The 138,072-nt window shown below is 52.4% G+C and overlaps 9 protein-coding genes, 3 long non-coding RNA genes and 1 pseudogene across 24 annotated transcripts in view; 9 read left to right on the forward strand and 4 right to left on the reverse strand.

Annotated features, from left to right (window-relative positions):
* Positions 1-11,190: 11,190 nt before the first annotated feature.
* Positions 11,191-12,722, reverse strand: LOC131501344 (uncharacterized). The gene is made up of 2 exons (XR_009256759.1): positions 12,298-12,722; positions 11,191-11,466 (listed from the first exon to the last, which is right to left on the reverse strand). It is a non-coding gene; the product is annotated as an uncharacterized LOC131501344 (long non-coding RNA).
* Positions 12,723-13,609: 887 nt separating this feature from the next.
* SLC12A9 (solute carrier family 12 member 9) lies at positions 13,610-22,753 on the forward strand. 3 transcript variants are annotated; one of them, XM_058711340.1, is made up of 15 exons: positions 13,621-13,755; positions 14,245-14,398; positions 14,542-14,764; positions 14,993-15,127; positions 15,577-15,708; positions 16,109-16,417; positions 17,029-17,136; positions 17,273-17,384; positions 17,952-18,109; positions 18,221-18,303; positions 18,477-18,601; positions 18,734-18,926; positions 19,097-19,271; positions 19,488-19,634; positions 21,490-22,753. In XM_058711340.1, the coding sequence occupies exons 3-15, from the start codon at positions 14,584-14,586 to the stop codon at positions 22,377-22,379; spliced, it is 2,748 nt and encodes a 915-aa protein (XP_058567323.1). In that variant the 5' UTR covers positions 13,621-13,755; positions 14,245-14,398; positions 14,542-14,583; the 3' UTR covers positions 22,380-22,753. The 3 variants fall into 3 exon arrangements, with proteins under 3 accessions (XP_058567322.1, XP_058567324.1, XP_058567323.1); XM_058711339.1 differs by lacking the exon at positions 14,245-14,398 and having other exon boundaries at positions 13,610-13,755; XM_058711341.1 differs by lacking the exons at positions 14,245-14,398; positions 14,993-15,127; positions 15,577-15,708 and having other exon boundaries at positions 13,610-13,755.
* Positions 22,754-22,892: 139 nt separating this feature from the next.
* TRIP6 (thyroid hormone receptor interactor 6) lies at positions 22,893-26,911 on the forward strand. 2 transcript variants are annotated; one of them, XM_058710300.1, is made up of 9 exons: positions 22,898-23,348; positions 23,603-23,730; positions 23,825-23,950; positions 24,244-24,621; positions 24,936-25,029; positions 25,130-25,299; positions 25,979-26,157; positions 26,419-26,539; positions 26,651-26,911. In XM_058710300.1, the coding sequence occupies exons 1-9, from the start codon at positions 23,240-23,242 to the stop codon at positions 26,780-26,782; spliced, it is 1,437 nt and encodes a 478-aa protein (XP_058566283.1). In that variant the 5' UTR covers positions 22,898-23,239; the 3' UTR covers positions 26,783-26,911. The 2 variants fall into 2 exon arrangements, with proteins under 2 accessions (XP_058566284.1, XP_058566283.1); XM_058710301.1 differs by lacking the exon at positions 26,419-26,539 and having other exon boundaries at positions 22,893-23,348.
* A 280-nt stretch (positions 26,912-27,191) lies between these two features.
* On the forward strand, positions 27,192-40,612 carry SRRT (serrate, RNA effector molecule). 4 transcript variants are annotated; one of them, XM_058710285.1, is made up of 20 exons: positions 27,192-28,067; positions 28,324-28,463; positions 32,614-32,742; positions 33,009-33,155; positions 33,427-33,615; positions 35,463-35,632; positions 35,763-35,947; positions 36,160-36,258; positions 36,758-36,875; positions 37,070-37,224; positions 37,533-37,594; positions 37,706-37,784; positions 38,058-38,246; positions 38,546-38,719; positions 38,828-38,981; positions 39,254-39,447; positions 39,627-39,783; positions 39,989-40,078; positions 40,198-40,324; positions 40,429-40,612. In XM_058710285.1, exons 2-20 carry the CDS (start codon positions 28,342-28,344, stop codon positions 40,502-40,504), a joined length of 2,616 nt encoding a protein of 871 aa, XP_058566268.1. In that variant the 5' UTR covers positions 27,192-28,067; positions 28,324-28,341; the 3' UTR covers positions 40,505-40,612. The 4 variants fall into 4 exon arrangements, with proteins under 4 accessions (XP_058566268.1, XP_058566267.1, XP_058566266.1 ...); XM_058710284.1 differs by having other exon boundaries at positions 27,195-28,067; positions 37,067-37,224; XM_058710283.1 differs by having other exon boundaries at positions 27,197-28,067; positions 39,977-40,078.
* On the reverse strand, positions 40,488-41,780 carry UFSP1 (UFM1 specific peptidase 1 (inactive)). Its single transcript, XM_058710306.1, has one exon. The coding sequence runs from the start codon at positions 41,213-41,215 to the stop codon at positions 40,787-40,789; it is 429 nt and encodes a 142-aa protein (XP_058566289.1). The 5' UTR covers positions 41,216-41,780; the 3' UTR covers positions 40,488-40,786.
* Positions 41,781-41,924: 144 nt separating this feature from the next.
* Positions 41,925-48,659, reverse strand: ACHE (acetylcholinesterase (Cartwright blood group)). 7 transcript variants are annotated; one of them, XM_058710292.1, is made up of 6 exons: positions 48,499-48,659; positions 47,966-48,119; positions 44,828-45,907; positions 43,977-44,461; positions 43,066-43,235; positions 42,220-42,949 (listed from the first exon to the last, which is right to left on the reverse strand). In XM_058710292.1, the coding sequence occupies exons 2-6, from the start codon at positions 48,029-48,031 to the stop codon at positions 42,822-42,824; spliced, it is 1,929 nt and encodes a 642-aa protein (XP_058566275.1). In that variant the 5' UTR covers positions 48,032-48,119; positions 48,499-48,659; the 3' UTR covers positions 42,220-42,821. The 7 variants fall into 7 exon arrangements, with proteins under 7 accessions (XP_058566280.1, XP_058566275.1, XP_058566276.1 ...); XM_058710293.1 differs by lacking the exon at positions 48,499-48,659 and having other exon boundaries at positions 47,966-48,322; XM_058710295.1 differs by lacking the exons at positions 47,966-48,119; positions 48,499-48,659 and adding an exon at positions 47,504-47,633.
* On the forward strand, positions 48,317-61,654 carry LOC131500818 (uncharacterized). Its single transcript, XR_009256476.1, has 3 exons — positions 48,317-48,555; positions 60,485-60,564; positions 60,726-61,654. It is a non-coding gene; the product is annotated as an uncharacterized LOC131500818 (long non-coding RNA).
* A 2,604-nt stretch (positions 61,655-64,258) lies between these two features.
* LOC131501574 (mucin-3B-like) lies at positions 64,259-71,341 on the forward strand. The gene is given in 11 exon segments (XM_058711888.1): positions 64,259-64,545; positions 65,641-65,692; positions 66,642-66,956; positions 66,958-67,568; positions 67,675-67,832; positions 67,835-67,870; positions 69,096-69,210; positions 69,330-69,389; positions 70,004-70,128; positions 70,739-70,804; positions 71,156-71,341. Coding segments are annotated over 11 exon segments (2,004 nt in total). The 3' UTR covers positions 71,335-71,341.
* A 12,041-nt stretch (positions 71,342-83,382) lies between these two features.
* LOC131501575 (mucin-2-like) lies at positions 83,383-90,349 on the forward strand. Its single transcript, XM_058711889.1, has 2 exons — positions 83,383-90,051; positions 90,338-90,349. The coding sequence occupies exons 1-2, from the start codon at positions 83,929-83,931 to the stop codon at positions 90,347-90,349; spliced, it is 6,135 nt and encodes a 2,044-aa protein (XP_058567872.1). The 5' UTR covers positions 83,383-83,928.
* A 3-nt stretch (positions 90,350-90,352) lies between these two features.
* MUC12 (mucin 12, cell surface associated) lies at positions 90,353-98,850 on the forward strand. Its single transcript, XM_058711890.1, has 10 exons — positions 90,353-90,533; positions 91,006-91,133; positions 91,443-91,507; positions 94,261-94,412; positions 94,724-94,798; positions 94,913-95,075; positions 95,788-95,949; positions 96,538-96,605; positions 98,259-98,347; positions 98,508-98,850. Exons 1-10 carry the CDS (start codon positions 90,353-90,355, stop codon positions 98,547-98,549), a joined length of 1,125 nt encoding a protein of 374 aa, XP_058567873.1. The 3' UTR covers positions 98,550-98,850.
* Positions 98,851-99,751: 901 nt separating this feature from the next.
* On the forward strand, positions 99,752-108,815 carry LOC131500816 (uncharacterized). The gene is made up of 3 exons (XR_009256474.1): positions 99,752-99,866; positions 108,186-108,287; positions 108,695-108,815. It is a non-coding gene; the product is annotated as an uncharacterized LOC131500816 (long non-coding RNA).
* On the reverse strand, positions 105,857-106,552 carry LOC131500815 (dynein light chain Tctex-type 3-like; annotated as a pseudogene).
* Positions 108,816-127,651: 18,836 nt separating the features above from the next.
* Positions 127,652-138,072, forward strand: part of MUC17 (mucin 17, cell surface associated) — a 14,160-nt gene continuing 3,739 nt past the window's right edge. Inside the window, exons 1-9 of the mRNA XM_058710304.1 lie at positions 127,652-127,864; positions 130,148-130,336; positions 130,830-130,960; positions 131,343-131,401; positions 134,341-134,492; positions 134,898-134,966; positions 135,056-135,218; positions 136,136-136,297; positions 136,484-136,581. Coding sequence (XP_058566287.1) covers position 127,864; positions 130,148-130,336; positions 130,830-130,960; positions 131,343-131,401; positions 134,341-134,492; positions 134,898-134,966; positions 135,056-135,218; positions 136,136-136,297; positions 136,484-136,581 — 1,024 coding nt within the window. The 5' untranslated portion in view covers positions 127,652-127,863. The remainder of the gene's footprint in view (positions 127,865-130,147; positions 130,337-130,829; positions 130,961-131,342; positions 131,402-134,340; positions 134,493-134,897; positions 134,967-135,055; positions 135,219-136,135; positions 136,298-136,483; positions 136,582-138,072) is intronic.

Raw genomic sequence — 138,072 nt, forward strand, 5'->3', positions numbered from 1 at the left:
ACTCAACAAACATTAGGTATGGGGACCTGCTGTGCGCACAACCTAGCGAAGTGGGGCAACTGGGTTGAGACGGGGAGGAGTATAGAAAAAAAGGAAGCAGGAGTAAATAAAAGGTAGGTGGGACCGAGAGTAAAGAGTCTGGATGGATTCCCAAATCACCATCTTCACTCTCACTGTCGCGTTGGGGAGAGCTCATTGCCGCCCGCAGCCCTGACCCCTGGGGCTGGGCCGGGGCTGCTGCTGTCTTTCCAGAGGCTGTTTCCTGTCTGGCTCCTGGGGGCCCTTGGGATGGCTGGGAAGGCCCTTCCTCTCTTTGCCGCCTCCCCACCCCCCATCCCATCAGTTAGAGGGGAGGGTCCAGGAAAACAGTGCTCCTCCCACCAACCCCCTTATAAGTCAGGTCACCTTTGGAGGGGGGGCGCTGCAGGAATCCGCCAGTGAAGAGCTGGAAGAAAAGGGTTTAACTCAGAAATTTAAGGGAGACAGAGTCTGGAGTTGCTGAGGAGCCGAGAGAGTGAAGGAACACTCCTTGCTGCCCAGGACTTTGGGGAGGGAGGTGGATGGAGGGGGGGTGAGGAGACTGCCAAGCGCTTCTAACCCCCCCAAGAGGACAGCTAGGCCTGCAGTGACCTCTTGTCCCAGCGCACTTATCTTCCGGCCACAAGTGTGCTCCCCACACCCCTGCCCTTCCTCATGGCCCTGCCTGGGTCCTGCTCCGGGGTGGGGGGTCACGGAGGGCAGGAAACAGCCGGCTTGGCTGGAGCCAGGCAGACCAGGCCAGGGCCAGGAATCCCCTCCTCCCTCCTTGATCCAAGCCATATCTCCCTTCTCTCACTCAGCTTCTCCTCCAGGTTAAACACCCACCTCCTCACTCGGAACACACACACCTTTCCCTGGTTCTCACTACACACTCAAATTCTTTCCTCCAAAAGTTATGTCTCTATCTCTTCCTGGGCTCTGTGCTCAACCTCCTTGTGCCCTTGATTGCTTGAATTGTCTTATTTGGTTGGGACCCCTGATGGGGTGGGGGGTGGATGGCCTGAATGGTAAAGAGAGACCCACACAGATGCACAGAGAAATGAGGCAGGGGGTAGTGAGGGCTGATGAGACAGAGGGGTGCAGCTCACTGCAGATTCGAACCCTGTATTTCTGACCCCTGAGAACCAGGCCCCCTCAGCTATAGGGAAGAGAACTCAGATAAGAAAATACCCAGTTGAGGGGCGCCTGGGTAGCTCAGTCCGTCAAGTGTCCAACTTCGGCTCAGGTTATGATCTCATGTTCATGAGTTCAAGCCCCAAATCGGGCTCTGCGCTGACAGCTCAGAGCCTGGAGCCTGCTTTGGATTCTGTCTCCCTCTCTGTCTTCCCCTCCCCTGTTCACATTCTGTCTTTATGTCTCAAGTATAAATAAATATTAGAGAAAAAGAAAATACCCAGTTGATCCCTTATCATGGGGTCCTCAGTCCCCACCCCTCTCATCATGTAAGCCAGTTCCCAATATCTAATGTATACCAGTAAAAGAATGAATAATGGGGCACCTTGCTGGCTCAGTCAGAAGAAACTGCAATTGTTGACCTTGGGGTCATGAGTTCAAGCCCCACATTGGGTGTAGAGATTATTCAAATAAATTACATAAACATAAAAAGAACACAAAAAATAAATAAAGGAATCAATAAAATAAAGCTGTTATTAAGCATCTGCTATGTGCCAAGCGATCACTGTGCTAGTTTGCAGATTTGTAAAGCAAGGCTCCTGGCCTCAAAGATCTTCTAATGGGGCAGGAATCCCATTATTTCCCCTTTCCTTGGAGATGATATCTGAGCTTTTCACTCCAATGCTCAGGAGTGTCTATCCTGTGAGTGTGAAGTCATTTCCTCCACCCTCCATCCACCCAGGACTACTTCCTAGCAAAGCTAATTCAGTATCTACTGTATTACATTACGTAAGTGAGCAGCCAAATCACTACCTGGATGGATGCTTGTGGAACAGACCTGAGCAAATCTCGGGTGCTCCTTCCTTCATTATTAGAGTGCTTCACTGACCTCTCACCCCAAAATTAGGCTGTCACCCCCTGTTCCTTGCCTATGATCATCGCCATGGCAGTACCTGTGTAGAGCATCCCCACCCCAACAGCTGGTCGGGCTTTTAAATTATTTATTTATTTATTTATTTATTTATTTATTTATTTATTTATGTTTAAACGTTTATTTATATTTGAGACAGAGAGAGACAGAGAATGAACGGGGGAGGGTCAGAGAGAGAGGGAGACACAGAATCTGAAACAGGCTCCAGGCTCTGAGCTGTCAGCACGGAGCCCGACGTGGGGCTCGAACTCACGGACTGCGAGATCATGACCTGAGCCTAAGTCAGACGTTTAACCAACTGAGCCACCCAGGCGCCCCTAAATTTTTTATTTTTAAGTATATATCTCTATACCCAAAGTGGGGCTTGAACTTACAACTTCAAAATGAAAAGTCACGTGTTCTACCAACTGAGCCAGACGGGTGCCCCAGGTTTCCTTTTTGCTACCCACATCATGACAGTTATTTGGCGCAGTGTTGGAGTTAGGACTTTCCCTATATGTAATAAACAACAAATCATCCCTTTCACTGAAAATTCTAGAAATTGTCATTCCTCCCCCCATATCCCAGTGCCCTTCATAGCGTGCACCTCACCCTGTCAAGTCTAGAGTTAAGTTTAGTGGAAGCCCATGAAGTTTAAGCTTCCGCACCCCTCACCTGACTGCCCCTCCCACTGTCCTGGTTAATGAGTGCCATCAATTTAAACAGTTTTTAAGGTGAATTCCAGCACAAGAATGTTTGAAATAGCCTGAAATCTTACGGCCCTTGCACAAAGGGAATTTGGTAGAGGTTTCAACATTGCCAATAATGAGTTGTAAACCTCAGTGAGATCTTTATAAACTTTCAATAATGAAAGGAAAAAAAAGTCAACTGGCCATAATAGAGGGAAGATGGAGACAAAGAGAAATAGAAAGTAGTATTACAGAGTCATTATCATATGAAGAGGTAGCCCCAGTACACAGGTAAGAAAAAGGTAGGACATTATACAGGTGTGTTGGGCAATTATTTACTACACTTAGCCTGTTTTTCTCGATTTGGTAGTATTTATGGTAATTGTCATCTTAACTTTTGCTGTGATTTCTACATTTATTTTTTTTTAAACATTTATATTTGAGATAGAGAGTGTGTGTGCGCGTGCGGGGGAGCGGGAGAGGGTTAGAGAGAGGGGGAGACACAGAATCTGAAGCAGGCTCCAGGCTCTGAGCTGTCAGCATGGAGCCCGACGTGGGGCTGGAACCCACGAACCGCGAGATCATGACCTGAGCCGAAGTCAGAAGCTTAACCAACTGAGCCGCCCAGGCGCCCCCGTGATTTCTGCATTTAAGCAAACATTAGCTTTTATACCTAATTTCAGCTTCACAATTTTATTTTCTTAAGGTGGGTTCCCCATGTTATACAAACTTCAGGACTCACAAAACCTGAATCCACTCCTTGTCTGACCACCAGGCATCTTCCCAAACTCACCATATGTGAAATTGTAATAGACACAAGTGTAAAAGATTTTATAAATTTATTAGTGATTGTATTTTCATTGTTTGTGGTCCCAGGTTTCCTAAAAGCGGTACAATGTGTGTTGTGCTCAACACTAAGTCCAATGCAAGTCTGGCCCATGTACATACTCAGTAAATGTACATACTTATTCCTTTATTAACTAGTCATTCTTTAATTCACTCAGCATTAATTAATTAATTAATTTTTGAGAGACAGAATGAGACAGAGCATGAGCAGGGGAGGGGCAGAGGGAGAAGGAGACACAGAATCTGAAGCAGGCTCCAGGCTTCGAACTGTCAGCACAGAGCCGGACACAGGACTTGAAACCATGAACTGCGAGATCATGACCTGAGCCGAAGTCGGACACTTAACCAACTGAGCCACCCAGGCACCCCAACTCAGCAATTATTATTATTCTAAGTTTATTTATTTATTATGAGATAGCAAGTATGTGCACAGGGGAGGGGCAGAGAGAGAGGGAGAGAATCCCAAGCAGGCTCTGCACTGTCAGTGTGGAGCCCCACTTGGGGCTCGAACCCATGATCCACGAGATCATGACCTGAGCAGAAACCACGAGTCGTCATTTAACCGACTGAACCACTCAGGCACCCCTCAATGATTATTTATTGTACTTTTGCTATGGACCAGGACTGGAGACACAAAGTCATCCTTGACAGCCCAGGGGAAGAAACAACCACGAAACTTCAACAGAACGCAGGAAGCTATGTGTGGAGCATAAGTAGTGGCATACAGAGGGTCCTATGGGATCCCAGGGGGAGCACACGTAATCCAACCTGCGGGTTCAAGGTGAACTTTCTGGAGAAGATGATGCTGTCTGACTGGAGTCCTAGAGGAGATTGGGGGAAAGGTTGCTTTAAAGGCAGAAGGGGGCGGCGCCTGGGTGGGTCATTTGTTGAGTGTCTTACTTCAGCTCTGATTGTGATCTCACTGTGGGTTCAGGTCCTGCATTGGGCTCTGTGCTGACGCGTGGAGCCTACTTTGGATCCTCTGTCTCCCTCTCTCTCTGTCCTCCTCCCCTCAAAAATAAATAAACATTAAAAAAAAAAAAAGGCAGAAGAAGAGCAAAAACAAGAGTGTGGACGTAGTGAGATTGTCCCTGTGCTGCCAGAGTTCAGGACACCAGGGTGTAGATTGCCAGGACAGTGACAGTGGATGAGCTAGTGACATGAGCAAGGGCCAACCTGACATCACAGGACAATCCTGGAGTGTAGGCTTGTCCTGAATACCTGGGGAACCACTGAAGGGTTTGAGACAAAGAGGCAACCCTATCGGATTTGTGTAGAAAGACCCCATGTGTCCAACTTTGGAGAGTAGATTGAAAGGGATCAAGACTGGGGTGCCTGGGTGGCTCAGTCGGTTGGGCATCCGACTTCGGCTCAGGTCATGATCTTGAGGTCCATGAGTTCGAGCCCCGTGTCAGGCTCTGTGCTGACAGCTCAGAGCCTGGAGCCTGTTTCCGATTCTGTGTCTCCCTCTCTCTCTGACCCTCCCCCGTTCATGCTGTCTCTCCCTGTCTCAAAAAATAAATAAATGTTAAAAAATATATATATGAAAGGGATCAAGACTGAAGGCAGAAAAACCACATGTAGGTCTCCAAATGACAGTAAGGGCTTGAAAGGACAGAAGTATGCGCTCACATGTGAGAGCAGGTAGGTCTTGGAGCCTGGCCATGGGAGTGGGGGAGACTGAAATCAAGTATGGTTCAAGTTTCAGACTCTGGCAGCTAGGTAGGAGCCAGGGGACTGGAGCCACCAGGGAGGAAGGTGTGGGCAGGTTGAATTTGAGATCCCTGTGTATCATCCAGAACGCAGGTCCAGCAGTCAACCATACAGGCATTCAGGGGCAGCTTTTTGGCAGGAGATACAGGTTCAGGGGTTACTGGCATATGATGGTGATTGGAACCTGTGCCCAGTGGGAGGGGGGTTGGAGGAGACTATAGATTGGAAAGGTGGAGGAAAGCCTTACACTTCACTATTTATTTATTTATTTATTTATTTATTTATTTATTTATAAAAGCAAACATTATCATATTTAATTCATCATAAGAACTCTTAGGCAGGATGGGCGTTATTCTGACACCCACTTTATTTTTTCCTTTATTTATTTATTTATTTAAATGTTTTATTTATTTTTAAGACAGAGAGAGACAGAGCATGAGTGGAGATGGGGCAGAGAGAAAGGGAGACACAGAATCTGAAGCAGGCTCCAGGCTCTGAGCTGAGAGCACAGAGCCCTACGCGGGGCTCGAACCCACGAGCTATGAGATCATGACCTGAGCCGAAGCAGGATGCTCAACCAACTGAGCCACCCAGGCGCCCCTCCTTTATTTATTTTTTAATGGTTATTTATTTTGAGAAAGGGAGAGCGCAAGCAGGAGAGGGACAAAGAGAGAGAGAGAGAGGAGAGAGAATCCCAAGCATGTTCCGCACTGTCAGCGCAGAGCCATACGTGGGGCTCAAATTCACGAATGAGATCATGACCTGAGCCGAAACCAAAAATCAGACGCTTAACCGACTGAGCCACCCAGGGTGCCCTTCTGACATCCACTTTAAAGATGAGACGGGCCCAGGTTAAGTGAGCCGTCCAATGTACTTGGCCAGTAGTCAGCAGGTTGGCTGACTCCACTGTGGCACTCAGCATACAGGCTGGCCTTCCAGCCCCACCCCCAAGGACCTGAAGGACACCGATGTCCTTTTCCTCCTCCTTCTCTCAGCCAGGCCAGCCAGAGGGCATCTCCCCCCTTTGCCTTGCCCTTATCTTCTAGGAAGGACTGGCAGAGCTCACACCAGAAGCCAAGGCTACCAGAGGGTAAGAAATTGGTGAGAAGGTAGGGGAAGGAGCTGAAGACTAGAGCTAGAAGGGAGAGGTGGAGGAGGAGTGGTAGCAGGGGAGGAGAGGTATCGGGAGGCTCATTGTCCCAGCTGGGAAGTCTTTTGTTTCCTCTCTTCCCTTGGCAGCCTGACAGGATATGAGGCCAAGCCCCCTCTCCATGCCAGCATCCCCCCACCCACTGAACGTGGCCCTTCCCTTACCATTGTGTCCTTGACAGGAATGGGGGGCAGGGGCATTGGCTCTAGGAGGGAATATAAGTGGCTGCGGGGCTAGGCTACTAGGGTCCAGAAGGGACAAGAAGACCCCGGGGGCGAGGGGTGGGGGTGCTGGTTCATGAAGTTTAGCAGAAAAAGCTTTGTGCCCGGGGAGAAGCAGGAAGCCAGGCCTGGGTGGGGCCAGCACAGAGGGTAGCAGGTCGGGCCAGGGGGAGGTAGGTTGGGCCCCAGAGGAGATGACGCAGGGCTTCAGGCCTTTCCCAGCCCCCCCCCCCCCCCCCATTCCAGCCTGTGGGCCTGAGAGCTCACCTGAACTGCACTGTCCCCCCCACCCCCTCCATTCCCAAAAGTTGACATCAACCCTGCTAGGGCAGTTGGGATCTGGCAGAGCCCAGGAAACTCAGGTGTCCTGCCCGGGGCCCTCCACGTCCACTTCGCTGGATTCCCTCCCTCCTCGGGATCCAGGGGTCTGGCCTCCCACTCTGGTCCTCCAGGAATCCTGGAATTTCATCCCTCCCCTCCGCTCCCTCCTGGACCATTTTGCTCCATCAGCTGTTCCTGCAGGAAGGGCGCCCGCTCAGCCTCGCCTCTCTTCCCGAGCCTTTTGTTTGCTGGGTCTGCAGGAAATTGCAGGGGCGGTGGCCAAGGGCTCATCTGCCCCTGGGGCCTGGGGGAGGGGGTCCGGATTCACGAGACTTAATCCTGGGGAGCTCACCCCGCTCTGCGGGGTCGGCGGGGGGGGGGGGGGGGGGTGGCGGAATTGTGGATCGCCAGGGAATTCACATTTAGGGCCTGAACTCTGAGTGGGGCACCTGCGGAGTGGATTAGACGTCCTTGGCCCCGAGAGGCAGTTCGGGTGTGTTCGGGGGTGCCCAGAACTGGAGGCTGGACTGACACTGTGAGGTCACTTAATAGGTTGACCGAGGAGCTTGCACCAGGGGCGAAAAACCCAGATATTGAATCCCAGAACCTCGTCCTACACGCCTCGGATGACAGCGATCCCAAGCAGTGGGGAAGCAGCAGTCAAGTCACACCAAGCATCTCCGAGAATGAGCTAATGCCTTTCTCCTCAAAAAAAAAAAAAAAAAAAAAAAAAGGTGGGGAGGAGGACCAGCACGTAGCCCCCGAATTCGCGCCTTCCCAGGACGCAACCGCAGACTTAGGCGAGGCGTGGACGCTCTAGCGAGCCGACGCCCTCTCGTTGGTTGCCCTCTCTCTGAGGCCACCCTGGGCGCAGCCATCTTCCCTTCCCAGCAGGCGGGTGGCGCCCGGTGCAGTCACGTGAGGAGCAAGTTTCCCAACCCGTGCAGGCGACTGTCTAGCAGTCTTCTAAAGCGGCAGAACTACAGTAGCGAAGAAAACAAAAGTTCCTGTTTCGCGGGGGTTGACTTTTTTTGGGGTCTAGGCAGGCAGTGAACAAGATAAACAAGTATATGACGTATATTAGATGGTGTTAGTGCAATGGAGAAAAAAAAACGGGGATGGGATGAAGGGTGTGGTTCAATTTAAATGAGATTGGTGGAGGAGATTTCAAGAAGACGTCAAAATTTGCGTCCAGAACACCAAGGAAGCTCATGCCCTGTGGGCCACAGTGCGTTCTTGGAGGCTGGCGCAAGGAGATGAGGAGAGTCGGGGGGGGGGGGGGGGGATGCAGATTGGATAGGGCTACATGGGTAGAGTGGCCATGAAATACATAGACCACTCCGACTCAATTCTGAGCCAAAGGAACACTATTAACATTTACACTAAGGCAATGGGCATAAACTTTGTAGTGGGACTATAGTTGATGAATCATGAGGTAAGTATGTTATCCTAATTATTAAAGCTTTTGTCTTTTACAATGGCAAAAATAGGAAACTATTGGAGAATTATTTTTTATTTTTATTATTATTATTTTTTTTTAGTTTACGTTGAGAGAGAGAATCTCAGGCAGGCTTTGAGCCATCAGAGCAGAGCCCCATGCAGGGCTTGAACTCACAAATCTTAAGATCACGACGTGAGCCCAAACTAGGAGTGGAAGCCTTAACCGACTGAGCCACCCAGGTGTCACTATTGGAGAGTTTTGAAAAGAGAAGCATCACGAACTGATTCTTGCTTTAATAGCATCCTAAAAAAAAAAAAAAAAAAAAAAAAAAAAAAAAAAAAAAAAAAGATTTTATTTTTAAGTAATTTCTACACCCAACGTGGGACTCAAACTTACAACCCGGAGACTGAGTCGTGCATTCTACTGACTGAGCTTCCCAGGTGCCCCCTTAACAGCATCCTTCTAACTGCTCTTTTGAGAACAGACTGCAGGAACAAGGGCAGAAACAGGAAACCAGTTAGGGGGGTGTTGCCATAATGCAGGTTAAGAGATGATGGTGGCTTGGAGTAGGGTGATAACATGTGGTTGGACACTGGTAATATTTTAAAAGTAGGGGCAAAAGGAATTGCTGATGGGTTGGATGTGGGATGTGAGAGAAGGCATAACCCCCAGGTTTTTTACCTAAGCAAATGGAAAGGTGGGAAGACCATAACAGGAGTAGGTTGTGGGAGGAAGTTTAGGCGTTTGATTTTGGAATATACAGAGTTTGAGCTGCCTGTTTGGAGTCCAAGTGGAGATGTCAGTGTGTTGTTGGACATACAGTGTGGAGCTCACATCTGGGCTGGAGATACACCCTTGCTACACCATCATAGAGATGGTATTTAAGACATTGAGACTGGAAGTGGTCACTGAGGGAGGGAGTGTAAATGGTGAAAAGAAGTCTGAGGACCGAGCTTCTGGTCTTTGGTGAAGCCTCCAGTCCGCAGTGCCTTGTGGCTGTGCCTCCAACATCTAGGAATGCTCCAGAGTTAAGATAAGAGAGGAGGAAGCCAAAGAGACCGAGCAGGAGGAAATGCGTGAGTGTGGTCTCCTAGAAGAAGAGGAAAGTGGTGGAGGAGAAGATGGTAATCAAATGCAGACATACCTCAGAGATAGTACAGGTTTGGTTCTGGACCACTGCAATTAAAGTGAATATCACAAGAAGGCCTGTCAAATGAATTGTTTGGTCCCCAGTGCTCATCACAGTCATGGGTACACTGCACTGTAATCTATTAAGTGTGAAACAGCATTATGTCTAAAATCCATGTACACACCCTAATTAAAAAAGACTTCATTGTTTAAAACTGCTGACCATCTGAGCTTTCAGTGAGTTGCAACCACTGACCACAGATCACCCTAACAAATATAAAAATAATGAAGAAGTTTGGAATACTGCGAGAATTACCAAAATGTGACAGGCATGGAGTGAGCAAACACTATTGGAAAAATGGTGCCAAAAGACTGGCTCCATGTAGGGCTGCCACAAACCTTCAATGTATAAAAAAAATGCAGTATCTGTGAGGTGCAATAAAGCGAGGGGCAATAAAACGAGGTATGCCTGCATGTCAACTGATGATGGTTTAGTAAAATGAGGACTGAGCAGCAACCCTTGGATTGACAGAGTGGAAGTCACAGGTGACTTGATGGGCAGTTTTTTTTTTTTGCTGCTGAGGGGCAAAAGCCTAAATTTAGTGGGTTTATTGTTATTATTTTATTACTTTTATTATCTATTTATATTTAATGTTTATTTATTTTTTTTTTTTTTTATTTTTTTTTTCAACGTTTTTTATTTATTTTTGGGACAGAGAGAGACAGAGCATGAGCGGGGGAGGGTCAGAGAGAGAGGGAGACACAGAATCAGAAACAGGCTCCGAGCCATCAGCCCAGAGCCCGACGCGGGGCTCGAACTCACAGACCGCAAGATCGTGACCTGGCTGAAGTCGGACGCTTAACCGACTGCGCCACCCAGGCGCCCCTTTAATGTTTATTTTTGAGAGAGAGACAGAGCACGAGCAGGGGAGGGGCAGAGAGAGAGGGAAACACAGAATCTGAAGCAGGCTCCAGGCTCTGAGCTGTCAGCACAGAGCGGGACCTGGGGCTCAACCCCACAAACTGAGAGATCCTGACCTGAGCCAAAGTCACATGTCCAACCTACCCAGCCACCCAGGCATCCCATCTTCACATTTCTTTTTAAATCCACTAGGGGCGCCTGGGTGGCTGGGTAGGTTGGGCTTCCCACTTTGGCTGAGGTCAGGATCTCTCAGTTTGTGGGTTGGAGTCCACGTCAAACTCTGTGCTGACAGCTCAGAGCCTGGAGCTGCTTCGGATTCTGTGTCTCCCTCTCTCTCTGCCCCTCCCCTGCTCTCTCTCTCTCTCTCAAAAACAAATAAATATTAAAAAAATTAAAAGAAAAAAAATGTGAGGAGGGAGCCTGGGTGGCTTAGGGCTAAGTGTCCGACTTTGGCTCAGGTCATGATCTCATGGCTCGGCTCGTGAGTTCAAGCCCCACATTAGGCTCTGCTGTCAGTGCAGAGCTCACTTTGGATCCTCTGCCCCCCTCTCTCTGCCCCTCCCCTGCTCTCTCTCTCTCAAAAATAAAAAAAAAAAATAAATGTGAGGAGGGATTGGAAACAGTATAGACAACTTGTTTAAGGAGTTTTGCTATATAGAACAACAAAGAAATGGAGCGATAATGGGGGAGTGTACAGTGTATTCAAAAAAGATTTTTTTTTTCCTTTTTAAGACAAGACGGGGGGAAAAAAAAGCATATTTGTATATCTGTGGGAATGAGCCAATGAAAAGAGAAAACAAGACGATTAAATGGGATGTAGTGGCAGGTTGACCTTAGCTGGGAGCATGATCATCAGTTCATCACTACTGACAGGAGGAGGGCACAGCGGAGCGTGGTGGTGAATTAGGAGCTTTTAGTCTCTTGGTGGCTTCTGTTTTCTCGCCGAATTGGGAAGTGAGATGGTGCTGAGGAGCTGTACAGGAAGCACAGAGGGTTGAACAGAGAGGGGTGAGGATGTAAGTCATCTAGGAGTGCAGGAGAGTGACTGGACTAGAGAAATCTCGTCTGAATGCTGGGCAGCATGAGGGCACACTTCAGGCTCATGGTCATGAATTTGAGATGAGCTCCCATAGTTGGATGTTTTCTTCAGCCACATTTAGCTGCTTGGGCAGGTTCAAGCTGGGCGGGGAGTTGCATTTACCTGGGCTGTGGTTTTGCCAGGAGGTTAATAAAGTGAGAGAGGGACAAGGGAGAGCTTTTCACTGACCATGAACTTTAAGCTGGATAAGAAGGGAAGTGAGTGGGGGACTGGGAAGAGGGCAGGATCAGTGGATTGGGGTGCAGTGAGGTGGAGGATTGTTGGGGTCAAGGCATGACAAAGACCCTTTCCTTGACCAAACTTCAGTCAGGCTTCTCTGAGCCCTCTTTAGACTTGGCCCCCATCCTTGCTGGGCCTGCCTCGCCTGGCCTAGTTTAGGGAGAATCTTCCCACCCTTGATACTTGATATCTGATCACCCTGGCCTGCCTTCAGCAAGAATCCTAAGTCTGTTTAGCTAGAACCCCCCCATGCTCTTTGTAATTTCCCATCGCTGACTCCCTCGTTCTGCTTGTTGGCTAGAAATGCCCAGCTGCCTTTGCTGTAGAGCCCCAACTTTTTCCCCTATTGTGACCGTTCTGACACCTATTCGAATGGTCCTGAATAAAGTCTTCTTTACCATTTTAACAAGTGTCAGATTAATTTTTTTCCCCCTTAGGAGGCATACCAGAAAAGGTGAATGGAAAGGAGGGCCTGCAGTTATTTACTGGCAAGGACAACATCTGGGCACAGCCACTGGGTATCGTGGAGCGTGAGATCTATGCAGATCTGTGTTCAAGCAACTGCCACGGCCGGATATTGGAAGTCTCATCAGTACGGATATTGAAATCATCAAAAACTGCGACAGGATGGTGCTGGAGAGACCTCGAGCCAAACTCTGTTATGGTTAGCAGCGATGACCACTGAAGATGCCACAGTTCAGTTGCTCATGAGACCTCTCCCTGGCAAAGCCAACCTTTGGGCTGCTTTAAGCCGGTTCCTCTCCTAGGGACATGTTGCAGAGAATCTATAGCCAAAGGCTAGTGACCCTAAAAGCACTGTTCATTTTCTGAGGCTCAAATGACGGTGTAGCCACAAAGGACTATGTCAAAGTTTAGCAAGTGATTACGAAAGCTCTCCCAGCTTCAGCTTCCCTAAGAAGTACTTACCTCACAGAGTGCTTATGCATATATAAGGTAGCACGACGTGCAAATAACTTACTGAACGTTTCGGCATTGTTTTCGAGTGTCGGTCAGTTCATCCAACCCTCTCGCAGCAACCTCATGCAGGCAGGGCTCTATTTAGTCCCCGTTTTATAGATGAGGAAACGTTACCAGGTGGTGCTACTGTTGATGGTAACTGTAAAGAGTGAGGAGGGGAGGAGGTCCCATCTCCCGGAGGTTCACAAGTCCTGTCATGTCTGTTAGAGGGGACGACACCTTGCAGGGAGGCTGGAAGGCGGCAGGAGGACCTTGCGGACCGACGGTGGCCGGCGCAGCCAGGGCTCTTCCGGACCAGCGGCCGATGGCTCCCTCCGATGGCGGACGCGGAGAACGCAGCCGGTTGGGATGGACCAGGCGTGAGGGGCGGGTCTCCGCGGGGGTGAGGGCTGAGGCCCGTATCCAGAGACATTCCAGGGATTCGAGAGGCTGGAGGAATAGGACTCCGGAAGGAGCCGAGCGACGCGGCCCCGCATTCCCGGCGACGCACCTGGGCCAGGTGTCACATCCCCGCCCACCTGCAGCTGTCTTCCGCCGTCGCCGCACGCCCCTTTCCGTGGTGGCGCCTCCGGGCGTCTCCGCGAGCTCGGAGTGGGCTCCCGCCCGCATAAAGGGTGCCTGTTTGCACGGGGGTGATGGGCCGCTTTAGGGGCCGTGGCCTACACCTTGCTGGAGACGCATCCCTGAGGGGCGACCCAGGGCAGTATCCCACGCGCGTGTGGAGCGGGAGCCGCGCCGGCCCCCGGAGCCCGAGGGGGGAGGGGCTTCCCCGGGGGCGCGCCCACGGGGCGGGGCTGGGCGCCGGGACCAATGGGGCGCGCGGGCTGGGGGGGGGGCGGGCTCCGGGCCTGGCATCCCGGTAGCTGCAGCTGGCTTTTCCGGCACCCGCGCCCCCTCGGCCCGTAGCCGACCCCTCCGGCTCTCGGGGATCCCCCCCTCCCCCGGGCGGCTGCGTCCTCCGGGCGGGTGAGTGAGCGCCCCGCCACACTCGGGCTGTGGGGATGCGCCTGGCCCGGGAGCCGCGGATCTCGGCCCCCTCGAACCGGCCCCGGGAGAAAGTGGGCAGGAACCGGTGTCAGGGCCGGGACGAAGACCCACCTTGTGTTGCTGGCCTGTGTCTTTGTTTTGGTAGTCGAGGGGTGTGTTTGGGTTGGTCGAGTTTGGAGGGTGCCTTGTGTGGGTGGGAGGGATCTGGTGAGGCTGGGGGGAGAGGAGCTCGTTTGAAATGGGTTGAAGGAGAGGATTGATGGAGGGCGGGGCAATGGGAGATTTGGAGGTTTTTCTTTGCCTTGGGTGAGGTGATTGCTTGGGGGAGTTAGGATGGGGACAGTTCAGGACTTCGGAGGAGGGGGTGAGGAGGGCTTCCTGCCGGTAACTCACTTCCCTTTTGGGGGATTTGTTTCCTCTTACACTGCTAGTTAGTTGAAAAGGGAGAGTATCTTTGCCTCTTCCCAGAACCATTGCCATCCCTAGTCTCCCGGATTTGGGGGAAGGGTGGCCCCCAGGAGCTGGGAGGGGACTTGGTACCCAAATGCTGAGGGTGTGGAGTCTGCCATTGCCCAGGGAAGTGGCAAGGACCAGTCTGCTCCCCAGGAACTCTGAGTTGCTGGTGAGTGAGTGAGTGTGTGTGTGTGTGTGTGTGTGTGTTTCTTGAAGCTCTTCCTTTTGGGGAGGTTTCCAGTTGTTCGGTTAGAGGTGTTTTTGAGGGGCTCCGTGAAGCTGCTTTCCATTAAGTAACACTGTCTTTTGCAGGCCTCATAACCCATTGGTGGCATCTTCTGCCTGCTCTCCACCATGGCCAGCGAGAATTCTCCTCTGCTGGCCTACCGGCTCCTGGGAGAGGAGGGGGTTGCCTTCTCTGCCAATGGGGCCGGGGGTCCTGGAGGGGCATCTGCCCGGAAGCTCTCCACCTTCCTGGGTGTGGTGGTGCCCACGGTCCTGTCCATGTTCAGTATAGTTGTCTTTTTGAGAATTGGTAAGTGGGGTGGTGGGGTTTGCTCTGGGGTGCGGGGGGGGGGGTGGAGGAGGGGTGGGACTGGGAAGAGTTTGGGGAAGGGTCCCGGGAGAAGTAGATGGATGGGAGGCTTGGGGAGAGGGCTCCCCATGGCCCTGTGTTGAGCTCTGCCCTGGAGGTAACTGATGACCAGTGTGGTGTGGGGACGCATGAGCCACCTTCTGACCTGCTTTGCCACTCCTGTCCCAGGGTTCGTGGTGGGCCATGCTGGGCTGCTGCAGGCTTTGGCCATGCTCCTGGTTGCCTACTTCATCCTGGCGCTCACCGTCCTCTCTGTCTGTGCCATCGCCACCAACGGAGCTGTGCGGGGGGGTGGAGCCTACTGTATCCTCCAATGTTGATGGACTGGGGTCTGGGCTCTTCTGTCTCGTAGGGAGGAGGAGGGGCAAGGGCAGGGCAAGAGGGAGGCAGGTTCTAATCAATGTTCAGCAGGTGGGCTGATGTGGGGAAGGTGACCAACATGGCCTTTCCGCGTATCTTACTGCTACTCTCCGGTCTATCAGGTGTCTTCCCAGCTGTCCTTTTGGTTCCCCCAACAGTCTTGTCAATTAGATAGTTCATTTTCCAGATGAGGAAACTGGAGTTCAAGAGTATTAGTGGCGCACTGCAAAGCCACGTGGCTTGGGTGTGACCGCTCTGGACAGATTAACACTAGGGACAATCCCAGTGTGTGCCGGGAGACAGGGCTGCAGTGTGCTTTGTGCCCGGAACCTTCCTCCTGCTCCATTTCACTTTCTTTTCCCTTAACACTCACCCCCTGCTTCCACTTTTAGTCATGATCAGCCGGACCCTGGGGCCTGAGGTTGGGGGCAGCATCGGCCTCATGTTCTACCTGGCTAACGTCTGTGGCTGTGCTGTCTCCCTGCTGGGGCTGGTGGAGGCCGTGCTGGATGTCTTCGGGGCTGGTCTGTGTGCCAGGGAGCTCTGTGGGTTTGCGGGGTCTGGGATTCGGGGATCACGAGGGTGAGAGGCCTCTCTAGAAGAGGGGCAAAGTGGTCTATTAGTTTGGCTTTCTTGAGCTCCTACTATGTTCCCAGCCTTAGACATCTGAGAGATTGTCCTGGCCCACAGGCAGCTTACCATCTAGTTGGAGAGGCCAGGCTAATACCCCTAAATTCAACAGAGCAAGATTGGTGGTATCTACTAGGGAGGGGTAAGATGCTGGGGTACAGTTGAGTAGGGAGGTGGGAAAGATAGTGTCTGAGGACAGGTGGGCCAAAGAGGGGGTCTGTTCCTGCTTTGATTCATGGGTGGGATCTCTCCTGGGGAGTCTTGTCTTCTAACCCTGTTCCTTCCTCTTTGTAGACTCCGCAAGGTCCAGTGGGCTTCAGGTCCTGCCCCAGGGCTACGGCTGGAACCTGCTCTATGGCTCCCTGCTGCTGGGCCTTGTGGGTGGGGTCTGCACACTGGGGGCTGGCCTCTATGCCCGAGCCTCCTTCCTCACATTCCTGCTGGTCTCTGGATCCCTGGCCTCTGTGCTGGTCAGCTTTGTGGCTGTGGGACCCAGGAGCATCCCCTTGACCCCTCGGCCTGGCCCCAATGGCTCCTCCCTGCCGCCCCAGGTTGGCCACTTCACTGGCTTCAACAGCAGCACCCTGAAGGCCAACTTGGGTGGTGAGCTGGCTACAGGGGTGACGGTTCTCAGGACAAGGAGCAAGCATGTCGGGGGAGGCAGGCCCTTGGAAGCCCTGGATGAGAACAGATGCCAGAGAGAATCAGGGGCAGGAGGGCAGATCTCAGAACAGCGCAGATTATTCAGGATCTGTCTAGTATGCTTGGCCCAGTGGGGCGTGAGAGCGACCACGAGACAGTTCCTGCCTTAGAGGAACTTTTTTTAGTTGGAAAGATAAAATGTGCATTCAGGAAACAATTAAACAGCACAATAAGACCAAAGTGGTTCAAATAGATGGGAATCAGGAGAGGAGTTGGGAGGAGGGCTGGGGGCGAGCAGGGAGAGCTGGGAGGTGGCCCGAGGTATATTGGGGAATTCAGGTAGGAGCGAGAGGGACGGTGTCTCAGGAAGGGGCAACGGCAAAGGCGTAGAGGGAGGAGTGAGGAGAGTGGGGGGAGTGATGAGGCCAGCTGAGCCAGGGGCTGTGATGGGTCAGGGCTGGGGTCTTGGGGTGGGCTGTTTGAGACATGTGAGGAGAAGGTGGCGGGGCCAACATGCCTGGGTCCCTATGAGGGGTACTGACGCCTTCTTCTCCCTGGGAACCATCTCTCAGCTGGCTACTCCAAGGACTATACCACGGGGGCCATGATGAACTTCGCCAGTGTCTTTGCTGTCCTTTTTAATGGCTGCACGGGCATCATGGCGGGGGCCAACATGTCAGGTGAGGGTCCCTGCCTGCTGCCCCCTGGGGGTGTAGGGCTGCCATCCACCCTGTGCCCTGGTGGGAGCGCTGAGGGCTCAGGAATGTAAGAGATGGTAGATGGCTGATGTCTCCCCTTCTGCCCCTCTCCCTCCAGGGGAGCTGAAGGACCCCAGCCGGGCCATTCCCCTGGGCACCATTGTCGCTGTCGCCTACACCTTCTTCATCTACACCCTGCTTTTCTTCCTCTCCAGCTTCACCTGTGACAGGTGCCTGGGGAGGGGGCTGGCCTGGCCCTTGAGGGGGGTGGAATGGGGCCGCAGAACAAGGTTGCCACCCCTGGATCACCAAGGGAAGCACAGGCCGAGGGGGGGCAGGTACCCCCATTGTTGGGGTGCAGGGAAAACGGAGACTGTTTCTCCCTCTGGGAGAGAGAAGGAGCGGCCGCCGCTGATGGGGACAGCCGGGTAATTGGTGGTAGCCAGCCTGTAGCCAGAGTTTGCTGTGTCCCTGGGACTGTTGTAAGCACTTGGTTTTGGGGGGTGGGGGATAGCTGCTTCTCAATGCGTATTTCCATAAATATTTGGTTTCTTGTGCATACACCGTTGGGAATGTCCCCCATGTGATTAAATCCAAAGCAGCCCAAAGATCAACCAGTGAATACCATGTCTTTCCCCTCCGGGCACACATGATGTATTACAATGGACTTTGAGCCTGGGTCAGTTGAGAATCCCCAGGAATACCCAGTTCTTGACCTCACGAAGAGTCAGAGCACTTTGCTCACAGAGGCCCTAGATGCACCTGTGTTCTCTGCATCCTCCTTTCCCTCCCGCCAGGACCTTGCTGCAGGAGGACTATGGGTTCTTTCGCGCCATCAGCCTGTGGCCCCCACTGGTGCTGATTGGTATCTACGCCACGTCGCTCTCGGCCTCCATGAGCTCCCTCATCGGGGCCTCCCGCATCCTCCACGCTCTGGCTCAAGATGACCTCTTTGGTGCGCCGCCCCCTGCTCCTCGCCCGGCTCTGAGCACACCCTCCCGTGTCTGTCTCTCTCTCCGCTTGGCCCTGGGCTGATGTGTCCGCCACGGTGTTTCTGTTTGCACAGGAGTGATCTTGGCGCCGGCCAAGGTCGTGTCCCGAACAGGGAACCCCTGGGGGGCTGTGCTCTATTCTTGGGGCCTAGTGCAGGTAAGCCTTCTTTCCGGCTGTCCTTCCCCTTCCCCTGGGCTCCTTCTGGTTCTGTTCCCAGGACCAGGAGGGGCTTGGGCTTGGGCTGGGAGAGTGAACGAAAAGGCAGGATGCATTGGCATTTGGTTGGGGGGGGGGGTGCGTGCATGCCCAGCCTCTCGGTCCTTGTGTAGCTGGTGCTCTTGGCTGGGAAGCTGAACACGCTGGCTGCTGTGGTCACCGTCTTCTACTTGGTGGCCTATGCTGCGGTGGACCTGTCCTGTCTGAGCCTGGAGTGGGCCTCAGCCCCTAACTTCCGGTGAGTGCAGAAGTGGCCTGTGTCCTCAGAGACCAGGGGGGAGGCGTGGGAAGGGCTCGGTCCAGGGGACCGAGGTTGGAGATGGAGGCCATGGCAGGCCCTGAGTGCCCTTCCTTCTCTCCCCCACCCCAGCCCCACCTTCAGCCTGTTCTCCTGGCACACCTGCTTGCTGGGGGTGGCCTCCTGTCTGCTCATGATGTTCCTCATCAGCCCCGGGGCCGCCGGTGGCTCACTGCTTCTCATGGGCCTTCTTTCCGCCCTGCTCACTGCTCGAGGAGGCCCCAGTAGCTGGGGCTACGTCAGCCAGGCCTTGCTTTTCCACCAGGTTGGGGGGCTCGGAGGAGGGTAGGGAGGGGGGAGGCAGTCTGGGATCCCCATCCCGCCTCAAGTAGGCCTCCTTCTGCCGTGGCCGGAATCAGGGTTCTTGTCCGAGAGGTGGTGAGTGGGGGCTGCCCTCTTGAGCCCTTCCTCTCCACACCTCACCCCTGGTCCCAGGTACGTAAATACCTGCTCCGGCTGGATGTCCGGAAGGACCACGTGAAGTTCTGGCGGCCCCAACTGCTGCTACTGGTGGGGAACCCCCGGGGCGCCCTGCCTCTGCTGCGGTTGGCCAACCAGCTCAAGAAGGGGGGCCTCTATGTCCTGGGCCACGTCACCCTGGGAGACCTTGGTGAGTGGCCCTCTATTCCCTTCCCAGCCTCTTCCTCCCTCACGTTTCAGACATTCTTCGTGTTCTTTGGGTTCAGAGGCCTCATGCTTCTTCCCTGACGACCCTTCCAACCAGCCCGAGCCCTGCCCAGACTGTTTTCTTTGGCCCATTTGGGATTTGGATTTGAGGAGAAGGTACAGGGGTTTGGCCCACATCTACTACCTCCCTTCTCTGCAGACTGCCTGCCCTCGGACCCTGTGCAGCCCCAGTACGGGGCATGGCTCAGCCTGGTGGACAGAGCCCAAGTGAAGGCCTTCGTGGACCTCACCCTCTCGCCCTCCGTGCGCCAGGGAGCTCAGCATCTGTTGCGGATCTCCGGCCTTGGTGAGCTACTTCTCCCCGGGTCCCCTCGGCCCCCTCTGTGGCCCCTTTTAATCTCTGCTACCATCCCCCAGAGTAAACCACAGACTGCAGACTCACAGTCTAGTGCAGATAAGACGCGGGGCTCAACTCAAAGATACCGGATGGTGTGTGAGAAGGTCCTGGAGGAGATGCTTAAGGGCTGGCGATGGGTGCCACTGACATTTCTTTTTTTCTGACCCAAAAGTTGGGGTACAAGCGCTGAAGAGCATGCTGTGTTCCTGGGGACAATGGGAGAATTACTTGAGGCAGGGGGGCTGCTCCATCAAATCTAGGGCAGATGGTTTCTAATCATCCCACTTCAAGACCGCTGTGCGCTGATGCGGCTAGTGACAAGATGGTATACTCAGCTGGGCCTTAGAAGGGGTGGAGAAGGAAGGGCTGGTGTGACGTGGCCTCCGGAGACCACAGAGGATGCAGAGGGTGAGCGGGGCTGAAGCTTCCCGAGCCAGTGGAAGAGTCTCTGCCTTGTTACTCTGCCTTAGTGCGAAGGCCTTCAGCCTTACGCCCCGGCTTCCTCCAAATCTGGGCTGAACTGCCTCCTTCTTTCTCAATCCTAGGGGGTGTCAGTCCCCTCTCTGGGCACATGCTCCGTTCTCCGTTTAGATCTGGCTAAAGTTCAAGCGTCTGGGGGCTGTTGGCAAGCATTATGAGACAGTCCCCGGAGCATCTGAGAGTCTGGTCTCTCCTCAGCCCCACATTTTGTGGGGGAACCTGTGCCAGGAGACCACTACTTCTACGAAATTTCTCCTGAGGAAAGCGATTGCAATGAAGGGGAAGGATTTCCTCGAAATAGTTAAGTCCTCCTGACATGCAGAACTTGATTTACTGGTGGATTTTGAGCAACCCGTTTGTTTCATGAGAAAAAGCCTTAGACAAGATCTCAGAAGTTTTCTGTAAACTCAGCCCTGTTGAAGGGCGGGGGCGGGAGGGATGGGGGGAGAGTATCCAGTTTCACATTGGTTCAAAAATGGAAAAATCAGGAGCTGTCAGCAGGGACCTGGGGCACTGTATTCACTTCACACGCGGGTTCAGAGACTTAGAGGGTGGCCTCTGCTGCTGGGTGCCTTGTGTTCGCCTGTGGACCCGGTATCCACCTGCCGTGAGCCTTGGGGCAAGTGACTTCACCGCTCTGTGCCTCAGGTTGCTTACCTGTGAAAGGGGTGAGTAAATGGCCCCTACCTCCTGGTGTTGCTTCACGAGTTAAAACACAAAGTGCTTTCAGCGGGCCCTGGCCCTTCGTTAGTGCACAGATGGTAGCTGCTTTTTGTCCAGGGATCTTGCTTTGGACTCACCACCATTAGGGCTTTGCAGTAGTAGTAGAAACAGATCGGGCCAGTTCTCATCACCCCCCAGCAGAGTCTGAGGTGCTGTTTCCCTGGGGATGGAGCCCACGAACTTGACTACTGACTACTCAGGGCGGTGTGGTCTGCCCAGTAGACTCAGACTCTCATCTCCCATCAGGAGAAAGGTGTGCTGCTAGCTAGAAGCTTGCAGTGGAGGCCGCCTACTGCCGAGTACCGGAAGTGCTCGTTAGTTAGAAGAATCCTAAGCCGAACTTTGCCCACTTAAGTGGGGAGATTAGTCACGGAGGTGCAACAAATAAACGCATGCAAGAGCGTCTGGGAAAAGGAAAAGTCGTTATGCAAACGTGCATAGTGTTGCCCGGAGAGCCCAAGCACGAGGCGAATGCCGTGCCTGATGGCTGACGTGTGGTGCTGCCGGCGTGTACGAGTGGGCGCGCGTTAGCGTGGTGTAAACTCAGCCCGTGAGTCTGATTCCTGTTGGTTCCTTCCCACCTCCTCCTCTCTGCCCCCAGGTGGCATGAAGCCCAACACGTTGGTCCTGGGTTTCTACGATGATGCTGCACCCCAGGACCACTTCCTGACAGACCCTGCTTTCTCCGAGGCTGCTGATGGCACCCAGGAGGGCGGGTCCCCAGCCCTGAGCACCCTGTTCCCTCCACCCCGGGCTCCCGGGAGCCCCCGGGCTCTCAGTCCCCAGGACTATGTGGCCACGGTGGCAGACGCCCTCAAGATGAACAAGAATGTGGTTCTGGCCCGGGCCTGTGGGGCCCTGCCCCCTGAGCGGCTGAGCCGGGGATCTGGGGGCACCTCCCAGCCGCATCACGTGGATGTGTGGCCCCTCAACCTGCTGCGGCCCCGGGGCGGGCCCGGCTATGTGGACGTGTGCGGCCTTTTCCTACTGCAGATGGCAACCATCTTGGGCATGGTGCCTGCTTGGCACAGTGCCCGGCTCCGGATCTTCTTGTGCCTGGGGCCTCGAGAGGCCCCCGGGGCGGCCGAGGGGCGGCTGCGGGCACTGCTGAGCCAGCTGAGAATCAGGGCCGAAGTACAGGAGGTGGTGTGGGGCGAGGGGGCTGGGTCTGGGGAGCCCGGGGAGGAGGAGGAAGGGGACTTTGTGAATGGCAGGCGGGGAGATGCCGAGGCAGAGGCCCTGGCAGGCAGCGCCAACGCCCTGGTTCGGGCCCAGCAGGGGCGCAGCAGAGGAGAAGGGCCTGGTGGGCCTGAGGGTGGGGATGGCGAAGGCGGGCCTGCCACGGCCCTCACTTTCCTGTACCTGCCTCGGCCGCCAGCTGATCCTGCCCGCTACACCTGCTACCTGGCGCTGCTGGAGATTCTGACCCGTGACCTGGGCCCCACACTGCTCATTCATGGCGTCACCCCGGTCACTTGCACTGATCTCTGATGCCCGGGTCCTGAAGCAGAGTGCGCAGGTCCAGCGACCCGCCTTGGTTAGTGGATGTGAAGGGGAAGGGCAGCCTTCCGGCCTGCTCCACATACGGGAGCTTCCCAGGGGAAGTATTAGGGGATCCTGGGCTGGGGCGTCCCGTCCCTGGGAGAGGGGCTTCAGTGTCCCCGCCACGCTGGGGGAGGAAGCCAGCAGTCCTCCCCACTGGCCTCCTTCCTTCACCGGTGCCTTGATGGAGGCTGGGTCTCTGCTTGGACTCTAGGCTACCTCAGTTTCCCCTCGCCCAACAGATTCACAGACCGCTGAGGTTGTGATGTTTTTGTTGTTTTATTTTTCTAACCGCTGAACGTGAATAAAAGACCAAAACACTATGGGCTGGCCGAATACCGCTGCGGGGGGTGGGGTGGGGTGGGGGAGGGGGCGGGGGGGTGGGTGGGGGAGGTTCGTAGGTGGGCCGGAAGAGGGAGAGATCTGTATGGGGGAGTGTGGGAAAGAGCAGCGCTGGAGCGTCCCAGCAGCGAGGTGGCCACGTGCAAGACTTGGGGCGCCAGCCTGGGGGCACTGGTAGAACCGGAGGCTGCCGTGGAAAGTCCTCCCAGCTCGGCAGGAGGGGGCTGACTGGGGGAGGGACGGCGGTTTAGGGCCTAGGGGGCCACGTGACCCTCCCCCAGGAATGCGGTGACGTCACCGGGGGCGTGGCTGTCCCCAAAATTGGGGAGGAAGGGGAAAAAAAAAAAGCCAGAAAAAGTTTCTTTCCTGGAGTCCCAAACGAGGTGTGGGACGGAAGAAGGGGTCAAGACCAGAGGCTTGGGACTACACGGGGGCCGATTGCTGTCTGGAGTCCCCTGTTCCAGGCCATGTCGGGGCCCACCTGGCTCCCCCCAAAGCAGCTGGAGCCTGCCAGAGCCCCTCTGGGAAGAGCACTCTCCCGAGGTACCCCGGGGCCGCCGCCAGCCCACGGAGCAGGTAAAGCAGCTCCAGTGCCGCTGAGGAGGCCACTGGCCGTTCCTCGCTCACCTCTGCCTTCTGCCTCCTGCCTGTCCCTGCCACCCCTTCCCTGAAGCTCTTCCGGCTTCCTGCCGTTCCTGCTCCTCCCGCTCCCTTCTTGGACCCCAGGTGTGGGGGGGAGGGGAGATGAGGGACCCTAGAGCGCGGCCTCCAGAAGTGTCACCTCCTCTCTTTCCCCATCCCCACCTTGGCTCTCTCTTCCCTCACCCCAGCACTTCAGCCCCACCCCAGGGTCAATTTTTGCCCCCTCCCATCTGAGCAGTGTTACCAGGCCCCGGGGGGACCGGATGATCGGGGGCTAGCCTGGGTGGGGTGCCATGGAGCACCCCAGCGCTCACAGGTGAGAACCTGGAATTGGGGGGTGGCGGGGGGCGGGAGGTGTGGGCACCCGGGACAGGTGATTTGAATTCTCCCTGCTTTTGCTTCATCCCCAGGGGCTCCCCCAAGACAGGGGGGCCTTGCGCCCAGGAAGTCTGGATGCTGAAATAGATTCGCTGACCAGCATGCTGGCTGAACTGGATGGAGGTCGTGGTCATGCCCCACGGCGGTCAGACCGGCAGGTGACCCACTGGCCTGCCTTGTCCCTCCCCTGCTCCTTGTCTCCTGCCCTCCTCCCCACTCCCTAGTTTGATCCCTTCTCTAGATTCTCAGTCTAGCCCAGCCCTCTCTGTGTGAGTGATACACACAGGAGCGTGGAAGAAGCTGGCCCACCAGAGCCTACCAGGTTGTCTACCTCTTGAGGATGAGCCCTTGTCAAAGACCAGTGGTTATCTCGGGGCCGCACAAACGGGGGCTTCCACAGGTGTGCGTCCTGGAATGGGTCTGCTCACTCCCGGTCTGTGTTTCTCCCCAGGCTTATGAGCCCCCGCAGCCCCATGCCTACCGCACGGGCTCAGGTTCCCTGAAGCCGAACGGAGGGGGTGTTCCGATTCCTCCCCAACAGCTCTCTGCGTCCTCCTATGGGGGTCCCACTCCGGCCTCCTATGCTACAGCCAGCACCCCCGCCGGTCCTGCCTTCCCCGTGCAAGTGAAGGTGGCACAACCGGTGAGAGGCTGTGGCCCCCCAAGGCGGGGGGCCTCTCAGGCCTCCGGGGCCCTCCCGGGCCCCCACTTTCCTCTCCCAGGCCGAGGTGAAGTGTGGGGGGCTGGCTATAGGAGCCACCGTGAGCCAGGTCCAGGGGGTAAAGAGGAGGCCGCAGGAGGAGGACGAGGTGGCAGGTACGGACCCCAGGTAAGTCCCGGGTAACTGGGATTTGGGGTCCTCACAGACAACTGGGTACTGATTGGGTGGGCGGGGGTGGTGTCTAATGCCCTTGTTGTCAGAGGCCTGTCGGGTTGGTGCTCTGGGTGAGCACGCTGTGCTGGTCAGAAAATATAAGCGGGCAGGGCTAGGGCTGTTCACTGGCTCCTGGAGGTGTGCCCCTGGGCCCGGCGCTGAGACCTTCTCAGATGAGACTTCTGGGTGGAATTGCCTGGTCACCTTCAGGAAGTTTGACAGCACACACAGCTAGAGGTAGGGCTGAACCCCTGATTCCCTCCTCTCAGGTCCCCCTGAGCCAGCCTCCTGAAGAGGAGCTTGAGAGGCTGACCAAGAAGCTGGTGCACGACATGAACCACCCTCCCACAGGGGAGTACTTTGGTGAGCTGACCCGAGGTGGGAAGGGGGCTGGAGAGTCAGAGGGCCAGAGAATCTACCTTTCTCTTCTGTACTGACTCACCTTGCCCTTCCTTGTCCCCAGGGCGGTGTGGTGGCTGTGGAGAAGATGTGGTTGGGGATGGGGCTGGGGTTGTGGCCCTGGACCGTGTCTTTCACGTTGGCTGCTTTGTGTGTTCTACGTGCCGGGCCCAGCTTCGGGGCCAGCATTTCTATGCCGTGGAGAGGAGGGCGTACTGTGAGAGCTGCTACGTGGTGAGTAGGTGGGCTGGGGGTGTCAACAGCAGGAGACAGGGGGCTTCCATCTAAGGTGGGGACCATATGCCCGAGCCCCATAAAAGGTACAGAGCTCAAAGTGGGGGGGCACTAAACTGACACATAAGAAGGGAGGAATTATAAAAGTTGCTAAATACTGGCTGCTGGAGGGAAAGGACAATGGTCCCTTACAAATGCCAGACATTTTAGAGTTAAGGGAATGTGTTAAATTCCCACACCGCCACCCCTGTGGAGCACCTATGACTACTGAAGGAAACTGAAGCTGAGACTAAGTCACTTATCTGGGAGGCTGCTGTGCTAGGACTTCTACGCAGATCTGTTCAAGGCCACTTTTCTTTTTTTTTTTTTTTAACGTTTATTTATTTTTGAGACAGAGAGAGACAGAGCATGAACAGGGGAGGGGCAGAGAGAGAGGGAGACACAGAATCTGAAACGGGCTCCAGGCTCTGAGCTGTCAGCACAGAGTCTGACGCGGGGTTCGAACTCACGGACCGTGAGATCATGACCTGAGCCGAAGTCGGACGCTTAACCGACCAAGCCACCCAGGCACCCCAAGGCCACTTTTCAATGAATCTCTTGCAGGGGGCTGGCTACATAAGCAGATGGGTGGGCCATCGGGCCTCCCCAGCCCCAAACTTCCTACCCTCCTTCCTGTTAGGCCACCCTGGAGAAGTGCTCCACATGCTCCCAACCCATCCTGGACCGGATCCTACGGGCGATGGGGAAGGCCTACCACCCTAGCTGCTTTACCTGTGTGGTGTGCCACCGTGGCCTTGATGGCATCCCTTTCACGGTGGATGCCACCAGCCAGATCCACTGCATTGAGGACTTCCACAGGTCAGGCTGGGTCTCCCACCTTTGTCTCAGATGTCTGACCTTCCCCATCTTCCCCATTTGTCCTTCATGCCCCAGCATTGGTCTCCCACCCCTGGCCTGGTCTCTTTCTTGTTAACATCATTCTCTTTTCTAAGATCTAAGATCTAAGACCATACCCCTGGTCTCTCCTGTTCCCTCGTGTACCCTACCTTCTCTGGGCTCCATGGTTAGTCCCCTCCAACCCTGGGGCTTGACAGCCTCCTTGGTTCCCTCCTGACCCAGGAAGTTTGCCCCACGATGCTCAGTATGTGGTGGGGCCATCATGCCTGAGCCAGGTCAGGAGGAGACCGTACGAATCGTTGCTCTGGATCGCAGTTTTCACGTTGGCTGTTATAAGTGCGAGGTCAGGGGGCCTGGGCAAGGGGAAGCGGGGGTTCTTGGAGTCTGGAGTGCTGGATATGGTAGAACCCAGGGATCCAGGCCCGATAGAAAGGTGTTGCTTCTGTCTCAACAGGAGTGTGGGCTGCTGCTCTCTTCCGAGGGTGAGTGTCAGGGCTGTTACCCGCTGGATGGGCACATCTTGTGCAAGGCTTGCAGTGCCTGGCGCATCCAGGAGCTCTCAGCCACCGTCACCACTGACTGCTGAGTCTCCCCAGAAGCACCTGTTGCATTCTCCCACCCTCCCTGACATCTACCCTTACAACTTTGTCACCAAATGCTGTCTCCTCTTCCCCCAATCATGAAATAATAATCCCGCAAGAGTTTACAAAACCCACTGAAGCGTGTCGTCTCATCTGATTCTCACAGCAGCCTAACACACGCACAACTGTTGCACCTCCCTGCGTTTTTATAGAAGTGATCTCAGATGACATGATTCCCAAATGGCAGTACCAAGGTCAGAGCCTGGGTCTTCTTGGTCCTAGTCCTGGTTTTTGGCAACTACACTGTACACCCTCTCCCCGTGCTGGGAGTGAGCTGCGGCATGCTCCAGGGAGGCAGCATCTCCTACTCTTAAGCCTCACACTCCACTCCCTGAACAAGGACTTGGGTGTTATCTCCCGGGTGGTGATGCATTTAATCTGGGGCAAGCCAGACTCCCCCTGTTGATCAAGACTTCAACCTATAGCCTATCCCAACCAAGCATTGGTTGGGGATAAGACAGATTTGCCGGTTTTGCTTACAAGACGGGGCGCCTCTGTTGAGATACAGCAGTCACAGGGCTTTGCATATGGTGCATACTGAGGCAGCAAAAAGCCTGGTTCTCTGCTGCACCACAAAATGGTGGGAGATGCTTTAAAATGGTTGCTCCACCCCGCTAAACGCCTGCATTCCCCAACTCCCTGCCCTGCGCCAGGAGGAGAAAACCGCCCCGATGAGATCAGGAGGCGGCCAAGCAGGCTGGCTGGGGGGACAACAACTGGACACGAACTGGTTCAGACCCCGGACACATCCGAGTGACAACGACCTTCGACCTCAACGGGAGGACGCGCTCCTTCACGCCCATAAGGCTCCACAACCCGGCCGAGGTTTCGCTTGGTCCACCTCGGCTCCCGTAATTTCTCTCGTCCGCGCGCAGTTCTCGTTCCAGAGAGCACGCGAGACTTCCGGTCCCCGCCCCTTCCCATCATCCCGCGGTGCTCCCAGCCTCTCGCTGTGTGCTTTAAGTTCCAGTTCAGGCCGCGGGGGACTACTTTGTGGTTGGGGCCCCGTCCCGACGGTGACGCAGGCGCAGCGCGAGCGGCGCGCGCCGACCGCCCATCCCCGGCTGTCCCACTTTTCTTCTCGTCTCCTCGGCCTCCTCGCTGAGAGCCTCGCGTCTCCCTCTCACCGTCCGCGCCGCCTTCGTCGCGCGCCCGAGGCGAGAGGCGGGCCCAGGTCTCCCGGAAAACTAGCCCGCGGGAGCGCGAGACTAACGGCCGCGAAGCTCCCAGGTGGGGGAGGGGCGGGGCCTGGAGAGTCCGGGCTGCGGCGGGCGGGAGGGAGGGGGTTCGGGCGGGCGTGGGCAGGGAGTCCCTGGGGGCGAGTGTCGGAGCCGTCCACCTGCGCGGGAAGAGGGCTTGGGATGGCGGGGACAGTGGAAGGCTGGCCTTTGCGGAGGGAGGCGGGCGTGCTGCCCCGGAGCAGCTCTGGATCCTTTCCTGCCCTGGTCATTGTTCCGCACCCTGACCACCCCTGTCCGGGCTCCAGGCCCCCTCACACCGCACCATGGGGGACAGTGACGACGAGTACGACCGAAGGCGCAGGGACAAGTTTAGAAGAGAGCGCAGCGACTATGACCGTTCTCGCGAAAGAGATGAAAGACGTCGAGGAGACGATTGGAATGACCGGTAAGACTTCCTTTTCTTAGTTTTCTCTCCCTATCTCATTCTTTTGCACTCCTCCCTCGTTGCATTGCCTTTATTCGTTATATAGGGCGAACCACATGAAGTCGCTTATGCTTGACCGTTTCCGGTCGGTCAACCTATTCGCTGTTTGCCAAAGAGCTAGCTAGCTAAGGCTTGATTTTGAAACGTATATGAGGTCAAAGCAGTAGACCTAAGAGTTGGAGTATGAAGAAGTAATGTTTTTAAAATGCACGCATTTTCTTGTTTGTAAATTACTCCTCAAAGGTGTGGATTCATAGGAAGTAACGCTTTCGAATTGACTTAACTTGGAGAGGTTGTCAGATCAGACCTGTTCCTGGCAAAATATGGTTAAATATCTTGTAGTTGTCTTCCCTAAAATCGGAAAGAGTTCTTTGGACAGTGATGGTTAGGTTAGTTGGTTAGGTTTGATTTAGCTAGTCATTAGTTTTCTGGGATGTTCTGGAGTTAATTATCATTAAGGTGTTTCCACAGAGAGAGGTGATTTCAAACAAACTAATGAAGTTAAGGGCAACCGCGCAAAATTTTGTAAATATAAAGGACACCACGAAGCTAATCAGCAATATCAGTGCTGATGACACTTGATTTGGAAACATTACCAGAAAAAAAAAAAAAAAAGCTTGAGGTGACTTAGTGTAATAGTATTTAGTCATTCAGTGTCATTTTGAAAAAACAGTTCGGGAAATCATTCAATTTGTATCTCTTCACTGGGGGGACTGTGGCTCTTTGTTTTCCCTGGTTTCTCTAAGAAAGAAGAAAATTAAAATTGTTCTGAATTCTGAAGATAGGTAGGGAGTGTTTGTTGTAATTAAAGAGTTTATCTCTGGAGCTTGGAGTGGGGGGCAAAATGGCCTTGGGTGTGCCCTGCAGTCGAGTGTATATAAGAGATCATCCTAAAGATGGTTAAGTGTTGAAGGAACAGATCTTAGAACGGAGGGGAGAGTAGAGGTGGAGGTTATATGTCAGAGAGAGCTGCAGGAAAGTGGCCCTTAGCAAGACTTGGAAAGATGATTGAGAATTCCCCAGACACAGATTGAGTGAATAGTTTGGAGTTGGGGACATAACATTGTGTGCAGAAAAGAACCCATAGTCTAGTTTTTTTAGGGTAGTACTTCTCAAAATGTGGTCCACAGACCCTTGGGATCTGTGGTGTTATAACTATATTTTTCATAGTAACTTGAAGGAGTATGGTCATTTTCTCTGTTGGTTCATAGTATTGGGGGGAAAACCATTTGGTGTCTTAGTGCAAATAAAGGTAGTGGCACCAAACGGTTAAAAAAAAAAACAGACAAAACGGGTTCACTTAACGTCCTTGATGAAGCAGTAAAAATTTTAAATTCTGTTAAGTTGAATTCTTGTCTATGTGTCTCCGTAACACACGTGATGAATGAGAAATCTGCATGAAGCATTTATGCAGCGTATAGGAGTACAGTGGTTATCTCAAAGAAGAGCTGAGTTTGGAGTGGAACTAACAGGTGTGTGGTTGTTTTGGTGAGATGTCATTTTTACCTGAACGAAAGATTATTGGACAGTGGTTATTCCTGTTTGGGTATATGAGAGACATTTTTTTGAAAAAAGACTAAGGATCTATGTTATTTCAAGGAAAATTGTTAGCTTTGTTGCCAGTGAGGAAGTGGAACTTGGCAGTGAAAATTGAAATTTTAGAAAACTTTTATCTACCAGTGTGAGTTTGACAGCCTCCCATTACTTTAAGACTTTTCTGATGTGCTAGGTGGTAATACTAATAAATATAATGTTTTGGTATTGTATAATGAAATGTGCCAAGATCCATTCACAGAGCAAGATAGAACAATGGATTTAAATGTAGCAGAGTAGAAAATGTTCCTTGTGGGACACCTGGGTGGCTCAGTAGTTAAATGTCCAAGTCTTTTTTTTTATTTTTTTATTTTAACGTTTGTTTTTGAGAGGGGGCGGGGGTGGAGAGGGGCAGAGAGGGGGACAGAAGATCCAAAGTGGGCTCTGTGCCGACAGCAGAGAGCCTGATGTGGGGCTCGAGCTCACAAACCACTCAAGAGAGATCATGACCTTGAGCCTAAGTGGGCTGCTTAACCGACTGGCTGTCCAGGTGCCTTAAACGTCCAACTCTTGTTTTCGGCTCAGGTCATGATCTCACAGTTTGTGATATTGAGCCCCTCCTCTGCCTCTGTGCTGACAGCATGGAGCCTGCTTGGGATTCTCTTTCTCCCTTTCTCCCCCTCCCTTGCTCTTGCATGCACCTGCTCTCTTTCTCTCTCAAAATAAGTAAATATTTAAAAAAAAAGGTGAGGGGGGGGCTGCCTAGGTGGCTCATTCAGTTGAGCGTCCAACTTTGGCTCAGGTCATGATCTCATGGTTTGTGAGTTTGAGTCCTGCGTCGGGCTCTGTGGTGACAGCTCAGAGCCTGGAGCCTGCTTTGGATTCTGTGCCTCCCTCTTTCTCTGCCTCTCCCCTGCTCATGCTCTGTCTCTCTTTGTGTCAAAAATAAATATAACCATTAAAAATAATAATAAATCAATAAAAGAAACTATCTCTTGTCAAGTTTTGGGTAGTATCAAAGAATATCCCTAGTTTCTTGAGAAGACTATTAAAAGGATTCCCTTTTCCATCTGCCTATCTGTGAGGCTAGATTTTCTTCATATTTTCAACCAAACAATGCATAGATTGAATGTAGAAGCAAATGTGAGAATCCAGCTGTCTGTATTAAGCCAGGCCTTGAAAAGATTTGTTAAATGTAAAAACAATGTCACGTTTCTCATTAAATGTTGTTTTGGAAAATAGCTGTATTTTCATAAAAGGACGTAATTTATGTTGATATGTAACTTCACAATTAATAGGTGTTAATTTTTTGTTTTAGTTTCTTTATTAATGTTTTTGGTTTTTTTGAGAGAGAGCGAGTGCGAGCGAGCAGAGGAGGGGCAGAGGGAGAGGGAGGCACAGAACCCGAAGCAGGCTCCAGGCTCTGAGCTGTCAGCATAGAGCCCGAAGTGGGGCTCAAACCCACGAACCGTGAGATCATGACCTGAGCCAAAGTCGGACGCTCAACTGACTGAGCCACCCAGGTGTCCCTTTGTTTTAATTTTGAGTATAGTATTGATGCCATCCACATAAGCAGAAACTCTTCGATGTGCACAGTAACGTTATTTATTTTTTAAATGTTTGTTTACTTTTGAGGGAGAGAGTGTGTGAGCGGGGAAGGGGCAAAGAGAGGGAGATAGAGAATTCCAGTGAGGCTGTGCTGTCAGCGCAGAGCCTGATGCAGGGCTCAGACTCAGGAACCGTGAGATCATGACCTGAGCTGAAACCAAGAGTTGGATGCTTAACTGACTGAGCCACCCAGGTGCCCCTGCACAGTAGTTTTAAAGAGTGTAAGGTGGGGGTGGGGGACCCAAGACCAAAAGTTGGAAAACTGCTGGGTTAGAACAAAGGATTTTCTTTTTAAGGTTGGGATGGAGGTGGTGGGTGACTAGTGGAGAGGCTGGAATGACAAGACACCAGGAGCCAAGGTTATGAAGAGTGTTGTATACTGGCATTTAGCAAGGAAGGGCATGGCTTGATCACCTCTGTGTTTGAGACAGATCGCTTTGACAGTAGAGGAGTGGGAGGGACCAGAGGTGGATACACTGATGTTGTGGTTACAGGAGAGAGGACCAGGGTCAGGGCACAGGGACTAGGGAAGTTGGCGGGCAGGGCAAGGAAGAGGAAAGCCTTGATAGGCACTGAGGCAGAGGATTAAGAAACCAGTAACAAACGAGGGGTGAGGGTGACACTTGAAAAGTCGGATACCTGGTGATGTGCTGATACACCCAAGAGTGGGAAACGGGACGAGGAAGGCAAGCTTGGGCTCGAAGTGGTAGAAATGACAGGCTCAGTTCTGACCTGAATTTGAGGTGGCAGTGGCCATCCTAGTGGTGGGTGTTTGGTGCTGGTCTGGAGGAACAGTTGGACAGCCATCAGTGTGCGGGTGACGGCTGAAGCGATGGCGGTAGGCAAGTTTCTGTTTAGAGAATGGTTTTGTAATTGTAGGCTTTTAGTCTGGTGTCTCAGGATAGGAAGGGCGTGTCTAGGAGTGTAAGCCGGCTGTGTCCTCTGACCGTTACTTGTTCTTAATCGCCAGAGAGTGGGACCGTGGCCGGGAGCGCCGCAGTCGGGGTGAATATCGGGACTATGACCGGAATCGGCGAGAGCGCTTCTCTCCTCCCCGCCATGAACTCAGCCCCCCACAAAAGCGCATGAGGCGAGACTGGTGAGGTGGCAACGGTTTCTCTGCCTTCTCTCCTTAGCCTCAGTTCCACCGGGCCTTGGCTGTCTGTTGGCACTTTGGCTGAGGACTGTGTCATTTCCTTTCCTATAGGAAGCTGGAGGACTTCCTATAAACCCCCCTTTTTTTGTCCCTTTAAACCCTTGGGTGAGAGCCCACATTCCATATGCCCCTTCCTCTGTCCCGTCTTCCTTCGTGCTCTGGAGACATGATGCCCTTCTCTGTCTGACTTTTGTGTCCCCTACCCTCAGGGATGAGCACAGTTCTGACCCATACCACAGTGGCTATGAGATGCCCTATGCTGGGGGGGGTGGGGGCCCAACTTACGGCCCCCCTCAGCCCTGGGGCCACCCAGACGTCCACATCATGCAGCACCACGTTCTGCCTATCCAGGCCAGGTAAAGACCTGGGGTTCTGGGGTTCCTGGGAAAAGGGAGTTGTTAGGTATGGGGGGTGGATTGGGGTTGCCAGAGACCGCAGCCAGAGCCAGGAAGTGGGTTAGGTACAGAGGGGTGCCTGTGGGGGCGGGAAGCAGTCGGTGCCTATGGTGTGTGTCCGTCGTGGGCAAAGGAAGGGGGCAGCTGGCTACCTCGGCCCCCCCCATCCCCCCCACCCTCTTCCCCCACAACCAAGACTTCCTGACCGGCCCCCCCCCCCCCCCCCCCCCAGGCTGGGCAGCATCGCAGAGATTGACTTGGGTGTGCCACCACCGGTGATGAAGACTTTCAAGGAGTTTCTCCTGTCGTTGGACGACTCTGTGGACGAGACCGAGGCCGTAAAGCGTTACAATGACTATAAGCTGGATTTTCGAAGGCAGCAGATGCAAGATTTCTTTTTGGCTCATAAAGATGAGGAGTGGTGAGTGCCCCCGTCTTCCTCCTGTCTGTTCCCTAGCATGTGTCCCCTGGCCCCGCCAGTGGAGCCTGCAGCCCTGTCCTCTCCCATTTTCCCCGATCCAGAACTTCCTGGGGGCGGGGGATGGGAAGGACAACAGCACTGGCTGCTGGGTTCTCCTCCTCACTTCACCGTCTGCCACGGCCTCCTGCCCCACCTCGCTTCCCCTCTGTCCTCAGTGAGTGGGACACCTCCAGGCAGCTGGCCAGAGCCACCTGTTCCCTTGGGGCAGCAGACAGACTGCTTCCCACTTGCTGGTATTGGGTCATTGTCATCCCTGATCGCCGGGACCCTGTGTGGCTGTGGTGTTCTCCCAAAAGCAACGAGTGAATCCAGACAAGAAAAAGCAAAGATCTCAGGGTCGTTTGACAGAAAAGAATTTTGAATTTTTTTTCCTTTTGTGGATGTTTTGATTTTAATCAACCATCTTTTCCCCCCTTCCTGCTCCTCCTCCTCCTCATCCTCTTTCTGCTCCTCCTCCTTGAAAAGAGCCAGAACTGGGAACTACACCCGCTCATCGACGGAGCTCGGAGCAAACCCACCTCCACCCCCACCATACCCAGCCCATACATGAGCCCCCTGGGCTGAGCCGCGCTGCCCCGGCCAGGCAGACAGGCAGGGCACCGCTGTGCACAATGCAGCGGTTTAGCTGAATGTGATTGCTCAGGCAGCTAGTCAGTCAGGGCCCCCACCGCGGAGCCCCGCGGGGGTGGGGCATCTGGGCCGGGACGCCCCAGCCAGGAGCCAGCCGGTGGCCCACCTGCCAGCAAGGGCCCTGGGCGCGGCTAGTTAAATCTTGAGCTCTGTTTGACCAAGCGGCCAAGGTAAAGATCCTGGAGGTGACGCCTGCGGCTTTCCTTTCCTCTCACGCTCAACTTGTGGTTCTGTTTTGTCTGTCACTGTTCCCTCTTTCTTCTTTCTCTGTGTCCTGGTCTCATTCTCTCATGTACCTTTTGTTCTTTCTTTGTCCCTGTCCTTGCACCTCACTTAACATTTCTTTCCTCTGGTTTTTTCAGTTTCTCTGACCTTTAGTTGTTTTTCCCTTTGTTTTCGATTTCTGGGACTTTCTCACACTTTTCCTTTTCTGTTTTTTCTCATACTCCTTTCTTCTGCACCCCACCCCCCCCACCCCCTCCTATTATAAATGTTTCCTTTTCATGCTCCACCCTGATCCTCCTCCCGCTTCTCTCTCCCCCTGTGGGCAGTACCTGAGGTTACAAGGGCACTTCAGTTTCTCCCTTTGGTCTTTTCCTGTCCCTCCACTATCTCCTTTTCTTCCCGAGGGGGGAGAAAGCTTTTCTGCCTTTTTTGGCTTTTCCTGTCTGGTGCATTTCAGGTTTCCCTCTGTCTTCCACCTAGGGATGGAGGGAGTTGGTGGGAGCAGTCCTTTTAATTACTCTAGTTTGGGTTTTACAAGGAGAGGGAGGTTCTTTGGGGCCTACTATTTCCTTAGCCTTCCTCTCGGAAGCTTTGGGAAACTACACTTTTTCAAGTTAGTGTTTCCCAGAGACTCAGGGCGATCATTCTGCCTCTCTAACCCTGGCCTCTCCCTGTAGTCGTTGCTCTTCCCAAATCCAGAGCTCTTAGTTCCTGGCTCTCCCCCAAATCTTCTCCGAGCAGAACTTCTGGTTCCTTTTGGGGGTATTGGGTGGTTCTAGTGCACCCCTCTCCCCAGTCTTTCTGCTTTCATGGTTTTATGTGGGTGTGAGAGGATGGGGGCTAAGCCCTGACTTTCCTGGGCCCCTCCCCATGTCCTGGCCCTGGCATCCAGTGACTATTTTGTCTCTTCCCCTCCCCACTTCCTTTCCCAGGTTTCGGTCTAAGTACCACCCAGATGAGGTGGGGAAGCGTCGGCAGGAGGCCCGGGGGGCCCTGCAAAACAGACTGAGGGTATTCCTGTCCCTCATGGAGAGTGGCTGGTTTGATAATCTTCTCCTGGACATAGACAAAGCTGATGCCATTGTCAAGATGCTGGATGCAGGTGTGTAGATTGGGAGGGGAAGAGGGTGTCTGGTAACCAAGATCTTGGTTGGGAAATAGAAGTCCATTGACAAACCAGAGGCAGAAGGTCACAGCCCTGGGATTGTGACCTCTGCTCCCTTTGTTGGCAGCTGTGATTAAGATGGAAGGAGGGACGGAGAACGATCTGCGCATCCTGGAGCAGGAGGAGGAGGAGGAGCAGGCGGGAAAGCCTGGGGAGCCCAGCAAGAAAGAGGAAGGCCGGGCTGGACCAGGCCTGGGGGACGGAGAGCGCAAGGCCAATGATAAGGACGACAAGAAAGAAGACGGCAAACAGGTCTGCGGGCTGGGCTTGCTGGGTGCTGCCTGTGAGCACCTGGGGAGGAGAATAGAGCAGCTTCCGTGGTGGAGGTGGGGGGACCGGAAGGTTGTATCCTGGGTCCAGGGAGAGGTGGAGGCAGACTTCTGGGCTCAGCTGTAGGGGAGGGGCGGGGCTCTGATACAGATTGAAGGGAAGATTGACATGCCTGTGATTGTCTTTACCTGCAGGCTGAAAATGACATTTCTAATGATGACAAAACTAAGAAATCTGAAGGTGATGGGGACAAGGAAGAGAAAAAAGACGACTCTGAGAAAGATGCCAAAAAGGTAGGGTAGGGGCACCTGGTGACTCAGTCTGTTGAATGTCCAGTTTTGGCTCAGGCCACGATCCTGTGGTTTGTGGGTTCAAGCTCGCATCAGGCTCGCTGGTGTCAGCACAGCCTGCTTTGGATCCTCTGTACCCCTCTCTCTGCCCCTCCCTGCTTGCACTTTCTCTCTCTCTCAAAAATAAATCTTAAGGGCGCCTTGGTAACTCAGTCAGTTAAGCGTCCAACTTCGGTTCAGGTCATGATCTCACAGTTCACGAGTTCAAGCTCCACGTTGGGCTGTGTGCTGACAGCTGAGTCTGGAACCTGCTTCAGATCCTGTGTCTGTCTCTCGCTGCCCCTCCCCTGCTCGTGCTCCGTTTATAAAAAAATAAAACATTAAAAAAAATAAATTTAAAAAAATCTTAAAAACAAAAGTAGGGTGTTTCTTGCTCGGGGGTCAGTGTCAGGACTGGGGTCCTGGCTATCTGACTCCCCTTGTCTTGCTGTGCCTCTCACAGAGTAGCAAGAAGCGGAATAGGAAGCACAGCGGTGACGACAGCTTTGATGAAGGCAGTGTGTCCGAGTCGGAGTCCGAGTCCGAGAGTGGCCAAGCTGAGGAAGAGAAGGAAGAGGCTGGTAGGTTTTATTTTCTGTTTCTGTTCCATTCTCTTCCTACTGAATAGGGGTAGGGGAGGTGACGGTGGGTGAAATTGATAAAGGAGGGGGGGCCTTTGGGGAGATGACGTAGCAGGAGTTTGACAGCTTCTCTATCTTCCCTTTCAACATTGACAATAAAAATTCACCAACTCCCACCGCTTCCTGCATAGAAGCAGCACTCAAGGAAAAGGAGAAGCCCAAAGAAGAAGAAAGGGAGAAGCCTAAGGACACTCCGGGGCTGGAATGTAAACCCCGTCCCCTCCATAAGACTTGCTCCCTGTTCATGCGCAACATCGCACCCAACATCTCGAGGGCAGAGATCATTTCTGTGAGTGGGGAGAGCGCTACTGGGGGCAGGAATGGCATCCGGGCTCCATCTTTGGTGGTGGGAAGAAGATAATCTGGCTCTGCTTCTAACATATCCCTATTTCTCTAATAGGGAAGCCCCCTTCTCGCGGGCCTGTGTCTTTTGTGGGCAGGCCCTGGTTGCATCATTGCTCTTAACGTCCTTTGTTGGTTTTTCCTTGCTTGAGTAAAGATTCAAAGACAATTCTAGGGTTCTGAGGACATGGGGATTAGAGGAAGAAGTGTAACGTTGACTCGCTCAGTGGGGTTTCTGTTCCTCTGCTTTTCCAGCTTTGTAAAAGATACCCCGGCTTCATGCGTGTGGCACTGTCAGAACCCCAGCCTGAGAGGAGGTGAGGAATGGAGAGAAGAGTGACCCTGGATACCCTGGAGATAAGGTGCAGGGGAGCGCTAATGGCCAGCATCTCCACCAGCCAGGATTATGCTGACCCTTTCTTTTGTAGGTTTTTCCGCCGCGGCTGGGTGACCTTTGACCGCAGTGTTAACATCAAAGAGATCTGTTGGAACCTGCAGAATATCCGAGTAAGTGCGGAATGGGCTCTCAGTTGCACACAACCTCGGATTCCTTTGTTCTTTGATTCACCCGTCGAGCCCCCTATTTCATCCACTCAGTCTGCTCACATTAAGAATATGCTGTTGTCTCTGGGCTGGGCTCTGGGGCTGTTACTGCGAGTAAGACCTCTCTGGTCCCTTTTCTCCGTGAGCTCAGTCTAATCACTGATCTAATTAGTAGGCCAGTCTTTGAGTTTCTGCTTTTTGGGGCAAGTGTGTTGGTAAGCTTTTTGTTCCCTCCAGCTCCGAGAGTGTGAGCTGAGCCCTGGTGTGAACAGAGACCTGACCCGTCGAGTCCGCAACATCAATGGCATTACCCAGCACAAGCAGATCGTGCGCAATGACATCAAGTTGGCAGCCAAACTGATCCATACGCTGGATGACAGGACCCAGCTCTGGGCCTCTGAGCCTGGGACACCTCCTCTGCCAACAGTCAGTGACTCCCCGTGGAACTCTTTCAAAAGCAGTCATGTCGTCTGCTTGGGCACCTCTGGTCTTGTCTCACTTGATCTGTAGTGTTGACCCCTTGTACTTGGGCTATCTGGGCAGCACCTCCAGCTTCCAGCAGGACAGGTTGGCATTAGTGATGATTTGCTAGGGATAGAATGAATAAAAAAAGACAAACAATGAAACAGTGGTAATAGGCCCAGCGAACCTTGGATTCCTTTCTGCTTCACGTGAAGAGGTTCCTGGGCTTCTCTGCCTCACCTGTTCTTTTTCCTCCCCACCAGAGTCTGCCCTCCCAGAACCCAATCTTGAAGAATATCACGGACTATCTGATTGAGGAAGTGAGCGCGGAGGAGGAGGAGCTGCTCGGGAGCAGTGGGGGGGCCCCCCCTGAGGAGCCCCCTAAGGAGGGGAACCCGGCAGAGATCAACGTGGAGCGGGATGAGAAACTGATCAAGGTGCCCGCAAGAGCAGACTGTGGCAAGAGCAGGCGGGCAGGATCCTCCTGGTTTAGAGCATCGGAGGGGCAAGAGTGTGGTGAACTCACAGCTCCTCATTTCTCTTAGGTTTTGGACAAACTCCTCCTCTATTTGCGCATCGTGCATTCCCTGGATTATTATAACACGTGCGAGTACCCCAATGAGGATGAAATGCCCAACCGCTGTGGCATCATCCACGTTCGTGGGCCCATGCCACCCAACCGCATTAGTCATGGAGAAGGTGGGCTCCCAGCTTCCCCAGTCCTGATTCCCCTTTGGTTTCCCTTTCTCTTCAGCTGCCTCTGGCCTTAGATGCGTTTGGATAGCAGTGCCCTACCACCCTCTCCTTTTATCCCCTCCTTTTTGATTGTTGATGCCCAGCGTGGGGCTTAAACTCACAACCCTGAGATCAGCAGTCACGTGCTGTAGTGACTGAGCCAGCCAGGTGCCCCTTATCTCTTATTCCTTGCTTCTGGCTCCCCTTTCCAACCTGTCGTCTGTTCCAAACCGCAGTGCTAGAGTGGCAGAAGACATTCGAGGAGAAGCTGGCTCCACTGCTGAGTGTACGGGAATCTCTTTCAGAGGAAGAGGCTCAGAAGATGGGTCGCAAAGACCCTGAGCAGGAAGTGGAAAAGTTTGTCACCTCTAACACTCAGGAACTGGGCAAGGATAAGTGGCTATGCCCTCTCAGTGGCAAGAAATTCAAGGTCTGGGATGTTAGGGAGTTGTGCACTAGACCTGTGGGAGGAGGGGGTGGAGCCAGAAGCCTCCTCAGGCCTGGGGAGGAATGGGCTCCGTGGAATAGGTGGGGGGGTGTGTGTGTGTGTGTGATCATCCTTCCACGTTGCTTGCCGTGTTCTGACTGACCCTTTTCCTCTTTACTCAGGGCCCTGAGTTTGTACGCAAACATATCTTCAACAAGCATGCAGAGAAAATTGAGGAAGTGAAGAAGGAGGTGGCGTTTTTTAACAACTTTCTCACTGATGCCAAGCGCCCAGCTCTGCCTGAGATCAAGCCAGCCCAGCCACCTGGCCCTGCCCAGAGTAAGATACGATCCATGAGGGTCTGCCACATTCCCTGTACCTTGACTACTCAAGGACTCTGGTTCTCATACCTTGTGGTCCTCTGAAAACTTGTATCCCACTTTCAGGCCATATTCCTAAAAGCCAGTTGTCATTCCCCATTGCCTCCCCCCCCCCCCCCCCCCCGCAGTAATTCATGTTCCTGTCCATGTTGTACTCCCCCCAGGCCTGACCCCGGGACTCCCCTACCCACACCAGACTCCACAGGGCCTGATGCCCTATGGTCAGCCCCGGCCCCCCATCTTGGGCTATGGAGGTAAGTATAGGAGGGACATGAAAAGGCTTGGTGGATTATGAGGGGCTGGGAGGAAGGGAACTTAACCAAGGTGTAGTTGAGGTCACAGGTTTTTGACTCAACACTGATCTTGCTCATAGCTGGTGCCGTCCGCCCTGCAGTCCCCACGGGAGGGCCTCCATACCCTCATGCCCCCTATGGTGCTGGTCGAGGGAACTATGATGCCTTTCGAGGCCAAGGAGGTTATCCTGGGAAGCCTCGAAACAGGTGAGAATGAGCTAAGATGTGATGTGCAAGCTTTCTTGCCCTCTTTAAGCTCTTTTAGGAACCTTCAACTCTCCTTCCATCTTACCTCTTTTTTTATTTCCTAGGATGGTCCGAGGAGACCCACGGGCTATTGTGGAGTACCGTGACCTGGATGCTCCAGATGATGTGGATTTCTTTTGAGCTTTTCCTCATTCCTCGTATCGTCTATACTTGTGACTGCCTCCTCCCATCCAGTTGAGAATTTTTTGTACGTTCAACCCTACTGCCAATAAAAGCACTTCCATAGTGCCTGACTGTTTATTACATACCACCCCAAATTCTACCCCCCCCCCCCCCCCCCCAAGATGGGCCCGGGCCATCCATTTTATGGACTTCAAAGGCCCAGAGTAGCTTTTACGTTTCACAAAGGGGGTAGGTGACTGTGTTTGGGGCCAGAGACCTCTCAGTTCTGGGACCTTAGCCTCAGTCCAGTGCGTGCTGCTGCTTTTGGGAGTTGCGGCTGGTCAAACACAGGTTGTAGAAGGAGTTGTGGTCAAAGGCTGTGCCCACCTCTCTCCATCCCACCCACCCAGCAGCCTGTAGTTCACTAGGGTTTTTCGCGGCACCCCAGAAGTGAGGGTCCAATATCAGAACATAGGCTTCCGTGCCTGATCCCAGGCAAACCCCCAGCAAGGCCTTGGACTGGGCGTCCGCATCCCCCCCAACCATTACAGGCCCCCCGCCCCCTGCGAAGTGGGAGTAAAGCCTCTCCAGTTCCCCCTGAAGCCCTGCTCCACGGGGTATGTGACATAGGCGCCCCTGGGGCCCTCCGAAGTGGTCGAGACAGAGACTGGCTTCTACACAACCGATCCAGCTCTGGGAGCCCCGGAACCCGGGGGGCTTGTCGCCCATGTCCTCCAGGGCCGCCTGCACTTCGGCCAGCCCGGGCACGCCCGCGGGCCGACCCTCTGGCCATGAGCACAGCGTCTGCAGGGTGCGGTAGCCGCAGCCCCAGCCCCGGTCGTCCAAGCCGTCGCAGCCGTAGTGATAGTAAAGGTAGTGGCCCGAAAGGAGGGCCAGGCGAGCGGGACCGCGGGCGGGCGGGGCCAGGCCCAGGTGGACGTCCTTCAGCGGCTCCAGGGCGGTCGGCGGGCGCGGCGGTGGCCGAGACCAGGCTGATGTGTCCTGGCGGCGCGGAGGGAACTCCGGCTCCAACTCTCCCTCTCCACCCTGGGTGTTGGGCTAGTCGCAGGCAGGACCGGCGCGCGGGTTCTGCGGACGCTCTCGCCCGGTCTCCGGTGGCGGCAGCAGAGGCGCGGCCCGCGTGGGCTGAGAAGACAGCGATCTCCGAGGCTCCCACAATGCACCGCCGCACGGCCGTCGTGGTTACTGCGCGGGCGCGAGCCCCGCCTCCTGGGGCGGGGCGGGGCGGGGCGAGCGGGCGCGCTCCGCCCCACTACAGAGATCCGCAAGTTCACCTGGGTCTGCACCCGCCCCTCCGTCTACTCAGTCCTGGTGTTTGAGGCCCTCTCCCCGCTCCCTAGTCGTGCACACTCCTGTGGCTGTAACAGTTTATTGGCAGCCCAGAGGGGCCAAGGCACCGCGGGGGGTTGGGGGGGTGGGTGGAGGGGGGCTCGGCCCGAAACATGCAGAGGACGGGGAGCCTCCGAGGAAAGTCGGGGAGGAGGGCTTCTCTGTGTTATATCCCAGCCCTTAAATAAACAGTATATACAGCTAGGGGGCCGGGCGGGGCGGGCAGGGCGGGGAGACGTGGGGGTCCAGTCTGGGTCACAGGTCTGAGCAGCGATCCTGCTTGCTGTAATGGTCAAACTGGTTCTTCCAGTGCACCATGTAGGAGCTCCAGCGGTGGAACTCTGCCTTCCACTGGCGCTCCGCCTCGTCCAGCGTGTCTGCGGCCAGGGCGCCCGGCAAATGGGTTGGAGGAGGACAAGGGGAAGGTCGGGGAACGTACAAGGTGGGGGGCGTGAGTTCAGGAGGATACAAGGAGAACGCAGGATGGCACGTAGGACGGTGGAAAGAGGACCAGAAGAATACGCGAAAGACGAAGACCAGAGGAAGGATGAGGGTGGAGGCGGAGCCAGAGAAGGATGGCGGGAAGGAAGGCGGAGGGAGGAGAAAATGACCGGAAGATAGGGGGGCAGCAAGGATCAGAAGAGGGAGGATCCGTGGGTTGGTGGGGAAAAGAGAAGAGACAGAAATGGTTGACGGTTATAGCCCCTCAGGGGGGTGCTATCTAGCTCCTGGCCCTCACTCTCCGCCCCCCCCCCCCCCCCCCCAGCTCAGGCTCCAAATAATTCCATTTAAACAACAAAGTCGTGTGGGTCCCTGAGACGGGTCGTAAGTCACCACCCCCCTCGCAGCACTGGCCAGTTTGAGTCTCTCTGTTTGAGGAAGGAGGGTGCGCTGGGTCGGAGATCCCTGAGTGGGGCCCTTCCCCACTGTCCGACCACTCATTAGAGGAGGGGCCCCCTGAGGCCGGAGGGGTAAGTGGCCTCGGTCACAGCCGCAGGAGTCGGGAGAGGAGGAGGAAGAGGAGGAGAAGGAGGGGCAGGGAAAGGCCGGGCCTGGGCCTCGGGGCAGCCTCCCCGTGGGCGGGGCCTGAGCAGGTGCTGGGAGCCTTCGAGGCTGGGGGGGGGGGGAGAAGAGAGGGGTTACACCCGGCCCGCTCCCACTCCCCTCTCTCTCTTCACTCCCCCTTTCTGCCCTCTCCCGCCAGCCCCTGCCCGCTGGCCCCTGCCTACCGGTTGCGCTGAGCAATTTGGGTAGGAAGCGGTTCCAGAAAGCGCAGGCCTGGGCGCGCAGCCCTCGCCGAACCTCCAGCGGCCGCAGGTCCAGGCTCACATACTGCTGCGCGCCCGCCGTGTATGGTGGCCACTGCGGGACTTTGGGGTCTCGGGGGTCATTGGGGTCCCTTCGGAAGGAAAGGGCAGGCTCAGCCTGGGGCAAGCCTGCCTCCCCCTCCCCTGCCCTTGGGACTGTGGCCTGGAGACCCAGAGCAGGAGGAGGCGGGCTGCTTCCTGACCTCCCCCCACCCCCCGCCGTGCCCTTTTTTGCTCCGTGGAGAGCCCATCCCCTCCTTCCCACCACCGCCTTAGGCCCTCCTTCTGGTCTCCCGAATCCCCCATCATCTGGAGCCATCCCTTTCCTCTGCCCTCCCTCTTTCTGCCTTTCCTTGTTTTACCACTCCATCTTTGTCTTTGTTTCTCCGCTTAAAAAACTGAGCCCTTACTATGTAACCAGGCCCAGTCCTCTTTCTTACAAACATCTTGTTTGCTTTTGCCAACACCCATGTGCTGTCCGATTTCCGGGCCCCTTTTTGGGACAGGTAAACTGGTGTGTGAGTATCCATGCATATGTGCATGCCACACAGCTGCCACAATCACCACTGGGCCGATTGAATCCAGTTCTGTACAGTTCAAGCTCCTCAGTACTATGGTAACTCCTTTGTCTCCTTGTCTCTCTTTTCTTTGCTTCCCTCCCCCTCTGTCCTCGTCTCTTCAGGAGCTGCCTCCCTGCTGTCCTCTCCAGTCTCCTTTCTTTTGTGAACTTTCCCCCCCTCTCTGGCCCTGTCTCTGCTTGTCTGCCTCTCCCTGTGTCCCCTGCTCTTGCTTCCCTGGCTCCCGGAGGCCCTCCTCCCCTCAGTACTACTGACCCTGTGCGGGCGAAGTTGGCCCAGTATCTCATCAGTCGCTGAGCAAAGGTTCTCTCCTCGGCGGTATAGTTTAGCGAGGGTTCCAGAGGGAGCCCAAAGATGAACTCGATCTCGTAGCCATGGGGCACCCCCATCCAGAGGGGCCAGGAGAGCGTAGACGCACGGTGTTCAAAGATGTAGGCATAGACCCGAGCACCTTGGGCAGCCAGTCGCCCAGCCAGCTGGGCCACGGGGCACACGACATTGTGATCGCCCACCACATCACTCATGGCCTCTCTCAGGCGTGCGGGGTCCTCAGGGTTCAGCCAGTCTGTGTAATGCAGGACCACAGCCTCGGCAGCTAGGTCACTCGCCTGGGGGACCCCGACCCTCACCCCGGCCAGGAACTGGGCCCGGCTGATGAGAGATTCGTTGTCTTTGCTGAAGCCTGGGGCCCCGTAAACCAGAAAATAGGAGCCCTCATCCTTCACCACACCCACCAGCACCTGGGGGGACAGGATGGAGGAAGGGGGCGGGGTGGGGGGGGGCACAGACAGACAGGCAGACAGAAACAGATGGACAAAGAGCCAAAGAGAGCAATAGTTATAGACCCAGAACCACGGAGGAAGAGACTATAAGGTTGGGGAAGGGACAGAGAGAAAGAGAAAATGTACCCACGTTTCCTTTTCTCTCTGTCCCACTGACCACCCTGGGATCTGAGGTCTCAGGGAGGAGGGTTTGGCCAGGGGCCAGAAGCCCAGGCCTTTGGGAGTTGGGTCTTGAGGTGCCTTCATGCCTGGGTCCCTGGGGGTGTGGGGTATGGGAGAACAGGCCTAGAGGAGTCAGCTCCACCCCGTCCAGCCACTAGTCACCTGCAGGCCGTGGAAGTCTCCAGCATTGATGAGGGCCTCGGGTGTGTCACTGAGGAAGTCTCCATCCACCACGGGCACGAAGGAGAAGCGGAAGACACTTTCCTGAGGCAGCACGTGCCACTCGTGGTCCACCAGATCCTGAGCTGGCCGTGTCCTCAAGCAGGCGACCAGCTCTGTGTCATTGCCACCGGCACCGCCGGGGGGACAGCCTACGAGGCGTGCCAGCAGTGTGGCCCTGCGGCGGGCCTCTCCCACACCCACTGTGGCCCAGGGGCCATTGGGTGCACCACTCTGCAGCACAGCCCTGTGGAACAGGCCCCGGCTGGGAGGCGACAGCAGGTGCATGCCCACTGAGGCGGCACCGGCGCTTTCCCCAAACAGAGTCACTGACATTGGGTCTCCTCCGAAGGTTGCCACGTTGTCCTGTACCCACTGCAGTGCCAGCCTCTGGTCCAGTAGACCCACGTTGCCTGGGGCCTCCCGGCTCCCTGGTAGGGCCAAGAAGCCAAAGGCTCCTACCCGGTAGTTCATGGACACCAGCACGGTCCCCTCAGCCTGGGCCAGGAAGCGGCCATCATACACGTCCAGGGAGGAGGCCCCACTGTAGAAGCCACCCCCGTAGATCCAGACGAGGACAGGGGTGGGGGACGCAGGCCGGGGGTATGGTGTCCATACGTTGAGGTAGAGACAGTCCTCACTCAGCTCGCGGTTGGGGTTCCACATCTCGGTGCCCTCGAAGCCAGGGTACAAGGTGTCCACATATTGGTAGCAGACACTTTGGAAGGCTGTGGCGTCCAGCACCCCTGGCCAGGGCCGCTTGGGCTCCGGTGGCAGAAAGCGACGGGGGCCCACAGGTGGCTCTGCGAAGGGGATGCCCAGAAAAGCAGAGACAGGGCCTCCAGGGGCCATTAGGCGGACACCCCGCAGCTGGCCCCCACGGACCGTCACCAGCAGCTCTGGGTCCTCAGCCTCTGCCCCTCCTCCCAGGAGGAAGAGGAGGAGGAGAAGGATTGGGGCAGCCAGGGAGGGCATGTACAGGGGACACCAGGGGGGCCTCATGGCTGCCAGGGCAGGCAGGCTCTGCTGGGAGAAAGAAAGGCAGAGGGTGAAGGCCGGAGGCTGCCAGGAGCAAGATTGATTAGGTAACACTCTTACCCAGGGGTTATCACTGAGCTGCAGAGGAGGTGGGGCAGGTTGGGAGAGAAATGGAGAGAGACAGGCAGAGACAAGGACACAGGCAGACAGGGAGAAGCAAGAGGGGACAGAGACAGGCACACAGACACAACACCCAGACAGATGAACGCAGGGAACCCAGATGAGGCCAGAGATGGGGGCAATACCTTCCCGAAGCTGCCCCACAGAGGGCCCACCACCCTCACCTCCTTCCCCCAACCGGGTGGACTGCGTTGGGCCCGGCGTGAGCAGTGTGGGCACCCACACCAGAGACCGCAGTCCACACACAGGCCACCCGACAGGGGCGGGGCCCTCACTGACGGGAGGCGCTGATGGGGAAGCTTGCGGTGGCGTGAAGGCGCAGGCTCTCTGGCGTTGGCCAGGGTCGGGGACCCTGGGGGGTGGGTTGGGCATTCAAGGGTGTGGGAGCTGCAGGTCCCGGGGCACCCCAGATCCCGCTTACTCCACACCCCCTGCCCCACCCTGCCCTTCCTCATCCGCTGTCCGGCACGGGGTACCCGTGGGTGCCGGTCAGCTGCGCACTCGCCTCGCCCAGCCTCAGGGAACAGGCTCGTCAGCCCCGTCCCCCCCAGGACTGGAGTCCCCCATCCATCCGATGCTGAGGGGCACGCTGCCGCCAGTGGGGGGCGGTAGAGACCGAGAAAAGGACGGCGCTCCCCGCCCCGAGTCCGGGAGCCGGGAACTTGGGGCGGGGGTCTGGAGGCTCGCGGGCCTTGCGGAGGGGTCTGAAGGGCGAACCCGGACGCCTGACTTCTCGGAGCTCCGGAGATCCCCGGCTGCAGGGGCGAGGGGGCTATTTTGGGGCAGCAGCTGCTGCGGTTCCGGCATCTCCAGCCAAGGGATCAAAATTCCCCGGGTCGGAACTCCCCCCCTCTCCCGGCGGTCACCTCTCACCCAGCCAACACCCGCCGCCCTGCGGTTGGGGGGTGGTGGTGGTGGTGCTGGAGATTAACTAGGAAACCCGAGTGAGGCTAATTATAACTCGGGGCTTCCGCTGAGCCTCCCCTTTCCCCAAAATAGAGACGGAGTCCCCGTGGGAGGGGGACGCCTGGGCCTGGAAGGGGGCTTCGGCTGGGCGCTGCGCAGGGGCGCTGCGGTTGCGGGATCTGGAGGGGGGGCAGCCAGCCCGGCGCCAGGAACCTGCGCAGCTCGGGTTCCGCCCCAAGCAGGGGGCGTCGGCCAGTGGTCTCAGACTTGGGCGGGCGGGGGAAGGGACGCTCGGGGGTCCCCACAGGAATTCCAGAGCAGAGGCGGCGGCCGGCCCCGCGGGGTGCAGGCTCCCGCGCGGGCGACCGTAAGTATTCGGCGGAGAGGCAAGAGTTAAGGATGAGTGTGGGGCGGCGGGGGGCGTCGCTGGGCAGGCCCGGGGGCGCGGGGGGCGTCCCGTTTGGGGGCCTGGATCCCTCCGAGAGCGCACATTTTCCCCCGACGCGGAATGGGCCGCGGGCCGGGGGAGGGTCCCGGCCGAGGCGGGAGACTCACCTGAGGCGGCCGAGCCGGGCCGGGCCGGGCCGCGCCGGGAGCTGGAGGCGGCCGATGTTCCCCGGCGCAGGCTGAGCCGACTCTGACAGCCGCCGCCTCCGGCCCCCCGCACACACCCCCTCCGGGCCGCACGGCGCCCCCGCCCGCCCCCGCCCCCGCCCACTGTCTCCGCCCCCGCCCCTCCCCGCCTCCGCGGGCTGCCACCTGCCCTCCCTCTCCCTCCCTCGGAGCCGAGACCCGGAGACCCCGGGGCCCAGACGGGTTCCAGTGACAGACGCCGACAGACGGACAGACACACGGTGACACGACCGAAAGACCCGCCGCGGCGGAGCAGACACGCACAGTGTCAGACGGACAGAAGCTGCGGAGACACACGCAGACGGACACTCGCATGCAGTGACAGCTCCAGACAGTGACCGACATTCACAGACGGACGGACACACACTCGGACACACTGACAACCTCAGTCAGGGCTGGGGCTGAATAAGTGAACATCCTTGGCCACGACACGGGAGGTGGGGGTGGCATGGGAAGACTGGCACGTTGCAAGTGTGGCTGAGGACCCCCTTAGGGGAGAAAAGGTGACGTGCAACACTCCTGGGGGATGAGGGCACACCTGTGGGAATGAAGATGAGACCATGAGATCACGAGTGGAAATGAAGGGGGGGCCCACGGAAGAAGACCCTCGGGGAGGGGGGGGGAGGGAGGGGTGACTCGGGGACACCCCAGAAGGCCAAACGTGGTGGCACGCGCAAGGCTGCGGGGCGAGGCCGCACTCCGCTGCCGCAGTGGAAACTTCCGGAACCCCCGCGGGTGGGTTTGCACTGGTTCCCTGACGGGTGACCTGGGACTTTCGTCACCAGGGTCCGGTCGGGGCATGACATCACCAGACCAGGCTCTCATTGGCCGCCGCGGCCAGCAGGTGGGAGCGGCCTGGACCCGGAGCCCCCAGCCTGATCGGTAGGGCCTGAGCCGCCAGGACCCCCACGACCCACCCTCCAGAGGGTCACCCATGGGAACAGTGCGGCCGCGGCGGCGTCCCCACGCCCGAGGTGAGGGTGGCAAAGGCGCGCCGCGGTGTGCCCGCAGGAGAGCGCCGCGCGGAAAGGCCTTCCACTCCCGGAGCGTTGGGCTCAGACGCCCACGGCCCACTGCGTGGGAGACCGGCCGGCGCGGGCGAGCGTCGGGGCGTGCGTGCGCGCGGCGGTGCGGGGTGCTGCGCGGGGCGTGCGGGCGCGCGCACGTTGACTCGGGCGCCCAGCGCCCCGCAGCGTCCCGGCCCGCGGCCGCCGGTCCGCTGCAGCTAGGGGTCGGCGTCCCCGCGTCTCCGGGGTGGGGGTGGGGGTCCCCCGAATCCAGAGACGTTCCCTGCCCCGGGCCGCGCAGTCCTGGCTCTCCAAGCTGGATGCCCCCTCCTGCCTCCCTCCCCCGGCGCCTGCCAGTCCCGCGGGAAGCGACCGCCCCAGGCCCGGCGACCCGCGCAGGGTCCCCTCTCCGCTCTCGCACGACGGCCGCCAGGTGGCGCCAAAAGGAGCCTCTTCGGGCCTCGGAGACCGGGATGGGGCGCGGGGTGCGGCGATTAACCTCACCACGGTCTGTTCCCACCGTTTTCACTTTCCGCCCTTCGCTCTTTACGCACCCCGAATACCCCGCGTGGACACCGAGGTTCCCTACATCCGGCTTTCAACGTCCTGACGGCCCCACTGGTGGAGAGCTCCCCATGGTTCCAAACCACGTCCCCAGTTCCACTGCCTGAAGAGCAGGCATAGGGCTGTGGGTTTGGGTAAGGGGCAGAAAAATGGACAGTCGGTGTTGCTGAGGGAGAAAAGACTCCGAGGCAGGTTTCTGAGCGCAGGCGTCTCACCTGACTTTTCAAATCATGAGGCCCTAAGGAGGTCAGGGACCACGTTAGCTATGAGCTAGTGATACCTTACGTGACTCGGAAGGTGAAAGGACAAGGCACGGTTCGTGGGGTCGAGCCTGGCGATGGGCTCTGAGCTGACAGCGTGGAGCCTGCTTGGGAGTCTCTCTCCCCCTCTCTCCCTGCTCCTCCCCTGCTCGTGCTCGCTCGCTCTCTCCGTCTCTGTCTCTCAAAATAAATAACAAACATTAAAGAAGGAGAGAATGTCTAATCAGAGGAATCTGCAAGTCTGCATGGAGTCCCTAGGGCATGCAGTTCCTGGGCCTGCGTAGTCCGTGCGGCTAGGGTTCTATCGCTGCAAGAGGATCTGAGAGACGTTCTGAGGGGCCACAGGTGTGTCCTCAGCCTGAGGTTTGTCCCAGGATTGTGAGGATGGAGGAGGCCATGCAGATTGTGTCCCATCTCAGACAGTCTTTAAATTAGCAAGGAGCCACCTGAGAGAGCCAGGATAGAGGAGCCACATGGCAGTCTTGATTACTGGGTTCTCGCCCAGTGCTCTGCTGTCAGGGAGACTTCTGGGATGTCCCACTCCTCGTCTGGGCCTCAGTCTCCCCATGTGTAAAATGGTGGATTGGACTTGATTGTACATCGGAATAATGAGGACCACCAGCGGGACTGATCCATCTGGGGTTGGGTGGCGTCCTTAACGTGTGCGGTTTTAGTAAGTCGTTAGGACAGTCCCGTGAGGGTGGTCTGAGGCTCACATGAGGAGCATTCTGGACCAGGTGTCCCCACACTCAGTCCAAACTGACCTTTTGAGGACCGACAGCCTGTGTGGGTCAGAAGAAGGTGCTGCGGGACAGTCAACAGGTACATGGGCTAACAGGGACGCCCTTGGCCACAAAGGGAGACGGTCACAGATTTGAACCTGTTCTTAAAAATGGATAGAAATTTCAGGAACACTCCTCTTTTACCTTGAGCTTCTCCCTAACCTTTAACACAGGGACCTCACCTATCTAGCCATGACACCTTTTCCTATATGGTTCTGTCGAACCATATAGGAAACCATAGTAACCTCCCCAGCGTCCTCTCTGACCCCGCCCTCCACAGCTGTCACCACAGGGGTGTCCTTGATTCTCCCACGGAAGAATCTGTTTATCCAGGAATCAGCCTTGCGTCTACCACCGGTCACACACACTGCACTTTGGTTTATAGTGCATTGGCCAGAACTTAATCCTAAGGTCATAACTGGCTACGCCAGATGGTCAGAGATGTAGTTTTTGTTCTACGTATTCACCTAAAACTTGTCGGTTCTAATACTAAGGGAGGAGAGGGAGCGGACCCTGGGGGATGGCCATCCTCTGCCAAACCCCACGATGCCTGCCTTTGCCTCCTTTAGTGTAGGACTGAAACACACTTCTACTTTTTAAAAAATGTTTATTTATTTGTGAGAGGGGGAGGGGCAGAGAGGGAGGCGGACAGAGGATTGGAAGCAGACTCTGTGCTGACAGCCAAGAGCCCGACTCGGGGCTCGAACCCACAAACCACGAGATAATGACCTGAGCCGAAGTCGACGCTTAACCGACTGAGCCACCCAGGCACCCCTGAAACACACTTCTAAAATGCAATTTGCAACAACGTGGATGGAACTAGAATGTATTATGCTAAGCGAAATAAGTCAGAGAAAGACAGCATATGATTTCACTCATGTGGAATTTAAGAAACACAACAGATGAACATAGGGGTAGGGAAGGAAAAATAAGGTAAAACAGAGAGGGAGGCAAACCGTAAGAGACTCTTAAATACAGAGAAGGAAGTGGGGGGGGCATGGGCTAAATGGGTGATGGGTATTAAGGAGGGCACTTGTCGGGATGAACACTGTGTGTTATACGCAAGTGATAAATCACTAAATTCTACTCCTGAAACCATCATTACACTATATATTAGTTAACTTGGATTTAAATAAAAATTTTAAAAAAGGAAAACAAAAAAGGGCTCAACTCTGGCATGGCACCCCCAACATCTCTCATGAATACCACCGCACTCTGTGATTTTCGTGGGCCTTGACCCCCTGCTCCAGCTGCTTTCCCACGGAAACGACTGTTTCCCACGCCATCCGCTGGAGGGCGCTGGTCGGGAGGCTGAGGCCCTGCTGCTGCTGCTGCTGCTGCTGCTGGCGTTGAGCGTCTTCGTTGCGAGCTTCCAGAGAAGGGGCGGCCGAGGCGAGAGCGCGCTGGGGGCCGTGGGTGGGGGAGGCAAAGGGGTCCCAGACAGGCGGCGGCCCGGCTCTGGCGACGCAGCGCCCAGCCCCGGGTCCTCCCACCCTCCCCGCGTGCAGAGCAAGGCGGGGGTTGGTCCCGGATGTCTTCAGGGGCTGCCCCCTCCTAAGGCTGGGGGGCGCCAGATGAGGCCACTGCCCCATCCCCATTCAGCGGGGTCCTTGACCTGAAGAGTGGGGGCATGAGCCTCTCAAGACACTTTCCTCCCCTCGCTCCACCCCATCCTGTGACCCCTTCTGAAGACTGGCCTAAAATGCATACTTGATCCAAGTTACACGAGTTCACATGATTCCTGCTCAGAATCGCCCAGCCACCCCATTTGTACCTTTTTCCTCTTTTGCCAGTTTTGAGCATTTCACACAACGTAGAGCCTGTCTCTGGATAGACTCGTTTTATTGTCACAGCTCTGTGAAATGTTTAACCGCTTTTTAGTATTCCCTATGCAGTTAACCAAACATCCTTTGGCTTATCCTCACCCCCTTTCTGGCTGGGGGGAGGGTGGAGTGGGGGTGGCATATCCTTGTGCCGCCGGATTGGGTAATTACAGACATCAGTCCGCTTCTCGGGGTTGATCTCTGCTCGTGAGCTGTAATGGTTCCCAAAGGAGTCAAATGTGTTATTTCATCGGGAGTGCATTTAGCCCCACGTTTACCATTTATCTGCCCTGGTGTCAGAACCTCAGAGCAACTCAGGATCCTCAAAGGAACTCAGCATCCACCTGACGGGGTCTCTGGTGTCCTGATCCGCTCCCTGCTGAGATCCTGGTTCCACACAGGCACCAGCCACCACGGACGCTGGTTTTGGTTTAAATGTTAGCAATGTTGGATGACTTCTGGGAAACGGCTGGTGAGGTCGCGCTGGGTACTGTCTGCGTTTGGCACCCAGGGGGCTCCTGAAAACATTCCCAGCTGCTCCCGGCTGCCCTGCAGATATCAGCCAGCCAGTGAGAGCCATCCCAGGTTCCTTGGATGAACCTGGCTGTGGTTCCAGCGACAGGAAGCATCAGACACACAAGTGGGGGGGGGGGCTTTCTGGGATCCCTCATCTTGTCTGGGGACAGTGCAGGCTGGCTGCAAGGTCGGCTGCATGGCCAGCGGTCCTGTGGACAGCTGGAGCCCCGGGGTGAATATCCACAATACTGGGGACACCAGAGTGGGGTCGGTGAGTGGCCCAGACCCAGCGTTATGTCCACGTTAGTGTTTACTGGGGGCTTGTAGTTTAGCAGCCGCTGGCCCCGATGCTTTGCTAAACGTTTAATTCTGGCTGATGACGTTTGCAGTGGCCGGGTGTACCTGTTCTTTATCCTTGGAATGGAACAGTCGGGAAATCGAAACTGATGCACACGGAGGCTACATTTTTGCTTACGTCCTCAGCTGATAAGTGGAGGCCCTGGATTCAGGTTGAGAACTCTGTCCTGTGATAGGGTTGGCTTGCTTTGGAGTCACTCGTCTTTTCTGTGACTTCCAGGTAATTAACTCCCGGCGTCCAAGACAAGAAAAAGCATGGGGCAGGTCTCTGCACAAGTCTCCTGTGCTTCCCGGACACTTCTTCCCTGCCTCCCACTCTCTGGAGACCACCTCCCTTCTGTCCCTCCTCCCTTGCCCTCCATTTCTCTCTCTCCCTCTCAGGCCTCACTCGGGTCTGGGTGAGAGGCCCCAGCATTTTGAATGAAGAGAGCGGTGCAGAACACCGAGCTCTGTGGACGAAGAAGGATGTGTGACGGTCTCTGCCGTTTCCAGGGGCCCTTCCTCCTCCCCACTTGGGACCTCACACATCCATCCCACTCCCATAGCCAGAGACCTTTCCCGACAGCGAGATAGGGAGATACTGCTCTCCTCAGCCAGCCTCCAGGTCGGAGCCTGAGGGTATGGAATGTCCAGGCTCCCCTGGGAACAGAGTAGCTCAGTGCCTCCCGAGTCTCCCCATTCCGTCCCGGACCCACGGCCCAGTGTAGTGGTCTCTCAAACCCAGGCCCCGTCTCCCCGACCCTTCCCTGACTACCCCCCCATCTCAGGGGCCACTTCTGGAGACCCTTCCATCCAGGCCCCATCATTTCCTGGGGCTCCGTGATGGTCATGATGGAGACTCAAGAGGAAGGGCACCCCTCCCCTGGGCCTTCTCTGTAGGTGGGAGGGCTCGTGGCGGGGCGGGGGGTGGGGGGTGAATGGAATCCACAGAGACCCTGGGCTTTGGGGAAAGTAGAAAGCATTTGTCTTGAGGTGGTAACACTTCTAGCCCCTCCCACGCTCCCATTTCCCTAGCCCTCTCCTCCTTCCTTGCCTCCCTTATGTGATACTTTCTTATTTCCATCACCCCAGCTGCCCTCTCCCGCCCTGGCCTGTGGCAGAAGCCCCTGATTCTCTCAGGCACGTGTGCACTTCTTTGCTTATTTTTAAAAATTATTATTATTATTATTATTATTATTATTTTAGAGAGAAAGAGAGAAAAAGAGCCTGAGTGGGGGAGAGGGGTGGGGGGGGAGAGAGAGAGAATCTTAAGCAGGCTCCAAGCTCAGCACAGAGCCTGACGGGGGGGCTCGATCCCCACGGCCGTGAGATCATGACCTGAGTCGAAATCAAGAGATCAAGAGTCAGGTTCTCCACCAAATGAGCCACACAGGTGCCCCAACTTCTTTAAAAAATTTTTTTAATGTTTATTTTAATTAATTAATTAATTAATTAATTAAAATTTTATTTTATTTTATTTTATTTTATTTTATTTTATTTTAAGTTTATTTATTTATTTTGAAAGAGACAAAGACAGTGCAAGTGGGGACGGGGCAGAGAGTGAGGGAGAGAGAGACTCCCAAGCAGGCTCTGCTCCATCAGTGCAGAGCCCGATGTGGGGCTTGAATCCATGAAACTGTGAGATCATGACCTGAGCCGAAACCAAGAGTCAGGAGCTTAACCAACTGAGCCACCCAGGTACCCCTTTAATCCTTTAATGTTTATTTTTGAGAGAAAGGGAGAGAGAGAGAGAGAGAGAGAGAGAACAGGGCACAAACGGGAGGGGCAGAGAGAGAGGGAGACAAAGAATCCAAAGCAGGATCCAAGCTCTGAGCTGTCAGCACAGAGCCCGATGTGGGGCTCCAGCTCACGAACTGCGAGGCCATGACCTGAGCCAAAGTTGGACGCTTAACACACCTAGGGCCCCTCAACTTCTTTTTTAAAAAGTAAGCTCTACACCCGATATGGGGCTTGAACCCATGAGCCTGAGCTCAAGCTCATGCTCTACCAACTGACCCAGCCGGGAGCCCCCATAAATTCTTAAATAAACAAACAAAGCTAGGAGAAAACGTGTGCTTTACAGAAGTAACTTTTCCAACCCGAAAACAAACCAACCCAGACTTTGGAAACAACAAGATTGTAAGTAACAGGAAGTAAAAACTGAGTGGCTGCTTATAGCCTTTGCTACTCAGCAAATGGTTCATCAGTTTGGTTCAAAGCTTCAATCATATTTTAAGTGAGTGTTTACTGTTCAGTATTCTGTTGATACTCATGGCGCCCCAGTATTTATAGGAAAGCAGTGGCTGTTCCTGGACTGACTGTGGGATAGGCGTGTGTTAACAGAACTTTCTGAGACACCAGGCTCTGGAAGAAAACTAGACAAGAGGGAAGAAATAAATGTCAGCAAGAGGTAAGACTCAATTTCCCTGATTTGATATCACTTTGTTGAACCATCAGAAAAGTCCTCAACCTAACCTGGACTGCCTCGCACACAATCGTCAGAAGTCAATGATCATATGAGAAATGTTTGCATAAACTTTTTGTGAGTTTTTTAAAAAAACTCTATAAATGGTGCCGTTCATTTCTCTAACTCAACATGAGCATTTTCTCTTAAGGGGATAAAGCCTATGCTTAAGTTTACTAGGACCTTTGTTCTCTTTGGAATCAGAAACAATAGCATATGAAGTCATATTATCTTCGGGAAACTGGCAAGCTGTTGCCCTCTCATTCCCTCCCTGGACTTCCCTTTCTCAAGCCAGAGTGTTTATATTAAGTCATAAAGCCTGGGATGAATTTATAGAAACTATATTAAAGCAGGAGTGATAAAGTGAAATTACCAATAAGAAAGTTAAAAACAGAACTGGCTGGTACTTGGAAATGTTACTTTATGGTCTTAGGTTCCTGAGTAGCGTGAGCAGAGCACTTGATTTTATTCTAGGAATCACTCTGCATGCATAAAACAAACAAGGAAGGAGAGAAGGAGAAACACGCAGAGAGAGATTAATGGGAAAAGTTACACACGGAATAAACTTCACCTGGAAACAGAAGTTTCCAAAACCATTTTGAAAACCATTTTACCCATGACAATCCTGTGTCATAGACATACTACAGACATACAGATGACCGCCAGGCACAGGAAAAGCTGCTCAATATCACTCGTCAGGAAAATGCAAATCAAAACCACAATGAGATCTCATCTCACACCTGTTAGAACACAGGAAATAACACAGGAAATAACAGGAAATAACAAGTGCTGGCGAGGATGCAGGGAAAAGGAAACCCATGTGCACTCTGGGTAGGGGCGTAAATTAAATTGGTGGAGTTGCTATGGAAACAGTATGGAGGTCCCTCAAAAAATAAAAATAGAACTAACGTAGAGTCCAGCAATCCCACTTCTGAGTATTTATTAAAGGAAACAAAAACACTAACTTGAAAAGATACCTGCACCCCTCCCTTCACCCGTTATTCACAATGACCAAGACATGGGAACAACATGGGCTCCTGGGTGGCTCAGTCGGTTGAGCTTCTGACTCTTGGTTTTTGCTCAGGTCATGATCCCAGGGTCATGGGATTGAATCCTGCATCAGGCTCCACACGGAGCACTGATCCTGCTCAAGTCTCTCTCTCTCTGCCCCTCTCCCTGGCTCGTGCTCTCTCTCAAATAAAAAAATAAAATAAAATAAAAAATAAAAGTTGCTAAAAGTATACATAAAAAAAAAAAGACAAGGGGCGCCTGGGCGGTTAAGCGTCCAACTTTGGCTCAGGTCATGATCTAATGGCTTGTGAGTTCGAGCCCTGCATCGGGCTCTGTGCTGACAGCTCGGAGCCTGGAGCCTGCTTTGGATTCTGTGTCTCCCTCTCTTTCTCTGCCCCTCCTCCACTCATGCTCTGTCTCTCTCACTGTCAAAAATAAATAAACATTAAAAAAATTAAAAAAAATAGAAACAACCTAAGTGTCCATTGATGGATGAATGGATAAAGAAAATGTCTCACACACACACACACACACACACACGCATGCACACACACATTATTCAGCCATAGGAAGGAAATCCTGCCATTTGCAACAACATGAATGAACCTTCTGACCATTATGTTAAGTGAAACGTAACTCAGAGAAAGACAGGTATCATATGATCTCACTTATATGTAGAATCTAAAAAAACCAACAAAACAAAACTGATCTCATAATGCAGAGAACAAATTGGTGGTTGCCAAAGGTGGGGGGGGGGAGTGGAGGGAGGGTGAAATGTGTAAAGGTCAAAAGGTACAAACTTCCAGTTACAAATAAGGAAGTCCTGGGGTGCCTGGGTGGCTCAGTTGGTTGAGCGTCCAACTTTGGTTCAGGTCATGATCTTGTGGTTCGTGAGTTCGAGCCCCACATCAGACTCACTGCTGTCAGGCTGCCAGTGCAGAGCCCGCTTCAGATCCTCTGCTCCCCTCTCTCTGCCACTCCTCACTTGCACTCTCCCACAAATAAATAAATATTTAAAAAAATAGAAATATTAAAAAAAAAAAAGTAAGTCCTGGGGATGGGACCATGTGACATGGTTAGCAATACTGAACTGCGCATTTGGCAGTTGCTAAGAGCGTGGGTCTCAGAAGTTCTCATCACAAGAAAAAGATGTGTATGTAGCAATGGATGTTAACTACACTTGTGTGGTAATCATTTCACTATATATATATATTCTCCCATCTCCCACCATTACTGATGCGGGGCTTGAACTCACAAACTGTGAGATTATGACCTGAGCTAAAGTCGGAGGCTCAACCGACTGAGCCACCCAGGCGCCCCTCTTCTTGTTTTAAAAGTTTATTTACTTATTTTGAGAGAGAGAGAGAGAGAGAGAGAGAGCTCAAGTGGGGGGAGGGGCAGAGAGCCAGGGGGGAGAGAGAGAGAATTCCACAGAGCCTGACGCGGGGCTTGAACCTACACACTGCGAGATCATGATCTGAGCCAAAACCAAGAGTCGGATGCTTAACTGACTGAGCCCCCCCACCCCCGGCGCCCTTGTCTTAATCTCTTCTACAGAGTGTCCAGAAATGACACCAGATGTTACCGTCTCTGCTCCTCACACCATGCCACATATTCACACAGGACCCCGTGTTGAAGGTACCTCCTTCCCACTTCCAGGGCTTCTGTGAGCACATTGCCAAATCTCCTCGGTTCTGGGGGAGGGGGGCCTCCTCCCACTTTTCTGACATAACTGCAGCGTCCAGTTTCTTCATTATAGGAGTTTCCTCTCCTTCACTATGGGTAGTTCTCCCATAACCTTGACTACTGGGTTGAGCCCATCGGCACCCCAGATTCTATCATCTCCATTAGCACAGCTCTGAGAAGCACCCAAAGACCAGCCGGGGACTTGGTCCTATCTGCCAGGGTCACTGATAAACCACAGCTACCACCAGGATCCCAGCTGTGATAGGTTGTCATTGTTCAGTATATTTGTTTTCCCTCCCTGGAGTGGATTATATCTCCCCACCCCACTGATAGCAGGCTTGGCATCAGAAGCGTGGTGCCTCTCCCCCAGGAGACATTCCTGTCCTTCAAACTCAGGGCGACTTGCTTTGTGACTTGCTTTGGCCAACGGAGTGTGCGTGGAAGGTATGAGGGTCATGTCTGCAAAGAAGCCTTAGGAGCCAGCCCATGGCTTTGTCATCTGTCATTTCGCACTGCTATGAGACTGCAGTGTCCCAGATAGGGGCTGCTCCATCAGCCTGGGTCCCCGAGTGAAGAGCACAGATGTTAGGGTGGACGGGGAGAATGAGTGAGAAAGAAACCTTTGCTGCGTAAGCCACTGGGTCTTTAGGATTGTTTATCTCAGCATCACCTGGTGTCTCCTGACTGGTTCCACTTGTCTCAAAGCCGAGTATCAGCTTTTCACCTGCCATCATCCAAATCGGCGCCCCCTTCCCCACTCATCATGACTTCAGAGACAACTGTGGTCAGCACCTTGACTCCTACTACCTGACGCCATCCATGATAATTGCTACCACAATTCAGATTATGACACAGTGCAGGGGACGGTGAGCACTTTGACCTAACCTCTCCAGCAAGCCTGACTCACTCGGGGGAGAGAGGGAGTGGCCTGCCCTTGGTCTTATTTTTACACTTTGTCCCTAAACATTGACTTTTGGGGGGTGGTTCCAGCCTGTACTTTCCCGGATTCGTGTCTTCCCCCAGGTACCTGTGACAATGGTGGGACCTTGGAGAGAGGCCAGTACCCCTCACTGTTTTCCCATGAACTGCACTTTAATGTCACCTGGCCTGTGGGGTGAGGTGCTGGTGGTGGAAAGGGGTCACTTGGTAGGTGTCACCAATGATGGGTGACACTATCCTCAGCCCCAGTCTGCCCACCTCTGCTTCTTCTCCCCAGAAGGCTTCTTGTCTGTCTCGAACCCTGCCCGGGGCCATTTTCATTTCTGGAGCCCCCTCTGGGTCTCGGTTGTACATGCGCGGCCTCCAGAAAGGCTAAATCTGACGCAGTGGCGCCTCCCGGCCCCAGGGTAACACGGTGGCACAAGTGGCTGAGGTGGTTGCTGCTGTGTTGCTTCCTTTCCAGGTTTCTCACGAAGGCTGGGGCCCAGCATGGGGAGGCGGTATTCTCCAACGGCAGTGAGGGGACTGCCTCCAGCAGGTTTCGAGGGACTGTCCCTTCCCCTGGTCAGGTGGGGCTCCGCGAGGCTCGGGAGGCAAAGTGGCCACTGCCCCAGCTCAGAATGCACAGGTGTCACTTTCCCCTCCTGGGGAGGCATTCAGATGACTAATACCTGCCACTAAATGATTATTAAGTGCCACGGGAGAGATGTCGGTAGCAAGCACCATTACATTTCGGGAATGAGAGAGGTCACTTCCTGATCACACATGGCTTCCTGGTGGAGGAGGGGAAGAAGCAAAGCCGTAAGGATTTTCCTAGGCTGAGAGGAAGAGAAAGGGAGGTGGACGGGGTGTTACTAGCGTAGGAAACAGCTCAGGCAAAGGCCTGAAGGTAGGAAAGCCTGAGACGAAGAAGCTTGTTGGCTGGAGTAGAAGGAAGTCGGGTAGCAGAGGGAGGTAAAATGAAAGGGTGGATGGGGAGGAATCAGGGGCCTGATGCTGGGTTGGGACCCATCTCCCCGGGAGCCCGGTGACCCCCTGCCGCAGGGTCCGTTCACCTCTGTGTCCTCAGCACAGTGACTGGCATATTGTGCTTTGTTCCCAACACTGGTGCTTGACCATAAATCCCATCCCGTGGAGACTCTTCTGAAAAACAACGAATACCTTTCCGAAAACAAGCGTTTTCGTATTGTGCCAACTGGTCAAAGATGTTAAGAAATCGTAGTGGAGGATCCCAAGAAGGGCTCGACTCCCTGTGGGCTCCTTCCCCCGAGCCTCCTCTGCTGGGTTGCTGTCCAGCCCTGGGCACGCCCTCCTCTGGCTGATTTATCTTTTTATTCCTTTGCTCACTTCCCCAACTTGACCACACACACACACACACACACACACGCACACACACACGCACTCAGAGGCCAGAGAAAGATGCAGCGCGACCCAAAGAGGCCAGGTGTGTGTCTGGTGCTTAGCCAGCCCTGCTTGGTGAGTACCCACAGTGCCCCATGTTTGCAATTCCTTCAGCGACTCTGGGTCGTGACGCGCTCGCCCGTGAGATGTGAGAGGCACACACCTTCAAGGAGCTCCCAGTGGGCCTGGCATAGGTGAGTTTGCCAGCCATCCCCCGGCCCAGTCCCTGCCCTGTAAGTCTCGGGTCTCAAAGAAAGAGAAGGATTCACAGGGTTCCCCTCGGCGAAGACTCCAAGGCCTGAGGGATTACTGTATGGAATTTTATATTCATAATTTCATATTCTTTTCTTTGTAGAGAAACCCCCAATTGTGGCGAATGGCACTTTGACCTCTGCCTTCAAATATTTGCCCCTGGACTCAAGTCCTTTCCTACACCCACCTCTACCTCCTCCGAGCTTTCTGGACCCCCTTCACTCTTCAGATCACCAGAACTGAGGCACCATCTAACTGTGTCACCTTGTGCTGGAGCTGACGTCACCTCCTGGTCTGAATTCACATGGGAAAGCCATTTCTTGACTGAATGGGACTTCCATGGAAGAATCCACTTTCCTGGGAAGCAGCCTGCATTACCTTATGTTTGAAATTATTGTTGTTACTGGCTTTTTTACTGATAGTAAGCGTTCATTTTTAAAAACTGTGGTAAAATATGCATAACATAAAATTTACCATCTCACCCATTTTTAACTGTATGGTTCAGTGGTATTAAGTACATTCACATTATTGGGCAGCCGTCACCACCATCCATCTGTGTAGCTCCTTTCATCTTGTAAAACTGAAATTCTATGCTCATTCAATAACAATTTCCCATTTTCTCCCCCACCCCCTCCTCACCAGCCTCTGGGAACCACTATTCACTTTCAACAGTGATCTCAATAGAGATCATTTGTCTCTTGGATCACGAGTCTCTTGTAGACACAGTTGGAGCGTGAGTTTTTACCCATTCTGCTCATTTCTGTCTCTTGACTTTAATTTCACCTTGGAGGACTCCTTGAAACATTTATTGAAGGACAAGTCAGTGGTCATGAACTCTCTCAGCTTTTGTTTATCTGGGAATGTCTCTTTTTTTAAATGTTTGTTTTTGAGACGAGAGAGAGAGAGAGGAGGGAATGGGCAGAGAAAGATGGAGACACAGAATCCAAAGCAGGCTCCAGGCTCTGAGCTGTCATCGCAGAGCCTGATGTGGGGCTCGAACTCATGAGCTTTGGTTGTAAGCTTTCAGTCCAAGTCATGGTAAGGGCAGGATGGAGACAGGGAAGAGAAAGGGGCAGAGGGAGTGAGGGGAACAAGTTTTCACCTCTCTCTCCTGCAGCTGGGACTGAAAATAAGGAAAGGCTGTGAGAGTCAGCCCCAGACTCCAGAGTCCAAGGTCTTGACCAAGTGTATTCCCCATCCAGTTTTGCTGCTTCTTGGGAGGGAGGGGGGTGCTGGGGAGGGGAAAGGTAGGGTCCAAGGAACTGCTCTGAGTGGCCCAGGTAGGCTGGGGGCTGGGCTGCCAGCAGCTCTCCCCATCTGACACCTCCTGGGCTAGTCTTGTCTCCTTGATGTCTTCCCTTCCCACAGCAGTGAGGTCAGGAGGAGGAGGGGGAGAGAGGAGTGAGGTGGGCGGTGCAGAGGTGAACCTGCGCTTGGCCCCCACGTCCAGCAGGGTAGCTAACCGTGCCTTTCAGTTCCTGCTGGGTGCTGCTCTGTGCGAAGGGCTGCTTCCCGTAGCTGCCCCCGGTTCTGGCTCCTGCTCTGCCGCTGCACCAGACCCATAAAGCTGCTCAGGCTCCTCGACTTCCTCAGGGTGCTCAGGACCTCCACGGGGGCCAGAGGTGAGGGGGGCGGGAGGAAAAAGGGCTGCAGCGACCCTCTGGATATTCCAGGGCAGAGGTGTGTGGGGGGAAGTGACTCTGAAGCCTAAGGGGAGGCTCAGGAGGGATTCCTCAGAGCTTTGTGTGCAGGGAGCACTGAGACAGGGGAGGAGGAAGGAAGCCGGGTCCAGCTGGTGCCGCTCTCCATCCAGGACCAGGCAGGTGGCAGGTGCATGCATCGGGAGGGTAGGCACAACCTCTTTCCGGAAGAGTGCTCTTCCCACTTTGATTTGGTTTCCTGAGCCCCACATCTCTTCTGTCCTTCCCCCCACCAGCCCCAGTGCTCCCTCCTCTCTGGACTCTTCCTTTACTTCTGGTGGTGCTTTCTCCATGATAGCCTTGACTCTGCCCCTGGAGACGTCTCCTCTCTCTGGAGACGTCTCTGCCTTTGATCTCTGTTCCCTCCTGCAGCTCTGTCCCTATCTCTCCCATCCCCCACCCAGCCCATGTTTCTGGGCACAGCTGTCATTGGCAGGGCTGGGTTGGGGAGGGATACTGATTGCTTCCAAAAGGTTGGGTGTGTACCATCCAGTGTGAGGTCCAGGGCCTTCTTTCTTCTATTCCTTAGGAACCCCACAATTCCTCTGTATTTCCCTTTCCTCTGTCTCCTGGGGTCTGCTCCTGAACCCCAATCCTAGACCTTCCTAACCTAGGAGCCCACAGGCCATCCTCTCACTTACCTCTAAGGCTACCTCCTGGCTCTAGAGGCTCCAACCCAGGGATCTTCATAATCCTCACCCCCATATCCCTGACACACCCAGCTAGGCTGAGAAATGAAACCCCAGCTCTCAGAACAAAGATGTATTGAGTCCAAGGTGAAGAGGAGGCTGATGCTGAGGAGGTCTGGGCACTTCCTGCTTGCAACCACTGTGGCTGCAGGAGTCTCCCCGCCACTCAGCCCCAGCATTATGAGATCTCTGACCCTCACTCTTACCCCCTGTAAAATGGGGTTGATGATTATCTATGGAGTGAAGGGTTTATGTTTGTAAACTAATTAACCCAGTGGTCAAAATAAAGTGGGTGATAGAAAATATGTCTGTTTCTGTTAACACTTACTGCAAAACCTTCAGATTTTTGGGACCCATGCCTATCTGTTCAGCCATCACTTTCTGGAAGCTTCCTTCTCTGTCCAGTCTCTTGGCCTACTAGTGTGGTCCTCTCTCCCTGTCCTTCAATCTCAATAAAGTCTGAGCCTCAGTCTCTGGTTTTCCCTTTGCAGCTCTCTGTGCAGATTTCCCCTCTCTGACCCAATGGCTCCTGTGTCTATGATGTGTTCCCACCCCCATCCTGGGCTTGGCTGGGTTCCCTTGGAAGAGGAAAGTTAGCCCAGACAGCAGTGTGTCATAGGGCGAAGGACAGTGGAGAGCCAAAGGGTGGGACTATGGGCAGCAGGTGGTGGAAGAGGAAGGAACAGAGTAAGGGAAACATGTATGTGTGGAGAAAGGGGTGGGGTGGAAGGACCCTCAGCTGAACCTGCATGTCCAGCACAGCCATCCCAGGGCTAGAAAGTTCCCACTCAGAAGAGGAGGGCAAGGGACCGAGGGCACCCTCTTCAGAACCTCAAAGGCCCTAGCCCCAAGCTGCCTCTGATGGAGGGATAAGCAATGGAACTTCCTACCTTCTGCGATACATATCTGGAAAATGGGGTAGTAAAAAGCTTACGTGGTGTTTAGAGTGATGAAACAACCTGCAAATGAATCCCTCTGTTCTCTCGTCAATACAGGCACTTTCCCCCACGGACGCATCCACTTCCGCTGAGCTTCTCCCCAGAGCAGAAGTGGCTCACACCGCTCTCAGCAACTCCCCACGCTCCAAAGGCACAGCAGGGTGGCCACTCAGCGTCCCCAGCAGGGCCTCTCCCGCTGCCAACAGTAGGGAACGCACACTTAAAATGTCCACCACCTCCCCCTACTTTAAACCTATTTCTGAAGCAGTGCTCAAAACTACAGTCAAGACCAACACCTCAACCATCCCGATGTCCAAGTTTGTCATCAAGGTTGAAACCACTCCACCCACCCTCATTGTCTCCACGAGCACCATAAAGTGTATGGTGCTTATAAGCCACGAGCCTTATAATCACTACCGCTTACCCTGCCACCACCTGCATGACCCCAACTACCACCAAGAGACTCACCTCTGCCATGATCTCTCCTCCCATGACCATTACCACTCTGGGGAAGACTCTCACAGCCATGGCCCTCCTCTCTTCCTCTGTCCCAACCACGCACACAACCTTCCATATGCCCACATCCTCTACAACTGGTAACACAAACAGGATTAGCCTGACCACAGCAAGCATTCATACAACCAGGTGTCTTACCCCAATAATCGCTTCTACCTCTAGTGCCCCTTCTCTAACTGCCACGAACATCTCGGCAACAGTAACTGATCACAACTCTTCACCCATCGCCAGCACCATCTCGATTATGACCACCACTTCACTTCCTAACACCACCGTCACATTTAAAACAGCGACTGCCACCACTCATGATCCCACATCAACAAGTGTATTAACAACGCCTACAACACAAAGCATATCTGCTTCCACTGAAGTGACTGCCACGCTAAGGACACCAACAACAATCGCTTTGGAAACAATGAGCTCCACGGAAATGAAGCTTACTCTGATGAGTGACACTGGCAGGGAAACTCTCATGACAGAAACTCCTTCAACTTCTCCAGGCATGTCATCAATCACCCCAAGAAATACAACTGTTTCTGCCACATCTACCACCTCTGAAGCCACCCTGGAACCCACTACCACCCACATGACATTCACAACCACAGAACCACCCTTCTCCACTGCAGCCACTACACACACCGGGAAGACAACCATCACACCTCATGCCACACCCCCTGGAAAACCACACTTATTCCTACACAGGACATTTCCACAGTGTCTTTCATGACAGAAATTACTTCTCCTCCCACAATCGCATCATTAATTACTCCCAGGAATACAGTCAATTCTCTGACATCAACCTCTTCTACCCCAGTGACCGCCAATCTCTTGACATCAGCCACGAGTATGTGTCTGTCTTCTCCACCTGCCCCATCCACAAAACCAGTCTCCAGTTGGATCACAAACATTACCCCTATATCTACCTTGATTATTACTCCCTATAACCCACACCATGTCCACCCCTACATCTCCCACTATTACTGACACCATAGCTGCAACTGAAATCACCACTCCTGTCAACACTTCCACCATTGCCACCTTGAACACAGCCTCTTTGCCCACTTCCTCCACTCTAGAAACTGCCTCCGCTGCTACTACAATCTTGGTAACAACAACCACCCCTAAAATACCACACAGTCCTCCAGGAGTCACTTCTTCAAACATCTACTCAACAGGAAGCACGACCACATCAGCAATAACCCCATCTCCCACCACTGGTACCCCGAGGTTAGCCATCACCATAAACTCATCCTCTGTTAGTACAGGCATGCCTGCCTCAACACTGACAACCATCACCCCCACATCCAGGAGTACCAATGGTTCATTCATTACCATTCCTGACCTCACCTCTACAAGCACTGTTTCCAAAATGTCCACAATCCCCACATGTATCATCCCATCTCCCCCAGCCGCCCAAAATACAGACACAACATGCAGTGTCATCACAACCTCTTCCACAAGGCTTACTATGGCGCCCGTGCTCACAAGTACCCACAGCACACCCCATCCCACCCTTGCTACACACACTCCAGTTACATATTCAGGCTCATCTTCCACGTCTACCAGCAGCAATGGGACCATTCGGACAGAGAGTACTACCTCAACTGCAACGAGCACAAATACATCACACACAAATGCTAAATCCACCCCGGCACCCACTACCACTGACACACACACAACATCCCCGACCACAGGACTACCCTCTTCTACTAGATTTACTACATACACAGGCAAGGTGACTGTCACACCCTCTCATGCCACATCCACCTGGAAAACCACACTTACTCATACTGGGGATGTTTGGACACAGTCTCTCACCGTGGAGATTACTTCTCCTCTTGCAACTGCATCATCAATCACTCCCATGAATACGGTCAATTCTCTGACATTTATCACCTCTACTCCAGTCACCACCAATACTGTGACATCAGCCATGTGTATGAGTCTATCTTCTCCACCTGCCCCAACCGCAGTCAGTCTCCTCTTTGACGACAAACGCTACCCCTTTATCCACCTTGATTACTACCTTCCCTAGTACCCATGCTGCATTCACCCCTACAGTCACCATGGCCACAACTGAAATCACCACTCCCACAAACACTTCTATCTCTGCTACCTTGAGCACAGCCACTTCACCCACTCTCTCTGCCCCAGAAACAGCCATGACTGTTACTAGAATGTTGGTAACACCCACCCCCACAATATCACACAGTACATCTTGTGTTTCTCCTACACTTTCCCTACTCTGAGTACATCTACAAACGCGCTAACTACTTCTTTCGGTACTACTATTTCCTTTTCAATATCCACAACAATAATGTCCTCTTCCCTATCCTCCGCCAGTGTAAATTCAATGCTCATGACCACCCCTAACTCTCTCCCTACATTCTCACCTCTCTCTGGCATGGAAAATACAGGGACTTCTGTCACTGCTTTCACTACTCTTTTTTCATCCAAAACTACAAGAACTTCTCCAACTATGTCTTCTCTAAAAGACCTTTGCGACTGAAACAACCACCACTTGTTTTATTTCTTCTACTACCCCATGTCCAGAATCTATATCAGTTACGATAGTGCCTGCCTCTCCCACTACTTCATGTATGGAAATGGGTCCAAGTAGTGAAGTTACCTCGATGCCTAACATCCCAATGTTAGTGTTCACCTCTACTACTGAGATGGCTACCTCCCCTAGTTCCACCAGTATGACAACTGTGTTTCGTAGGCATACGGACACTTCTGCTTCCGTTCTGGAAACTCATCCTACCAACAGCATAATGGATGCTCCTAGTTCTATCAGCACTGGGACTGTCCCCAGTTACACGGTTTTGATAAGCACTCGAAGACCCACCAGTGGAAGCTGGATGAGCACCAATTCTGTAACCGTCCCACATATGCCTGGCTTCATGAGCCTCCCACTGACCATGAAACCAAGCAGCAGGTTTCCAACTGCCATGGTGACTTCAATCAAGTTGACTCACTCCACCCCACCCACCATCAAGATTCCAGAAACACCGGTAGTCATCTCTCAGACTACCACCACCCTTATGTCACCCAGGGCAACTTCAACCACTACTCAGATGACCACACAGTCTAGACTGACTACACCTCAGGTTGGACTTGCTGCTTCCCTGTTCCGTCTTCTCTCTCCCCTAATAAATTTCTGTGTCGCCAAGGGCAAACCCTATCTTGAACTTCCCTTTCTTACTGTGTTGCCCAGGCAACTGTGACCATGGTGGCACCTGGATGCAAGGCCTATGCCACTGCCCTTTGAGGTTCTCTGGGGACCACTGTGAGCTCCAGGAGATCAGGTGCCAGAATGGAGGTAAATGGGATGGCCTCAAGTGCCACTTCCCTAGCATCTTCCATGGCTACTGTTGGAGTTTGTGGTGGAAGAGGTGGATCTGGGTGAGTTGTCAGAGCCCTGCCTTTTGCACTTTCTCCTGGGAGGTGCCACTGGCTCTCTCTGGGCCCAGCCCTGCTGTTACCTGTTAGTATTCATGCCATTTTGCCTAATTCTGCCATCCTTGCCTTCTCTCTCACGCTTCCCTCTACCTCACCTCATGCCTCTTTTTCACCCTCACCTCCAGGAGGTGGTTGGGCCACACTCCTTCCTGTGGTCTCCTCCCAGTCTGGGCTGCTCGGAGCTGTATTAACTTCTAATTGCCACTGTAACAAATTATTACAAACTTAGCGGCTGAGATAATGCAAATTTATTATCTTACAATTCTGTAGAGTAGGAGTCTAATGTGAGTTTTACTGGGCTAACATCAAGGTGTCGGCAGGGCTGTGTTCTTCTCTGAAGGCTTTAGAGGAGAATCCATTTCTTTGCCCTTTTCAGGTTCTGAAGCCTCTCACATTCCTGGTCTCAAGGCTCCCTCTCTCCATCTTCAAAGCCAGCAACATTTCATCTCTGTGTCTTTCTTTTCTTTTCTTTTTTTTTTTTCATTTTTTAAAGTTTATTTATTTTTGACAGAGAGAGAGGCAGAGAATGAGCAGGGGAGAGGCAGAGAGAGATGGAGACACAGACTCGGAAGCAGGCTCCAGGCTCTGAGTTGTCAGCACAGAGCCTGACGCGGGGCTCGAACTCATAAACTGTGAGATCATGACCTGAGCTGAAGTCAGATGCTCAACCAACTGAGCCACCCAGGCGCCCCATCTGTGTCTTTCTTCTGTAGTCACATTTTCTTGTGACTGATTCTGACCTCCTGTCTTTCTCTTCCACTGTTAAGGACTCTTGTGATTATGTTGAGCCCACCCAATAATCCGCGTTAATTTTCCCATTTTAGTCAGATGATTAGCAATTTTAATCTACATACAATCTTGATTCCTCCTTGCCATGCAGCATAACATATCCAGAGGTTCTGGGGACTAAGACATAGGCATCTTTGGGAGCCATCATTCTGCCTCCCACTGAGGCAGACAAGGGAGAGACCACAGGTCCGACTGCTGTGCCTCCTTACCTCTAACCTTTCCCTCACCTTGGCACAACTTACCCTAGAAGTCCCGTCTCCTTTCCTCCTACCATTCATTCAGTCTTCAGGGAACATGGAGAGCAGTGATGGGATGAACCTCTGGATTGTGGTGGTGTCAATGGTGGTGAAGTGACCAGAACAGGGCATATTGTGCGCAGACACTGTGGGTGCTGAAGGGGATATGGAGGTGTCTGTTGACCAGGAGATCTCCCCTGACCTCAATGACAACACTTCCAAGGCCTATGAGGATTTCAGCGACACCTTCTGGGATCAGGTGACGGGGAGGGGGAGGGAACTCAAGGGTCCTTCCTTGAAGTTGAGCTTGGGCATCTGGGTACACTCAGGTCACGAGGTTCAGGTGCAAGTGGAAGTGCAAGGATCCTGGCATTTCGGATGCAGAAGATTTACCAAAATGTGCAAGGATTCAAGGATGTGGAGATCCTGTCCCTGAGGCAGGAGACCCTTTTGGGGCTGTGTTGGGTGGGGGAAGGAGAATGAAGGGTGGGGGAATGGAGAAGCCATCCTTTCCTTTTGGAATCAATCAGATTTCAAAAAGAGAGAGGTGGAGGTAGGACATAGGGGAACTAATAACTCCATGGGGACTTTTTTGGATCATTTCCTGTAGTCATTTCTCTGTAGGAGAGATGCCACCTTCCTTTTGAAGCATGGTTGGAAAGAGAGAGATTACATGGGACATGCAGGGAGGTGGCGCATAAAGGCTTATGGGAAGCCTGGTGTCTGGACAGTAGCTGGTTTCTCTCTGGCTGGCACCTGGCCTGCTGAGTGGTCAGCCCGAGTGAGGCAAAGTGCCCAGGAGGGCCTGGTTTGATAATGGCTTGATGCAAGGCAGGAGAATGTCAATCATTCCTTGTCCTGCCTTCCAGGCTGACCAAGTCAGGGATGCTGGTGGGTCCTGAAAATAATGTGTCTGGAATCCCAACTCATTGCCTTTGCCTTCCTCTCACACCAGCGCACTTGTGGTTGGTCCTGGAGGTGACCTTTTAAAGACCTATGTGCCCCAGGCCTGGGCACCTTGTAAGACACCCAACCTTCTGGATCCCCTCAGGAATGGCAGCATTGTGGTGCCCTTTAGCCTCCAGCTGGAGAGCGAGTATGAGAAGGTGAAGACAGTCTTGAAGGAGGAGCTCCAGAATGTCAGCCACAATGGGGACAGCTGCCAGAGTGAGTAGAGTAAGCCAAGACCGGAGGGAGGGGTTGGGGCAGAGCCACCAGCTTGGAGAGGAGCCTCTGGGCTCCGGTGCCAGCCCTGGGGTAGGTCTACAGCCAACTGGGCCAAGGATGGGGTTAAGGAGGGGCTAGTCCGAACCTGGGTGCTGGGGAAGACTCCTTGAAAGTTCTGCTCCAAATTTTCAGGATGGCTGAGGATGCTTGCTTATTCGGGGGAGATGAGAGAGGCAAGAGTCACCTTCCCTTGCAGCCCCTCCACATGTCCCCCACAGTGGCAGAGCCCTCTCTGCCCCTCCCCAGGCTTCCCTGCTCTGCTTCCCTGTTCCTGACCCTCTATTTATTTTTTAAAGGTGTGTGTGTGTGTGTGTGTGTGTGTGCGTGAGAGAGAGAGAGAGAGAATGAGCAAGCAGGGGAGGCGCAGAAAGAGGGAGACTGGGAATCCCAAGCAGGCTCTGCACTGACAGTGCAGCTCAATGTCATGAACTATGAGATCATGACCCGAGCCCAGCTCAAGAGTCCAAGGCTTAACTGACTGAGCCACCCAGGCGCCCCTGTCCCTGACCCTTTAACCTCCATCAATTCCACCTGTGCCTGTGTCCCCCCCCCCCCCCAGCCCTGTGTTTTGGGCCTGACTTCATCAAGGTGACCAACGACACCAGGAAGGAGCTGACCCTAGAAGGTAAGGGTGGGCAAAGGGCTGAGTGGCCCCCCGGGAAGTCCTGACTCTCCCACCACCGGACATCTGCCCATTGACATTCTTGGGGAGGAGGGAAGACCTTTCAGGAGGCAAGTGGTGTGGCCCCGGCAGGGCTGCCCTTCCTGGAGCTTATTAGCTTCTCACCTGAGGACCAGCAGGGAAGGTGAGGGTCTTAGGGGCCGACCCTCCCCTCATCTAATCTCAGGGTCCACTCCATGACGCCCCACCCTCGGAAACGTAGTTTCTCCCATCTGTTTTCAGCGTGATTATAACCAGGCCCCTGAATAGAGTGGATGAGGTCCTTGTCTCTCTGCACCCCCCTCCCACCTCCAGCCATCTGTCGCCGGGCCACTGCCAAAGGCTATGAGGATTTCTTTTTCCCCTCGGTGGAGGAGAACCGGCTCTGCTGCGTCACCAAATGCACGTCGGGCGTGGATGGCGCCATCGACTGTCACCAAGGCCAGTGCTTTGTGGAGAGGAGCGGTCCCGCTCGCTCGCTGGTGAGACCCTGAGCACCCGCGGGAGCCCCGCCCCCTCGCCCCCCACCCCGGGCCCCCCCCCCCCCCCCCGCCCACCTGCCGGCGCCCGCGGAGTCCAAGTATGTTAGCCGACCCGCCCAGATGGTGGTGAGGGTCTGTGACCTGTGACCCCCTGCTCCAGCTGCTTCTCCACGGACACGCGCTGGTTTTCGGGCCCGCGCTGCGAGGTGGTTGTCGCCTGGAGGGCACTGGTCGGGGGCCTGACGGGCGCCGCGGCTCTGCGGCTGCTGGCGCTGAGCATCTTCGTTGCCCGCTCCAGCACAGCCGGCCGAGGCGGAGGCAGGGGAGCGCGTTGGGGGTGGGCGTGAGGGCGGCAAAGGGGTCCCCGCTGGGGCGGTCCTGCTCTGCCAGCGCGTCGCCCCAACTCAGGTCCTGGGGCGGCGACGGATGTGGGAGGAGGACACTGTGGGGACGTTTTCGGACTTGGGCTTGGAGGACGAGCGAACAGGTGAGTCTTGCCTCCCGGGGAGGGGGGCAGAGGCCTCCCTGGGCGCCACTGAGGGCCAGGGGAGGACCCAACTACCTCCCTTGCCCGAGGCAGACACGGACCTCCTGCCGGGAAGCTTGAGTAGCCACTTCCCTGGGCACCCCCCGAAGGAGGCACGGGTCCTGCACGCGCCATCCCTACAGGGCAGGCACTGGGCACAGGAGCCCCCCTCCCAGGCCTTGCTTTCCCCACCCTTCCTTCCCTTCTCTTTTCCTGCCCCTTTCTCCTCTCTTTCCTCCTGTTCTCCCCCCCACCCCCCCGCCCGCCCTTTTCTCTCTCTCTAGTCAAGGATGAAAACTTCCAGGTGGCCTTGGAGGACGTGGACATCAATGTGAGCGTGAGGGCGCCAAGGGGGAATGGTGAGGAGCTCTCCCAGATCCAGGTCCAGAAGCCCTCCCGCCAGCCACCAGGGCAGGGGCCGGGCTAGGACCAGGAGGCAGTGGCTTTCCAGCCAGTCTGAGCAGGGTGGCTCCCTGTTCCCACTCCCTGTTTCACACATATCCTGTGGCGGGTGCACATCCAGAGACCTGAGGTGGCCTCGTCTTTGCTGTGGGCCCTGCGCCTCCCCCTTCCCCCCTGCCCCCTGCCCCCTGCCCCCAACGGTAGGAAGGAACCATACCCACCGCATCCATTTTGCGAGATGGCCCGAGGACTCGTGCAGCGCCGTCTCCCGGTTACCTTGGGAAATTCGACCAGCCCCGATCCTCATCCTTCTCCCAGCTTGGGTGAAACCCACCTGGAGACCCGGTTCAAACCCAGGCTCCTCCACTGTGGGACTTCGGGCAAGTCAGTAACTTCTCTGAACCTGTAAAATGAGTATAGCATACTCGTGCTGATACCTTGAACGACTGTTGCGAAAACTAGATGTGCTCCGGCAGATCTCTGTCCCAGTGCACCTTCCTGTGTCCCCACATGCTTCAGGGGTCTCGGACCTCAGTCTCTATTCTCCTGTGCATCTCCCTATGCCTGTTCCCCACCCGCAGCTGGAACCACCCTCCCTCCTGCTCCCTATGGAACTCCTTGCCGCGTCCCTTGCCCCCACCCTTAAATCTCCCCCTTGTGAACCCACTGCTTGACTCACTCCATGCCCCAGCCCCCAGCCCCGTCTCCCCCAGTTTGTCCCTTCCCCTGTCTTTATGACTTCAGCCCTAAATTCTTACCCCTATCCCAGTGCCCCCGTCCTAAATCCTCCCTCTTCCCCCGACACCCGGTTTCCAGTTATGTACAGATGTCCCCTGCCTCTCAGGTCCCCCACTGCTGCTTCCCAGGCCCTGGTCTCCTGTTCTGAGGCTCCATTCCTTCTCCCTCCCAAGGACACTGGACCCCAGTTTTCCGGGGCCTCAAGAATGAGCAGAAGTTGGGGCGCCTGGGTGGCGCAGTCGGTTAAGCGTCCGACTTCAGCCAGGTCACGATCTCGCGGTCCGTGAGTTCGAGCCCCGCGTCAGGCTCAGGCTCTGGGCTGATGGCTCGGAGCCTGGAGCCTGTTTCCGATTCTGTGTCTCCCTCTCTCTCTGCCCCTCCCCCGTTCATGCTCTGTCTCTCTCTGTCCCAAAAATAAATAAAAAACGTTGAAAAAAAAATTAAAAAAAAAAAAAAGAATGAGCAGAAGTGGAGCCCTGAGATGGAGAAGCCCTCTCAGCTCCTTGGCCTCATTCCTCTGTCTCCCCTGTTCCCTCCCACCCTTCCTCACCACTCCCCTCTCCCTAGCCTCACCCCCATCCCTGCAGTAATGTCAGGGGCCAGAAGTCCCCAGCCTTCTCTGCAGGAACATCTCAAGTGCAGACGGGAAGTCTGCCAGCCTCCAGTTCTCCCGTGTGAACACAATATGGCATTTCTTGTAAAAGAAGTTGCTCTGTGTCTTTCTGCTTCTTATCTCATGGCACCTCCACTTGGAGAACAGGGACTTCCAGAGGATATGTGGGAGGGCCTGGGAACACCAGTTTCTCCCAGCAAGCAAGGAAGGCATCTGTGGGCTGTCCTCAGGGCCATGACTTTCCTCCTAGAGCTCGGGGCCTGTTTTCTTAGAGAGTAGGTGGCTGGGGGAGCCACCAGTTCAGCAGCAGGTGGGGGCCTGTTGGGTTTATCCTCTGTGCCCTTCCTCCCTTGACATAGGAAGGTCAGGGCTGGGTCGGGGGGCGGGGGGTGGGAGGCCCAGGCTAGGTCAGCTGCCATTTGCACTGGTGGGTAAATCTGGTCTCCCCAAAGATCTTGGGCCTCCCCAAGCTTGGGTGGCAGATACACTCATGCCAGAGTTTGCCATGCTTTGGCGTGGGCCCTCCCATTCCCACTACTGTGGGTAGCTGGACTGGAGCTGAGGGTGCTTGGGGCCGACAGAATGAGGTTCTTTGGGTAGGGGTTTGGAAAAAACCCCTGAGATCTTTGCCCTGGACAAGAGAGGGACTGGCGTGGCTGGGGGTGGAGACCAGGACCATAAAGCCTCAGGTGTGAATGGGAGCCCCACCCAGGAGAAGGGTTGGTGGTTGTGAGCCCCGGGGGGGTGGGGGGGAAGGCACTGGAAGTTTGGAAGGGGCCAGCTTGAGGTGGATGATGGAGAAGGAAGGCTGGAAGAAAGAGGGGCTTCTCAAGGGTGGGGTGCAGGGTCCTTCACTCAGCCTGGCCTGTGGCTGGCCGGTCCTGGAAGGACCGTCACTCCTCCCTCCATAGTTACCCTCTCCCTGCCATTTCTTGGCCCCCGCCCCTTGGTAACCGTCAGACACTCTTCGCGCCTCTGGCCTCCAGTCCCTCCCTCTCACTCTGCCCCACCCATGACTCTGGCTTCCGCTGGAGAGACCCTGGCTGTGGGCGGTCAGCTTTCCTGGAGTTAGACGGGAAGGTTGATAGGCTGCCCTTTGGCCAACTCCCTGTGGTCACCACACACCATCCACCCAGCCCCATCACCGCACCCCTACTCTGGGCCAGGCATTGACCTTCCCCAAGGCAAAGATCTCCGGGGTCCTTTAAATAGCTGGATCCCTCCCTGGGAGCTCTCATTTCTTGGTCCCTCCTCATGAGGGAAGACCTTGCGTCCAGGGCCCCATCGGGAGATGCTGGTGATCTGGATCCTGACACTGGGTCTCTGGCTCTGGGCACCTGCCCCAGTGACACGGGGTGAGTGAGACCGGGGCTGGCACTCCCTGGGGGCCAATGCATGCTGGCGTCAGGCAGGGTTCAGGTGGCTGGCTTCCTCCTTTTCCCTCACTCCCTTTGCAGGGGACGGGGCTGCCAAAGAGCTGGACCTGGGCTGTGACCTCATCTTACCTTTGGGGGTGCTAAAGGGGTCACTCTGGAGACATGTGGGTCCAGAGCAAGGGGCATGGCCTGTGTTGTGCAGTTGATGACCTATGCCAAGCCCTGACCCGGGGGCTGAAAGGGGGCTGGACTCCCCCCGTCTCCCCTCTCCAGCCTTCCCCCTGCGGGGAACGGGGACTTTTTCTTCACCTGGATGGTGGCTTCTGCCTGCCTTCGTCCTGTGGCCTGCATCTGCCCGGGAGGCCGGGTCTTTCCAAAGAGGCACCGAATGGGCTGCCAGCCCTGGGGGAAGGAAGGATCCAGCATTTAGCAGCTTCTCCCTTGTGTGGGAAGAGCTCAGGAGAGCCTGGGAAAGCCCCTCTAGTTACAAATGGTTGGAGGGCTCGGGGCGGGGGGGACACAGGTTCTGGGTCCTTGTTGAGCCTGTCATGGCCATTTCTCTGGGAAGCAACTGGTTTCAAGCTGATTTCCCGTGGGGTCCCTCACCAGAGCAGACTTTCTGAGCCCCCACCCCAGAGACCAGGAAGAACTGGAGGGAAGGGGTGGGCAGGACAGATGCTGGGGTGAGGAGTGCTGGGGGGAGTGAGCCCAAGGCCCCAGGTAGAAGAGGGGGCTTTTGAGTTGAAGGCCCTATAGGGTTGTGGGAAGGGGTGGCGAGTGGGCAGGGGGAGATGGGGAAGGGAGTCTTTGGTGCCCTGCAGGGCAATAGTGAGATAACCCACGCAGGGAGTTCTGAGACATCCCCCTCACGAACACGGGCCCTTAGGTGCCACCATACCCTCACGTACCTGCTTCTCCCCTGCCCGGACACCTTCGAGGCCCAGAAGTGCAGCCCTTGGGAGTTGCCAACGGGAAAGGATGAGAGGCTGCGGGTGTGAACTTTGTGGATTTCAGGACACCAAGAAAGTACATTAATGATAGCTATATTAGCTTTTAAAAAAATGTTTATTTAGTTTTGAGAGACACAGAGAGAAAGATAGAGTGTGAGCAGAGGAGGGGCAGAGAGGGAGACACAGAATCCGAAGCAGGCTCCAGGCTCGGAGCTGTCAGCACAGAGCCCTATGCGGGGCTCAAACCCATGAACTGTGAGATCATGACAGGAGCTGAAGTCAGATGCCTAACTGACTGAGCCACCCAGGTGCCCCTATATTAGCTTTTTTAAAAGAAAGTTCATTTATTTATTTTGAGAGAGAGCGTGTGCATGCGTGTGCGTGTGTGTGTGCGCGCACACACACACACACACAAGAGCAGGGCACAGACAGAGGGAGAGAGAGAATCCCAAAGCAGGCTCCGTGTTGTCAGTGTGGAGGCTGATGCCGGGCTTAATCCCACGAGTCATGAGATCATGACCTGAGCTGAAATCAAGAGTCAGACGCTCAACCGACTGAGCCACTCAGGGACCCTTATAGTTTTCTTTCTAATTTGCGCCTTCCTCTGGGTACTCCAGTTCACTGTGAGGACTGATGAGGTTTTGGACAAGCAAACAGTAGGGAGAAGGAATGCCAACCTGAGAAGGTAGGAAAAACACCGGGACAGGGCTGTGCAGGGGACATATGCGTAGGAATGCCCCAAAAGTAGGGGCGCCTGTGCGGGAGGGCGCGTTGGGAAAGTGAGGGAGCGCCCCTGGGTGACCAAGGCATTAAAGCCTGATGGAGGCTTTTGGACACCAGAGGACCTCTGTGGCCTGAGCAGGGGTGGATTGCCCTGCTAGGGAACACTCTTGTCTTGCCCTGAGAGCCATCCTGGCGTGGCTCCAGCCGGGAGCCCCCCTTTGCCGGATGATGGGCTGTGGGGGCCCCGGGAGAGGCTGCCTTAGAGCCCGTGTGAGTGAGAGGGCAGGAGCCTCTTTCTGGTGCTTGACAGAGGTGACCATGGAGATTCTGGGGGTAGCTGTCCTCCAGACCCGGGGCTCGGGGGTGGATGTGAATAGGACACAGTCTAGAATTCCCCATTCTCTATGAGCTACAGGGACCACAAAGACCACACAATGCTGTGGATCGACATGAGGGTTGGAAGCCTGTGTCCTGTTTCGTGTACACGAAGTTCTAAAGTGTTCACGGGAAGGGTATGGGAGGGAAGCTCCTCGGGCTGGCTGGGGGACAAGGCAGAAGTGTGTGTCGTGGAGGGGCTGGGGCCGGGGGGGGGCCTAGAAAGATGAAGGCAGGAGTAGAAACGCCCAAGCACAAAATCGAGAAGAGTGTGGTGAAGCTGACAACAGATTTGTCCACAGTAGACAAAGGGACAACCTTTGAAACTTGCCTGGAATAAATTCGAGCAATTAAAAGGAAGTGTTTTACACGGACGGTAGTAAACTCACTGAGCAAACACAAGAGGCCCGCTCTGCCTGGGCAGGTGCTCGGTGCTCGGGATGAGGGAGGATGAATAAGCCAGTTTATAGTCAGGTTTATTAGATGGCACCATGGAAACAGTACAGGAAGGACCGCCACCCAAGCCCGGTGGTGCTGGAGCTCGGAGAGGGGCCCGTGACTGAGAAGGGCAGGCGGGGTCCCGGAGGCTGCTTCCGCCCCGGGGCGGATCGTGGAGGCCACAGGGAGAGGTGGCATTGAAGTTGCTAGCTGTCGAGCGGGACCAGAGGACACACTGACACTCAAAGGCCTTAGATCAATTCAGAATTGCCAAAGGCATACCTAACCATGGAGAGAATTGGAGTATCGATACAAAAATTCCTTGGGCACATGGGGAGGCCTCACTGAGCCTGGGGTCTGGGCATTATATTAATAGCCAAAGCTGCTGATGCTCCTTGACGGACTGCTACGTGCTAGACGCTGTTCTAGATGCATGCCACAGTCTCTTGAACTTCTCCGACATCGCTAGGACCAAGGTGCTGGTACCGATTTGTTTTATCCTGGGGGAACCAGGGTGCAGAGATGTTCACCGACTTGGTCAAGGTTTCCTACCGATCAAGTGGAGGAGGCGGCATTGGAACCCAAGCCGTCCGGCTCCACAGCCCACATTCCTTACCGCTTGCTCTCACCGGGGATGCCCACGTGCGCTAGTCTCCCGGATCTACTCCCGGGTCCACTGTAAACTGGGCGGCTTCAAACAGCAGAGATTTATTCTCTCATAGTTCTGGAAGCCAGAAGTCCAAAACGAGGTAGCTTCAGGGCCTGGTGCCTCCAAAGCCTCCGGGGAGGGATCCTGTCTTGCCTCCTCCAGCTTCTGGTGGCCCCGGCGTTCCTTGGCCATGGTGGCATAACTCTGATCTCTTCTCTCATCTTTGCGTGACCTCCTTCCCTGTGTGTACAATCTTCTTCTCCCTTCTCTCCTAAGGATATGAGTATTTGGATTTAGGGTCAGCCTTAAGTTCAGGAGGATCAAATCCTGAGATGCTTAACTTGATCACATCTGCCAAGACCTTCTTTCTTTTTATTTTTTATTATTTTTTAAGGTTTATTTCTTTTTGAGAGAGAAAGACAGTGCAAGTGGGGAAGGGGCAGAGAGAGAGGGAGCCACAGATTCCGAGGCAGGCTCCAGGCTCCGAGCTGTCAGCACAGAGCCCAATGCGAGGCTTGAACCCACAAACTGTGAGATCATGACCTGAGCTGAAGTCAGATGCTTAAGCGGCTGAGCCACCCAGGGGCCCCTCCAAAGACCTTCTTTCCAAATTAGGTCACATTCCCAGGGGGCTCTGGGGTTAGGACTGCCACATATCTTTTGGGGGCAGTGGGGGATACAATTCAATCTGTTCCACCAAGCTTCCACGGCAACCAGAGCAGCTGTCCTGTCTTCAGGGAGGCTGTGGGCAGGGGGAGGGGAGAGAGCTGGGGCGGCTTGGCCTGGCCTCAGCCCTATTGCCACTCTGCCAGGTGGGATCGGCCTTAGAGAAAAGGAGACAGGCCCAAGCCACTGAGCTCATGCATGGCAGGGCTGAAAGTGCTCCCGGGGCTGGGTGACCAAAGCACATCCCAGTGGCTCCACACTCTTTCTCTTGTAGGATCTTCTAGAGGGAGCAGTGTGGTCAGGGCAGGCATCATTCATCTTCCTTTTCCAGGGGGAAATGGACGTTTGGAGAGGGTAACTGCACGAGCTCCTACAGCTGTGTAGTGGCTGATCCTGGAGGCACTCATGGGCCCCGCTCACACCCCAGCCTTCGGGGCTGCTCCTGTGGACCCCATTGACTGAGTCCACCTCAGGCACAAATGTATTTTGGAGGTGGCAGGAGGAAACAGTCTCACATCTCGGTGGCGGTCTTCAGACTTGCTTTCTAGGGCTTTTCCCCAAGAAGGCCACCAAGTGAAAGACCTGGCCAGCTACCTGGCTGCCTTATTCCACTGCTTAGCTTTTTAAGAAAATCTAAACATCCGTAATGCAAAGAAATAAAAACTGTCAACAGGGCAGGAAAGTAGCAAGTTTTGCTTGTTTGGTAGGAGAGCTAGTGTCTTTGATGGTGAGTTAATGCAACTGCAACATAGGCAAATACGGTTGACCCCTGAACGACACAGGGGTTGGGGCGCTGACCGCTGTGTAGTCAAAAATCCCCATGTTACTCTCGACTCCCGCAAAACGTAACTACTCACAGCCTTACTGTTGACCAGAAGCCTAACTGATAACATAAACAGTCAATTGACACATATTTTGGGTGTTCTGTGTATTATATACCGCATTTCTACGATAAAGTGAGCTAGAGAAAAGAAAGTATTATATTACAAAAATCATAAAGAAGAGAAAATACATTTACAGTGCTGTCCTGGAAAAGATCTGTGGGCAAGTGGACCCACGCAGTTCAAAGCCATGCTATTCAAGGGTCAGCTGTAGACCATTTTTGTTAAGCATTTTGATCACGAGAGTGTGAGGAATCCCAGCTTGGGAATCATTAACCATGAGTGATTTTCCTGCATTTTCCAAGGTGTTGGATACATCTAACCTTTTATTTTTATGGCACATATGTTTTAAACATGATACCATGAGTGCATGTTTGTTGTATAACATAGGGAAAATACAGGCAAACAAAAGGAAGAAAATTTTGCTTAACCTTACCACTCAGAGAAACATTGTGAACATTTTCGTATATTTCTGAGTATGTGTTTAGATTTATTCTATTGGCAGTATGTGTTTTAATGGCCATCGATATTCCATTCTTTTTTTTATACATATAAATATTTTAATGTTTATTTATTTTTGAAAGAGAGAGCCGTCAGCACAGAACCTGACACGGGGCTCGAACTCATGAACCATGAGATTGAATGGCAACTAAATAGAGTAAACGGTATGAATCCAGGAATAAAAATGAAAGACAGCAGGATGTCCGAAGTCCATTTCGATGAGTGTCCTGGCCTTAGTTGGGGTCCCTGGTGGCCCTCCATGTCCCTGCCATGGCCTCACCAATCTCTGTGCCTCTACCCTTGTTGCCCCTTCACTCCAGGGCTCTCTTCTTCTAAGGTACAGTTGGGACCATGGCCTTTTCGCTGGGCGTTCTTCACTCATTGTTGCTCCGCCAAGTCCAGAGCTGGCCTCACCCCTGCTTTACTAGCCTTTGCTCTGCCCCACTTCTCTCTCTTGGATGCTATCCTGCCAGCTGGGTGAGCTTGGAGAGAATTTAACCTTTGGAACTCTAGTTAATATTTGAGATCGAAATAGTAATGCCTGCCTCACAGAATAGTATTATGTAACATTAAAACATTAGGAAAAAGAGTCCAGTGGACTTTCCAGTAATCATTTACTCATTTACTTCAGAAATGCTCATTGAACACCCGGTGTGGGTCAGGCTGAACAGGACAGAAGTGCTCTCTGTGACTGGGGAGATTCTGCTCTGGGGAGGGGTGAGGGTCAGTGGATTGTGCAGGCAGTTCCCTACACAACCACTGAGTTCCAGTTGTGATAAGGCTAGTATGGGACTCTGATAGGCGGCCAATAAATGCCAGCCCTCCCCACCTGTATTCATTCTTTGTGATTCAGTTAGAGACACCACCATAAACTGCCTTTATGTGTCTTTTCATTGTTTGACTTGTCACAACAAACACAGTCTACTTTTATAACTTAAAGAGTCCAATAAAATTTATAATGCCTAAATCCATGAAACTCTTTTAAAGAATGGGAAAATAGCAGCCCCGATATTACTTTCTTTTTGAAGTCTTTCTTGATAAGAAAGGCATAGGGGCTGTTCCCTCCCTCCTCACACCCCCCACCATGGTCGCTCCCACCTCCCTCACATGTGGACCTCCACTACCCCCACATTGCCCTGGAGGGCCAGGAGCCCCAGCGAGGACTGGTTTGGGGGTGCTGAGTGGCTGGCTATCCCCAGCGTCCAGCATGGTTCTGGAAGTCACAAGGAACTTCTCTTTGGATGATAGCCTGGACAAGGGTGGGGCAGAGCTGAGAAGTGGCTTTCCCAGGGGCACACAAGGTAGAGAGACTGAGGACTGCAGTAGCCTCTAGGTCAGATACAAAGGGGGCTTCAGAGGGGCGAGTGGATGAGGTGTCCTCAGAGGCAGGAGGACAGAGTGGCCAAGGCTCAAGGGAAGGATGAGAGGAAAGAGAAAGCGGCTCTGAGGTCCTATAGCCATGCCTGGGTTTACTCTGAGCCTTGCCACCCTCTGCTGTGTGTTGACCAGAGCCCCTGTGTGCTGCCTCTCTCTCTGATCCTCCTTATACCCATGACTCAAGGATGCCCTCCACCTTGGCAGCCTCCCCAGCTCAGGCCCTCTGCTCCCATCATGCTGAATTAGGCAAAGTCTAACTTGGAGGCAAGAGCATTGGGCAAAACAAACATATCTATTGTCTTAAAAATAGCCAAGCAATCTTTTCAATCTTTCTCATTAATGTCAAATTCTAAAAGTCTTAGCCATTATTACACCTTTGACCTGAACTCATCCACCAGTGATTTGGTAGTGCTCTTCCCGAGATGATGGTCTGCAAAACCAAGGATCCAGAACTGTTGATGTGAATGACCCAACCTGACTAATTGTCCACTCCCCACTTACCCTGGATTCCAGTCCTTGTTCAGTTCCTGGACCCTCCCTATAATAGGGAGTGAAAATGGGGTATCTGGAATGGCAGAGGGTGGCCCTGCCCTGAAGGTTTCCATGGTCATTTCTGCCAGTGGCAAAGGTCCATCCTCACGAGAGGTGAGAAAGGCACAGTTTCAAGGCATCTTTGGGGAGGGAGGAGGAACTGACAGGAGGGACAAGAGGCTGCTTCTCCTGCCCTTTTGAGGAAGTCCCCTTATACAATCTTGTAGAATTCCTAAGACTCCCTAGCTTTATGGCACTATTGTCACAAAGATTCCTTCCATATTTGATCCTACTCATTTCATAGGCAGGACAAAGAGGAGACAGGATTATAGTCCCCCTTTATGTAGGAGAATAGAGTCTTACGCATGTAATCACATGGTCTAAGTGGCGAAGAGATGTCAGAATGAGACCTCCAGTCCCAGGAGGCATTCCCAGCACTCTTACTATTAGACAACTATAGTTTATTGCATGGGCTGTGGGGCCAGGGAGGAGGAATGGCTCACCTGGGCTACAGGGTGGCCAGGTAAAAGTGATAGAGTGGCTAGCCCTTGAGTAAGTGTGTCTGGAGAGAAAGGACAGGCAGTGGGTGAATTATCCATGGCGATGTGCTTTAGCTCTCCTATTCTTCTTGGGTCTGTGAGAACTGTTAGGATAGAGTAGGGGGAGTCTCACATGTAAGAGATGGGGAAGAGATTTGTCAGACTAAGTATCAGCCAGATGACTTAAGGTGACTATGTGGTTTGCAAATCACAGAATGCGAGGAGCAAAAGAATGCGCATGGGGCATTTGTGTGCGTACAACTGTTCTTTCAAATTGATGCCAGAGTGCCCAACTAAATAAACATGTCCCAGAGTGCTTAGGGGAGAATGTGTAGGCAATTTTGGGCAAAATATACATATTTTTGGAGGGCAAACAGATTTGTCAAAATCCACAACCATACAACTACTAATCCAAGTCATAAATCACAATCAACATCCAGATCCTTATCTAGTGATACCTTTCCCTCTAGACAAACTAGTATATTCCAGAAAAGACAAAAGTTTTAGATAACCTTTGGTAAGGTGTCCAAATATATAGGTTCCCTGATACTTCTTATAAGTTGTCCTTCAGTATCATAGGTTGACCAGCTATCTGGAACAGATTGTCACTAAGATCGATTAGTGACAATTGTGAACAGATTGTCATACTCCTGCTGCCTCAGCACAGACAGATTTAGGCCTCACAGAAGGATCTACTCTGCACACAGGCACCCCTGATTTGTCCAAGAGTGCAGTTATCCCAGACAGAACCGTTACTAAAGAGGAGGGACTTTCTGCTTCCACATCAAAAACCACTGAATCCTTTACTACAAAGGATTATCACCAACAAACAACCACATCCTTTGCTGGGGGGTCCACATTCTACCCCCCCTCAGAGCTGTCCACACCAACATTTTCAACAACTCACACCTCCTACAGCACAGATAATGCAAGTCCTGCCTCCGAATCCAGCATCAGTGAGCTCTCTACCCTCACTGTGGTCACTGAACGAACAGACCCAACTCTCACAGGTGACACAACCGTCCACACCTCTGTGTCAGATTCATCTGAGACCACAGTATCACCTGAGGTTTCTCATGTCACAGGCGCTGGGAGTGCTGTAGCTCCATGGAGTCCTGGAGAGGCATCCATCAGCCCAGCTGTCTCAGGACCAACCGCCACTGGCGTCACCCAGATATCCACAGACCACAGCACCATCTCTGATTCCTCTAAACCCACGGACTCATCTGTAACCACCTTTACCAGAGAATATGGAAGTCCTGAGCCCACCTCAAATCCCAGTGATGCCTTTTCTACTTCCAGTAGTTTTGGCCAAACCACCATGTTCTTTCCAGTGGCTTCCACAGTCTCCTCGACCCTCTCTGATTCATCAAATCCTACATTTTCACCAGACACCCCCCATACCACTGACAAGGAAAGTCCTTCATCCTCTCTGGGTCCAGGTCCATCACCCACCAGCACTCAGGTCTCTGGACAAACAGCCACACCTTTCACTAAAGAGACAGCTGCCTACACACACATTTCAGATTTATCAACAACACCGGCTTCTGGTGAAACGTCCTACACCCAGGATGATGAAGGGACCACGTCCCGTTCGACTCCTGGCCTGCTGTCTTCCAACCCTGGGATTTCAGGACAGACAAACACAGGCCTGACCGAGGGGCCTTCTGTCTATACAGACACACCTAATGGGTCCAAACCTACCAGTACCTCGGACAGCACAGTTACCAAGGAGGATGGAAGTTCTGCTTCCACATCTGGGCCTGCTGAATCATTTACCACTTCTGGTGTTGATCCACACACAGGCACAACTTTACCTCCAAGATCCCCTCCTTACAGCACCACCTCAGAGGTGTCTGCACCCACAGTTTCGACTCACTTTTCCTACGGCATGGATGAGGCAAGTGCTACTTCTCAGTCAAGTCCTAGTGATTTATTTACCACCAGTGTGCTCTCTGAACAATCAGCCAGGACTCTCACAGAGAAGCCAACTGTCCACACCATTTCTGATTCATCTGAATCAACAGCTTCTTCCTACAGCCTCAGAACCCCAGACCTTGGTAGTTCTGCAGCACCCTCGAGTCCTGGAGAATTCTCTTCCAGCCCAGTTGGCTCACGACTGACTGCATCTACAGTCACCCAGCCACCCACAGAGCACAGCACCGTGTCTGATTCTTCTCAACTTCCGGACTCATCAGCAACCACTTATACCAAGGATGAAGAAAGTCGTGTGTCTACATCAGGTCCCACTGAATCTTTAACCACAGGGTCTTCCTATAGTACAGGTTCTTCAACTCCGTCAGACCATGAAGGATTTCCCACCGCTTCCCTGACCACTGAACACAGCGCTACAACTTTTACTGGATTGCCCTCTGTCTTTACAACTACGCCTGATTTGTCTGAAACGGCCGTTTCATCTGACACCTTCTATACCAGGGATGATGGAAGTGCAATGTCCCCTTCCAATTCTGGCCATCTGTCTAGCACCCTCTCTGCCTCAGCACACAAAACCACAGGCCTCGTGAAAGGATCCAGCATGGTTACAGGTACCACTCATTCGTCAGAACCTACAGTTATCTCAGAAAGCACTGTTACCAAAGAGGATGGGCTTTCTGCTTCCACATCAAAAACCACTGAATCCTTTACTACAAAGGATTATCACCAACAAACAACCACATCCTTTGCTGGGGGATCCACTTTCTACCCTCCCTCAGAGCTGTCCACACCAACATTTTCAACAACTCACACCTCCTACAGCACAGATAATGCAAGTCCTGCCTCCGAATCCAGCATCAGTGAGCTCTCTACCCTCACTGTGGTCACTGAACGAACAGACCCAACTCTCACAGGTGACACAACCGTCCACACCTCTGTGTCAGATTCATCTGAGACCACAGTATCACCTGAGGTTTCTCATGTCACAGGCGCTGGGAGTGCTGTAGCTCCATGGAGTCCTGGAGAGGCATCCATCAGCCCAGCTGTCTCAGGACCAACCGCCACTGGCGTCACCCAGATATCCACAGACCACAGCACCATCTCTGATTCCTCTAAACCCACGGACTCATCTGTAACCACCTTTACCAGAGAATATGGAAGTCCTGAGCCCACCTCAAATCCCAGTGATGCCTTTTCTACTTCCAGTAGTTTTGGCCAAACCACCATGTTCTTTCCAGTGGCTTCCACAGTCTCCTCGACCCTCTCTGATTCATCAAATCCTACATTTTCACCAGACACCCCCCATACCACTGACAAGGAAAGTCCTTCATCCTCTCTGGGTCCAGGTCCATCACCCACCAGCACTCAGGTCTCTGGACAAACAGCCACACCTTTCACTAAAGAGACAGCTGCCTACACACACATTTCAGATTTATCAACAACACCGGCTTCTGGTGAAACGTCCTACACCCAGGATGATGAAGGGACCACGTCCCGTTCGACTCCTGGCCTGCTGTCTTCCAACCCTGGGATTTCAGGACAGACAAACACAGGCCTGACCGAGGGGCCTTCTGTCTATACAGACACACCTAATGGGTCCAAACCTACCAGTACCTCGGACAGCACAGTTACCAAGGAGGATGGAAGTTCTGCTTCCACATCTGGGCCTGCTGAATCATTTACCACTTCTGGTGTTGATCCACACACAGGCACAACTTTACCTCCAAGATCCCCTCCTTACAGCACCACCTCAGAGGTGTCTGCACCCACAGTTTCGACTCACTTTTCCTACGGCATGGATGAGGCAAGTGCTACTTCTCAGTCAAGTCCTAGTGATTTATTTACCACCAGTGTGCTCTCTGAACAATCAGCCAGGACTCTCACAGAGAAGCCAACTGTCCACACCATTTCTGATTCATCTGAATCAACAGCTTCTTCCTACAGCCTCAGAACCCCAGACCTTGGTAGTTCTGCAGCACCCTCGAGTCCTGGAGAATTCTCTTCCAGCCCAGTTGGCTCACGACTGACTGCATCTACAGTCACCCAGCCACCCACAGAGCACAGCACCGTGTCTGATTCTTCTCAACTTCCGGACTCATCAGCAACCACTTATACCAAGGATGATGAAAGTCGTGTGTCTACATCAGGTCCCACTGAATCTTTAACCACATCTCCTGGTTCTGGACCATCAGCCTCACCCACAGCTATGGAGTCTACTTTCTCCACAAGCATCTCAGAGTCGTCAAAATACACAGTGTCTTCCTATAGTACAGATTCTTCAACTCCATCAGACCATGAAGGATTTCCCACCGCTTCCCTGACCACTGGACACAGAGCTACAACTTTTACTGGATTGCCCTCTGTCTTTACAACTACGCCTGATTTGTCCAAAATGACCATTTCTTCTGAAACATCTTACACCAGTGGTGATGGAAGTGCTGTGTCCCCTTCCAGTCCTGCCCAGCCTTCTAGCATACTCTCTGCTTCAGCACAGACAACCACAGGCCTCATGGAGGGATCCAGCATGTATACAGGCACCCCTCATTCATCAAAATCTACAGTTATCTCAGATAGCACTGTTAGCAAGGAGGATGGACTTTCTGCTTCCACATCAAGAACTGCTGAATCCTTTACTACAAATGCTGATCATGGACAAATAACAACATCCTTTGTTATGGGGTCTGCTTTCTCCACCTCCCCCTCAGAGCTATCCGCAACAATAGTTTCCACCCACTCTTCCTATCTCACAGATTCCATTATACCCACAGATCCATTAACAACCATATTTACCAAGGATGATGGAAGTACTAGATCAACACTGAGCTCTAGTGAATTGTTTACCAGTTCTCAAAGTGATGTACAAACAACAGTGTCTTTTACTATGGAATCTGCCGTCTCCACAACTGTCTCCAATATGTCACATCCTACCGTTTCCCTCAGTACCTTCTTGACTACTGGCAAGGGAAGTTCTTCATCTCCTTTTGGTCCTAGTGTATCCTCTACATCCAGTCAGTCATCTGGACCAACAGCCACAACAGTCTCCTTTACAGAAGAGAGAACTCTCTACACAAACATTACTGATATGTCCACACCAACCATTTCCTCCGAGACTACCTCTGTCCACGATGAAGGAAGTTCTACATCCTCCTCAAGTTCTAACATATCGTCTACCACCCCCACTGTCTCAGCTGAGACAACCACAGGCATCACAGTGAAATCCACTCTCTCTACAGGCACCCCCAATTTATCCAAATCTACAGATACTTTGGAGACTGTTGTTACCAAAGACAATGGTATTTCTTTTTCCTCATTAAATGTCATTGAATCCTCTACGACTTCTGGTGGTGATGCACACTCAAGCACATCTTTTCCTCAAGGATCCACCTTCTATACAATCACCTCAGAGCTGCCCACACCATTATTTTCTACCCATCATTCTTACAGCACAGACAATGCAAGTCCTGCTTCTCCATCAATCCCCAGTGAACTCTCTACTCCCACTTGGATCTCTGAACAAAGTACTACAACTCTCACAGAGGAGCCAACAATCCATGCCACCATTTCAGAATCATCTGAATCAACAGTTTCTTTCTACAGCCCCCATCCCACAGGCACTAGGAGTTCTGCTACCCCATGGAGCCTTGGAGAGGCATCTACTAATCCAGCTGTCTCAGGAACAACTGCCAGTACGGTCCCCTTGAAATCCACAGGGCATAGCACAATCTTTGATTTTTCTCAACCCACAGACCCATCTGCAACCACTTTCAGCAAAGAGGATAGAAGTTCTATGTCCACATCTATCCCCGGCAAATCTTTTACCACCTCTGGTGGTGATGGACAAACAACTTTTCCTCCAGGATCCACATTCTATACAATAACCTCAAAGGTGTTGACACCAACATTTTCTTCCCACTCTTCCTATAGCACAGACAAAGCAAGTTCTGCTTCCCCATCAAGCCCCAGTGACCTCTCTAACCAGACTGTACTCTCTGAACAAACCACCATGACTCTTACAGAGGAGTCAACTGTCTACACCAGTGCTTCTGATTTGTCCCAATCTACTGTTTCCTCTGAAACCTCTTTTACCAGATTTGAAGGAAGTTCCTCTTCAGGTCCTGGCCAGCTCTCTACCACCTCTGGTGTCTCACAAGAGACATCCTCAAGCCTAAGTGATGGGTCTACTGTCTATACAGACACCCCTGATTTGTCCAAAACTACAGTAACCTCAGACACCACCCTTTCTAAAGAGAACATAAGTTCTGCTGCTACTTCAAATTCAGGCGAAACTTTTCTCACTACAGGTGGATATCAAGAAACACCCACATCCTTTACTATGGAATCAACTGTCTCCACAATCCTCTCAGATTTATCAAATCCAACAGTTCCACATGGTACCGTCAATACTACTGAGAATGCAAGTTCTTCTTCCCCATCTGGTCCTGGTGAATTAATTTCCAGTACTCTAGTCTCTGGGCAAACACCCACATCCCTTCCTGAAGCATCCACTGTCCACACAACCATGACTGATTTGTCTTACTCCACTGGTTCAGTGGTTACCTCCTCCACCAATGTCAATGGAAGTTTTACTTCCACATCAAGCCCCGGTGAATTATCCACTACCACCTTGGTCTCTGGACAAACAACCACACTTTTCACAGAAAAGCCAACCATCTACACCATTTCTGATTTGTTCAGTTCTACAGTTTCTGTTGACACCTCCTCTACCACTCCTAGTGGGGGTCCTGCACCCTCATCAGGTTCTGGCTTGTTGTCCTCCACTACCATCACAACCATCACTGAGGAATCGAGTGTCTTCACCACTACCACTTATTCCTCTAATACAATGGATTCATCTGATGCCCCCAATACCACTGAAGACCTTAGTGCATTATCTTCATCAAGGCCCATCCATTCCTTTTCACCCCCAGTCTCTGGACAAATGCTCACCACTTTGGGTGAGAATTTCACTCTTTTCATCACCAGCAGTGATTCTGCCAAACCAACGATTTCTACTTCAATCCCCTCTTCCACAGACAGCCCTAGTCCTGCATCCCCATCAGCTCTCACTTTCTCTTCTACAACTAGAGACATCTCCAGACCAACAGCCACCACCCTCAGAGGAGGATCTACTATTTTCCAAAGCAGCACAGGGTCACCAAACACAACAATATCATCTGACAGCTCCCAAACCACTACCTCTCATGCTTCTTCTTTAGCCTCAGCTCTTCCTAGCTTGTCCTCAAGGCCAGTCTCTGACTCTTCCTCAGCCGTTACAGCTTCCTCTGGTTTTTCTCCTCCTCTGTCCTCCACTTCACATGGCTCTACCTATGCTCCAGTCCTTGGGTTCAGTACGTCTTCAACTCTCCATCCCCTGTTCACTAGCAACCATACAACTGTGATGACGACCCAGTCTTCAGCTATGACACCAAGTAAGTCTTTTTGTATGTCACTCTGTGAACCTCTCCTGTCCATCTTCTCTCATCAACTAATCAGTTTTGACCTCGTTGTGGTCTTGTTTCATCCTTCCTGGGCCTTCTTGTTGTCAAAGCATGTCATCCACATGGGTGGATGTTGTCTTTTCTTTTCTTTTCTTTTCTTTCCTTTTTCTTTTCTTTTCTTTTCTTTTCTTTTCTTTTCTTTTCTTTTCTTTTCCTTGTAGGGCTCTTGCTTTCTTTGCTCATCTTCTTTCATTTCTTGTTTCCATCTTCCCCATTGTCCCTCCTCATTTCCCTCCCCCACCCCCACCTCCCCTGGAGCTTAAGATGGTGGCAGTGGTTCTCATCCTCCTCTTTCAGTACAATGCCTAAATGATGGGACCTGGAATGGGAGATAGTATTTTTTGTCCCTTGGGCTTTCATGGTGACCGCTGTGAATTCTACCCCTTCACAGGCCAGTGCCAGAATGGGACCATCTGGAATGGAAAAGAGTGTGTCTGTGCCCAAGGCTTCTTCGGTTACCAATGCAAGTCCCTTGTGGACTCCTTCTTCCTAGGTAATAAACTTTTCTGAGACCTTCAGATTGTCCCCACATTCCTTAACCACTTAAATAGGAGGGTAACATTGAAAGGACTATCTGCTACCACTGCCTCATTGTGCAGGTAGAGGAGAAAATATGACCTTTGCCTGGGTCTAAATGCAGGTAGAGCATGGGCCTTCTGAATCCTCCTCCCGGGCTCTTTTCACTGGCCCATCTGCCCCTCTCATCGGGATGTTTCTGTTCCAACCCTTTCTGGAGCCTTCCACTTAGCTCTGTCTCTCTGGGTCAAGATCCTGGCCACTAGGATCAGGGGCAAAAGATCAGAGATAAGGGGCAAAAGTTTCAGTGACTCCTACTTGTCTCTTGAATTTCCATCCACCTGCCTACCCACTTTCTTTGCCTCCATGAGAACAGCAGGAGGAAATTAATCCCAGAAGACATTACTGAGAGGTTGCTGTCTCATGTATAATCTGATCTGTTCCCACAGAAATCCCAGAAATAATCAATGCCACTTTAGGTGTGACAGTGAAAGTGACTAACAAGAATTTCACAAAAGATCTGAATAACATATCCTCCCCAGAATACTGGAATTTCACTCAACTATTCAAGAGTCAGGTAAGAGTAGGGAAATCTCAGATCCTCCAAAGTGGATGTCCAATGTTATTGGGGATACAGGGGCTCATTCTGACTGACTTTGGAGTTTCTCAGCTCATAGATCCCTTCAGTCTTCCCAAGTCCTGAGAGGGGGCCCTCTGAGAGCCCCTTCCTTGAACACCACCTCACCCACATTCCTTTCCTTCTTTCCTATGGGTTAATCCATGGGTTCCCTGTGGGAAGGGGGCCCTGGGGATGCCTCTGAGACAGGGAACAGGGGCTGCTGCATCCCCCATTCGTGTATGAACTTGGCTGCCTCATTTCTTTCAGATGGATAAAGCTTACATGGGCAAAGACTTTCCTCAGTACAGAGGCGTGATCATTAGGAGACTGTTGTGAGTATGTGAGGGGTGCAGGAAGCCCCTTCTCTCTGCTCTCTTGTCTTCTCCTGTCTTGAATGAGTATCAGTACCTGGCTGGACCAGATGGGCCCCCAGCTCACGGGCAACACCAGAAGGCTCTGAGCCATTCATTTATACATTCATTCATCCTTCATCAATTCTGCAAACTTGTATTGAAAGCCTACGCTGTGTTAGGTGCAGGGAATACAGTGGTCCTGGTCTTCATGGAGTAAAGAGTGGCAGAACACAGCAAAATGGCTGTGCAATCTGGTTAGAGTTAATGGTAAGAGACACACAGGGTGCAATGGGAGAGGTCTCAAATGCAAGCTGGGTGAGGTGGAGGGAAATCTTTCTGGAAGAAGTGACAGCTTTAAGCTGAGGCTTAAAGCATGAAGAGGAATGAGCCAGGTAAAGGGAATTGATGAAGGATGGCTCAGTCTCACCCAGAAGTGAGAAAGAGGAGGGCAGATTCCAGGAACATAAAGAATAGTTACTACTTGAGGGCAAAAGGGTCATGGTGGGAGAGGAGGTGGAAAGATGACCCATACCAAGTTACTTAGTCTTTAAGTATCAGCAGTTTTGGCCCACGTGGGAAAATATCTGATTGGCACTGCAGACAGCTCAGTTTGACTGCAGGACTGAGAATGGGTGGACAGGGGATGGAGATTAGAGTGGCCTGGATCAGAGAGGTGACAGTGCAGAAGAAAAATTGTCTAGTGTGAAAGATCTTTAAGAAGCAGGACCAGCAGATCATGAGGATTTGATGGGTGTTTGGAGAGGAGGAATAACACCAGATTTCTGGGCTGCTGGCAATGTAGAGTGCCCTTTGATGAGATAAGGAAGGTAAGGAGGAGGAGGATGGGGAAGAAGATGAAGAGTGGGCTATGTGGAGTCTCAAGTGCCTGGGACCCAGCCACATTGAGTGGTTGAGTAATGGAACAGTGTGTGGTGGATAGAAAGTGTCTGCAGCGGAGACACTGGTGTTGGTTTTCCTGGATAGAAGTTGCTGGAAGCCCTGGGAGTAGACAAGATGGCCTGGGAATCATTATAGCATAGGAGTGAACATTTCCAGGAAAGAATCATGAGAAGCACCAGCATCTAAGGGATAGACAGGAAAAGCAGAGCCCCCAAAGGAAAGTGGAAAGAAGGAGACAGAAGGGAAGGTGGGAAGGGAGCCTGGAAGGTGTCTTCTCCCAGCAAGGAAAGAGGGAGAAGACTGAATCTCCCTCTCCCTGTCAAATGCCCATGGGGTTCCATGCCTCAGCATCCTCTACTCCATCTTGACCTCCTGCCCAGTACCCGTGCTTGTTTCAGTCTCCATTTTGGCACAAGTTTTTGTTGTTTTAAGTACTCCTGGCTCCTGGTTCTGACTTCTCTGTCACAATGTCTGTGACTGGTGACAGACCTTGTCTCAAGATCTCTCAGTGCCCCATTGGCCTTCTAACAAGGAGCTTCTGGGTTGGAATCTTATATTTCTAAAGTGACCTCATGTTTCTTCATTTCTAAAAGCATGCTTGTTTGGTTTTCAAAATAAAATCCAACAGCCTCCATTTAAAAATTTTTTAATTTTAAGTATTTTTTACTGTGGTGAAATGCACATAACAAAAGGTGGCCATTAATCATTAAATTAATCATTTTAAGTGTATGGTTTAGTGTCATTAAGTACATTCACATTGTTGTGCAACCAGCATCATGGTCCATCTCCAGAACTTTTCCGTCTTCCCAAACTGAAACTCTGTACCCTTTATTTTATTTTTTTAAGTTTGTTTGTTTGTTTTGAAGGGGGGTAGAGAGAGAGAGAGAGAGAGAGAGAAAGAGAGAGAATCCCAAGCTGGCTCCACGCTATCAGCGCAGAGCCTGACTTGGGGCTGCATCCCACAAACCAAACCATGAGATCATGACCTGAGCCAAAATCAAGAGCCAGATGTCCAACTGACTGAGCCACACAGACACCCAACTCTGTACCTTTTAAACAATAACTCTCAATTTTCCCTCATCCCACCTCGGGCAACCTCCTTTCTACTTTCTGTCTCTATGAATTGGATTACTCTAGGGACTTCATATTAGTACTCATGTAAATACTCATACACTATTTGTCCTTTTGTGACTGGCTATTTCACTTAGCACAATGTCCTCAAGGTTCATCCGTGTTGCAGCAGATGTCAAAAATTTCTTCTTTTGTAAGATTGAAAAACATTTCATAGTACTGTGTACCACATCTTGTTTATCCATTCATCCATCAATGGACAGTTCTTAGTTTGCTTCTTTTTAGCTATTGTGAATAATGCTGCTACAAACATGGGTGTATGAATATATCTTCAAATCCCTGCTTTCAATTTTTTGGGATAAATACCCAGAAGTGGAATTGCTGGGTCATATGGTAATTCCATTTTTAATTTTTTGAGGAGCTGCCATACTATTTTCCACAATGGCTGCACCATTTGATCCTCCCTCCAACAGTCACAATGGTTCAATTCCACCATGTCTTCACCCAAGAGCTTCCAGTTTTAAGAATGGATTTCACCCAATGGCATTTATTGTGATCACTGATATTTTGGAATCTTAGGTCATTTTGCTCTGCAGCTTCCCTCTAGGATGATACCTGTTGGAGGGAACAGTCTCTAGTCTGTCCTGCCTCTGGGTCACATAGTTAATTGTGTTTCATCACCCCTCTGGCTTTGTGGGCCCCACTTTCTGGGAGGGTGGGCGACATAGGGTGACTGATGAATCACCAACTCCTGGTTTTAGCAATGGCAGTGTCGTGGTGGAACATGACGTCATCATGGAGGCAAACTACACTTCAGAGTTTGACAAACTATTTGCAAACCTCTCTAAACTCATAAAGGTCAAGATTATGAATGAGACCAAAAGGCTATCTGGTGATTCTGAAGAGTGCAGAGGTAGGCTCTCCTAAAACCCCTTGACGTTGGTGGGGAAAGGGTAGGAATGCCTCAGCCTCCCCTCACCCCATGTCTCTCCTCCTTTCTGGAACTCCAGAGACCTCCCTATAGGGATCCAGAAGCCAGGCCCCATTTCCCCAGACTCCAAAGTGCCCCCAACATCTCCCTGTCGTGGGCTCAGATTGTCATCAGCCCTAATGTTCCCATCTGAGCCTGCTTAGATGAGCCCAGCTGCATCTAGGGATGGGCCATGACCCTAGTAGGGCAGAGGGAAGTGTTTTTGTTTTGTTCTTTCCCACCATGCTTGGCAGCCTCCTCACATCTGTGCTTCAGTGAGGAAGCCACCATCGTGAGCGAGAACGTGATGCTGGGGTTTGACTTGAAGGGTAAGCATCTCTGCAGAGTTGTAGGTGTTGGGGGGACAGGGTGTGGGCAGTAAACATGAGGGCTGGTGGCGCTTTAACCAGGCTGTCTACCCTTCCCCACCCCCCACCCCCCAGAGCAATGCACTCAGAAGGCTGCGAAGGACTATGCCCAGTTCTACTTTGTGGATGAGCTGGATGGGAAGCTGGCCTGTGTGACCAAATGCACCTCGGGGACGAAGCTGCAACTCAACTGTAATGAAGGAGAATGCCAGCTGCAACGCAGTGGCCCCCGCTGCCTGTGAGTGTCCAGCCCCTCTAAGGCCAGTGCCCACTCTCTCTAGTGGTAGGACCACACCCTCCACCATAGTTATGGGGCAGGGGTCAGGGTAGGGGGGGACGCAGAAGGAGTTGGGCACAGCTTACAAGACACATCCTTCCCCACCCACCCCTCTTTCTTCTATCCAGGTGTCCCTTCACCCCCCACCCCCACCCCCACCAGAGGTGGGGGAGGTGCAGGTTATAGATGTGGGCATTCTAGGAGTGAGCAAGCCCCCTCCTGAGAAAGTTCTAGTCACCAATTCCCAAATCTATATCTATAGATCTCTATCTTTCACTTTCCTTTCAATATCCCAGCTACAGTGCCATTATATCACTCCTAGCTATATATAGCTAGGGCATTAAGCTCAGGAGAGCATACTTTAAAGCATAAAATATAAAAATGGTAACAGGTCAGTCAAGGTGCCAGCTAGAGATTAGATGAGTGGGCACGATGTGTCTAGGACAAGGCATCTGACACTCAGATTCTGAATCCTGTTCTGCAATACTGAATCCCCATCTCCTCTCTGCCCCTTAGTCTTGGGGAGCTTCCTAACCTGGGTCCCTCCTAACCAGTGCCTGCCCTTCCTTGGAGGGAGAGCCGGCTTCCTGTGCTTTGGCATTGATTTTTTTCTTTTGCAAGATTGGGTGTGAGGGATGTTGGTGGACTGGCCTGAGCTTGCATGTGTCTCCAGATGCCCAACCTCGGACACACACTGGTACTGGGGAGAGACGTGTGCATTGAGCACCAGCAAGAGCCTGGTGTACGGGAGTGTGGGGGCCGTGGGAGCACTGCTGGTGGTCATGGTGGTGATCCTGACTGTCTTCCTTGGTCGATCCCAGAGAAAACTGCACAGGTGAGCTTATGGATTCGGGCCCAGGGAAAGGGAGCCACAAGACCCCAAGGCTCTCCTCCTTCCCCTCAGCGTTTGGAAGTCTGCTGGGGACCCAGCCCCACTCAGTTCTGGTTAACAGCACAGGGCAGCCCGCGGATCTGATCTGTTTGGCAGAGAGATGCGACCAAACACTTGTGTCCTGAAATTGGATTATGTGATGACATTACCTGGTGTTATCACTTTGGCTGCCACAGGGCACTCCTGGGGATGAGCTCTCTGGCATTGCTTTCCCAGCAGTAAAATGGGGGAGGGGGAATCTACCCTGAGATGGTTGAGAAGCACAGGGCAGAGCACCTCTGGCAGCCAGAGGGGGGTTCCTCTGATTCTGGTCCATTGCTCCCATCTCACCGATAATGGAACTCCCGTGGAAGGGAGGAGGGGGAAGGGCAGGCCTTGGAGATGTTTTGTTTTCTGCCACCACCCTGGGGGCAGGCCCCTCCCTGACCCAGGGCTTGGCAGTGACAGCCCTTTCCAGAAGCCAAAGGTCAGGGCCCTCTAAGCTCCCTCCACCCCCCTGCCACCAGCTGCTCAGGGTGTTTCTGTTGGCAGGCAAGAATACAATTTGTGGCAAGGAGAAGATCTTCCTGGCGGCTTCCAGAACACAGGCATCTGGGAAGGTACTTCTCACCAGAGGCGAGGGTGGGGGCAAAGCTGGTGGGTGGAGATAGGCCGAGAAGGCATCACAGCCAGACACGATGTGGCTGTGGGGGCTGCGTGGGTCCTGCCAGCTGGTTTTACAGGTGCTGCGCCCCTGGGCTAGGCCAGTTTCTCTGCAGCCTCCTGACCCCTGAGCCCCCATGTGGTCCTTGCCAACCCTCGTCTTTTCTCTGCTCCTCCCCGTGCCCACCCTTTCCTTCCCCCATGCCTTTGCAAGTACTGCACCTCTGTCTGGAAGGTTCCTCTTGCTGGGGGCTCTGCAAGTCACAATCCCACTCTGTCTCCCACTCTGGTTCAAACACTGCCTCTCCATGGAGCATCCTGTGTGTTCGGGCTCTTCTGATTCCCAGCTGCCGTGGAAAGCCACCATGTCCCGCAAGCCACCATGTCCCGTGGTGCAGGGAGATGAAGAATCTCTAGCCACCACCATCCCTGCCCCTGGGCAAGTCCTGCCCTCCCAGTTCCTCCAGACAAACAATGGGGAGGGGCTACAGGTGGTGGAGAGCAGCCGGATCCTGCCCCCAGAGACCACCCCCTGTGAGAGTCTCAGATGTACTCACAGTTGGTGGGAGGACAGGGCCATGCCGTGGGCTCCAGGGGCACAGAAATCTGCCCAGTCCGGCCAGGGCAGGGCGGGATCAGAAGACTGCAGAAGCGCCCTCACCTGAGCCAGTCTGCAGGCTGGGCAGTGCTGCGGGCTGGTTCATAAGCTGTGTGCTTCCTGCTTCCAGGAACACAGATACCAGTGAGGTCGTGGAGATCTCTGTGGGCCGTGATGGAGGGACCCACTGGAGGGGCTTTAAGGTCAGGGAGCCAGACATACATTTCAAGCAGCTCACTCAGGGTGAATTGAGGGGGGCAGCCCTAAAGTGGGGAGACCAAGGGGATGGCTCTGCTGTAATGTAGGTGAAGAATGATGAGGCTGGGTGGGGACAGGGGGATGGGAGGAGTGGATAGCAGAAGTAATTTAGATGCCAGTGAGCTGGGCCAGGCTTGTTGCTCACAGGCTGGGGAAGGGAGAAGGCCTGGATTGGGGGAGGGACACTGCCTGGTCGGGGGAGAGGCAGCAGGTGGGGGCGCATTGAGTACGGGGGCTGGTGAATAGGGGTACAGAGGCATCACCAGCTCTGGCCTATCTGAAGCCTGGGGAGAAGTCTTGGCCAGTGGGCGGCTGGGAGGCGGCAGGAAGAATACAGGTGCGGAAAAGAGCAGAGTGAAGGGCAGGGTCCCCGGGATGACCTTGAAGGAGGCAGAAAGAAGAAATGGTCGTGGAAGTGCCTGGAGAGCCTGGAGCTTGCGGCTTTGAGGCCCAGGAGTGGGGGATGTGCAGGACTGGGAAAATGGTGGCTGAAAGCACGCCCACTCCAAGAGAAGATTCTGGGCACTGCTGGTTTCTGCTTGCTGTGGTTCCCGTGGCTGTGAGGCAGTGTGTGCCGGTCACCCTCGAGCAGGGCCTTCCTCCTGTTCCACCCTCGCCCAGGTCACCCCTGAGCCTGCCCGTGGCCATGACTTTTGACCCTAGGCGTGTCAGGGGGCTGTGTTTCTCTCTTGTCTTGCTGTCACATGGGGCCAGCCCCCCAGTCTCACTCTCAGCCTGGCCCCTTTTTCTGCAGATGAGAATCTGAAGGAAGACAGATTCGCCCTTGAAAACATCTACAGCCATTTCCAGCCCTCTCTGGAGAACGTTGACCCTACTACAGAGGTGACTCAGGGGTCTGTCCCCAGCTAGTAGCTGTTCCCTTCCCCCCAGCCCTGCCATCCACCACCCTGGGCTGCCTGGGGGGTGGTGGGCACCCTTGGTCTAGAGGCAGGTAACTTCTGTTGGAGCCTCCTGGGCCTCACCTCCTCTCTCCCGCCCCCAGCTCCACATCCAGAGGCCCAGGGTCCTGACAACTGCTCAGTGAGTGAGACAAGAGGCTCCCACCGCTCATTCAGATTTGGACAAGACAGCAGATAAGATCCCACGACAGCGCTACTCCCCACTTCCCCTGTTGGTCCAAAGGAAACTGACATCAGGGCCTGAGGTGGCCCGGCTCAGAGCTGGTGGGCTTGGTCTGGGCCCTGCTGTGAACCCCCCTCTGCTTTCTCACACTCCGTCCAGGAGCCCAAGGTCTGCCCAGACACCCTGACATCATTGTTTGCTCCAGAGATGCCCCACTCTGGAATTCCCCCTCCCCCCAATAAAAGAGCTAGGCTTAAAGTAGAGAGCTGTGAGTGGTTTCTTTCCCTCCCCTGCAGGGGCCTGGAGCTCAGGAAGCCCTTCTTGGGGACAGCACTCTTCCCAAGATTAGATGCCAAATCTGGACATGGGACACCCAGCACTCTCAGCCCCTTCTTGTGACCATATGTAGAACATGGAGCACGGAGCTCCTCGCCTGTCTAGGCCAGGGCAGAATCGGGCCCACCTCTGCCTGAGGTCACTGTGGCAGACGAGCCTGGGGTCAGAACTTGGGGGCCTCAGGCCCAGGGAGTGATGGGTGGGAGCAAGGAAAGGAGTGAGGACTTGGCTCTGTTGATCTTGGGGTGGGGCAAGGTCACTCTGCACGGCCGTGGAAACTTGTGCTCACCTGGGAGCTCACAGATAGATCTCAGGGCCCACAGATCCAAGAATGCAGCCATCCCGGAGCTGGGCACTGGCCTAGGTGTGGCCATGACTTGCACCCCATGTCCTGGTGGGGTCATCAGGGTCAGTAATGAGAGCTCGAGAAGAAGAGAGGGGGAGTCACCTTACCAGGGGGCTGGAGCAGAATGACGGGCACCCTTCTCCTCTCAGGTTCAGGCCCAGCCTCTTCTCCAAGGGTGGGAACCTCCCTCCAAGGGTCTTCTCAGTTCTCCCAGGCTGCTTCAGGGCCCTGTGCCTGCCCCTCTACCTGGGTGACAAACCTGGTGGCCTGTGTGCCTGCCTGCTGCCTGGCAAGGGAGGGGCTCCCCTCCCTCTGCCCTTTGGCCTGAAATAAAATCCGCACCCCCAGTCAGGATAGAAGCTCACACACTGACTCAGGTGGGCTGGCCCCAGCTTTCCAGTGTCTCAGGGATCAAAGGGCTCTGGGGCCCATTTATTACTGGGGTTCTTTGGCTGACACTCATTTTGCGCATTCCTGAGAGGGTGAATGGCAGGTGCGCTGCCCTCCGAGCTCCAATGTCAAGACTGGTGACCATGATGCTCTGCCTGCTGCCCCTTGTCCTTCAGCTCCTGTCTTGCCATGCTGCTGCTGGGCAGGGTGAGTGAACCCCCACCTCGCCTCTTCTCCCCGGTCTGCCCAGGCTCGAGGGAGGGCTGCTTCCGGGGGCGGGCACAGGTTGGGGTATCATCTCCCTGGAGCTCAGCTCATGTCCCTCACCCTCTCTTCTCCCAAGCTACATTTGGGAGAAGAGCCAGGGCTTTGGGGTGGGTCCAAGTTAGCCTTTCTGAGCTTGCTTCCTCTCCAGAAAGAGAATAAGAACTCAGACTTGTCAGGGCTGGAGGGTTAGACTGAAACCGCTCCCCCCTGCCCTGCGGTCCCTGGCATATAGCAGATGCTCAGCCAATATTAGGGTCTGTCCTTACCCTGTGGATGTGCCCCTCCACACCCCTGGCCACCTCCCCCCAAACATCCAGGCCTTCCTTTCATAAGAGACGAAAGCCTGAAGTCTCTGCTCTGACTCTTGTTCTGGCCATTTCTGTATCACCCCACCCCTGCCTTGTGCCCCGAGCATGTCCCAGGGCTGTCAGGCATCCCAGAACCAGGAAAGGGGCCACTGCTCTAGCCAAATGGGCACAAGCTGGGGTTTTGGGAGCCCCAGATTCTAAAAATGCAGTGAAACAGCTGTGTGCTGTGGGGCAGCTCAGTTCATCTCTGGCTTCAGTGTCTTCCCCTAAAGGACAAGGGTTGGGCCCACTAAGGGTTCCATGGCCATGGGGACTGGGCTCAGGTTGGCAGAGAATGACAGGGGTTCCTGGTCAGACCTTTCAGGGGTTCCCTCTGCCACTCGCCTGTCCCCAGAGAAAGAGGGAGGGGAAAAGGCAGAAACGAAACTGCAGGCCTCAGATTTGCACTCCCTTGAGACGTGCTCCAGGAATGGCCTGGGTGGGGTGGGAAGGGGTCTTAGAGGCAAAAGTGGGGGCTCATGCTGGACCCTGTGGATGTCATTCAGACTGCCATGTCCTGGACTGTGTTTTGCCCTGAGCTCAAAACACCAGGAACAGCGGGGGCTCCTGGTTCCCTGGACCCAGATCTTGGGCAACTCTTCTCCAAAGAGGAAATGGAGTGGGGGCTGGGAAGAAAGTACCTGTAAATGTAATCCTGGGGCTGGGGCCTCCTTGGCCCAAACCCACCTAAAGGAGACAGGGCCTTCTCTGGAGGCCTACCTGAGGGCTGACTGGCAAATGAAGAGAATGGAGGGAGGTAGGGGGGCCGAAGTCTGGGACAGGGTGGGGCAGTGGCTTGGCATGGTCTAAAGGGCTGGTTCACTGACCTGAACCCTGCCATCACTTGGCATGGACTCCCAATGTGACAACACTCAGAGCTGCCACCTTATTAGTAGTACTGAGAATGACACCCTTTTCCCAGGCACTGTGTGTGCTATCCATATTCTTAGTGACTTATCTCTAATAGTGGCATTTTAGGCACTAAAATGGGCCTTAGTTGGGGAAGATGTTTCCAGCTCCTTCTCATTCCTCCACTCCCCTGCTCTCCCCTTTCTGCTCTCTGTTCCTTCTTTCTGGCCCCTCCCTCCACTCCCTCTCCCTCTCTCCCCCTTCTTCTTTTTCTCCTCCTCCCACCCCTTGGTCTCTCCCACATTCTGCACCCTGTGGCTCATCGCATCTCCACTCCCAGTCTCCCCCCTCAGTGAAATGGAGTCTTGAAGACTCTCTGGGATTCTGTGGTCCCCTCTCTGGGCCTGGCATCAGCTGGTCTGTAGAGCCCTGGCCAGCCTTGAATGGCACCTGACTCTCCCATGTGTCCTTTTGGGGACCCAGAGCCACATCCCTTCTCAGGCTACTGGGCTGGGGATGCCTGAGTGGGGCGTGGGCCTTGAGGAAGAATCTGGTGGCCTTCACCTGGCTCTTCCCGGCAGGCACACCCTCTTCTGGCCATCTGGCCCCTCCTTCCAGCACACCCTGGTTATATTGCTTGTCAACGAAACACAACATTCTGGGCCCAGTCGAGCCCTGTCCAGCCCTGGTAAGTGCCTCTTACCTCCCATATCCAGCACAGATGTGTCCAAGGCCTGGGTGCTCAGTCATCTCCTTCTGCTCGCTTCCCCCCCTTCCCTTCCCCAACCTGAGTGCTTTTGCCCACCCATGTCCTCACCACCCTGCTACTGTCATCCTCCTCCTGAGGGAGTCACTCCAGTGGCTATCCCCCCAACCTCGCCTCCATCAACAAGGTCCTTCTCCTCTGAGGAGCCTTCCTAGGGGTCACCACTGACCTCTCTCTCCTTGAATCCACTGCTGCAACCACAGGTGACCAGAAAGAATTTCCCTTCCAGGGCCACCATAACAAATTAGCACAACCTGAGCGGCTTAGAACAATGGAATTTCTTGTCTCACAATTCTGGAGGTCAGAAGTCCAAGACTAAAGTGTCAGCAGGACATGCTCCCTCTGAAGGCAGTAGGGAAGGAAAGAACTATGCCAGGCCTCTCCCCTGGCATCTGGTAGCTGCTGGCAATAGACATTCCTTGGCTTGCAGGCACGTCACCCCGATCTCTGCCTTCATCTTTCCCTGAGGGGTTCTCCCTGTGCGCACGTCTCTGTGTCCAAACTTCTCTTCTTTTTTTTTTAGTTAAGTTTATTTTTTTATTTTGAGAGAGAGAGAGAGCGAGCAGGGGACAGGTAGAGAGAGAGGGAGAGAGAGATTCCTAAACAGGCTCTGCGCGGTCAGTGTAAAGCCTGATGTGGGACTCGAACCTATGAACTGTGAGATCATGACCTGAAACCAAGAGTGTGACATTTAACCAACTGAGCCACCCAGGGGCCCCCAAACTTCCCTTCTTCTGTTTTTGATTTTGGCTATTCCGACAGTATGAGGTGATACCTCATTGTAGTTTTGATTTGCATTTCCCTTTTGATGAGTGATGTTGAGCATCTTTTCATATGTCTGTTGACCATCTGGATGTATTCTTTGGAGAAATGTCTGTTCACATCTGTCCATTTTTAAATTGGATTATTTTATTTTTGAGTGTTGAGTTGTATAAGTTCTTTTTTAAGAATGTTTATTTATTTATTTGGAGAGATAGAGCTCGCAGGGGAGGGGCAGAGAGAGAGAGGGAGAAAGAGAATCCCAATCCTAGTCTGACAGTGCAGAGCCCAACACAGGGCTTGATCTCATGAACCATGAGATCATGACCTGAGCCAAAATCAAGACGTTTAACCCACCTAGACACCCAGGGGCCCCTGTATAAGTTCTTTATATATTTAAGATACTAACCCCTTATAGGATATGTTGTTGCAAATATCTTCTCCCATTTAGTAGGTTGTCTTTTAGTTTTGTTGATTTTTTCCTTTGCTGTGCAGAAGCTTTTTATTTTGATATACTCTCTGAATTTCCCTTCTTTTAAAAAATGTATTTAAATTCGTGTCAGAATTTCCCCTTTTTATAAGGACACCAGTCATAATGGTCATAAGCCCACCCTAATGGCCTCATTTTCACTTGATTTCCTCTGTAAAGACCTATATCCCAATAAAGACATGTTCTGAGGTCCTGAGGGTTAGGAATTCAGTATAATTTTTTGAGGGATGGATAAATTCAACCCATGACAATTGCCAAGAATCAAAAAAGCTAGATAGCATACTAGTTGTTGAGAATGTGGGAAAGAGACACTGCCAGCCACAGAAAGGGAGTGTGATTGGTACAGTTCTATAGAAGGTATTTTTTTTTTTTAGATGGTCTTTGAGAAAAAAGGAACACAATATCCAGGGCACATGCTCTTTTGCCTGGCAATTTCTATGTGTAGGAATTTGCCCAATGGATACACTCATATACCAATGCAAAGTCGCAAATACAGGGATATCCATATTCACCTTAGCAAATGATGTGGCGTCTCTCTGTTGCTCTTCTCTGAGTTCTCTTCTGTTCCTTTCCCTGCTTTTAAGGGCTCATGTGATAACATCGGTCCTGCCTTGAAAATCCAGGATAATCTACCTATTTGACCTGATCAGTCAATTAATTAGCAATGTCATACTTGCCAAGTTCCTTCTGCCATGTAACATAACATACTCTTGGAATTAACACCAGGGGGCAGAGACCATGAAGACCAAAATTCTTCCTACCACACAGCCCAAACACCCATCTCCAAGAGGTAAATTAAATAAATCTATACATCTATATCATGGAGCACTATGTAGTCATTACAAAGAAGGAGGTAGCTTAATATGCTTGAGACAAAGAAAAAAAAGCAAGACACAGAACCACGTATACAGTATGCAACCATACCTCTTTTAAGCGCTTGTTGATGTATATAATATCTGAAAGGTCTCACAAGAAACCAGTAATAGAAGATGAGTATGAAAAGGACAATTTGGATATAAGGTGGGAGAAAGGCTTATTTTTTAAGTTTTGTATCATATGTATACGTTAATTATTCCAAAATCAAACCCTGTTTCCTTTTTCTTCCTCCTTTTCTTCTTCTGCCTCCTCTTGCTTTTTTTTTTTCTTTTACAGCACAGGAAGATAATCTTTACTATATTTTAAATAAAAACAGAGAGTTGGGGCGCCTGGGTGGCGCAGTCGGTTAAGCGTCCGACTTCAGCCAGGTCACGATCTCGCGGTCCGTGAGTTCGAGCCCCGCGTCAGGCTCTGGGCTGATGGCTCGGAGCCTGGAGCCTGTTTCCGATTCTGTGTCTCCCTCTCTCTCTCTGCCCCTCCCCTGTTCATGCTCTGTCTCTCTCTGTCCCAAAAAAAAAAAAAAAAAAAAAAAAAAAAAAACGTTAAAAAAAAAAAGAAAAAAAAATAAATAAAAACAGAGCAGATATCAAGTCCCCAGGTATTTTGATCATTATTCTTTTAAAATAAGGTTTCAGTAACAATAATCAGGAGCAAGACTTAACTGCACAGATATTTTGGTCACTATTATAATCATCCAGGACACAAAAGCCAGCAACATGAAGTAAAATAAAGGTCATGGCTGTGAGAATTTTTGACGTGCCAAAAATATAGACCACTACATGAAACTCTATCTTTGTATTATCTCAATATTCTTCTTTTTCTAAAAAAAATTTTTAAACATTTATTCATTTTTTAAGAGACAGAAAAAGACAGTGCCAGTAGGGGAGGGACAGAGAGAGGGAGACACAGAATCCAAAGCAGGCTCCAGGCTCTGAGCTGTCAGTGCAGAGCCTGATGTGGGGCTCGAACTCACAAACTGTGAGATCATGACCTGACCTGAGCCAAAGTCCAGTGCTTAACCAACTGAGCCAGCCAGGCACCCCTTTTTTAATTTTTTAAATGCTTATTTATTTATTTTTGAGAGAGAGAGAAAGAGAGCGGGGAAGGGGCAGACAGAGAGGGAGACAGAGAATCCCAAGCAGGCTCCAGGCTATCAACACAGAGCCTGATGCAGGGCTCTAACTCACAAACTCTGAGATCATGACCTGAGCCGAAACCAAGAGTTGGACACTTAACCGACTGAGCCACCAGGTGCCCCCTAAAATCTTTTCCTACATAAATGATGCTGCACACAATAAGAGATAATCTGCCAATTTACCATGAGATAGTTGATAGCTTTGAAGAGTCTTGCACATCTGTCATACAGCACATTAATAAGTAACAATTACTCTTTTAAGGAAAGACACACTGGAAGGGCGCCTGGGTGGCTCAGTCGGCTGAGCATCCGACTTTGGCTCAGATCGTGATCTCGTGGTTCATGGGTTCAAGCCCTGCGTCCAGCTCTGTGCTGACAGCTCAGAGCCTGGAGCCTGCTGAGGATTCTGTCTCCCTCTCTCCATGCTCCTACCCTGCTCACACCCTCTCTCTCAAGAACAAATAAAGATAAAAACAGGGGCGCCTGGGTGGCGCAGTCGGTTAAGCGTCCGACTTCAGCCAGGTCACGATCTCGCGGTCTGTGAGTTCGAGCCCCGCGTCGGGCTCTGGGCTGATGGCTCGGAGCCTGGAGCCTGTTTCCAATTCTGTGTGTCTCCCTCTCTCTCTGCCCCTCCCCCGTTCATGCTCTGTCTCTCTCTGTCCCAAAAAAAAAAAAAAAAAAAAGATAAAAACAATTTTTTTTTAATAAAAAGAAAGGACACACTGGCAAATTGTTAAGTTAACAGCTTTGGCTGAACACTTTTAGTCTGTCACAGGTCAATAGCAATGGTAGAAACATTGACTACACAGTTCATGGTTCGGTCCTCCCATCTTACACTACAAGTTCCATCAGAGGTGGCAACCCCCCAAAACAGCAACTGGCTGTGTGAAAGCCATATGCGCTCCTGTGGACCACTGCATAGGTCACAACATATTTATAAGCATTTCCCAACATAACCAAATGTGTTAAGGTTTGCTCTACTATGCTTGCGGTCTGTTGGTTGATGTTCTTCCGGTTATAATCTTCACCACTGAAGGTCCTATTCATATGCTCTTTAAGGATATTGTTGGCTTCATCAGCATTGAAGCCAGCTTTGTGGCAGTGGCAGTGGTACTCCTCCATGGTGGCACTAACCCCCACAGGATGGAGTCTTCTCTTGTTTCTTGTTTTTTGTTTTAAGTATAATTCCTTACATGAATCCTGAGAATCTCAGTGTAGGGCTGTATTTCCTAGCACTGACGCAAGATCTTCCTGAGTTCTCTCTCTGCCCAACGCCCTGTGAATTATAGGCTTTCCCAGTTTGGCTGGTGGAAAGAGCATTGTTCCCATGCCTACGTGAGAGCCAGGTCTCTTTCCTTCTAATCTTTTCCAGTGGCATTTCCTGGATCTTGGGTAGTTTCTTGAGAAGCAAGAAGGCAACTCTAGCTGTCTCATTCTTTCAAGACACTGGTCTACATCTCCTCAACCCAAGAGATCTTGCTGGAAACCCTCTCAAGTCAGTCAGCTAGGGTGATCACAGGCACATCCAGTGTATTGAAAATCATTGCTTCCTGTCTTTGCTATGGTTATCAGGTTATTTGGGGGTGGGTGTTGTTTCCGGTAGGAGGTTGAATCCAGTCTCTGATGCTCCATCTTGGCCAGAAGCAGAGCATAATGTTTTTATAAGGGGCTTTGATGAGTGTTTAATCTATTTTACATACTTAGCCAATTAAATTACTTTAAACATTTTAAGTTACATTTATAAAATTAATACATTATATTTCCTATTTAAAGACTTCAATTGTTTGATTCATAAACAAAATCTTTTCAAGTACTCAAGAAACTCCATAAACCTAATACATTAAAATGTTTATTTTTAAAACTTCCTTCAAACCTTCAAGCCTAATACATTATATATATGGTGGATCTTAAGTACTCTTAAATGTTCTAATACTGTTTATAATCTTGGCAAGATTTTCATGTAAAATGACAAGTCTAAATTGATCACTCAATTATATATTTTATTTTTTAATGTTTATTTATTTATTTTTAGAGAGAGAGGGAGAGAGCGAGGGAGGAGCAGAGAGAGAGGGAGACAGAGAATCCCAAGCAGGCTCCACACTGTCAGTGCAGAACCCAACACGGGGCTCGAACTCACAAACTGTGAGATCATGACCTAAGCAGAAACCAAGAGTTGGACACTTAACCAACAGAGACACCCAGGCACCCCTCAATTACGTATTTTAAATTGAAACTACAAGGTTGCCACATTAAGCCAAATTCTCTTGAATATTACAAATATATTAAATCTCAAGTGTGAAAAGGTTATTTGATACAAAAGGTTTGAGTTTCTTGAAGATGATTAGAGTAAGTGTATCTGTTCCTAGGGTTAAATGAAGCTCTTTACTATATTAGGATATTTTTGTATATGCTATAACAAATATGCCCCAAATGTGTCATCGCTCAACCGCGGTAGAAGGTTTTTTCCCTGCTCATGTAACGATAGGAGAGCAGATGTTCCCGGTCGGCAGGTAGGTTTTCTTCATGTCGTGATCCAGGGACCTGGCCTCCTTCTTCCTAGGCTTCACTATCTTCTTGGGCCTCCGTGCTGACTCCAACTGGCAGAGAGATCAGGACCACCGATCAGGACCACCGGGGAAGTTTCTGGGCTGGCCTGGAAATGGCATGCTCAGTTGTGCTCACATTCCATTGGAAAGGACTTAGTTGCATGTAAATACTTCCTCAAAATCTGAATCCCGAACTGAGCAAGAGCTCCCTTTCCCACAGCTGCAAAACCTGAAGTTTGCCCCAACCTCTCAAGATCTTCAAGACCTTATCCCTCAAACCCTGGTCTTCTCGCTTCACCTCTGTGTGAACGAGGTCCTGATGCTTGATTTCTAGACCGTGAAACAAACACTGTGGCCCTTTCCAGGGGAGGCAGGGGTGGGGGTGGGGAGATGAGGTTGGGCAATCACAGAGACTTGGGGAGAATAAAGGACTCGCAAATGAGAAGAAATGTTATAGCTCCAGGAGACTAACCTCCCTTTCTCTTTTTCAGACATCCCAGAGGACAGGGCTGTATGGGATGGAGGAGGGTGTGTGCCTCAGGGGAACCTCCGGGACCCTCAGTGCAAGGAGATGAAAGAGATCCATGATACAGGTGAGGCCCAGCAGCCCTAGAGATGCTGGGAAGGGCACCTCTGAGCAAAAGGACTGGAAAACTCAAAAACCCCAATCCCCCTCCAACATTTTACAGTCCATGACTACATGGTTTTTAGGGCCTTAAAGATTATTAAAAGTAGATGGGAACCAGCCAGGATATATGGAAAGGGGTTCAGGCTCTGGGGTTCAGAGCCGAGAGGAGGGCAAGAGAGACATGGATATACCTGCAACAAATATTTCTGTTCATTTAGACAATGGATTTTGGCACCAGATTTTTTTCTAAAAAAGCTACAATAAACACCACACTTAGTACCCATTACTCACACTGACCTCTGTGGACTCTAGAGGGCTTAAAATATTTTCAAAAGCACTGACAAAAGTGACACAATCTGACAACTTTTACAGGAACTGCAAAGGAAGAATCATATCTGACTGACAAAAACAAAATGCTGATACCTTTTAAAAGGAGTAGAATCTCTGGAAGAAATCCCACCACAAACAAGCCCATGTTGTCTGAAGAGGAAACTGTGGTCCTAGCTACCACAAACAATACCAGCAAATTGTCTTCTTATACAGAGGCCACTTCCTCTCCAAATTCCACTGAAGGTGCCACCACAATGTCTTCTACAGAGGCCAGTACGTCTCCACCTTCTGCTAACAGCACGACCACAGTGATTTCTTCTACAGCAGCCACCTCCCCTCCAACCCCCACTGAGAGTGCCACCACAGTGCCTACATCTACAGATCTCAGTTCCTCTCCTACTCCCACTGACAATGCCACCACAGTGCCTTCTTCTACAGAGGCCACTTCCTCTCCAACATCCCCAGATGGTGCCAACACAACGTCGTCAGCTTCAGAGGTCAGTTCGTCTCCACCTTCCACTGACAGGACGACCACAGTGAATTCTTCTACAGCAGCCACCTCCCCTCCAACCCCCACTGAGAGTGCCACCACAGTGCCTACATCTGCAGATCTCAGTTCCTCTCCTACTCCCACTGACAATGCCACAACAGTGCCTTCTTCTACAGAGGCCACTTCCTCTCCAACATCCACTAAAGGTGCAACCACAATGTCTTCTACAGAGGCCAGTACGTCTCGACCTTCTGCTCACAGCACGACCACAGTGAATTCTTCTACAGCAGCCACCTCCCCCCCAACCTCCACTGAGAGTGCCACCACAGTGCCTACATCTGCAGATCTCAGTTCCTCTCCTACTCCCACTGACAATGCCACAACAGTGCCTTCTTCTACAGTGGCCACTTCCTCTCCAACATCCACTGAGAGTGCCACCACAGTGCCTACCTCTACAGATCTCAGTTCCTCTCCTACTCGCACTGACAATGCCACAACAGTGCTTTCTTCTACAGCAGCCACCTCCCCTCGAACCCCCACTGAGAGTGCCACCACAGTGCCTACATCTGCAGATCTCAGTTCCTCTGCTACTCCCACTGACAATGCCACAACAGTGCCTTCTTCTACAGAGGCCACTTCCTCTCCAACATCCACTGAAGGTGCCACCACAGTGCCTACATCTGCAGATCTCAGTTCCTCTCCTACTCCCACTGACAATATCACAACAGTGCCTTCTTCTACAGAGGCCACTTCCTCTCCAACATCCCCAGATGGTGCCACCACAATGTCTTCTACAGAGGCCAGTACGTCTCCACCTTCTGCTAACAGCACGACCACAGTGATTTCTTCTACAGCAGCCACCTCCCCTCCAACCCCCACTGAGAGTGCCACCACAGTGCCTACATCTACAGATCTCAGTTCCTCTCCTACTGCCACTGAAAATGCCACAACAGTGCCTTCTTCTACAGAGGCCACTTCCTCTCCAACATCCACTGAAGGTGCCACCACAATCTCTTCTACAGTGGCCAGTACGTCTCCACTTTCTGCTAAAAGCACGACCACAGTGAATTCGTCTACAGCAGCCACCTCCCCTCCAACCCCCACTGAGAGTGCCACCACAGTGCCTACATCTGCAGATCTCAGTTCCTCTCCTACTCCCACTGACAATGCCACAACAGTGCCTTCTTCTACAGAGGCCACTTCCTCTCCAACATCCACTGAAGGTGCCACCACAATGTCTTCTACAGAGGCCAGTACGTCTCCACCTTCTGCTAACAGCACGACCACAGTGATTTCTTCTACAGCAGCCACCTCCCCTCCAACCCCCACTGAGAGTGCCACCACAGTGCCTACATCTACAGATCTCAGTTCCTCTGCTACTCCCACTGACAATGCCACCACAGTGCCTTCTTCTACAGAGGCCACTTCCTCTCCAACATCCACTGAAGGTGCCACCACAATGTCTTCTACAGAGGCCAGTACGTCTCCACCTTCTGCTAACAGCACGACCACAGTGATTTCTTCTACAGCAGCCACCTTCCCTCCAACCCCCACTGAGAGTGTCACCACAGTGCCTACATCTACAGATCTCAGTTCCTCTGCTACTCCCACTGATAATGCCACAACAGTGCCTTCTTCTACAGAAGCCACTTCCTCTCCAACATCCACTGAAGGTGCCACCACAATGTCTTCTACAGAGGCCAGTACGTCTCCACCTTCTGCTAACAGCACGACCACAGTGATTTCTTCTATAGCAGCCACGTCCCCTCCAACCCCCACTGACAGTGCCACCACAGTGCCTACATCTACAGATCTCAGTTCCTCTGCTACTCCCACTGACAATGCCACAACAGTGCCTTCTTCTACAGAGGCCACTTCCTCTCCAACATCCACTGAAGGTGCCACCACAATGTCTTCTACAGAGGCCCGTACGTCTCCACCTTCTGCTAACAGCACGACCACAGTGATTTCTTCTACAGCAGCCACGTCCACTCCAACCCCCACTGAGAGTGCCACCACAGTGCCTACATCTACAGATCTCAGTTCCTCTCCTACTCCCACTGACAATGCCACCACAGTGCCTTCTCCTACAGAGGCCACTTCCTCTCCAACATCCACTGAAGGTGCCACCACAATGTCTTCTACAGAGGCCAGTACGTCTCCACCTTCTGATAACAGCACGACCACAGTGATTTCTTATACAGCAGCCACCTCCCCTCCAACCCCCACTGAGAGTGCCACCACAGTGCCTACATCTACAGATCTCAGTTCCTCTCCTACTCCCACTGACAATGCCACCACGATGCCTTCTTCCACAGAGGCCACTTCCTCTCCAACATCCACTGAAGGTGCCACCACAATGTCTTCTACAGAGGCCAGTACGTCTCCACCTTCTGCTCACAGCACGACCACAGTGATTTCTTCTACAGCAGCCACCTCCCCTCCAACCGCCAATGAGAGTGCCACCACAGTGCCTACATCTACAGATCTCAGTTCCTCTCCTACTCCCACTGACAATGCCACAACAGTGCCTTCTTCTACAGAGGCCACTTCCTCTCCAACATCCACTGAAGGTGCCACCACAATGACTTCTACAGAGGCCAGTACGTCTCCACCTTCTGCTAACAGCACGACCACAGTGATTTCTTCTACAGCAGCCACCTCCCCTCCAACCCCCACTGAGAGTGCCACCACAGTGCCTACATCTACAGATCTCAGTTCCTCTGCTACTCCCACTGACAATGCCACAACAGTGCCTTCTTCTACAGAGGCCACTTCCTCTCCAACATCCACTGAAGGTGCCACCACAATGTCTTCTACAGAGGCCCGTACGTCTCCACCTTCTGCTAACAGCACGACCACAGTGTTTTCTTCTACAACAGCCACCTCCCCTCCAACCCCCACTGAGAGTGCCACCACAGTGCCTACATCTACAGATCTCAGTTCCTCTGCTACTCCCACTGACAATGCCACAACAGTGCCTTCTTCTACAGAGGCCACTTCCTCTCCAACATCCACTGAAGGTGCCACCACAATGTCTTCTACAGAGGCCAGTACGTCTCCACCTTCTGCTCACAGCACGACCACAGTGATTTCTTCTACAGCAGCCACCTCCCCTCCAACCCCCACTGAGAGTGCCACCACAGTGCCTACATCTACAGATCTCAGTTCCTCTGCTACTCCCACTGACAATGCCACAACAGTGCCTTCTTCTACAGAGGCCACTTCCTCTCCAACATCCACTGAAGGTGCCACCACAATGTCTTCTACAGAGGCCAGTACGTCTCCACCTTCTGCTAACAGCACGACCACAGTGATTTCTTCTACAGCAGCCACCTCCCCTCCAACCCCCACTGAGAGTGCCACCACAGTGCCTACATCTACAGATGTCAGTTCCTCTGCTACTCCCACTGACAATGCCACAACAGTGTCTTCTTCTACAGAGGCCACTTCCTCTCCAACATCCACTGAAGGTGCCACCACAATGTCTTCTACAGAGGCCAGTACGTCTCCACCTTCTGCTAACAGCACGACCACAGTGATTTCTCCTACAGCAGCCACCTTCCCTCCAACCCCCACTGAGAGTGTCACCACAGTGCCTACATCTACAGATCTCAGTTCCTCTGCTACTCCCACTGACAATACCACAACAGTGCCTTCTTCTACAGAGGCCACTTCCTCTCCAACATCCACTGAAGGTACCACCACAATGTCTTCTACAGAGGCCAGTACGTCTCCACCTTCTGCTAACAGCACGACCACAGTGATTTCTTCTATAGCAGCCACCTCCCCTCCAACCCCCACTGACAGTGCCACCACAGTGCCTACATCTACAGATCTCAGTTCCTCTGCTACTCCCACTGACACTGCCACAACAGTGCCTTCTTCTACAGAGGCCACTTCCTCTCCAACATCCACTGAAGGTGCCACCACAATGTCTTCTACAGAGGCCCGTACGTCTCCACCTTCTGCTAACAGCACGACCACAGTGATTTCTTCTACAGCAGCCACGTCCCCTCCAACCCCCACTGAGAGTGCCACCACAGTGCCTACATCTACAGATCTCAGTTCCTCTCCTACTCCCACTGACAATGCCACCACAGTGCCTTCTCCTACAGAGGCCACTTCCTCTCCAACATCCACTGAAGGTGCCACCACAATGTCTTCTACAGAGGCCAGTACGTCTCCACCTTCTGCTAACAGCACGACCACAGTGATTTCTTCTACAGCAGCCACCTCCCCTCCAACCCCCACTGAGAGTGCCACCACAGTGCCTACATCTACAGATCTCAGTTCCTCTCCTACTCCCACTGACAATGCCACCACGATGCCTTCTTCCACAGAGGCCACTTCCTCTCCAACATCCACTGAAGGTGCCACCACAATGTCTTCTACAGAGGCCAGTACGTCTCCACCTTCTGCTCACAGCACGACCACAGTGATTTCTTCTACAGCAGCCACCTCCCCTCCAACCCCCACTGAGAGTGCCACCACAGTGCCTACATCTACAGATCTCAGTTCCTCTCCTACTCCCACTGACAATGCCACAACAGTGCCTTCTTCTACAGAGGCCACTTCCTCTCCAACATCCACTGAAGGTGCCACCACAATGACTTCTACAGAGGCCAGTACGTCTCCACCTTCTGCTAACAGCACGACCACAGTGATTTCTTCTACAGCAGCCACCTCCCCTCCAACCCCCACTGAGAGTGCCACCACAGTGCCTACATCTACAGATCTCAGTTCCTCTGCTACTCCCACTGACAATGCCACAACAGTGCCTTCTTCTACAGAGGCCACTTCCTCTCCAACATCCACTGAAGGTGCCACCACAATGTCTTCTACAGAGGCCAGTACGTCTCCACCTTCTGCTAACAGCACGACCACAGTGTTTTCTTCTACAGCAGCCACCTCCCCTCCAACCCCCACTGAGAGTGCCACCACAGTGCCTACATCTACAGATCTCAGTTCCTCTGCTACTCCCACTGACAATGCCACAACAGTGCCTTCTTCTACAGAGGCCACTTCCTCTCCAACATCCACTGAAGGTGCCACCACAATGTCTTCTACAGAGGCCAGTACGTCTCCACCTTCTGCTAACAGCACGACCACAGTGATTTCTTCTACAGCAGCCACCTCCCCTCCAACCCCCACTGAGAGTGCCACCACAGTGCCTACATCTACAGATCTCAGTTCCTCTGCTACTCCCACTGACAATGCCACAACAGTGCCTTCTTCTACAGAGGCCACTTCCTCTCCAACATCCACTGAAGGTGCCACCACAATGTCTTCTACAGAGGCCAGTACGTCTCCACCTTCTGCTAACAGCACGACCACAGTGATTTCTTCTACAGCAGCCACCTCCCCTCCAACCCCCACTGAGAGTGCCACCACAGTGCCTACCTCTACAGATCTCAGTTCCTCTGCTACTCCCACTGACAATGCCACAACAGTGCCTTCTTCTACAGGGGCCACTCCCTCTCCAACATCCACTGAAGGTGCCACCACAATGTCTTCTACAGAGGCCAGTACGTCTCCACCTTCTGCTCACAGCACGACCACAGTGATTTCTTCTACAGCAGCCACCTCCCCTCCAACCCCCACTGAGAGTGCCACCACAGTGCCTACATCTACAGATCTCAGTTCCTCTGCTACTCCCACTGACAATGCCACAACAGTGCCTTCTTCTACAGAGGCCACTTCCTCTCCAACATCCACTGAAGGTGCCACCACAATGTCTTCTACAGAGGCCAGTACGTCTCCACCTTCTGCTAACAGCACGACCACAGTGATTTCTTCTACAGCAGCCACCTCCCCTCCAACCCCCACTGAGAGTGCCACCACAGTGCCTACATCTACAGATGTCAGTTCCTCTGCTACTCCCACTGACAATGCCACAACAGTGTCTTCTTCTACAGAGGCCACTTCCTCTCCAACATCCACTGAAGGTGCCACCACAATGTCTTCTACAGAGGCCAGTACGTCTCCACCTTCTGCTAACAGCACGACCACAGTGATTTCTTCTACACCAGCCACCTTCCCTCCAACCCCCACTGAGAGTGTCACCACAGTGCCTACATCTACAGATCTCAGTTCCTCTGCTACTCCCACTGACAATACCACAACAGTGCCTTCTTCTACAGAGGCCACTTCCTCTCCAACATCCACTGAAGGTACCACCACAATGTCTTCTACAGAGGCCAGTACGTCTCCACCTTCTGCTAACAGCACGACCACAGTGATTTCTTCTATAGCAGCCACCTCCCCTCCAACCCCCACTGACAGTGCCACCACAGTGCCTACATCTACAGATCTCAGTTCCTCTGCTACTCCCACTGACAATGCCACAACAGTGCCTTCTTCTACAGAGGCCACTTCCTCTCCAACATCCACTGAAGGTGCCACCACAATGTCTTCTACAGAGGCCCGTACGTCTCCACCTTCTGCTAACAGCACGACCACAGTGATTTCTTCTACAGCAGCCACGTCCCCTCCAACCCCCACTGAGAGTGCCACCACAGTGCCTACATCTACAGATCTCAGTTCCTCTCCTACTCCCACTGACAATGCCACCACAGTGCCTTCTCCTACAGAGGCCACTTCCTCTCCAACATCCACTGAAGGTGCCACCACAATGTCTTCTACAGAGGCCAGTACGTCTCCACCTTCTGCTAACAGCACGACCACAGTGATTTCTTCTACAGCAGCCACCTCCCCTCCAACCCCCACTGAGAGTGCCACCACAGTGCCTACATCTACAGATCTCAGTTCCTCTGCTACTCCCACTGACAATGCCACAACAGTGCCTTCTTCTACAGAGGCCACTTCCTCTCCAACATCCACTGAAGGTGCCACCACAATGTCTTCTACAGAGGCCAGTACGTCTCCACCTTCTGCTAACAGCACGACCACAGTGATTTCTTCTACAGCAGCCACCTCCCCTCCAACCCCCACTGAGAGTGCCACCACAGTGCCTACATCTACAGATCTCAGTTCCTCTGCTACTCCCACTGACAATGCCACAACAGTGCCTTCTTCTACAGAGGCCACTTCCTCTCCAACATCCACTGAAGGTGCCACCACAATGTCTTCTACAGAGGCCAGTACGTCTCCACCTTCTGCTAACAGCACGACCACAGTCATTTCTTCTACAGCAGCCACCTCCCCTCCAACCCCCACTGAGAGTGCCACCACAGTGCCTACCTCTACAGATCTCAGTTCCTCTGCTACTCCCACTGACAATGCCACAACAGTGCCTTCTTCTACAGGGGCCACTCCCTCTCCAACATCCACTGAAGGTGCCACCACAATGTCTTCTACAGAGGCCAGTACGTCTCCACCTTCTGCTAACAGCACGACCACAGTGATTTCTTCTACAGCAGCCACCTCCCCTCCAACCCCCACTGAGAGTGCCACCACAGTGCCTACATCTACAGATCTCAGTTCCTCTGCTACTCCCACTGACAATGCCACAACAGTGCCTTCTTCTACAGAGGCTACTTCCTCTCCAACATCCACTGAAGGTGCCACCACAGTGTCTTCTACAGAGGCCAGTACGTCTCCACCTTCTGCTAACAGCACGACCACAGTGATTTCTTCTACAGCAGCCACCTCCCCTCCAACCCCCACTGAGAGTGCCACCACAGTGCCTACATCTACAGATCTCAGTTCCTCTGCTACTCCCACTGACAATGCCACAACAGTGCCTTCTTCTACAGAGGCCACTTTCTCTCCAACATTCACTGAAGGTGCCACCATAATGTCTTCTACAGAGGCCAGTACGTCTCCACCTTCTGCTAACAGCACGACCACAGTGATTTCTTCTACAGCAGCCACCTCCCCTCCAACCCCCACTGAGAGTGCCACCACAGTGCCTACATCTACAGATCTCAGTTCCTCTGCTACTCCCACTGACAATGCCACCACAGTGCCTTCTTCTACAGAGGCCACTTCCTCTCCAACATCCACTGAAGGTGCCACCACAATGTCTTCTACAGAGGCCAGTACGTCTCCACCTTCTGCTAACAGCACGACCACAGTGATTTCTTCTACAGCAGCCACCTCCCCTCCAACCCCCACTGAGAGTGCCACCACAGTGCCTACATCTACAGATCTCAGTTCCTCTCCTACTCCCACTGACAATGCCACCACGATGCCTTCTTCTACAGAGGCCACTTCCTCTCCAACATCCACTGAAGGTGCCACCACAATGTCTTCTACAGAGGCCAGTACGTCTCCACCTTCTGCTAACAGCACGACCACAGTGATTTCTTCTACAGCAGCCACCTCCCCTCCAACCCCCACTGAGAGTGCCACCACAGTGCCTACATCTACAGATCTCAGTTCCTCTGCTACTCCCACTGACAATGCCACAACAGTGCCTTCTTCTACAGAGGCCACTTCCTCTCCAACATCCACTGAAGGTGCCACCACAATGTCTTCTACAGAGGCCAGAACGTCTCCACCTTCTGCTCACAGCACGACCACAGTGATTTCTTCTACAGCAGCCACCTCCCCTCCAACCCCCACTGAGAGTGCCACCACAGTGCCTACATCTACAGATCTCAGTTCCTCTCCTACTCCCACTGACAATGCCACAACAGTGCCTTCTTCTACAGAGGCCACTTCCTCTCCAACATCCACTGAAGGTGCCACCACAATGTCTTCTACAGAGGCCAGTACGTCTCCACCTTCTGCTAACAGCACGACCACAGTGATTTCTTCTACAGCAGCCACCTCCCCTCCAACCCCCACTGAGAGTGCCACCACAGTGCCTACATCTACAGATCTCAGTTCCTCTCCTACTCCCACTGACAATGCCACAACAGTGCCTTCTTCTACAGAGGCCACTTCCTCCCCAACATCCACTGAAGGTGCCACCACAGTGTCTTCTACAGAGGCCAGTACGTCTCCACCTTCTGCTAACAGCACGACCACAGTGATTTCTTCTACAGCAGCCACCTCCCCTCCAACCCCCACTGAGAGTGCCACCACAGTGCCTACATCTACAGATCTCAGTTCCTCTGCTACTCCCACTGACAATGCCACCACAGTGCCTTCTTCTACAGAGGCCACTTCCTCTCCAACATCCACTGAAGGTGCCACCACAATGTCTTCTACAGAGGCCAGTACGTCTCCACCTTCTGCTAACAGCACGGCCACAGTGATTTCTTCTACAGCAGCCACCTCCCCTCCAACCCCCACTGAGAGTGTCACCACAGTGCCTACATCTACAGATCTCAGTTCCTCTCCTACTCCCACTGACAATGCCACAACAGTGCCTTCTTCTACAGAGGCCACTTCCTCTCCAACATCCACTGAAGGTGCCACCACAATGTCTTCTACAGAGGCCAGAACGTCTCCACCTTCTGCTCACAGCACGACCACAGTGATTTCTTCTACAGCAGCCACCTCCCCTCCAACCCCCACTGAGAGTGCCACCACAGTGCCTACATCTACAGATCTCAGTTCCTCTGCTACTCCCACTGACAATGCCACAACAGTGCCTTCTTCTACAGAGGCCACTTCCTCTCCAACATCCACTGAAGGTGCCACCACAATGTCTTCTACAGAGGCCAGTACGTCTCCACCTTCTGCTAACAGCACGACCACAGTGATTTCTTCTACAGCAGCCACCTCCCCTCCAACCCCCACTGAGAGTGCCACCACAGTGCCTACATCTACAGATCTTAGTTCCTCTGCTACTCCCACTGACAATGCCACAACAGTGCCTTCTTCTACAGAAGCCACTTCCTCTCCAACATCCACTGAAGGTGCCACCACAGTGTCTTCTACAGAGGCCAGTACGTCTCCACCTTCTGCTAACAGCACGACCACAGTGATTTCTTCTACAGCAGCCACCTCCCCTCCAACCCCCACTGAGAGTGCCACCACAGTGCCTACATCTACAGATCTCAGTTCCTCTCCTACTCCCACTGACAATGCCACCACAGTGCCTTCTTCTACAGAGGCCACTTCCTCTCCAACATCCACTGAAGGTGCCACCACAATGTCTTCTACAGAGGCCAGTACGTCTCCACCTTCTGCTAACAGCACGGCCACAGTGATTTCTTCTACAGCAGCCACCTCCCCTCCAACCCCCACTGAGAGTGCCACCACAGTGCCTACATCTACAGATCTCAGTTCCTCTGCTACTCCCACTGACAATGCCACCACAGTGCCTTCTTCTACAGAGGCCACTTCCTCTCCAACATCCACTGAAGGTGCCACCACAATGTCTTCTACAGAGGCCAGTACGTCTCCACCTTCTGCTAACAGCACGACCACAGTGATTTCTTCTACAGCAGCCACCTCCCCTCCAACCCCCACTGAGAGTGCCACCACAGTGCCTACATCTACAGATCTCAGTTCCTCTCCTACTCCCACTGACAATGCCACCACGATGCCTTCTTCTACAGAGGCCACTTCCTCTCCAACATTCACTGAAGGTGCCACCACAATGTCTTCTACAGAGGCCAGTACGTCTCCACCTTCTGCTAACAGCACGACCACAGTGATTTCTTCTACAGCAGCCACCTCCCCTCCAACCCCCACTGAGAGTGCCACCACAGTGCCTACATCTACAGATCTCAGTTCCTCTGCTACTCCCACTGACAATGCCACAACAGTGCCTTCTTCTACAGAGGCCACTTCCTCTCCAACATCCACTGAAGGTGCCACCACAATGTCTTCTACAGAGGCCAGTACGTCTCCACCTTCTGCTCACAGCACGACCACACTGATTTCTTCTACAGCAGCCACCTCCCCTCCAACCCCCACAGAGAGTGCCACCACAGTGCCTACATCTACAGATCTCAGTTCCTCTGCTACTCCCACTGACAATGCCACAACAGTGCCTTCTTCTACAGAGGCCACTTCCTCTCCAACATCCACTGAAGGTGCCACCACAATGTCTTCTACAGAGGCCAGTACGTCTCCACCTTCTGCTAACAGCACGACCACAGTGATTTTTTCTACAGCAGCCACCCCCCCTCCAACCCCCACTGAGAGTGCCACCACAGTGCCTACATCTACAGATCTCAGTTCCTCTCCTATTCCCACTGACAATGCCACAACAGTGCCTTCTTCTACAGAGGCCACTTCCTCTCCAACATCCACTGAAGGTGCCACCACAATGTCTTCTACAGAGGCCAGTACGTCTCCACCTTCTGATAACAGCACGACCACAGTGATTTCTTCTACAGCAGCCACCTCCCCTCCAACCCCCACTGAGAGTGCCACCACAGTGCCTACATCTACAGATCTCAGTTCCTCTCCTACTCCCACTGACAATGCCACCACGATGCCTTCTTCTACAGAGGCCACTTCCTCTCCAACATCCACTGAAGGTGACACCACAATGTCTTCTACAGAGGCCAGTACGTCTCCACCTTCTGCTCACAGCACGACCACAGTGATTTCTTCTACAGCAGCCACCTCCCCTCCAACCCCCACTGAGAGTGCCACCACAGTGCCTACATCTACAGATCTCAGTTCCTCTGCTACTCCCACTGACAATGCCACAACAGTGCCTTCTTCTACAGAGGCCACTTCCTCTCCAACATCCACTGAAGGTGCCACCACAATGTCTTCTACAGAGGCCAGTACGTCTCCACCTTCTGCTAACAGCACGACCACAGTGATTTCTTCTACAGCAGTCACCTCCCCTCCAACCCCCACTGAGAGTGCCACGACAGTGCCTACATCTACAGATCTCAGTTCCTCTCCTACTCCCACTGACAATGCCACCACGATGCCTTCTTCTACAGAGGCCACTTCCTCTCCAACATCCACTGAAGGTGCCACCACAATGTCTTCTACAGAGGCCAGTACGTCTCCACCTGCTGCTAATAGCACGACCACAGTGATTTCTTCTACAGCAGCCACCTCCCCTCCAACCCCCACTGAGAGTGCCACCACAGTGCCTACATCTACAGATCTCAGTTCCTCTGCTACTCCCACTGACAATGCCACAACAGTGCCTTCTTCTACAGAGGCCACTTCCTCTCCAACATCCACTGAAGGTGCCACCACAATGTCTTCTACAGAGGCCAGTACGTCTCCACCTTCTGCTAACAGCACGACCACAGTGATTTCTTCTACAGCAGCCACCTCCCCTCCAACCCCCACTGAGAGTGCCACCACAGTGCCTACATCTACAGATCTCAGTTCCTCTCCTACTCCCACTGACAATGCCACAACAGTGCCTTCTTTTACAGAGGCCACTTTCTCTCCAACATCCACTGAAGGTGCCACCACAATGTCTTCTACAGAGGCCAGTACGTCTCCACCTTCTGCTAACAGCACGACCACAGTGATTTCTTCTACAGCAGCCACCTCCCCTCCAACCCCCACTGAGAGTGCCACCACAGTGCCTACATCTACAGATCTCAGTTCCTCTGCTACTCCCACTGACAATGCCACAACAGTGCCTTCTTCTACAGAGGCCACTTCCTCTCCAACATCCACTGAAGGTGCCACCACAATGTCTTCTACAGAGGCCAGTACGTCTCCACCTTCTGCTAACAGCACGACCACAGTGATTTCTTCTACAGCAGCCACCTCCCCTCCAACCCCCACTGAGATTGCCACCACAGTGCCTACATCTACAGATCTCAGTTCCTCTGCTACTCCCACTGACAATGCCACAACAGTGCCTTCTTCTACAGAGGCCACTTCCTCTCCAACATCCACTGAAGGTGCCACCACAATGTCTTCTACAGAGGGCAGTACGTCTCCACCTTCTGCTAACAGCACGACCACAGTGATTTCTTCTACAGCAGCCACCTCCCCTCCAACCCCCACTGAGAGTGCCACCACAGTGCCTACATCTACAGATCTCAGTTCCTCTGCTACTCCCACTGACAATGCCACAACAGTGCCTTCTTCTACAGAGGCCACTTCCTCTCCAACATCCACTGAAGGTGCCACCACAATGTCTTCTACAGAGGCCAGTACGTCTCCACCTTCTGCTAAGAGCACGACCACACTGATTTCTTCTACAGCAGCCACCTCCCCTCCAACCCGCACTGAGAGTGCCACCACAGTGCCTACATCTACAGATCTCAGTTCCTCTCCTACTCCCACTGACAATGCCACAACAGTGCCTTCTTCTACAGAGGCCACTTCCTCTCCAACATCCACAGAAGGTGCCACCACAACGTCTTATTCTTCAGAGGCCAGTTCATCTCTACCTTCCACTGACAGCACGACCACAGTTATTTTTTCTACAGGTGCCACTTCCTCTCAAACCCACACTGAGAGTGCCATCACAGTGGCCACAACAGTGCCTTCCTCTACAGAGGCCACTTCCTCTCCAACATCCACTGAAGGTGCCACCACAACGTCTTCTACAGAGGCCAGTACGTCTCCACCTTCTGCTAACAGCACGACCACAGTTATTTCTTCTACAGCAGCCACCTCCTCTCCAACCCCCACTGAGAGTGCCACCACAGTGCCTACATCTACAGATCTCAGTTCCTCTCCTACTCCCACTGACAATGCCACAACAGTGCCTTCTTCTACAGAGGCCACTTCCTCTCCAACATCCACAGAAGGTGCCAACACAACGTCTTCAGCTCCAGAGGCCAGTTCGTCTCCACCTTCCACTGACAGCACGACCACAGTGAATTCTTCTACAGCAGCCACCTCCCCTCCAACCCCCACTGAGAGTGCCACCACAGTGCCTACATCTGCACATCTCAGTTCCTCTCCTACTCCCACTGACAATGCCACAACAGTGCCTTCTTCTACAGAGGCCACTTCCTCTCCAACATCCCCAGATGGTGCCACCACAATGTCTTCTACAGAGGCCAGTACGTCTCCACCTTCTGCTAACAGCACGACCACAGTGATTTCTTCTACAGCAGCCACCTCCCCTCCAACCCCCACTGAGAGTGCCACCACAGTGCCTACATCTACAGATCTCAGTTCCTCTCCTACTCCCACTGACAATGCCACAACAGTGCCTTCTTCTACAGAGGTCACTTCCTCTCCAACATCCACTGAAGGTGCCACCACAATGTCTTCTACAGAGGCTAGTACGTCTCCACCTTCTGCTAACAGCACGACCACAGTGATTTCTTCTACAGCAGCCACCTCCCCTCCAACCCCCACTGAGAGTGCCACCACAGTGCCTACATCTGCAGATCTCAGTTCCTCTCCTACTCCCACTGACAATGCCACAACAGTGCCTTCCTCTACAGAGGCCACTTCCTCTCCAACATCCACAGAAGGTGCCACCACAACGTCTTATTCTTCAGAGGCCAGTTCATCTCTACCTTCCACTGACAGCATGACCACAGTTATTTTTTCTACAGGAGCCACTTCCTCTCAAACCCACACTGAGAGTGCCACCACAGTGGCCACAACAGTGCCTTCCTCTACCGAGGCCACCTCTTCTCCAACATCCACTGAAGGTGCCACCACAATGTCTTCTACAGAGGCCAGTACGTCTCCACCTTCTGCTAACAGCACGACCACAGTGAATTCGTCTACAGCAGCCACCTCCTCTCCAACCCCCACTGAGAGTGCCACCACAGTGCCTACATCTACAGATCTCAGTTCCTCTCCTACTCCCACTGACAATGCCACAACAGTGCCTTCTTCTACAGAGGCCACTTCCTCTCCAACATCCACAGAAGGTGCCAACACAACGTCTTCAGCTCCAGAGGCCAGTTCGTCTCCACCTTCCACTGACAGCACGACCACAGTGAATTCTTCTACAGCAGCCACCTCCCCTCCAACCCCCACTGAGAGTGCCACCACAGTGCCTACATCTGCAGATCTCAGTTCCTCTCCTACTCCCACTGACAATGCCACAATAGTGCCTTCTTCTACAGAGGCCACTTCCTCTCCAACATCCACTGAAGGTGCCACCACAATGTCTTCTACAGAGGCCAGTACGTCTCCACCTTCTGCTAACAGCACGACCACAGTGAATTCTTCTACAGCAGCCACCTCCCCTCCAACCCCCACTGAGAGTGCCACCACAGTGCCTACATCTACTGATCTCAGTTCGTCTGCTACTCCCACTGACAATGCCACAACAGTGCCTTCTTCTACAGAGGCCACTTCCTCTCCAACATCCACTGAAGGTGCCACCACAATGTCTTCTACAGAGGCCAGTACGTCTCCACCTTCTGCTAACAGCACGACCACAGTGAATTCTTCTACAGCAGCCACCTCCCCTCCAACCCCCACTGAGAGTGCCACCACAGTGCCTACATCTACAGATCTCAGTTCCTCTGCTACTCCCACTGACAATGCCACAACAGTGCCTTCTTCTACAGAGGCCACTTCCTTTCCAACATCCACTGATGGTGCCACCACAATGTCTTCTACAGAGGGCAGTACGTCTCCACCTTCTGCTAACAGCACGACCACAGTGATTTCTTCTACAGCAGCCACCTCCCCTCCAACCCGCACTGAGAGTGCCACCACAGTGCCTACATCTACAGATCTCAGTTCCTCTCCTACTCCCACTGACAATGCCACAACAGTGCCTTCTTCTACAGAGGCCACTTCCTCTCCAACATCCACTGAAGGTGCCACCACAATGTCTTCTACAGAGGCCAGTACGTCTCCACCTTCCGCTAACAGCACGACCACAGTGATTTCTTCTACAGCAGCCACCTCCCCTCCAACCCCCACTGAGAGTGCCACCACAGTGCCTACATGTACAGATCTCAGTTCCTCTCCTACTCCCACTGACAATGCTACAACAGTGCCTTCTTCTACAGAGGCCACTTCCTCTCCAACATCCACAGAAGGTGCCACCACAACGTCTTATTCTTCAGAGGCCAGTTCATCTCTACCTTCCACTGACAGCACGACCACAGTTATTTTTTCTACAGGAGCCACTTCCTCTCAAACCCACACTGAGAGTGCCACCACAGTGGCCACAACAGTGCCTTCCTCTACAGAGGCCACTTCTTCTCCAACATCCACTGAAGGTGCCACCACAACGTCTTCTTCAGAGGCCAGTACGTTTCCACCTTCTGCTGACAGCACGACCATAGTGATTTCTTCTACAGCAGACCCCTCCCCTCCAACCCCCACTGAGAGTGCCACCACAGTGCCTACATCTACAGATCTCAGTTCCTCTCCTACTCCCATTGACAATGCCACAACAGTGCCTTCTTCTACAGAGGCCATTATCTCTCCAACATCCACTGAAGGTGCCACCACAACAGCTTCTCCTTCAGAGGCCAGTTCGTCTCCACCTTCCACTGACAGCACGACCACAGTGAATTCTTCTACAGTAGCCACTTCCTCTCCAATCCCCACTGAGAGTGCCACCACAGTGCCTACGTCTATGGATCTCAGTTCCTCTCCCACTCCCCCTGACAATGCCACCACAGTGCCTTCTTCTACAGAGGCCACTTTCTCTCCAACATCCACTGAAGGTGCCACCACAATGTCTTCTTCAGAAGCCAGTACGTCTCCACCTTCTGCTGACAGCACGACAACAGTGATTTCTTCTACAGCAGCCACCTCCCTTCCAACCCCCACTGACAATGCCACAACAGTGCCTTCTTTTACAGAGGCCACTTCCTCTCCAACATCCACAGAACATGCCACCACAACGTCTTCTTCTTCAGAAGCCAGTTCGTCTCCAACTTCCACTGACAGCACTACCACAGTGTCTTCCTCTACAGAAGCCAGTTCATCTCCGACACCCACTGAGAGTGCCACCACATTGATTTCTTCCACAGCAGCCACTTCCTCTCCAACCCCCACTGAGAGTGCCACCACAGTGCCTAAATCTACAGATCTCAGTTCCTCTCCTACTCCCACTGACATTGCCACAACAGTGCCTTCTTCTACAGAGGCCACTTCCTGTCCAACATCCACTGAAGGTGCCATCACAACATCTTCTTCTTCAGAGGCCAGTACGTCTCCACCTTCCACTGACAGCACTACCACAGTGATTTCCTCTACAGCAGCCACTTCCTTTCCAACCCCCACTGAGAGTGCCACCACAGTGCTTGCATCTACAGATCTCAGTTCCTCTCCTACTCCCACTGACAAGGCCACAACAGTGCCTTCTTCTACAGAGGCCACTCCCTCTCCAACATCCACAGAAGGTGCCAGCACAGCGTCTTCTTCTTCAGAGGCCAGTTCGTCTCCACCTTCCACCGACAGCACTACCACAGTGTCTTCCTCTACAGAAGCCAGTTCATCTCCAACACCCACTGATAGTGCCACCACATTGATTTCTTCCACAGCAGCCACTTCCTCTCCAACCCCCACTGAGAGTGCCCCACCAGTGCCTACTTCTACAGATCCCACTTCCTCTCCAACATCCACTGACAGTGTCACCACATTGCCTTCCTCAACGGAGGCCAGTTTCTCTCCAACTGCCACTGACAGTGACACCAGTGTGCCTATATCTACAGCAGCCACTTCATCTCCAACTTCCACCGACAGTGCCACCACAGTGACTTCTGCGACAGAGTCCAGTTCCTCTCCAACTCCAACAGAGAGTGCCACTACACTGCCTTCCTCAACACAGCTAAATTCCTCTCTAACTCCCACTCACAGTGCCACCACAATGCCTACGTCTACAGAGGCCACTTCATCTCCAGCTTCCACTGATAGTGCCACCACAGTGTCTTCTTCGACAGAGAGCAGTTCCTCTCCAACCTCCACTAACAGTGACACCCCAGTGCCTCCTTCTACACAGGCCACTTCCTCTCCAACTCCCACTCACAGTGCCACCACAGTGCCTTCTTATACAGAGGTCACTTCCTCTCCAACTCCCACTGAGAATGCCACCACACTGCCTTCCTCAACAGAGCCAAGTTCTTCTCCAACTCCCACTGACAGTGCCACCACAGTGCCTGCATCTACAGAGGTCACTTCATCTCCAGCTTCCACTGATAGCGCCACCACAGTACCTTCTTCGACAGACGCCACTTCCTCTCCAACTTTCCCTGTCAGTGCCACCACAGAGTCTTCTTCTGCAGAGGCCAGTTACTCTCCATCTCCCACTGACAGTGCCATGACTGCGCCTTCTTCTACTAAGGCCACTTCATATCCAACTTCCACTGACCATGCCACCACAATGCCTTATTCTACAGAGGCCACTTCTTCTACAACTTCCAGTGAAATTGCCACCACAGTGCCTTCCTCTACAGAAGTCAGTTCCTCTCCAACTTCTGCTGACAGTGCCACCACAGTGCCTTCTTCTCCAGAAGCCAGCATGTCACCAACTTCTGTTGACAGTGCTATCACATTCCCTTCTTCTACAGAAGCCAGTGTGTCACCAACTTTTGCTGAAAGTGCCACCACTCTGCCCTCTTCCACAGTGGCTACACCGTCTCCAACTCTTCCTGACAGTGCCTCCACAGTGCCAGCTTCCACAGGGGCTCATACATCCCCAACACCCTCCCCTAGCAATATCACTATATCAGCAACTTCCATCGGGGGCCACACTTCCCCAACATCTTCTGTAGGCAGCACACTTTCAACAAGTGCTTCTCACACCACCTTACCTGTATCCATTCCTGATCACTCCAGTTCTGCAACAACTTCTGCGTCCTTTACGTCTGTGACTCCTGAGGTTGTTACTACCACTACTCTGTCCACCTCGATCTCTGGGACAACACCCAGCACACAGAGGAGTACCTACACCACAGTCCCGGTTGTCTCCACTAGCTCGACCACTGTTATAAGCATCACCCCTACCCCAACATCTACTGCTCCAGCAACCACACCAAGTAAGCAATTTCTTGAGTTTGCCTTTTGAAGTTTACATTTCTTTTCAATCTGCCCCCATGGGTGGTTTTCTTCTTAAAGTTTTACCCCTTATACTCTTCTTTTGCTCTTACTGGTTTCCCATGAGATCAAACATCCTCAGTGTTGTCACCCTGTCTCTGACCTCTCTGTCCTGCCCGCTGTTTCTTGAACTAGGTCTGCTCTTTCATACAACACACTTTACCTCTCTGCCTGGACACCTTCAATCCCCAACAAAGTGTCTGTACACCCCATTCCTTCCTTTTGTACTCTGCAAGCCTCTGTCCCCCTGCGTTTTATATTCTATAATCTCGTGAACTTCATATTTTTCATTTGGATTTCACATCTTTTTAGTGTTTTTTTTTCCTCATTGATTTTGCTTATGCTTAAGTGCAAAGGTTTTTTGTTTCTGTGTTGGAGGAAGGTGTTGCCAAAAGTATTCACATAAGCCTTTGGCAACTATCTCTCTGCTACCATTCACTTATTCGGTTTTCTCTCATTCTCTGAGCATCCACCATAGAAGCCAAAGAGGGTTCGTTTTTATCAGCTCTGAACTCTGCCTCTATCCCCTCAAATGTTTTCATATCCTTATGCCTCCCTGTCTGTTCTCTGTCTCTAGCTTCCACTCAATTCTCTTCATTCTGGGTAGTATGAGACCTGCCCCACTCCACACCTACTGTTACAATAAGCTGTCATTATATGATATGTAACATATAATATATATTATACAATATACTGTTATACTTGTGAGATTTATTATCACAGTGAGAGAGGATATTTGGCATACGTTAAGAAAAATATACAAGTTAAAATACTTGAAGACATTTCATGGTTTAGATGAACTGTAGATAAGCCCAGAGACATATGGTCTGTGTCTGCCTGGAGCACTGCCCAATCCTGTCCTGAATTCAGGAAAATGAAGGGCAGCTGTTCAGCATTTGGCTACTGCATTTTCTCAGTGCTTTGTGAATTCTTCCTCTGGTGAGTTCTTTGCCTGGCTTTGATTTTATGTGGCTTTGTTCTTTGGTTTCTCTCCAATGTGGCATTGTCTTGTTGAGCTCTCTGGTTCTCCAAGAGAGGTGCTGAGCATCTTCAGAGAGAAGGTCTGGACCTTGCATCTCCAGGAAGTCCCACAGGTGTCTCATGGTGAATGCACAACCAACAGGCCCATAGCTGGTGCTGATCACCTTTCTGAAGGCAGATGGCCTCCCTTCATCTTCCTCCTATTCCCTGGAGTTTGGCTTCCCTGTTGACTCTTGGGCAACAGGTGACAGACCCCAGTAACTGTTTTTGCTGCTACGCACAAGCTTGTGCTCAGCACTTGGATCAGGTCTAGACATCTTCAGTAACACACAAGAAAGACAGACAGACAGACAGACAGACAGACTTAGGATTTATGGATCTTTATTGTGCCCAGGACACCACTCTTGACTCAACTCTTCCATTCTTCCTGAATGTCTTGGACCAAACACCTGTAACCAGAAGCTGTGTGCTATCATGGCCATGGTGTGGCCCATGCACTCTGAGTCTGGTGGGGGAGGTGAGGAGTAGACCAGAAGGTAGAGGTGGGGCAGGTCTTCATAAAGTATGTGCATACCTTATGTGCCTTCCTTCACATAACACACCTGGAATACTAGTCTATGCAGGTACAGCTTTTTTCAAGAAAAGCCAAAGAGAACAGAGCTGTCACTTTTCCAGTTGGTAGATATTGAGAGTTGTCTGTAACCACCTCTTTTCTATTTAAATGAAGTCTACACTCCTCCCTCAAACTACACGTCCCAGAAAAATAAAAAGGAACCAGGAATAGTCATAATGGTCACAATTTCCAGTATGAGCTCTTTCGAAACAGGTATTGAAGAGACAATGACATACTCGTTCCCAGGCTTGCTGGAATCCTAGATGGGTCAAGTTCCTCTGGGTTCTCTCAGTTTCTAGTTCCTCTTTTCTTTTCCTCAGCCTTGACTGTGTTGTCCCTCACTCCATGACAACACCAGGTTTCCTGTTCCTTGCTTTTTGGTGCTAAAGTAATTCATACTGAAATACTCCAAGACCAGGTCAAGTCTGGCCTCCACATGGACCCTTGAGCAGGTGTCTTAGTCTCTCTCCAGCTCACTTGCCCCATCTGTAAAGTGGGCATGACACTAACTGTCTTGCCCACCTCAGGGTCTCATAAGAATATCAAATTAGATGGTGTCTGTGAAAATGTGTTGCAAGCTGTAAAATGTTCTGCAAGTATGTGTGGGTAAACAGGGTCTTGTCCCTTTCAGTGATCTGCTTAAATGGAGGGACGTGGGATGGGAAGACCTGTATTTGCCTCACCGGTTTCCAAGGAGACCAGTGCCAGCAAGAGATCATGCTCTGCCAGAATGGAGGCTACTGGGATGGAATCAAGTGCGTGTGCTCTGGCCTCTTCCAGGGGCCAAAGTGCGAGGACGTAGTCCCGAGCATTGAGATAGGTGAGTAAGACAGCAGGGCCCTGCTGTCCCCAACCCTGGGCCCAGCCTCCACACTGGGCCCCCATTCCTGCCCCTCTGCATGCCCAGGAATGTGGTCTCTTTGGGGGCAACCATTTTACTCAGTAGTAAGAAAGTTGAAACATTAAAAAATGAATAAAGCAAGAAGGTACAGTTTGGAACAAAACACAAATCTGGTGCAGAATTTTACCCTAAAGTACACTTCAAATAAGTGAGTGTATGATTAAGCAGAATAGAAAAAAAAATGTGTGCAATTCTCTAAAAGAATCTAAGACTTGAGAGCCCCTCAGCTCCATCCCAAAGCCATGAGAAGTTCAGTGTACTCCCCACCCTACAGGGGCACTCTAATGAGACCTGAGTGGCCGTCAGGGTGATGGTCCAGGGAGGAATTGCTGGAGGTGTGGGTCTCTTTGGGAAGGAGACCCTCAGGGGGGCTCTGTCCTCAGTAAATGGTGCTACTGTCTGACTCCTTCAGAGCCTCCGCCGGAGACCGTCTCTGCCCAGGTAGACATGACCGTGACAGTGACCAGTGTGGAGTTTACCAAAGAACTAGAAGACCGGACTTCCGTAGCATTCAAAAAATTCAGTGACATATTCGAAGAAGAGGTGAGTCTGGGAGAGCAAGTCCCTGTGCGCCACTCAGCTCTCCCCAGGGAGGAGTCTTTAGAGATGAAGAAAGCAGTTGAGGGCTTTTCTCATGTTAGGGGACTGTGTTTCTCTGCTCACCCTTTTCCTCAGGGCTTGCCAGAGAGAGGGGAAAGAGAAAGCAAGTTTCCATGTAAGGGCTACCAGGGGCCCCAGGGGTGGGGATGGTGTCTGAGAAAGGACTGCTCCATCTGGACAGTGTGCCACTGCCAGCTTCTGGTGGGGGATGCGGGATGTGGGATGCAGCCAGTCCATCCTCTGCCCTCCTGAGATTCTATGGAAAGGCCTGGCAGGCTCCAAGTTGGGGCCTCTGGGATGACATAGTGACCTCCTTGCCTTTCAGATGGAAACTGTTTATAAAGGAATCCCTGAGTATGATGGAGTCAACATCACAAAGCTGTCGTGAGTATCTGTGACTCCTGGGAAAAAAGTCTTGGGGTGGAAGCAATAGTCATAATTATTACAAAGACGATTGTAACTGTGCCTCCTGTATTAGTTTGCTAGGGCTGTCATAACAAAATACCCTGGAAATTTATTTCTCACAGTTCTGGAGGCTGGAAGTCCAAGATCAAGTGTCCAGTAGGTTTGGTTTCTTCTGAGTCTCTCTTTGGCTCGCAGACAACCATCTTTTTGCTGGGCCCTCACACAGTTTTCCTCTGTTCATGCACATCCCTGGTATGTCTTTGTGTGACCAAATTTCCTCTTCTTTTTGTTTTCTTTTTAAGTTTTTATTTACTTATTTATTTAGCAATCTCTACACTCAACATGAGGCTCAAACTCATGACCCCGAGAACAAGAGTCATACCCTCTTTCCAACTGAACCAGCCAGGCACCCCCCAAATTTCCTCTTCTTTTTTTAAAATGCATTTTTATTTTATTTTATTTTATTTTTTATGTTTTTATTTTATTTTTGAGACAGAGAGAGACAGAGCATGAGCAGGGGAGGGGCAGAGAGAGAGGGAGACACAGAATCCAAAGCAGGCTCCAGGCTCTGAGCTGTCAGCACAGAGCCTGATGCGGGGCTTGAACTCACAGACTGTGAGATCATGACCTGAGCTGAAGTCAGATGCTCAACTGACTGAGCCATACAGGCACCCCTTTAAAATATATTTTTAATGTTTATTTATTTATTTTGAGAGAGAGAGAGGGAGAGAGAGAGAGAACAAGCAGGGGAGGTGCAGAGAGAGAGGGAGAGTAAGAATTCCAAGCAGGCTCCGCACTGTCAGTGTAAAGTCTGATGTGGGGCTCAAACTCATGAACTGCGAGATCATGACCTGAGCCGAAGTCCAGAGTTGACCTCATTTTAACTTAATCATATCTGTAAAGGCCCTGTTCTCAAATACAGATATGTTCTGAGGTGCTGGGGGTTAGGGCTTCAACACATGAATTTGGGGGGAACACAATTCAGCCCATAACACCCTCCAACAGTTATAGTTTCACACATATTTTCCAATTTGGAAGCTCATAACCATCCTGCGAGTGAAGCCAGCAGGACTCTTCCCATTGCACAGATAAAGAAACTGAGGCCTAGAGAGAGGCAGTGAGTTGCCTGAGGGATCGTTTTTGGAGTGGTAGAGCCAAGACTCAAACAGAAGTCCTCTTATGCTGGAGACACTGACACACAAGAACACCTGGAGGTTACTCGTGGGATGGACACCCCATTTGCCTTCAGGGATGAGGCCAAATAACTCAGCTTGAGAGGGAACCACAGGGACATGGTATCCATGTCCACAGTTGTCCAGTATTCACTTCCACTCACCTTGCACAGGATTCCAGCCCTGTTATTGACCTCAACTTCTTGAAACCCTGCAGGTATCTTGGGTTTTCTACTCTACTTCCTTGGGCCAGATATGAGGAGACAGCTGGGCTCTGAAGGCTCCAGAGAGGTCTGGGAGTGGGTGTTATAAGTGAGAAAAATTCACCTCAGAATCTTGGAAAGAAGAATCTCTCTTTCCATCTCTGGTGTGGGAACCATCTCTCTGGTGTGACCCTCATGTTACAGATGAGGGAACAAAGGTCCCATGGTGCCAACTAGCTGGTCAAAGATTACCCTGATACTCAGGGCCAGTGCCAGGATTTCATCCTGCACCTCCTCACTCTACTACACCTGCAAGGCCTTGATAAAGCCATGTTTCTCCATGGGAACTTCCAGAACAGGGACTGAGGACAGTGATGGAGCCTGGGAGATGCCTGAGGCCATCACCACATCATGTCCTTATTGAGAAAGATGCCATTGAGCTAGAAGATCCCCTGCTCCCCTCTAACTTGTTATTCTATGGGTTATTCTAATTCTACTATTCTATATATTATAAGTTTAATTATTATATCATATAACTCTATTATTCTATATTATATTATTCTTTATGTTGTTCAGGAGTATCACCACTCCTCATCTTTTTTTGTGTGTTTGAGTCTCTGAATATAGCGGTAAGGAAAAAACAATGGAAAAAGAGTGCTTTTGGCTTCTAGTATTTAAGAATCCTGAATTGTGAGCATGGGAAGGCTGGACTTGTTGCTATATTTTTAAACCCAGAAAGCACTCAGTCCTGGAGTGCAAATAATCCCTAATCTATGTGAGACAGAAGTAATGCATGTTCTGGAATAAGAGCTTGTTGACCTCCAAGCATTTCTGATTCTGTTTTGCACACACACAAGATGGAAAGCTTTGGGGATTCAGAGTTAGGGAAGAGGAATGGACTCAAATGGAAGCTGTGAGTGTGTCTGAAACCAGTCTCTTGGTAGCTTTGCCCCTGGTTTCTCCTAGCTCCTAAGCAAAGAGTAGGGAGAGATTTTGGGCTAGAATTTTAACCTTTTACGTGTCAGAGATTCACTTTAGAATTGACAGAAGTGTATGTGAGTAGAAAATATGTACATATGCACTTTCAAATCTTTGCATTCTCTTAAGAGACTCACAGACCTGCAGCCTGCCACCCAGCAACTCATGAATCCCTTAAGAGTCCCTGTGTGACCTCTTACCTCTTAAGGACACCTTGCCAGCAGCTGCCCGGTCTCTTGCTGGAATGTATCTAATGATACCTTGATCTTCCACAGTCCCATCTCTCTATCCATCTTTGCCTTCAAGCTTTCCCACAGGGTTGCCCAGAACCTAACCTTTGAGACAGTCCTCTTAGGTACAGGTTGTGGTATGAGCCCTATGGGGAGGTGCTTAGCACAATGCCTGGAATGAGCCTTCACCCAGTGAACACTGTGTCATCATTTCAACCATCCTCCCCCAGCTCTGCCTTCCCATGGGGGCAAAGAGGGCATGGGAAAAGGGGTGGAAAAATAAGCACCTATTATGACCTAGGAGGATGCTCATAGACATCTTTTTCTCTCCTCAGTGCTGGCAGTGTGGTGGTGGAACATGAAATCCGCCTGAAGGCCAAGTTCACCCCAGAATACAAGGAAGTTTTGGATAAGGTCACCCAGCAGGTGACAGAAAAAATCCAGAATGTAACCAAAGAACAAATAAGCATAAATAATACCTGCAAAAGTAAATTCCTAGGCTTCTGGGAGGGGCATGAGGGGGTCCTCAAGGAATCCTTAAGCTTTGTCATCCCTGGGGTGGTGGAGGGGGAAAAGGCAGGTGTACATGCAGGCTAAATTCTGTGGGCACCAGCTTGTGGGAAAATGAGAACAAGCATGGCTTGTTATGTACAGCAGATTTTTCTGAATGTAATGAGTCCTGTGGGAATCTTAGCAAAGGTGTGTGTGGGAGAAGAAGGACATGGGGAAGGCACAGGGCACTTGGAGGGCCATTGTTCTGGAGAGCTGGGAGTGAGGCTGGCATTCCCAATCGTCAGGGATGGGTTTCCCACCGCTCCCTATTGCAGCCCCACTCCCCCACCCCCTACTAAGCAAGTTTGTTGTAAGGGGCTCTATGTGTCTCCTTTCACAGGCAAACTGTGTTTCAACACGACTGCCACTAAGGTGCAAAACATCACAGTTACCCAATACGACCCTGAAAGTAAGCGACTGGGGGGGCTCCAGGGAGGGCGGGGGAGGTGGGCAGTGTGCCTGGCTTCCTGGTCACGGCAACTCCTCCGTGCCCCACAGAGGAATGCCAGAAGAAGGCTGGGGCAGAATATGCTGCCTACTTCTTCGTGGAGTACAAGAATCTGAAACCAAACTGCATCAGCCGCTGCATGCCAGGCTTCAACCAGTCCATGGACTGCCACTTTGGGAAGTGCCAGCTAGAGACGAATGGTCCTCGGTGTTAGTGAGTGTCCCACCACCCCACTCTAGCTTGGTTTTCCTCCTTCCCCCCTGGGGACCCCACTTAAAGGCCAAGGTCATGTAATGGGTCCTGGCCTCTCTTGAATGCAGCCAGCCACAAAGGACATGCATAGGCAGAGCCCCAAGGCCAGGTCTCAGTAATCTCAGTAGCTCCCCTCCCCTCGGGTTTATGCAAGGACTGTGTCAAGCTCTGAAGAAGCAGAAGGAAAGCTTCAGCCTTGGGAAATCCCCAGTCAGTTGGGGAAGACAGGGTCTGGCTTCCAGGGGGAGACCAGCATACTCTGCTGATGAAATAAGGGGACGCACCCACATGGGGAAGGCGGAAAGCCCGTAAACGCTGAGTCACAGGAGTATGCGAGCAAAGAAAGGCATTGCCTACTGAAACTAAAGCAAAAAGAGACCAGGGGGAAGGAGTCACAAATATGCAAAGGCCTGAGAATATGTCCTGGGAAAGTTTCCTGAAAGAAGATTTTGCAAGCTGGTGTGGGGAGGAGAGGAAAAAGTGTATCTCCAGGGAAGAGAGGGAGCTTCAGAGGCAGAGTGCGTGCTGGGGATCCAGGAGGGGGAGTTGCTTTTCCTGATGGAAAGGGTGGCTGATAACGTGATGGTTAGTGTGTGGATAAAAGGGTTAATGTTGGGGTCTCAAGTTCCTGGGTACAGCCCAGGGCAGTGCCAGAGTCAGGCCAACTGTTCTAGATCCTGGGCTGCAAAACCTGAAAGTATTGGACTGAGTATCGGGCTTCCATGGTGTGGGAAGCTGGACTTTGCTTCTGTCCATCCCCTCAGGGCTCCTTGTTCACCCGTGGGGTCAGCCAGCTCTGAGGCAGGGAGGCTGCAGGTGTCAGCTGGCCCTGACTCAGGATGCTCCCTCTCCCTACTTTCCCCCTCTGTCCATCTCAGCTGCCTGAACACAGACACTCACTGGTACAGTGGAGAAACCTGTGAGTTCAGCACCAAGAAGAACCTGGTGTTTGGGTTGGTGGGGGCAGGCTTCGCCGTGGTGCTAGTCGCCCTTGCTGTTCTCTTGCTGTTCATGTTCCGTTCCAAGAAAGAGGTGAACAGGTGAGTCACTGCTGCCACCTTTTCCACTTGCCTCCAACTTTTCCTTTTTTAGTCCCTCTGCCTTCAATCGTTCATCCTCAGGGTGGACAGTGGGGGAGCTGAAAGCAGGGACATAGCCAGTCCCCAAATCTGCATGCTTGTCCTCTGCTCATAATGGAATCTCTCTGGGGCTATTTCTATCAATAGGCAAAAGTATAAAGTGACTCAGTTGTACAAGTGGCATGAAGAAGATGGAGGACCGGAACCTGGGACCTTCCAAAACATTGGCTTTGACATCTATGAAGGTATCGGAGATCCTCAGTGGACTCAAAATGTCTCCACGTGTGGACACACACATGAGAGGCACGTGGGAGGACTTAAAAGAGCAAAGGGAACAGTATTTCCATCTCTAAAACATTTGGTTACACATCTGTACCCCTATTTCCACCACTGGCTCCTGCAAGGCCCTGAATGAGGTGTAAGCATTTGCACAGCATAACTAGACCACTGGGGGAAGCACAGGTTACTTGATGATTATAGATTTCTCCAGAACCTAAAACTGCCTATATGGACACCAATAGACACCTAGGAATAGGTGAGCTCACCGATAGGTGAGTTCTAGCTCAGCCACGTGAATAATTGTGGATTTTGTCAGGTTAAATGTACTTGTTCAAATTTTGAGAAATCAAGTCTTTACATTCTAGAGAAGGGAAAAATAGAGTGGGGAAAGCATTTTTGCCAAGCCACAAATAGACAAGAAAAGAGGAACAGATGATAAGGAAAGGGATGACAAACAGGAACACAAAACAAAATGGCAGGAAATAATCTACCATATCAACAACAACAAATATAAGTGGATTAAACACACCAGCTAAAAGAGGGATTTTTTTTTAAATCTAGCTATTTCCAGTGAATGAAAGGCAAAGAAAGGACAAAGGCAAAAGTATGGAAAAGGACAAAAAGGAGAAATACTAATACTATACTAATACTAATACTATAGCTATATTTGGTGCAGGCAAATAAACTCTAAAACAAAAAGAATTATTAGGGATCAAAATGATCAATATCTACTAGGAAATAGTCTTACTCTGCTAAGAAGATATAACAAGTCCAACTCATGTGCCCTATAAAGGGCAAAAATTGACAAAACTATAAGGAAAAGTTGATGAATCTAACAACATAATGGGAGGGTTTTTATTTTATTTTTTTAATGTTTATTTATTTTTGAGAGAAAGAGGGAGAAAGAGGATGAATGGGGGAGGGGCAGAGAGAGAGATAGAGGAGACACAGAATCTGAAGCAGGCTCCAGGCTCTGAGCTGTCAGCACAGAGCCCAGTGAGAGGTTCAAACTCTCGAACCATGACAGCACAACCTGCCAAAGTCGGAAGCTTAACCATCTGAGCCACCTAGCTGCCCCACATGATGGAGGATTTTTAAAACATCTCTGCTGGTAGTTAATTAATCAAACAGATGAAAAATCATCACGGATATAGGACTTTCATACAAAATAATGAATAGCCTTAACATAATTACCATAGATTGAATTCAATGACTGGAGCGTATGTATTCATTACAAGAGCATACAGAAAATTTGTAAGACTCACCGCACACAAAGCCATAAAAAGTCTCAAGAAATTTCAAAAAAAAGCTATTTAAATCAGACTATATTATCCAACCAGAATGCATATAATTAGAAATTAATAACAAAAATATTTCTGGAAAACAAAACTAAAAATCCTATACCTTTGGAAATTAAATTATTTTTTCATTTTATTTATTTTAGCGAGAGAGAGCAC

This window comes from Neofelis nebulosa, chromosome 18 (assembly GCF_028018385.1).
Source record: "Neofelis nebulosa isolate mNeoNeb1 chromosome 18, mNeoNeb1.pri, whole genome shotgun sequence".
Taxonomy (NCBI): Eukaryota; Metazoa; Chordata; class Mammalia; order Carnivora; family Felidae; genus Neofelis; species Neofelis nebulosa.

Bases quoted from the DNA above. Each gene is read 5' to 3' on its own strand.
- SLC12A9 (XM_058711339.1), top strand. From the start codon at position 14,584: ATGGCCAGCGAGAATTCTCCTCTGCTGGCCTACCGGCTCCTGGGAGAG. The intron at 15,709-16,108 runs GTCTGTGTGCCA...TCCTCTTTGTAG, and splicing joins GCTGGATGTCTTCGGGGCTG to ACTCCGCAAGGTCCAGTGGG. The intron at 16,418-17,028 runs GTGAGCTGGCTA...ACCATCTCTCAG, and splicing joins CCTGAAGGCCAACTTGGGTG to CTGGCTACTCCAAGGACTAT.
- TRIP6 (XM_058710300.1), top strand. From the start codon at position 23,240: ATGTCGGGGCCCACCTGGCTCCCCCCAAAGCAGCTGGAGCCTGCCAGA. The intron at 23,349-23,602 runs GTAAAGCAGCTC...CCCTCACCCCAG, and splicing joins GCCGCCAGCCCACGGAGCAG to CACTTCAGCCCCACCCCAGG. The intron at 24,622-24,935 runs GTAAGTCCCGGG...CCCTCCTCTCAG, and splicing joins GTGGCAGGTACGGACCCCAG to GTCCCCCTGAGCCAGCCTCC.
- SRRT (XM_058710282.1), top strand. From the start codon at position 28,342: ATGGGGGACAGTGACGACGAGTACGACCGAAGGCGCAGGGACAAGTTT. The intron at 39,784-39,976 runs GTAAGATACGAT...CTGTCCATGTTG, and splicing joins GCCACCTGGCCCTGCCCAGA to TACTCCCCCCAGGCCTGACC. The intron at 40,079-40,197 runs GTAAGTATAGGA...TCTTGCTCATAG, and splicing joins CCCCATCTTGGGCTATGGAG to CTGGTGCCGTCCGCCCTGCA.
- UFSP1 (XM_058710306.1), bottom strand. From the start codon at position 41,215: ATGGGCGACAAGCCCCCCGGGTTCCGGGGCTCCCAGAGCTGGATCGGT.
- ACHE (XM_058710291.1), bottom strand. From the start codon at position 46,497: ATGAGGAAGGGCAGGGTGGGGCAGGGGGTGTGGAGTAAGCGGGATCTG. The intron at 44,462-44,827 runs GTGACTAGTGGC...CTGTCCCCCCAG, and splicing joins GAGACTTCCACGGCCTGCAG to GTGCTGGTGGGTGTGGTGAA. The intron at 42,950-43,065 runs GTAGGCAGGGGC...CCCCCCCCCCAG, and splicing joins CAAATTGCTCAGCGCAACCG to CCTCGAAGGCTCCCAGCACC.
- LOC131501575 (XM_058711889.1), top strand. From the start codon at position 83,929: ATGTTCTTTCCAGTGGCTTCCACAGTCTCCTCGACCCTCTCTGATTCA.
- MUC12 (XM_058711890.1), top strand. From the start codon at position 90,353: ATGGGACCTGGAATGGGAGATAGTATTTTTTGTCCCTTGGGCTTTCAT. The intron at 95,076-95,787 runs GTGAGTGTCCAG...ATGTGTCTCCAG, and splicing joins CGCAGTGGCCCCCGCTGCCT to ATGCCCAACCTCGGACACAC. The intron at 96,606-98,258 runs GTACTTCTCACC...CTTTTTCTGCAG, and splicing joins GAACACAGGCATCTGGGAAG to ATGAGAATCTGAAGGAAGAC.